This window comes from Pan troglodytes, chromosome 8 (assembly GCF_028858775.2).
Source record: "Pan troglodytes isolate AG18354 chromosome 8, NHGRI_mPanTro3-v2.0_pri, whole genome shotgun sequence".
Lineage (NCBI taxonomy): Eukaryota > Metazoa > Chordata > Mammalia > Primates > Hominidae > Pan > Pan troglodytes.
Genome location: NC_072406.2, coordinates 41,872,408 through 42,016,586, shown reverse-complemented (window position 1 = coordinate 42,016,586; position 144,179 = coordinate 41,872,408). Strand labels below are relative to the sequence as shown.

At 41.4% G+C, this 144,179-nt stretch overlaps 1 protein-coding gene and 1 long non-coding RNA gene across 3 annotated transcripts; one reads left to right on the top strand and one right to left on the bottom strand.

Annotated features, from left to right (window-relative positions):
- Nucleotides 1-35,382: 35,382 nt before the first annotated feature.
- LOC129136264 (uncharacterized) lies at nucleotides 35,383-135,639 on the bottom strand. Of its 2 annotated transcripts, XR_010146841.1 has the most exons (7): nucleotides 135,276-135,639; nucleotides 109,913-110,050; nucleotides 103,573-103,697; nucleotides 101,658-101,774; nucleotides 84,079-84,149; nucleotides 82,155-82,249; nucleotides 35,383-36,904 (listed from the first exon to the last, which is right to left on the bottom strand). It is a non-coding gene; the product is annotated as an uncharacterized LOC129136264 (long non-coding RNA). The 2 variants fall into 2 exon arrangements; XR_010146842.1 differs by lacking the exons at nucleotides 103,573-103,697; nucleotides 109,913-110,050 and having other exon boundaries at nucleotides 135,276-135,631.
- On the top strand, nucleotides 111,768-112,290 carry LOC743506 (large ribosomal subunit protein eL21-like; the record flags this gene model as incomplete). The annotated part of the gene is made up of 1 exon (XM_054660914.2): nucleotides 111,768-112,290. A coding segment is annotated over one exon (492 nt), but the record flags the coding sequence as incomplete, so codon positions are not given.
- Nucleotides 135,640-144,179: the final 8,540 nt, after the last annotated feature.

Genomic DNA, 144,179 nt, shown 5'->3' with positions numbered 1-144,179 from the left:
GTGAACCCAGGAGGTGGAGCTTGCAGTGAGCCGATATCCTACCACTGCACTCCAGCCTGGGCGACAAAGCACGACTCCATCTCAAAAAAAAAGTAAACCATCCAATTACAACATGGCAAAACATATACACAGACATTTCACTACATAATATATAAAGCTGGAAAACAGGCCAATGAAAAGATGTTCAACAGTATTAGCCATTAGGGAAATACAAACTAAAACCACAGTGAGCTATCACTATACTCCAATCAGAATGGTTAAAAATTTTAAAAAGTGACACCACCAAATGCTGGCAAGGATGCAGGAAAACTGCATCACTCATACATTGCTGGTGGGAATGTAAACTCATATGGCCACTCTGGAAAACAATGTGGTAGTTTCTTAACCATCTAAACAAGTAACTACCACACGACCCAGTAACTGCATTCTGGGCATTTATCCCAGAGAAATGAAGACTTGAGTGCACACAAAAGCCTGTGCACAAATGTTTATAGCAGCTTTATTCATAATAACCAAAAACTAGCAAGAACCCAGATAACCTTCAGTGGATGAGTGACTAAACAAACCAGGATACATTCATACTATGAAATACTACTGAGCAATAAAAAGGAATGTGCTGGCCAGGTGCAGTGGCTCACGCCTGTAATCCCAGCAATTTGGGAGGCCGAGATGGGTGGGTCACCTGAGGTCAGGAGTTCGAAACCAGCCTGACCAACATGGTGAAACCCCGTCTCTACTAAAAATACAAAAAATTAGCTGGACGTGATTGTGCGCACCTGTAGTCTCAGCTACTCAGGAGGCTGAGGCAGGAGAATCACGTGAAGCTGGGAGGCAGAGGTTGCAGTGAGCCAAGATCGTGCCATTGCACTCCAGCCTGGGTGACAGAGCAAAACTCCATCTCAAAAAAAAAAAAAAAAAAAGAAAAGAAAAAGGAATGTGCTGTTGATACACACTGCAACCTGGATGAATCTGGAGAATCATGCTGACTGGCATAGATCAGTCCTAAAAAATTACATGCTGAATGATTCCATTTATATAACATTCTAGAAAGGACAAAATTATGGAACTGGAAAACACATTTGTGGTTGCTGGGGGTTAAGGCTAATGGGATCTCACTGAACTACTGCTTAAACTGCATGTGAATCTACAATTGTCTCAAAATGAAAAGTTTAATTTAAAAAACTGTCATGGAAGAAAAACCTCTCTGTGAAGCTTCCAGCACTATCTCCTTTCCCAATTATCTTCAAAACTATAAGTTGCATTTTGGGGACAGAGTGTTCATCAAGATAAATTTGTTAATAGCATTCTATTAACAAATTTAATAGCATTGAGCTTGTTTAAAGGAACAGTCTTTTCCAACTGCAAATACATTGTCCTTGCTCCTAAACAGTTCTTTTATTTATTTATTTATTTTTATTTTATTTTATTTTTGAGGCAGGGTCTCAGTCAGTCACCCAGGCTGGAGAGCAGTGGCACGATCATGGCTCACTGCAGCCTCAACTTCCCGGGCTCAAGCAATCCTCCTGCCTCAGTCTCACAGGTAGCTGGGACTACAGGCATGCCATCACGTCGGGCTAATTTTTGTATTTTTTGTAGAGACAGGGTTTCACCTTGCTGCCCAGGCTGTTCTTGAATTCTTGGGCTCAAACTCTCTGCCTGCCTCAGCATCCCAAAGTACTGGTATTACGTGAGTCACTGAACCTGGCCTCCTAAACATTTCTTTAGGTGAATTTTGAAATGATATACTTCAAAATGAGTTGTATCTGACAATGATTGAAATAACATTTTTTTAATCATAGGGAAAAAAGAAACAACAGTTATCCTCCAAGCAAGTTAGTTTTAATAGGAAATGCGCAAATATTAAGTAGGGTGCTCTTGGCACGACATTTTACATTAATTCTTCATTTTATGTATGTAGGAATTTGCATACCAGAGTTTTACCCTGGAAACCTTGCCAAAATTTCCTTCTTGTCTGAGGTCCAAAGTTTCTGGCTGGAATTTTATAACAAAATATGCATTGTTTCCACTGGGGTTTATACCAGAAATAATTAGGTAAAATGGTGGTATAATAAAAACAATGCAGCTTTTGTAAATCATTGTTGCTAAACTTCACAACTTGCAGTGTTTGAAGAACTGAACTAAGTTAGCTGCTGCCGATTACCAGGAGAAACCACGACTGACATATAAGCACCCTTATTTGGTTTGATTACCAGTTTTAGAAACCTGTGACCCAAAACACTGTCGATTCTCCACATTTAATTTTTTATTTACTATCCTCCCTGGAGTAGATCTGAGGGTTAACAAAATGCTTGCAAAGCACTTTCAGGTGATCAAAGGAAAGTACCTAAGTAAAACTCCACTTAGCCAGAATAAAAACAAATCAGTTAAAATTAAAAATTTAAATTCATATACACGTGTTGCTTAACGACAGACACATTCTGAGAACGTCATCATTAGGTGATTTTGTCATTGTGGGAACATCATAAAGTGCACGTCCGTAAACCTGGATGGCGCAGCCTACTCCACGCCTAGGCTACATGGTGTAGCCTATTGTTACCAGGCTACAAACCTTTACAGCGGGTGATTATACTGAATACTGTAGGCAATTAGAACACAATGGTAAGTATTTGCATTTCTAAACATAGAAAAGTTGCAGTAAAAATATGAAAAAAGATGAATAGACTGGACGTGGTGGCTCACGCCTATAATCCTAGCATTTTGGGAGGCCGAGGTGGGCAGATCACATGAGGTCAGGAGTTCAAGACCAGCCTGACCAACATGGAGAAACCGCGTCTCTACTAAAAAAAAAAAAAAAAAAAAAAAAAGGAAATTAGCGGGTGTGGTGGCGCATGCCTGTAATCCCAGCTACTCGGGAGGCAGAGGCAGGAGAATCGCTTGAACCTGGGAGGCGGAGGTTGCGGTGAGCCGAGATCACACCATTGCACTCCAGCCTGGGCAACAAGAGCGAAACTCCATCTCAAAAAATAAAAATAAAAAAAGATAAATAATGGTCCACCTATATAGGACACTTAAACATGAATGGAGGTTGCAGGACTGGAAGTCACTCTGGGTGAGCCAGTGAATGAGTGAATGTGAAGGCCTCGGACATTCCTGTATATGACTGTAGACTTCATAAACACAGCACACTTAGGCTACACTAAGGGTATTTTTAAAAATTTCTCTTTCTTCAGCAATACATTAACCTTAGCATCACACAAGCACGCGAGTAATGCGTTGCACTTTGACATTACGACAGCTATGATCACTAGGGGATAGGAATTTTCAGCTCTGTTATAATCTTATGGGACCACCCTAGCATATCTATCTATTACCAAAATGTCATTATGCAGCATGATTGCATATAATTTAAAAATAAATGATGCTTAAAAATTTTATAAATATGAAACATCTTCAGAACAGCTGAATTTTTTAAAAGATTAAGTTTAGATTATCTTATGATATTTTACTTTTTTGAAAATTGGTTACCCAAATTTATTGTCTAATTTGGTGCTACTCAAAGTATGGCCCGTGGACTGGCAGTATCAGCATCGAGAAGCTTCTTAGAAATGAAAACCCTTGGGTGAAACTATTGAATCAGATTCAGAGCAAGAATAAGAATCCACGAAGGCCCAAGACTCTGGGTTTCATCAATTCCTCCAGGTGATTTTTATGCACGCTGAAGTTTGAGAATTAGTAATATTAGATCAGTGCTGCTCAAAAGCAATGTACAAGCTAAGGACTGAATTGTTTCCCACTCCCAAATTAATATGTGTAAGCCCTATTCTCCAAGGGGACATCTGGAGACAAGGTCTTTAGGAACTAATTAAGGTCAAATGAAGTCAGAAGAGTGGGGACCTAATCCAATAAGACTATGGCCTTATAAGAAGAGGAAAAGAGAGAGAAATCTCTCTCTCTCTCTCTCTCTCTCTGCCATGCGAGGGCACAGTCAGAAGGTGACCTTCTCCAAGCCAGGGAGAGGGCCCTCCCCAGCCCCTGACCATGCTAGCACCCTTATCTTGAACTTCCAGCCTACAGAAGTGTGAGAAGATAAATGTCTGCTGTCTGAGCCACCCAGTCTATGGTATTTTGTTATGACACCCTGAGCAGATCATTACAGTACATGAAAACCATCTAGGGACCTGGTTAAAACAGATTATTGGCCAGGTGCGGTGGCTCACGCCAGTAATCTCAACATTTTGGGAGGCCAAGGCGGGCGGATCACAAGGTCAAGACATGGAGACCATCCTGGCCAACATGGGGAAACCCCATCTCTACTAAAAATACAAAAATTAGCTGGCGTGGTCGTGCGTGCCTGTAGTTCCAGCTATTCAGGAGGCTGAGGCAGGAGAATCGCTTGAACCCAGGAGGCAGAGGTTGCAGTGAGCCAAAAGCACGCCCTTGCACTCCAGCCTGGCAACAGTGCAAGACTCTGTCTCAAAAAAAATAAAAACAAGAAAAACAAACAAACAAACAAAAAACCAGATTCTTATATTCTTATTCAGTAAGTCAGGGGATGGGGTGGACCTCCCAGGCATTGCCATTTTCCCAGTCTGAGTCCATGAACCAGGAAAATGGCATTGCCTAGGGGACTTTCCATTTCACCTAGAACCAAATTCAAACTGTTCATTTGACCTTCAAGGCCCTACAGATCAGGAGCTCACCATCTCTCTGACTTCATCTTGTCCCGCCCTCTCTCTCACCACACTTTGGCTTTCCACCCTCCTGTCTTCTCCCCAAAAAGGCTGGGCTTCCTTTCCTGTTCTTCCTGCCTCAAAACCTTGGCACTTGCCTTGTCTTCTGCCTCTGCCCCTCGCTCTTTGAATGATGGGTCCCTTCTCATTGTTCTTGCTCAGCCCCAATATCTTCTCAGAAAGAACACAACCACCTTGTATAAAGGGACACATCTTCTGTCCCTGCTCTGCCACCCCTCCCTCAGCCTTTCCTAGCCTTTGTCTCGATCAGAAACAATTTGGTACTATTATAAATGGTCTGTTATCTGTCTCCTCCACAAGAATGCAGCCTCCACAAAAGCAAACTCTTGTCTCTCTTGTTCATCTAAAAATATTTGTTGGTTGAATAAATTAGGTGATAATCTAACTCCTCATAAGGGTGAAATATTGCAATAATAGGAATACTCCATTCCCTCATTTGTGGGTACATGAAGACATCAGATTCATGTGCTGGGTGTTTACTGAAGTCCTTATCTTGCCTGGCCCCTGGTTTCGGGCTCCCTGCTGTTCTCTCCCTTATATCCCTTGTTTGTATCTGAGCCAGGTCTGAGCAGGGGAGAACAGACATCCAGAGCTTCAAGGACATCAATTGCTAGATCATGACATCAGTTTTGAAACTGGCCAGGGAAGAGTGCTGGGCCCCACTGCAGCCCCTCAATCAGTCTTCCTCCCCCACTGTCATGACTGAAACTTGCCCCAGCTTTTCAACTTAGCATCATGTCTTCCTGCCTCTAAGCCAAGCCCCGATTCCAGCGTGTGGGGCTGGTGCTTGGACACACTGTCTGCTTTGTGCTCCTGGCCTCCCATGGGATGCTAAATTCTGCCCCCACTGGCTCCTGCCTCAAGAACTACTTGTGGTCCTGCCATGAATGAAAGAATAAATGAATAGATTGCACAGAAACAAGATGCGGTCAGCTCACACCAACTCACTAGAGCCCATGGCACGCATCTCTTTCCACTTGCACATTCAGTGACTTCCTTCACAGTGGAGGCTTGCAATACTCCACACTGGGAGTATTTATACCACAGAAATCAGCAAATGCTTCAAACCAGGACTATGCTTCCCCAGAGACCCAGTTGTTAAACATTTACCAGCACCCCACTGGCTGAAGTCCATCTAACCTGAAAAAGCTTCTGCTCTCTAGAGGCCTCCTGCTGCTCTGCAGAACGATCCAGAGGAATGTATCACGGGGAGGCCTCCATCCATCCCCCACCACCCAGGCCTGCATTACCTTGGGCAACTGCGTGCTCAAATTTCTGTTCCTGATTCCTGCAACCAGGTTATTTAACCGTACTCCTCGCTCCTTGAATCCTCGCACTGTACACGCTTGCCTTAGTTCACGCTGCCTTCACAAAATACCTTAGACTGGATAATTTATAACAATAGAAATTTATTTTGCACAGTTCTGGAGGCTGGGAAGTCCAAGAGCAAGGCACTGGCAGGTTCAGTGTCTGGTAAGGGCTTGCCTTCTGCTTCCATGCTGAGTTTTCACGTGGCAGAAGACATGAGTGCTGTGTCTGCCTATACTGAAACAGCAAAAAGGCCAAACAGGCTTCCTTGAGCTTTATGAGGGCACTAATTCCACTCAGGAGGACAGAGCCCTCATGATCAAATCCTAAAACCTCCATCTCCTAACACAATTGCATTTGGTGGGTTTTTCCTTTCTTTCTTTTTTTAAATTTTTTTTATTTGATACAGGGTCTTGCTCTGTTGCCCAGGCTGGAGTGCAGTAGCACAATCATAGCTCACTGCAGACTCAATCTCCCAGGCTCAAGTGATCCTCCCACCTCAGCCTCCCAAGTAACTGGGACTACAGGCACACACCACCATGCCCAGCTAATTTTTTAAATTTTTAGTACAGACAGGGGTCTCACTATGTTGCCCAGGCTGGCCTTGAACTTCAAGCTTTAAGCAATCTTTCCACCTTGTCCTCCCAAAGCACTGGAATTACAGGTGTGAGCCATCGTGCTTGGCCAGGATTATGTTATAACATAAATTTTGGAGGCACACAAACATTCATGCCACAGCAGCACCCCACAGATAACCAGGTCTCATTGGCTTTGAGTCTTTAAAAAGCATCACAAATTTTGACAAATGTGCTGGGTACTCTACAAGATACTAAGAGAGACACAAAGACCAGCAAAACCCTCAGTGCTTAAACACAACACAATATAATTTCAAGGATACAAAAAAGAAAATCATTAGAGTTAATGTTCACTCTCTTTCCTCCAAAATTCTTTTCAAGATACTTTTCTAACTTTTCACAAACCATAAATAAACAGTTTAGATCACTGATGTTATCAAAGATACTGGCACAGGTATGCAGTCTGTTGACCAGAAAAGAGAAAATGTCTCCAGGTGTCAGGAGGGGAGGCCCAAGTATCACATATTAATTACACACCACTTGGAGACACTCTTTATTCCTGTCCAGTTACATTGAGACCTCTGGTTACCAACTAAGGGAGGGGAAGAGTGATGATCAATAGCATCTAAGGGGCTTTTCATTTTTGTTTATTTATGTATTTATTTTTGAGACAGGGTCTTGCACTTTTGCCGTGGCTGGAGTGCAGTGGCGCGATCTCAGCTCACTGCAGCCTCAATCTCCCAGGCCCAAGCAATCCTCCCACCTCAGCCTCCCAAGTAGCTGGGACTACAGACGCACACCATGAGCCATGGTGCCCAGCCAAAGGGGCTTTTTAGTACTCTGGGCAAGCCTCTCTCCTGGTGGCTACTCCCTTTCTTTGTGAAAAGCTGCTGCTTTAAGATATTGCATTGTTTATTCTACATGCGTTTATCTCTTATTTCCACAATTGGATTGTAGGTTCCTTAAAGACAGAGATAGCGGTTTACACATTTTTTTACTTTTTTCAGGCTTCAGCAATGTTGATAACATTAAAATTGGATGGGTGCGGTGGCTCACACCTGTAATCCCAGCACTTTGGGAGGCCGAGTTGGGCGGATCACGAGGTCAGGAGATGGAGACCATCCTGGCCAACACGGTGAAACGCCGTCTCCACTAAAAATACAAAAAATTAGCCAGGCATAGTGGCGGGCACCTGTAGTCCCAGCTTCTCAGGAGGCTGAAGCAGGAGAATGGCGTGAACCCGGGAGGCAGAGCTTGCAGTGAGCCGAGATTGCGCCACTGCACTCCAGCCTGGGTGACAGAGCGAGAGTCCATCTCAAAAAAAAAAAAAAAAAAGCATTAAAATTAAAATTGTCTATATGTCAAAAAAGAAAAAATAACTTTAAATACATTTTGGTTTTTTAGAGACAGGATCTCACTCTGTCACCCAGGCTGGAGTGTAGTATAAATACAATTTAAGGGCAGATGACAACATGTTAAATTTATTTGTAACATATCACATCGATAATATAGTCTTAAGACCTCTTATAAGTAATTGGAAAAAAAATGCTTCAGGCACATGCTGCTATAAAGACACACGCACACGTATGTTTATTGCGGCATTATTCACAATAGCAAAGACGTGGAACCAACCCAAATGTCCAACAATGATAGACTGGATTAAGAAAATGTGGCACATACACACCATGGAATACTATGCAGCCATAAAAAATGATGAGTTCATGTCCTTTGTAGGGACATGGATGAAATTGGAAATCATCATTCTCAGTAAACTATCGCAAGAACAAAAAACCAAACACTGCATATTCTCACTCATAGGTGGGAATTGAACAATGAGAACACATGGACACAGGAAGGGGAACATCACACTCTGGGGCCTGTTGTGGGGTGGGGGGAGTGGGGAGGGATAGCAATGGGAGCTATACCTAATGCTAGATGACGAGTTAGTGAGTGCAGCGCACCAGCATGGCACATGTATACATATGTAACTAACCTGCACATTGTAAACACGTACCCTAAAACTTAAAGTATAATAATAATAAATTAATTTTAAAAAATGCTTCAGGAGAAGAGCAAAAGGTAAAATTTACAAAAAATATACAAATGGCCAATAAATATTTGAAAATCTGGTGAGCCCTACAAACGTTACCGAAAGGATGCAGCAATGAGATGCCTACTAAATTGATTTAAGTTTTAAAAAAATGATTATACCCTTTGTAGTTGATCTTTGGGGAAATAGATACTATCTTACATTTCTGGGAGAAGTATACATCGGTGTGGTATTGCTAAAAAAGATAACTTGGAAACAGCATAAATAGGGGACAACAGGAAATCAATTAATTAATTGGATTATGTAACATATATGGAATGAAATATAATAAAACCATTAAAAATATTGTTATAGAAAAATATTTAATGGCACAGAAAATGAAATGAGCTATTAGTAATAAAGTGTGCTATCAACAAAAAAAAACATGAGCTATTAATAATAAATAATTGAAGGCCAGGGGTGGTGGTGCATGCCTGTAATCCCAGCTACCCAGAAGGGTGAGGCAGAAGAATCGCTTGAACCCGGGAGGTGGAGGTTGCAGTGAGCCGAGATCGCGCCACTGCACTCCAGCCTGGGCAACAAGAGAGAAACTCTGTCTCAATAATAATAATAATAATAAATAATTGTAGGAAAAAGTACAGTTATGCATTACTTAATGACAGATATATTCTGAGAAATGCATTGTTAGATGATTCCTTCATTGTGCAAATGAAATATGTCATCTAGGTTTGTGTGTAATAATAATAAATTGTGCTATTAATAATAATAAATGAGCTATGAATAATACATAACTGCAGGAAAAATTACAATTGTACATTAGTTAATGTCAGAGATACATTTGAGAAATGCATTGTTAGATGATTCCCTCATTGTGCAAATAAAATATACCATCTAGGTTTGTGTGTACTTAACAAAAACCTAGATAGCAGAGCCTACCGCACACCCAGGCTATACGGTACAGCCTTTTGCTTCTAGGCTATATACCTGTGTAGCATGCTACAGTACTGGATACTCTAGGCAACTGGAGCACAATGATACGTATTTGTGTATCTAAACGTATCTAAACACAGAAAGGTAATGCATCACACATTAACACGACTACGTGATAGGAATTTTCCAGCTCCATTACAATCTTATGGAACCACCATCATATATACAGTCCGTTGTTGACCAGAAAGAACATTGTCATGCAGGGCATGACTGTATAGAAATATATGTAAATTTCATAAAAGATATATTGCCTTTGTGATCGGAACAAAAGCCAAGTGTTTCATATTTTTCATGTTTAAAATAAAAACAGGCCGCGCACAGTGGCGCACAGTGGCTCACGCATGTAATCCCAGCACTTTGGGAGGCCGAGGCAGGTGGATAATGAGGTCAGGAGTTTCGAGACCAGCCTGACCAACATGGTGAAACCCTGTCCCTACTAAAAATAAAAAAATTAGCCAGGCATGGTAGCGCACGCCTGTAATCCCAGCTACTCAGGAGGCTGAGGCAGGAGAATCACTTGAACCTGGGAGGCGGAGGTTGTGGTGAGCCGAGATCGCGCCACTGTACTCCAGCCTGGGCGACAGAGCAGACTCTGTCTCAATAAAATAAAATAAAATTAAATTAAATTAAATAAATAAAATAAAAACAGTGTATTATATTTGTGGATCTTTCATGAGGCCTTTTTTTGGAAACAGAAAATAACAAAGTCTCCTCTTTCAGTACTTTTAGTATTAATTAGGAATAATTCTTCAGGCAATGAGCGGCAATTTTCTTGGGTGACTTGTATCAATAGGCAGATAAACTATATTACCTGCCAGTAGATCAGAAAATGCCTTTGACCAAGGAGGCAAGTTCTCAGTCATGGTGGCATGGCAGTCATAAAAGTACCCATTAGAGTCTGCCAGTCTTTAGCCTTGGATTTAGTTATAGAAAACATTCTCTGGGGTGTTGAGTAAAGGGTCTTAGGTCAGGGAAGGGAAAATGTGCACAAGAAAAGGGAAAGGTGGAGGCCGTGTGGCTATCAGAGTGGCCCCTGCCGCCCGCATGAGAGCTGACATTCTCCGTCCTCTGCACCTCTACATGAAGAAGGCAAGCACTGAAGACCTCAAGCAGCACCAGTCACCGGGAATGGCTTTCTAGAAAGTTCTTATGCTCATTGTACATGAGCCTGCTTAGAAAGATGCTTCCTCGGGCAGCTAGGCTGTAACTGACATGATGTGTTTCTGCGCTGCCAATTTGAGAGCTCAGCCTGAGTGTTCAGCCGCAGGATCTGGAACGTGTTGAGTCCATGCGGTCCCAGCTTGGACCTCGGCGCAGCTGCCCAAGGATGCTGGAAGGGCTGAGAGGGTGCTTTCATGTTGGTTTAGATTTTACTTGCTCAGAGCCTGGAAGCATGAGTTTAGCTACATTCCTGAAAGCACTGACATCTTTTTCCCAGCCCCGCCTAAAAAGAGAGCCCGTCTGCCTTTCTCCCCACCCAAAGTCCCCTTCACCTGCCACACCAGAGACTGAACCTGGACTCCAACTCTATGATGTTTCTCCATAGAGCTGCAGAGTCCGCACCTGGTAATCTGCTCATTTTAACCTGCCTAACCACCTACTTAACCAAACTGAGGATGCCTCAGTTCATCTGAGAAGCTAAATTGAAGTGTGTGCGGAAACCAGGCATGCGCACGTCCATCCTCAAAGTCTAGCAACATCTTGTTGACCCACATCCCAGGACCTGAAACTAAGCTGAAAAAATCTCTAGGAGCAAATGCCAAATGTGGAAAACAGCCTCATTCCCTTGCGTTGTGTGCTTCTGGTGATGGGAGCAGTCAGAATCTACAGTGAAAACCGCTCTCCTCAGTGCTACTGATATGGGGAAATTAGGCTAAGGCAGGAGGACTGCTTGAGGAGAGGAGTTCAAGACCAGTCTGAGCAACATAGTGAGTCCCCATATGTACAAAAAAATAATAATAAATTAGTTGGGTATGGTGGTGCGGGCCTGTAGTCTCAGCTACTCAGGGCACTGAGGCTAGAGGATTGCTTGAGCCCAGGAGTTCAAGGCTGCAGTGAGCCACCATGGTACCACTGCACTCTGCCTGGGTGGAAATTTAATTAACAAGTAAATAAAATAAAATAAAATACTGAGGGTCTGGAGGGACCAGAGGCATGTTTTTTTCCTACTTCCCTCCTAATGTTGGCACCTTCCTTCTGCTATCCCTGAAAATATGATGCAGCCTGTCATTTGCAGAGCTCTACTAACTGTGTGCTCATCACCTTTCAAAGTGGCTCTGTCCACAGGCAGCTCTGATGGTTTGAAAGGGCGCCTCTCTGTTTAATTGAAATCTGGCTTTCCAAATCTCACCCACTGCTTCTAGCTCTACCTTCCTGGAAGACTGAAAGGTAGAAAATCAAATTTCCATTCATGGTATTAATTATAATATTGGTGTGGCTTTAGAGATGGCAAAGGTAAGAAAATACAGAAGTGATAGAGCAATTGCAAGATGACCCACTGAAAATCCTTATCAAGCTGTTTGGAAGCAAATGCTCACAGCTGATAAATAACTGGGAGGTGGCCATGAGAACTGGGCATTGACCGTAAGGTAAAGAATTGAAAACCTCACTAATCATCAGAAAGATGTAAATTAAAACCACAAGGAGGTATCACCTCACATCAGTCAGAATGGCTACTATTAAAAAGTCAAAAAATGACAGATGTTGGTGAGGTTTTGGAGGAAAGAGAATGTGTATACACTGTTGGTGGGAATGTAAATTAGTTACCCCTGTGGAAAGCAGTTTTGATATTTCTAAAAGAACTAAAAACAGAACTATCATTCAACCCAGCAATCTCAGGAAAATAAATTGTTCTATCAAAAAGACACATGCACACGTATGTTCATTGCAGCACTATTGACAATAGCAAAGACATGGAATCAACTTAGATGCCCATCAATGGTGGACTGAATAGAGAAAATGTGGTACATATACACCATGGAATACTATGCAGCCATAAAAATGAATAAAATCATGTCCTTTGCAGCAACATGGATGCAGCTAGAGGCCATAATCCTAAGTGAATTAACACAGGAACAGAAATTAAATACGGCGTGTTCTCACTTAAAAGTGGGAGATAAATCTTGGGTTCACACAGAGATAAATGTGGGAACTCCACAAGGAGGGGCTGGGGGGAAAGGGCTGAAAAACTTCCTATGGGGTACTGTGCTCGCTATCCGGGTGACGGGATCAATAAAAGCCCAAACCTCAGTGTCACACAATATGCCCACATAACAAACGTGCATGTGTACCCCTGAATTTAAATTAAAATGGCAATTAAAAAAAGAAACCTACAACACTCTAAGCAAGTTGCATTGCTTTGCTCAGCAGCCATTCCTTAGGATGGAAAGGCCCATAAAAAATTCATTAGTATAAATATTGTTTTCAGACTTTTTCCTCTCAAACAGTAGAAACATCATGGCTTGTAAATGTTAACATGATTAATGAACTATTACAAGGAGGTATGTATGTCACTGCCTCACATTTACTGCCTCAAAGTTATTTCTAAAAATAAATGTGAACAGACGGGTTACTTATCCACATTGACTTCATCTTACACTTCTTATAGGTACGGAGGAAAAACAATAGAGAAAAACCCACAAATGCTAGAGAAAGCTGCATTTCTGCCTGGAGAGAACGCAGCCATCAACTGGGTGAGAGCAAGACAGTTTGGTTCCTTCCTTCTTTGATAACTTTTGCTAAAGGTCAAGGTGATCATTTCTGTATTTCTGACTAGTCTTCAAAACAAAACTATACAGAGGTCAAGGAAGCTCTAGCCAAGACTGATCTCTTTATTTCCAGGGCTTATGACTCCAGTTCCTTAGAAAATTCAAGAGAAGAATGGAGGCAAATAAGTAGGTGTGATGGTTAATACTGAGTGTCAACTTGATTGGATTGAAGGATGCAAAGTGTTGTTCCTGGGTGTGTGTGAGGGTGTTGCCAAAGGAGATTAACATGTGAGTCAGTTGACTGGGAGAGGCAGACCCACCCTCAATCTGGGTGGGCACAATCTAATCAGCTGCCAGTGCAGCTAGGATAAAAGTGGGCAGAAGAACGTGGGAAGACTAGACTGGTTTAGTCTTCAGGCCTCCATCTTTCTCCCCTGCTGGATGCTTTCTGCCCTTGAACATCGGACTCCAAGTTCTTCAGCTTTGGGGCTCGGCCTGGCTTCCTTGCTCCTCAGCTTGCAGGCGGCCTGTTGTGGGACCTCACCTCGTGATTGTGTGGGTCAATACTCCCTAATAAACTCCCCTTTATATATACATCTATCATATTAGTTCTGTCCCTCTAGAGAACCCTAATACAGTAGGGTACACCCTGGCTTCGCTTTGGCTGCATTTTCAAGGTTCAAAAAGTAGCTAAAAGAAAATTAACCTCTTTAGGGAAAGGAAAAGGCTCAGAGGTTTCTGTGAGCGTAGACTAGTAGAAGACATTCTAGCAGCACTCACATTTTTGTTATAACCCATGTAAACCATAAATAAGGTTCTTCTAATCCAGTATTTTCTGGTGAAATCATGTATCCAGCCTTAGCAGCGGCATGAAGCCTTCAGGGCTGGAAAGTCGTTTATTATTATCTTAGCGCCTTCATTATTACATCTGCAAACCTTGGAGCTTAGTGTTTGTATGCAAATAGCCCCACCATTACACTGTTTTTTTTCTTTTTCTCCTTTAACAACTTTGCAAGCTCTTTAAGGATGCAGCCGACTATAGACGCCTGTGTGCCCAGGGCAAGAATAGTGTTTCCCAGAGAGTGGACAATCAATAAATATTTGTAGAGTGACCAAATTCTTTTCTTTTTTTTTTTTTTTGCCAAATGTCCCACATTTATTTACATATGAAATGTGTTTCATGCAGTTATGATGGATGGAGTGCATAACACCTGACAGCAGCAAGACCTTTCGAGGAACCGAACGTTGACTACAGTATATCATGCAAGTATCTATGTATACACAAAAGAATTCCTTTTCTTAAAAAAAAAAAGAAGTACAAAACATGTTCAGGATAAATACAAGATATAAAATGCAAAAGAAAACACAAAACAAAACAAAAAAAATAGAGCTCTCTCAGAGAACTGTAAACAGAAGGGACAAAAGAGTACCTCTGCGGCATTTTAATAAAGCAGAACTACCGACATTAAATATACTTCTTGAAATGGCTGAACTAAACCCTGGAGGCTCAGTGCTTAAGGTAACGGCCAATTGCAATACACAGGCAGCTCCACTGATAAGTCGGTGGTTGAAGTCGTGCATCCTGACTCTAAGTACCAGAATGTTTGGCAGTAGCACCCACAACAGGAAACGCCAACTCTTTTGACAGCAAAGGGTTAAGTCAACTGATTTTTTTTTGTCAAGAGCCAGAGAAATGCTTGATATTCTTAGTTGTGTTTCTGTAATAGTTAATAAATTACATGACAAAAACCTGACTATATAAATCTATTGGTCTAACTACGTATTTGTAACTTTTATAGTAGTCCAGCCCTCTCGTTACTTTCCCTCCTTGTGCTCTTAAAGCCAGTCTTGCAGATCTGCCAAGAAAACAAGTCCCATTTTTTTTCTTTAGAATAGCCTTCCCCATTCCTCAAAATGGAACTGAGGAAATCAGCATTCCTTATTAGATTCCTGGCTTCAGTTTTTATTCACGGCTGGGAAAGGAGCGACCTGCAAGACTGCTTTAAACACTCTACGGCGTGGCCTGAAGACAAAGGCACGCCCACACTGGAGTGCAGTTGTCTCAAATGTGAACTCTGAGTGAACAAATTCTTGAGGAAGGGAGCATTTACACAATGCAATTATGGGAAGGGAGATCTACAAATGCTTTCAAATGAAATGTGTACTTGCAAATTCTTCTTGAGTGAACAAACATGTACAAGGCCACAGTGCTCCCAAGATGTACAGCTCCCAGGGACCTCATTCTCATAGACTATAAATGATTAGCCGTCCTTATTTTTTTTTTAAGTCTTAATGGGTTGAAATGAGAAGAAAATGGAGAATTGTTTTCATTTCTCAGTAGAGAAGTCCTTTGGCCACTACAACTGTAACAACAACGCACTCAAGTTGCTCAATCTATGCCTTTGTTTCATGAAATATCAAAGCGAATATCTGTTTCTAGAAATCTCTAGGGCTTAGTAGAAAAGATGATCCCTGAAGATCCAGAAATTATTGACCTTGCCAGAGCACAGTATATTCACTGGGCAACCATTGTCAATACTTGAAAATGCACACAGGCAGAAAATATTAAAGGGTGACATGATTTCAGCAAGTTTCTTTTAGAGTCAACACAAAGAGGCAATGGAAACAATGCAGGAAAGAATCAATGCAGGACAGTGTCTCCAAGTAGATTACAGACAAAGGGCACCTGTTTGGGAACTGAGACTCGCAACCTGTAGGAACACAACCTCAACCAGGCTGCATGGACGGATTGAAACAAAGCACAATAGACCCATCTGAGGAAAGGTAAGTGGCCGCATGCAGAGAGTCTCCAGAAATGAACCTTGCTTAGCAAGGGACAGAAATAACATAGGCAAGCCTGAGTCACCTCTTACTCAGATAAAATAAGCATCCCATTAAGAGGTGACTATGTAGACATTCAGGCTTGCCTATGCTATTTGTATCCCTTGCTACTCTAGGTTCATTTTTGGAGAGTTTGTGCATGTGGCCACTTACCTTTCCAAAGATGGGTCTGTTGTGCTTTGTTTCAGTACATCCATGCAGCCTGATTGAGGTTGTGTTCCTCAGATAAAATAAGCAACCCAGGGCTGGGTGTGGTGGCTCATGCCTATAATCCCAGCACTTTAGGAGGCCGAGATAGGTGGATCACCTGAGGTCAGGAGTTCGAGACCAGCCTGGCCAACATGGTGAAACCTCGTCTCTACAAAAATACAAAAATTAGCTGGGCGTGGTGGCAGGCACCTGTAATCCCAGCTACTTGGGGGCTGAGGCAGGAGAATCGCTTGAACCTGAAGATGGAAGTTGCAGTGAGCCGAGATTTTGCCATTGCCCTCTTGCCTGGGTGACAAAGAGAGGCTCGGTCTCAAAAAAAAAAAAAAAAAAAAAAAAAAGCATCCCAGGCCTCACACATGCTTCTTAAAACCACCATGAATATAGACTATTCATCCAAAGAAAAGAAATTATAACACACGAAAAACCACATGAAAGTCACTCATAGAGAAAACAAGTATCTTTGAGATGAAACAAGAAGAGAATGCAAAGAATGTAGTAGGAGCATGAAATGGGATCGTTTTACCAAAAAGATAGAATAATGTCTTTGAAGAGTTTTACAACAAACTGCAAAACATTTTCCTCTTTCTAGTTAGGGGCTTGTCAAAGTATCTGATAAGAACTACCTGGAGTTTCAACTGAAGAATTCCCCCAAGTTGCTAAAGCCAGGACCTTCTTGTGAGACAGTCTTCACCAAATACTCCACATAAAACATGCAGAACACACAAGTGCAAAGGGAAGTGAAGTCAATGTACTTTTTAGAAATGGAAATATGCTAATTAGCCAATTTCTATTTCAACAAACCTCTTATGCTTAGACTCAGAGTAAGAAATGTCAATAGGAATGGTCCCACCTTTGTATCTGATTACACGACAAAGCCAGCAATATATTTAGAATCTTAGGCTTCTAAAGCTGAAAGGAAACTTAGAAAGCAACTTGGGCATTGTTGCAAAGAGTTTTGCTTTAATTTTCATATTCTGCAGAGTACAGAATGGCTTCAGTTGTTTGTCCAGGAATACAGTCTGCAGTTCTCCAGCCCAAGTCCTTCCCACCACAAGGCAGCAGGACTTTCTAGTATGCTTGTGTCACCCCAGCTGCAGGTTGCTCCATCTCATGAAGCAGCTTAAGAAAGTAATCTATCTATACTTGTAAGCTCACTAAATCAAGAAATAAATCAACCTGTGGAAAGGTAGAGAAGTGGGTCTCAATCTATGTGAAACCTTTGTTTTCGTAAGTCCAAGAAGACGATAAAATCTAGTATGGTGGTCATCACTCAAGAATGAAGGCTGATGACAGATGGTTTCCCAGAACTGCCTTTGTTGAGATTTTCTTTCTCCTCAGTTCCCTTCGTACTTTTCAGATCCTTTTGTGAAATAAAGATTTTCCACAATGGCTTAACATTGAGGTTTCTGTATCTGAAAATCATAGGAACTTTTTTTCAAAGTATTTGAATATTTATTTCAGATTGGATCTTTCCATGTCCTGTACACCAGAAGGGAGGGAGTGGTGGAAAAAATGTAAATATTGAAGAAGCATGGGAAATAATTGATAAATCGAGATTCCAGGAAGATAGAAGGACAAAGCATCGAAACACAAATTGTAGCAATTCCACTCCTAGGTCTGTACCCAAGAAACAAAAGACTGCTACTCACACAAATGCAGACAGATGAATGCAGCACCATTCACAATAAGCAAAAGGTGGAAACAGCCAAATGTCCATTGATGGATGAATGGATAAATCAACTGTGGTACAGTACATGGTTTCTTTTCTGGCATTTATTAAAAATCAGATATCTGTTTGCTTGTTTAGCTGAATCTCCCCATAGCCCACAGGATTCTTGAGGGCAATACCTTTACCATTTTAATTATCAACTACTTACTCAGCACTGAACACTTATGGGTACTCACTAACATTGTGTTAGTTCCTTTGGTGATTGTAGTCATTCCTATTTCACAATCAACAGGAGAGAGACAAAAAAGCATTCCATGGGCCGGGTGTGGTGACTCACACCTGTAATCTGAGCACTTTGGGAGGTTGGGGCAGGAGGATTGCTTGAGGTCAGGAGTTTGAGACCAGCCCGGCCAACATGGTGAAACCCTGTCTCTACTAAAAAAAATACAAAAACTAGCCAGGCATGGTGGTGGGCACCTGTAATCCCAGCTACTCAGGAGGCTGAGGCACGAGAATCGCTTGAACCCAGGAGGCAGAGGTTGCAGTGAGCCAAGATCGAGCCACTGCACTCCAGCCTGGACAACAGAGCAAGACTCTCTCTGAAAAAAAATTAAAAAAAAAAAAAAAGCCTTCCTTGGTGTGGAAGGGTAGTGAAGAGGGCAGTCAAAGGAATTAACCAAAAAGTATGAGGAAGGAGGAAGATTAAGGGGATATGTACAGAGAGATGAGAAAAGATAGAATTCATCAAAAGCTGAGTGATAAAGACAGAGGAAAAGTTAGCGGACCCCCAAATCAGCATCCGCCTACTCCCTGCCTGAACGCTCAGGGGTCCTCCCTTGGGAACCCTGTGGACAGCAGAAGAGCTCTCTATGACCTGGCCTGGGGGCCTTGATCACTTCCATGCCCTCAGTTGCAATATCCCACTTTCCTCTACAGAAGAGCTCTCATAGGCCTCTTGACTTTTCCTCTCTGCCTGGAAATTCCCTTGCTCACTTTGCCCTTGGCCAACTCATAAGGTTCCTCCATCTCTTGGCACCCACACTGACCCTCCATGAAGCCCCACTGGTCCTCCCCAGGACACACTTAGGGTCTCTTTCCTGGGCCTGATCCAAGATGTATAGAGTCTGAAGTATGAAAGAAAAGAATCCAAAATTACAAATGAAAAATTAGGCATGAAAGTGAATATTTATTTAGAATGAGTATAAAATCATAACATATCACAATAACATCTGACAAATTCCACAGATATTACAAAATCCACAGAAATAGTGACTGCCTCATATGCCTCTAGAATAGTTCTCTTTCCTCTACTTTTTAGCTGCAAACACTGATCTCTTCTTCATAAAACAATTTTCTACCTTTTTTTTCTATACAGAGGATTAAAAAAGATCCATTCTCTTTGCTCTAACACTTTATGGTGATTTGCTTTAGCCTATAGATTGTTTGAAAACATGTCTTCCAGCTTCAAAACTCAGTAGTGATGTCGTTGAAGACTGGGTCAGACGTGGTGGCTCACACCTGTAATCCCAGCACTTTGGGAGGCTGAGGTGGGCGGATCACCTGAGGTCAGGAGTTCGAGACCAGCCTGACCAACATGGTGAAACCCCATCTCTACTAAAAATACAAAAATTAGCTGAGCGTGGTGGCAGGCACCTGTAATCCCAGCTACTTGGGAGGCTGAGGCAGGGGAATTGCTTGAACTTAGGAGGCAGAGGCTGCAGTGAGCCAAAATCGTGCCATTGCACTCCACCCTGGGGGACAAGAGCGAGACTTTGTCTCAAAAAAAAAAAAAAAAAAGTGTTGAAAACTGCTCCCACATCTGCAGAAGCCTCTCTCAAGTTTTCCCACAACCAAATCCTCTGCTTACAAACTGACACGTCTGATAATTTGAAGAACATTCCGCAGACTAGCTTCTGGCTCCATCTATCTAAATCACGTTTCTCCTCCATTGTTCACCTAGCTCTGGTGCCCGGAGCTAGCAGACATGTTTAAATTGTGATGTAGCCTCTGATCATGAAGCTTTATGTCACAGCGTTGCTGAGTCAGAAAGGTGGGTGATAGAAGTATTTCTGGAAGCTGCTCCTACACAAGGAAGCCTGACAATAGCTTAACTATGAACCCATAAAAATATCTCACTAAACCCAGGGGCCGGGCATGGTGGCTCATGCCTGTATTCCCAGCACTTTGAGAGGCTGAGGTGGGCCGATCATCTGAGGTCGAGAGTTCGAGACCAGCCTGACCAACATGGAGAAACCCCGTCTCTACTAAAAATACAAAATTCGCCGGGTGTGGTGGCACATGCCTGTAATCCTAGCTACTCGGGAGGCTGAGGCAGGAGAATCACTTGAACTCGGGAGGGGCAGGTTGCAGAGAGCTGAGATCGCGCCATTGCACTCCAGCCTGGGCAACAAGAGCAAAACTCCATCTCAAAAAAAGAAAAAAAACAAACAACAACAACAACAAAAAACCTCACTAAACCCAAATGAATTCTATCCCCAGCTCAACCCTCCCTAAGCCAGTTCCAAAGACAACTTTTCCTGCTTCCATGTCCCCCAATAACAGGAGAAATATGACAGTAAGTGTTAGTGCAGAAGACAAGTGTAATCTTAACTGATTCCTTCAAAATGGGTTACTCCTGTAAATTTTATAAAAATCTATGACCATAGGCCAGGGATGGTGGCTAAGACCTATAATTCCAGCAATTTGGGAGGCTGAGGAGGAAGGATCACTTGAGGCCAGGTGTTTGAGACCAGTCTTGGCAACATAGCAAAACCCAGTCTGTACAAAAAATACAAAAATTAGCCAGGTGTGGTGGTGTGTACCTGTTATCCCAGCTACTCCGGAGGCTGAAACGAGAGGATCGCTTGACCCCAGGAGTTTGAGGCTGCAGTGAGCTGTGATCGCTACAGCACTCCAGCCTGGGTGACAGACCAAGACCCTGTCTGAAAAAAATATGTGTGTGTGTGTGTGTGTGTGTGTGTGTGTGTGTGTGTGTGTTATATGCACATGTGATATGGCCTCAGAAGGGGACCATGCAAATGAGAAGGCCCTGAAGTTGTGGCCTTCTTAGCTTCAATATCAACATGATTTAGGTTCCTTTCCTGCTCCTCCCCCATGCTCTTGTACATACTTTTGTTATGACACAGTCATTGTGTAATTATAATCACTTGTTTGTCTGTTTCCTCACAGAATTGTGACCCCATGAAGGCAGGAACCCTATTTGTTCTATTGGTATCTCCAGCATCTAGCGAGATGCCTTGTGCATAGTAGTTAACCAATAAAAAGTGGTTGAATAAATGAATGAAGCACATTCATACTGAAGGTAAAGGTGTGTGATCAGAGAATCTCTCTCCGCAATGGCCACCAGGAGGAGCTGTTGGATGGCTCTGGATGGTTGGTGGGTGGGGTGGGGAAGAAAGGGGTAGAGAGAGAGTATGCAATTGGTAATTCTTCAAAAGGATACTTGAAATCAGGTTTGTGTAGTTCTGGACACAAGAAAGGCAACATGGGCCTTGTACCATCAAGCAATGGAAGTTGGAAAAAAAAAGAAAAAACAATCATCTCTGCTTTGGGGAATCACTGAATTGGCAAACCACCCCCATTTCCAACTTTTCTATGACCTGAGCCTTTGATGACGGCTCACATCAAATTGGGAGTATTCTGGAAACACCACGCCCAGGTCTGCGCCTTATATTTATAGAGCTTTTAGCACAAAGGCATTTTCTTCAAAGCACTTTAAGAGCTGGGCACACCCTGTCACACACATGAGCTCCATGAAAGGAATTGCAGCTTCACAGCAGCCCTGAGGCCTGAGCTGGCGAACAGGAATGCTTTGGAATACACTCCTTGGCCACAGGCGAGCAGCCCAGTTTGAAACTAGTGGGAAGAATGACATCAGGTGGGACCAGCCAAATCCCTGCTGAGGGGCCCGACCTGTATTTCTGCAAGAAAACCTTCGTCTTGATGATCATTGACCATGCACTAGACACATACTTTATCTCCTTTAATCCTAACATTACCCCTATTGTGCAAATGAAGAAACTCCAAGGCAAAGAGAGGCAAAATAACTGACTTCAGGACCATCACCAGTAAGAGCCAAAGCTCTTTAACCTTGGTTAAAGCTCATCCCTCTCTACAATCATGTGCCTTTTGCTGCCGTTCTAATACATGATCTAAATGTATCAGAGAGAGGCTGACTTTAAGATCAGATGAGCCCAAAATTGTTCTGGGTTGACTGTATTGCTTGACTTTGAGACCACCGTGACGGCCTTGGCATCATTCAAAAGCAGGCCCAAGTCCAGGAGTGGTGGCTCACACCTGTAGTCCCAGCATTTTGGGAAGCCAAGGTGGGAGGGTGGCTTCAGTCCAGAAGTTCAAGACCAGCCTGGGCAACACAACCCTTTCTCTATAAAAAATACAAAAACTAGCTGGGCATTGTGGCACGTGCCTGTAGTCCCAGTTACTTGAGAGGCTAAGGTGGGAGGATCACCTGAACCTGGGGAGATCAAGGCTGCAGTGAGCCGTGATCATGCCACTGCACTCCAGCCTGCAAAAACGGTGAGACCCTATCTCAGAAAAAACAAACAAACAATCAAACAAACAACAACAACAAAAAACAAAAGCAGGACCAAAAGAAGAAGGCCATCAAAGCCCACATTTTAGTCCATCAGTCAAGCCTTCTGGGGTCCCCATGAATCCCTGTTCTGGTTGTGGAGGGGATCATGTGTGTCATGTGTTGTCACAGCCAACCACAGCAAGAAGGGCTACAATTCCTTGTTGTCATTTTCCCCAACTTCAGTCCCCTCACTGAGAAAAACCAAGGCAAATCGCTTCCAAGAGGCCAGCCCAACAGGATAGCACTAATTCCCCTAGTTACAAATGTCTCACACCCAGAAAGCCTCTTGTGCACATTGGGATTCTGGAAAAATGTCAAAACACCACATACAGTCTCTTTACCTGGAAAACAAGAGTGTCCAAGTCAGGGCATTCATGGTGCCACCAGAGCAGTCTCCAATATCATGTATAGTTCCCAAGACAATTCAATTTACCATGGAAACCTCGGTCATTTTCCTCCAGTAATTCCTCCTCTTAGAAAGAGCACAGATTCAAGTTCCAGCTCTGCCTCCTACTAGCCGTCTGACCTGGCAAGTTTCTTAACTTTGTCATCTGTAAAGTTCAGATAATATTGCTTACCTCACAGATGGTTATGCAAACGAGTGAAACAAATGACAGAAAGGTTAGGTCCATCAGATGATAATGATATTTAAATCTGTTTTCACTACTCTTAGTAACATTATCTTGGGCCAGATCTCTAGTCCTGCATCAGTGATTTGTCTTTTGTTTTTGTTGTTACTTTTTGGAGACAGAGTCTTGCTCGGTTGCCCAGTCTGGAGTGCCGTGACATGCTCACTGCCCACTGCAGCTTCAACCACCCAGGCTCAAGCGATCCTCCTACTTCAGCCTCTCAAGTAGCTGGGACTGCAGGCATGCACCACCATGCCCAGCTAATTTTTGTAGAGACAGGGCTTCACCATGTTGCCCTGGCTGGTCACGAACTCCTGAGCTCAAGTGATCCACCCACGTCAGCCCTCCAAAGTGCTGGGATTACAGGCATGAGCCACCGTGCCCAGCCCCTGATATGCCTTTATTTAGCACCTAATGTGTATGGACTCTGTCTATGAACTTACAGTAAAGTCAGAGACATTGAGGAACAGGTTAGTGTGAGACTGTGTATATGAAATAAAAAGAATTGGAAAACAGGAAGACCAGATAAATAAAATAGAAGGAAAGTTCCACTAGAGAGGTGAGACTTTAGCTGGGCTTCCAGGTGTAGTATTTCAGTAGGATAAACTTACCAGACTAGGGAAGAAGGTGTATGTTGGTAATTGCGGGGAGGCTTCAGGCCTGGTGAGTTCTTCAGAAGATGGGGACTTTTGTTCATTCAGAGTGAAACGGCCAGTGAGCATTTATAAAGTGTTGACCACTACTGATTTGTAGTGTTTGGTGATTTCTGTGGTGTTCATACTTCCACCATAGCTGATTTCCACCAATAAAGCTGAAAACAGGCAGGCCACGGTGGCTCACACTGGTAATCCCAGTGCTTTGGGACGCCGAGGTGGGAGGACTGCTTGAGCCCGGGAGTTCAAGACCAGCCTGGGCAACATAGTGAGATCCCATTTCTACAAAATACAAAATAAAAAGTAATCAGGCATGGTGGCATGCACCTGTGGTGCTAGCTACCTGAAAGGCTGAGGCGGGAGAATCACTTGAACCCGGGAGTTTGAGGCTGCAGTGAGCCCTGATTGTACCACTGCACTCTAACAGCCTGGAGACAGAGCAAGACCTTATCTCCAAATAAATAAATAGATCAATAAAAAGAATGAAAGCAGAGTTGGGGAGAGATGTGCAGCCGCCTGGCATCGTACAGTATTCCTACCATGTGAATACAATACAGATCAATGGCCTCCGTAAAATGGAGTAAAATCAGGAAGGGTTGATTTCTAAATATTTATTACCTTGGTTTTTAATATAATTTAATGATAAGTTTATATTGTTTAATTTTTAGTAATGGATGCATTTAACAACTAACTTGCAGAATTCCTGGAAACTTCATATTCGGCTCAGGTGATTTAACAAGCTGGCTCTGGCACACCAGTGAGGCAGCTACAAAAATCCAGGAAAGAGATGCTCATGGCATGCACCAGGATGTGAGTTGGGAGGTGATCAAAAAAGGAAGGATTTGGGATATATATATATATATATATATATATATATATATATTTGTGTGTGTGTGTGTGTGTGTGCGTGTGTTTTGTTCTTTGAGACAGAGTCTTGCTCTGTTGCCCAGGCTGGAGTGCAGTGGTGCAATCTCGGCTCACTGCAACCTCTGCCTCCCAGATTCAAGCAATTCTCAGCCTCAGCCTCCTGAGTAGGTAGGATTACAGGCACACACCACCATGCCTGGCTAATTTTTGTATTTTTAGTAGAGGCCAAATTTCACCATGTTGTCCAGGCTGGTCTCAAACTCCTGACCTCAGGTGATCCGCCCACCTCGGCCTCCCAAATCGCTGGGATTACAGGCATGAACCACCGTGCCCGGCCGGATTTTGGATATATTATGAAGATAGAGCAGGGAGGATTTGCTGGTAGCCTGCATTTGGGATGGGGAGGAGGAGAGAGCTCAAAGGTGACTCCCGGGGTTTTATTTGTCTCACTCCCTGTCTCGGCTCCTCACGTCTCGTGGCGAACGAGCTTCTCTTTTCCTTCATGTGTGTCAAATCCTCCTTCTTCCTAAAATTAGCTCCAGCTCTACACTACAGGAGGCTTTGTGTCTTTTTCCTTTATATAGGAAAGGTTTTGAAAAAATTCTTGCTTTCCACCAAGGCATGTTTCTAAAACTATTTTTTTATTTGTGTAAAACAACATCCTTATTTTATTTAAATACATATGGGAGAAGAAAGAGAGATGTGAGGGGAAAGAAAGTGAAGGGGAAAAGGAGAAGTAGGAAGAAGAAGGGGAAGAGAAGAAGGAAGGAGAAAGCAGGAGAAGGAGGAAGGGGAAGAGGATGAGGAGGAAAAAAGGAAGAGGCGGAGGAAAGACATGCTGGAAGGGAGGGAAAGCAGACACTCCCCGGTGGCCCAGGACAGCAGCCAGGATGTATAAGCTCCAAGCCAGGAATGGGCCCTTTCACACTGGGCTCTATATTCTCATACATAATTTAAATCCGTTACAACAACGACGTCATAATTTAAATCCGTTACAACAACGACGTATTGGTATTTGAATAATAAAAATCTATGGCCGGGCATGGTGGCTCTCACGCCTGTAATCCCAGCACTTTGGGAGGCCGAGGCAGGCAGATCACTTGAGATCAGGAGTTTGAGACCAGCCTGGGCAACATGGGGAAACCCCATCTCTTACTAAAAATATAAAAAATTAGCCAGGTGTGGGGGCGGGTGCCTGTAGTCCCAGCTACTTGGGAGACTGAGGCACGAGAATTGCTTGAACCCGGGAGGCGGAAGTTGTGGTGAGCCGAGATCATGCCACTGCACTCCAGTCTGAGCGACAGAGCAAGACTCTGTCTGAAATTAAAAAAAAAAAAAAAAAAAAAACAACTAAAGAAAGAGTGGGAGTCAAAAATAAAATATATTGTCACTAAATTTAGCTTTAAAGGAGGGAGAGATAAAGTCTTCTGAGGAGGAGGAGGGCCTGGCAGTGAAAGATGGTTCAGCAATGGTCCCTGAGCAGGCAGCATGGTGTCAGGTGTCAGGCATGGGACAGGAAGTTGGAAGACCCAAGTTTTACTCCAAAAGTCTCCCAGGCCGGAGAAACCTGGATCAACCCTTTAACAGTCTCTGCTTTGGGTGAGGGAATGCTCCTACGTAAAGTGGGAATAAAAATGCAACTTCCAGCAGGGCATGGTGTTGTGTACCTATAGTCCCAGCACTTTGGGAGGCTGATGCGGGAGGATCACTTGAGCTCAGGAGTTTGAAACCAGCCTGGGCAACAGAGCAAGACCATGTCTTAAAAAAAAAAAATACCACTTTCATGCCTCAGATCATTGTATTGTGATGAGGATCACACGAGAGGACAAAAATAAAAATTGTGGAAGTCTTTTGAGAAGGATTTTGCGCTTTACGCACATGAGCTTTTATGGTAAATTGCTCGGGAGGTTGCCAAGAATTCATACAAAGAAACATGAACATCTTTCTAAGAAACTGGAAAATCCCAATGATAGTTCTTCATGTAATAGGGGTAGGACTGTTCCTCAGACTGGATGGAACCACCTAGACACGTCAGTGGCCTTCGGATAAGTCTTGAATCAATGTGATCCTTAGTCATTCTGACTCAGCGGACTTGACTTGGTACTTGACACACATGATGGAAAATAATTAGAGGGGACTTACCCATGGTCTAATGGGGAAAAGGAAGCTAAAATGATAATTTGAAGCTGGAAAACATTGATTGGCTTCCTCTCCCTTTCCAAAGCCTCCTCCCCAGAGCTCACTTCTTGGAGGACTGGATGGCAGGTGGAGATGGTGAACGGGGTCCTGGCCTACCTGGCAGAGCACTTAAATGGTCAGGGAGCATCAGCCCCCTTTGCTGGAGTCAGTCGAGTGTCCTTCAGCTCGCAGCGCTGCTGTGGGTTTTAAGCAGCCACGTGGCTCTCAGACGAGACATCTATTGACAACCTCAAAGGGCTCCTGCACTGATCAATAACAGCATGCCTCCCCTGCCTTCGGCTAAAAGCTAAAGAGACGGGCTGGTGCATATATGATCACTAGAATTTAATTATATATCACATTGATTTTTAATTAGAACTGTAGTGAGGACCTCCCCTATTAAAAAAAAATTCCAACTGGCAAATGGGTTTTACTCAATTTATCAAATAACTTGAAATGCACTGCTCCTTCTCACTTTTAAGCCTCTTGATGAGAAGGAAACCTGCTACGCAACCCCTGTCACGAGGGTGAAGACCCTGAAACCTGCTAGCATGTCTCGAACATTTTTATTCAAGTTCTGTATTTTGGCATGTAAGCCAGACACCCGGAGAAGCAATGACAAGAGGCTTCCGTGTTATTTATAACTAAGTCCAATTAACACTGGAAAAGGTCCCATTGGCTCTGATCCTGTCTAATCTCTTTGAGAAGTAGGTCCAGTGACACAGCCTGGCTCTACAATCAGATCTAGCACCACAGCTTGCCTCATCTGACCCCTGTTTTCCTGCAGAGCTAGGATGCCTCAAAGCTCCCCATGCACTTTCGCTTGGTTTTTCAAGGCTGCAAGGCAAGAGCTTTGCAAGCTGGAGGTAGACTACAGATCCAGAGCCACAGCTTCATCCTTAGTAAAGGCCCTATTGGTGCTCACATTTGCAGAGAGTGCCTGAGAAACATGGGCGTTGTCCTCCAGAATCACCAGGTTTCTCTTCAAAGTTGCTCTGGGACCTAATGGAGTCACACAAGCTGGCTAGTTGCTCACTGTGCAAGGAAGAAGAGGCTCAGATGTCAGCACCAGTCAATACTGCTGACCAAGGCACATCCAGTCACACAGTGTAGCCAGGATTCCCTCCAGTGAGGAGCCTAACGGATGTGATCTATAGTCACAATAATATTAGTGTTACCTACATCCCAGGCACTGCGCAAAACTCTTTGCACAGTTTGTCTTCTTTATCCATAGTTCAGAACTGTGAGATGGATCTTCATTTTGCAAATAAGAAAACTATGACTTAGGCTGGGCGCAGTGGCTCACGCCTGTAATCCCAGCACTTTGGGAGGCCAAGGCAGGTGGATCACCTGAGGTTGAGAGTTTCAGACCAGCCTGACCAACACGGTGAAACTCTGTCTCTACTAAAAATACAAAATTAGCAGGGCGTGGTGGCGCATGCCTGTAATCCCAGCTACTCAGAAGGCTGAGGCAGGAGAATTGCTTGAACCCGGGAGGCAGAGGTTGCAGTGAGCCGAGATGGCGCCATTGCACTCCAGCCTGGGTGGCAAGAGCGAAACTCCATCTCAAAGAAAAGAAAAGAAAAGAAAAGAAAAGAAAACCATGACTTAGAGGGTGTGAGCAGTCTGCCCAAGCTCACACAGGTGGCAGCGCTAGGACTCAAGCTGCAAGGCTCTTGCTCTTATCCCCTCTTCTGTACCACCTCCTGCATCAATGGGTGTGTTCTGCCAGGCACGGCCCGCCACCTCCTCACACCTGCCAAGAACAGCCACGGGAACATGGCCAGCAGTGGTGAGAACAGAGCAGCCATTTCCTCACTTCCTCTCTGCTCACCCATCCCCTGAGCCCAGTCCGGTTCACTGCCCCACTTTCCTCATGGTGACTCATGCTATATTGACATAAGAAAAATTGTCCTGCCTCCAAGCATTTTCTTGGGCTAGCTCTCTGCCCAAAATTTCCTTCTCTCTCCTCTCCACTAATTCATTCAACTCAGGCCATATTTATTGAGCTTCTACTACATGCCAGGCGCCATGCTACATGCTGGGAATCTCAGACTAAAACATGATAAGCCATTGTCCTCACCCTAGCCAGGTAAACAGACTACTAGAAACAATGAGAGAAGCCTTATGACGATATAAGCAAAGGTAGATACTAAATAATATGGGAGAGATGGTCATGGATGGTTTCCTAAAAGACACCCATCCTTCTGAGCCCAGCCCAAATCCCATCTCTTGCTGTTATCATCTCTTTTTCTCCACTTCTCATTCACCTCTCCTGGCCTTCCCCATGCTATGTTGCATCTCCTTTCACATCCATCTGTCTTAGTTAGCACCACAGGCAGACTAGTTCCAGACAAAAGAAACATTTTATAATTCTAAATCCTTCCAAGTACACAGAGTATTGCTTCATATGCAGGAGACTGAAAGAAGACTTTAAGTATAATTAACACACCCTCTCCAGACCAAATCTTAGTCTCAGAAATCCCAGTACAGATCATCACATACTGTAATCCCTCCATTCTGGCCTGGACAACTACTAACCTGTGTCCATCATTCTTTGGAATGAGCTCCTCTGCAGAGAAACCATGAACACGTCCACCTCCCTGGAATCTGAGTACCAGAGAAACAACAGGTGTTACGGAGGCCAAATCCTGGCTTCCCAAGAGGGCCACATGCTAATCCCTGGAATCTGTGAATGCCATCTTAAAAGGCAAAGTCTGTAGATGTGATAAAGTCGACCATCATAAAATGGAGAGATTATTCCAGATTATCTGGGTGGGCCCTACATGCAATAAAAAGTGTTCTAAGGGCTGGGTGCAGTGGCTCACGCCTGTAATCCCAGCACTTTGGAAGGCCAAGGCAGGCAGATCACCTGAGGTCAGGAGTTCGAGACCAGCCTGACCAACATGGGGAAACCCCATCTCTACTAAAAATACAAAATTAGCTAGGCTTGGTAGTGCATGCCTATGGTCCCAGCTACTTCAGAGGCTGAGTCAGGAGAATTGCTTGAACCTGGGAGGCAGAGGTTACAGTGAGTCAGGATCCCACCATTGCACTCCAGCATGGGCAACAAGAGCAAAACTCCTTCCAAAAAAAAAAAAAAAAGTGTTCTAAGAAGGAGGCAGAGGGAGATTTCCGACAGAAGAGGACAAGGAGGGGCGACCATGGAGACAGAGATTGGAGTAATGCGTCCACATGCCAAGGAATTCCAGCAGCCTTGCCAACTTTGATTTTGGCCAACAAGGATAGATTTTGGACTTCTGACCTCCTAAGCTACAAGAGAATAAACTTGGGTTGTTCTAAGCCACCAGGTGTGTGGTGGTGTGTTACAACGGTCGTAGAAAACAATGCAATTGCTTGCAAGTGTCGTGAAAGACAGCAGCAGGTACATGAGCTCATGCTGGAAGATCCCAGGTGGCTTCCCCTCCTGTACTCGGGGAAGAAGGGAGCCTCTTCTTAGACTGGAGATCTGTCCTTCATGTGCTCCAAGGGACAGATTGTGGCTTTTTTATGGGAAATGGCAAGGCTGTGGGTTGTGGGTCACTCTTTTCTTTCCTCCTCCTCCTCCTCCTTCTTCTTCTTTGTGAAATGGGGTCTTGTTAAGTTGCCCAGCCTGGTCTTGAACTCCTGGGTTCCCACGATCCTCTCATCTCAGCCTTCCAAGTAGGTGGGACTACAGGTGTGCACTACCATGCCCAATTTCTTCCTTACCTTCTTCCCCATATTTCCAGAAGTCTTTGATATAACAGAGTTTCTGAATTTTTTCACTGTATTTAGAGATAGTTCACCTAGTCAGAAAAAAATAAGCATAAATCCTCTACCCAGAACTAAAGGAAATCAAAGCTCACTGAATGGAACCAAGCAAGAAAATGTGTTGAAAACATGACCCACAACTTTTTCAATGTATACTTTGTGCTTCATCTCTTCATGCCCCTTTCTCCTGCCATGGATGTTGTCTGAGAAGGAGCTCTACAGTTTAGCGCTAAGACTTATTTGTATACTGTCCAGTTGCTATAGGCTAATGCAGTAGAAGGAGTTGGAAAGAAGACAATATTGATGAAAATTCAGCAGGGCCTACGCAATTCTGTGCAAGTAGGATTTAAGGATTTTTACACCCTTAAAACAAAGGTAGTCTTAGTGCAATTTCTCCTGAAGTGGGTTCCTTCATTCCTTAGCCAGAGGTGATCTGATGCTCACTCTCGTGTTGTTGAAGAAACACTTAAAACATATGAGCCAAAAATTGCAATAGAACATATTCCTCCTATCGGGAGCATAGGAACTCTGTAATGGAGTGCTCTGCCAAGATCTTAATGAGACAAAAAACCCTTAAGTGTTATAAAAATAAGAAATAAGAGGGCAGTGAATTTAGTTAATCCCATTGATTTCCTAATTCTTTGCCCTTATTCCCAAAGTATACATTTAGAAATGAGATGTAATTCTGGGAGTGATTTTCAACAGCCTCATAAAGGTGGGTAACTTGCACATTCTCTCTCCAGGTCTACCACCTACCACTGTAAAATATGGACAGAAGTGCATGTGGCTCTAGGGGAAACTTTCCAGGCACATATTTAATAAATGCAATATTATGCTGTTGCAGGGGTGAGGGGTGGATAGAGCAACTGGAGTGGGAGGTGTGGGGTAAAACTCTAAAGCTTCCATGCTTGGTTCCTTATCTCTGTCCTAGGCAATGAGTTAGCCGAGGGGAACTAGATGTGGTATCCTCAGTTATTCGATGGCATGGCAGCATAAAGCCACCATCAGTTTGCACCAACCCAATGTTTTTGAAAATATTAAAAATGCACACGTAGAATGTTCAAATCTGGTGTTATAGTAAAGTGGAGAGCGATTCCATTCAGATGAAAGTTACCCTAAAATTCATTGCAGGAGCTTCTGATGTGCACTATGTTATCAAGGCAGCAGGAGACGATGCCAGTGTTCTTTTGTAACCCTCTTGCCTACAAGAAATATTAACTTTGTGTGTGTCTGCTTTTCATGTTAAGCACCTTTCAATTTAGTCCATTTTCAGATACTGCAAATAGCATTGTCATTGTCATCTTTGTGCATAGGAGCTGCTCTCCTGACTTTTCCTCTGCTTGTAGAGTATTTGAAACCAGATTTCAATGTCTAGCCCTTTCTCTGACTTCTGGTATCCCTCTTAGAAGTCATTTCTTTTCGGAGTACTTCTACTTTCTTATATGAGTGCAAAGGAACTGAAACTTCTTGCTCCCCTGGTCAAAGAAATTGCACAGATATCTAGAGTTATATACAGAAAACACCTAAATCGTCTCAAAAGATTAAGTACATCTCAAGGCATTTTTCCTTTTTCACTCAAGGTTCATAAATGTGAAGCTGGTTTTCATTTTACCAACTTTTGTCTACAATTAAGATGAAAAAAGGAAAATATCAAAATCCCATAGGAAATGCTGAATTCCTGGATGTTGATCCTAAATATTCCCAGACAAGAATCTAGAAGAAAAGCAGTATATGAGTAGATCTTCACAGTCGAAACTCAGGCGATCTGGAGAAGTCTAGATAAAAACAGGCAGTATCAAGTCAATATCAAAAAAGCTGCAAAATCTTGAAGATTTCACAGTGACTAATGATTTAGGCAATTGTCAATATCAGCGGAATCTATTTGTCTCTAGAATAGACCTAATTTTCATTTTTTTAAAAGAACTACTCTACTCCTCATTTATTCTCCACATTGATATACAGTAAACAAAATTTAGATATTACCCACATTGATGTTAGCCCTCTGTTTGTGGGTTTTCTCCTTGTTTTCAAATGTCTAAGCAGGTCTCTACCCTCTGATCCCAACAAACATCTTTTTGTTGGGAGATATCAAGAGAGTTTTACCTGCAACCAGGTAATGACTACTGGGAGGCTGTGGGTGGGAGATGAGTTATGAGCCCTCCTATGACATCTCCTGGGACACATATGATTGGTGGTGGGAGAAGCCAATCAATTACAACTCCAATCCATCATTTGAAGCCAGTTTAATACACAGGTACCTCATTTGTAACAATGCTGAACAATATATAATTTCAATTTTGAAAGAGCTTGTTCTCCCAGGAACACTGAACGCATTGCATGTGCTTTTTCTTGCTTGTTTGTTTGCCGTTTTTTGCAATTTGTCTTTTAAAAAGGTGCATGTAGATCTTATTGTGATTTCCTTCCATACCAGACATGCATCACAAATTACTAATTTCATTAGTTTTCCAAAAATGAGGACAAATCCTTCATTGTATAGTAAGTACTAAAATCTTTAGGTCTATGAAGGGAATCTGGCCAAATTTTTTCCCCCAAGAACAGCTACTTTAAACCACAAGTTTCAGCTAAGAAACTTCCTGGCATCATTAGCACATTAATTAATAACCAAGAAGACATAAGAAGATTTATATATGATGTTTGCTCTTAAGTGTAATGTAATTCCCTGACTTCATAACCAAGATTTTTTCAAACCTGAGTATTGAAAGCAACAAAGAAAATACTATTCCTTTCTCCATTTACAAAGGAAAGCCTAGTTTTTCCTTTGTTTAACTATTAATGTTACTGACTGTAACCATGGCAACAATATAAAAAATAATTGAGATAATAATAAAAGGATGTTTTGTAAACTTTATTTTAATGAAGGACCATGAATTTCACAATAATACAGCTTATATGTTTATAAATGTGATCAGCCCTCAAATACAAACAAAACCCACCATTACAATCACTATCAGTGGGGGAATTTTAAATGACTGGAATGTTTTGCTAGATCTTACTTTGATTTCAAAGAAGCAAATCAGAAGGAAACAGTTTACTTTTGAGATTTTAAAGAAACCATATAAAATATGTCCACTTAATACACATTCATTTCATCTCTACTTCCCATATCTAGAGATCTATGGAGTGAGAAAGGACCTTCCAGGCCTTGTCAGTGCTTGAGTCATAAAAATAGATTCAGAAATGTTTATTTCTACTGACTTTTCCACTCTGGACTTTGGTGGGATTATTATGGTTCATGTAATTGTATTATTTTCAAAAAATTGTTAAACGTGATTGGCCTTTTGTAAGACTTTTTAATTAAATAAATTGACAATTTATGAAACATTCCCTTGTCAGAATACGAAAATTGGTTAATATGGTTATCACGGCAACAACAGGTGAGATAATTCAGGACAGGATAGCATTTACTCTAAGTCAAAAAGTAATCAAGGTTGTGGCCGGGCACAGTGGCTCATGCCTGTAATCCCAGCACTTTGGGAGGCCCAGGCGGGCAGATCACTTGAGTTCAGGAGTTTGAGACTAGCCTGGCCAACATGGTGAAACCCTGTCTCTACTAAAAATACTAAAATTAGCCGGCCATGGTGGTACACACCTGTGATCCCAGCTACTCGAGAGGCTGAGGCAGGAGAATCGCTTGCATCTGGGAGGCAGAGGTTGCAGTGAGCTAAGATAGCGCCACTACACTCCAGCCTGGGCAACAGAATGAGATTCCATCTCAAAAAAAAAGCAATCAAGATTGTGAGTTCAGCACACACTAAAATTTCTCTGTCTGCTTCTACTGTATATAAACGCTTTCTATGCCAAATACGTAGACATTTTAGAAAATTATTAAATTGTCCCAAAGAAGAAAAACGTTGTACATTGTATTCAAAAGCAAGAAATAACCACCGCTATGGAGGAAGAATACAAATGCATTAACTCATGAACTAAACACAGCTAAAGTAGAAATGAGTGAATTAAAATGTGGAACAGAGGAAATACCCAGAACATAGCATAGAGAGATAAAAACATGAAAATTGTTTTTAAAATTACTTAAAACACATGGAAAACAGGAGAATTTGATGAACAGACTTTCAGTAGGAGAGTATAGAAAGAATAAGGAGAGAAAACATTCAAATTTTTTGGGAAATTTCTAGGAAAAATGAAAGCTATAAATCAGAATGAAAATATCCACCAGGATTAATGAAGTTAAAATCTCCGTACATACCATGTTAAACTGCAAAATTTGCAGAATTTAAAACTGAAAATACTGTAAGTGATCAGAGAAAAAATTAGATTGCCCACAAAAGAAATATCACTAATAGACTTTTCATGAACAATAAAACAAAACCAAAAAAATGCCAGAAGAAAGCTAAGTACTATCTTAAAAACAGCTGAGGCAAAATAGCTATTCACTTGGAATTCTGTTCCCAGACCATCTTTTAAGAATGAGAGCAAAATGGAAACATTTTCAGAGACATCAGGACCTAGGAAATATACTCTCTCAGATGTTTGCTGGAAGGACAGCTAAAGAATATACCTCCACAAGAAGAAGACTGAATCCACAATAAAGAAATGTTTCTTTTTAAACATTTTTTTATTTAACTTTTATTTTAAGTTCAGGCGTACATGTGCAGGTCTGTTATATAGGTAAGCTTGTGTCACAGGGGTTTGTCGTACAGATTATTTCATCACCCAGGTATTAAGCCTTGTACTCATTGGTTATTATTTTTCCCCATCCTCTCCCTCCTACACTTCACCCTCTGAAAAAACCCCAGTGTGTGTTGTTTCCCTCTTTGTGTCCATGTGTTCTCATCATTTTGCTTGCATTTGTAAGTGAGAACATGCAGTATTTAGTTTTCTATTCCTCTGTTAGTTTGCTAAGGATAATGCCTCCAGCTCCACCCATGTTCCTGCAAAGGGCATAACCTTGTCATTTTTCATGGCTGCGTAGTATTCCATGTTGTATATGTACAACATTTTCTTTATCCAGTCTACCACTGATGGGCATTTAGGTCGATTCCATGTCTTTGCTGTTGTAAATAGTGCTGCAATGAACATATGCGTGCATGTGTCTTTATGATAGAACAATTTCTACTCCTTTTGGTATATACCCAGTAATGGGATTGCTGGGTCGAGTGGTGTTTCTGTTTTAGGTCCTTGAGGAACAGAGGGCATAAGTTTCAAGGATCAAGACACAAATGGGGCAGAAACAGGATTCTAGTATTTCTTCCAACAGAGTTGTGAGTCGGGAAGTATTCCAAGATAAGCCCAAATGTCCTTGCAATCCTATCATAATTAATAAATCCTAAAGCAGTAACAGAAAGAGGAAGACAAAAAAGAAAAGAAGAAAGAGAAAAAATGTTGTGATTAAAATAAGCTTGAACTGAGACGTAGGTGTTAACATGGTGTTCAGATAAGGAGAGTGTTTGAAAATAGCACAGAATGTAACTATACTGCCATGTTACAGAGAATATAGACATTGGTGAATTTTAAGTTTTGAAAAAATATATAAGTATACACATTAAAACTTTATTAACACTAATAGACTAGAAATGCAATAAATAAATTTCATATCAGTAGAAAGAAATAAAAGAAATGAACGGACCGCATAGCTATACACCATCCTATGATGATAGTGGCCGTTGGGGTGTGGACTGGGAACACTAGGGTTGGAGGCTAAAGAGGATTTTAGTTTTAACTCTAATGCTTTATTGCCTTAAAAAAATACTTCAAGCACATATGACAAAATTTGAAAAGTTAATATTTCTAGGTGTTAACATTTCTAGGAATATAGGTTTTTGTTACATCATCCTTTATACTTTCTCAAATTAAAATACCACAAGCAAATAGGACAAAATTTGAAAAGTTAATATTTCTAGGTGTTACCATTTCTAGGAATATGGGTTTTTGTTACATTATCCTTTATACTTTCCCATATTTTTATTTTATTTCCCATTACCCTTTATACTTTCCCATATTTATTCAAAACAAAAAAATGGAAAGCTTCTGTGCTTATTCTGAGCTGTTATCCAAGTGTGGGTAGAACATGAATGAACTCCAAAGCAGTCCAGGTTCAAGTCCATGAAGTCTAGCAGATCAGCTCAGCTCCCGTCCGGAGCAGACACAGGGCTGTAATGCATCCCCCATCTGTTGTGTACAGGTGAGAAAAATTCTTAATGGAAGAGAACTCCAGTGAACTTAAAGGGTCATTGCCTTTTAAACACTAGTAGTTTATAAAAGCCCCATTATCTTATGCTCTCTGTTGGTTTGAATTACTCGTTCCTGGCTTCAGTGTGCAAGCAGTGGAACAAAGATATCAATATAGAAACTGCCATAGCCGGGGGTCAGCAGGGGGTTACCCAATTAGAGAACCCTTAAGAAACCACAGAAAAGAAAATAACTTCTCTGTCATAATAAGGACCCTCTCCACGGGAGATGGAACAATCACTCTGTGTGTTAGTTTTCTCTTGCAGTGGGTGAATCATGGAGCACAATGAGAAACAGTAGATTGTCTTCTGTGAATGATGGACCCTGGCGGCGGGTTGCCCATGGGATTAGTTGTTCCCTGGTACAGCTGTTAGCACTCCACCCACGCATAAGGGAAAAGGAGTTAGAAAAGACAACACAAAGGGCAAATCAGTGAATGGGCTGTGTTTGCATTTCTCTCAACGGACATTTACATGAGAAGCATTCTCAAATGAGCTGCATGCTCTTGGAATATAGCAAGATCACGGTTATTGGCTTAAGGAAGTCCTGTAAATATCCTCCTCATTCTTCAATGGTGGATCTTAGTCTCACTGGTCAGAAGGCTTCCTCTTTATTGCAGAGTCAGGAATGGCTCAGGGCAGGCACTAGATATGGATATTGATGCTACAGTCTCTACCAAAGATGGCAAAAGCCCAACTCAGGCAGTGGCAGTGGGGATAGAGAATAGGTTATAGATCTCAGAGAAGTTTTAGGGGTAGAATCATAGGAATTCGTGGCTGGTTACCTGCGCAGGAGTTGTGAGTCGGGAAGTATTCCAAGATAACCCCAAACTTTCTTGCAATCCTATCAACTGACTTAGGAAATAAGAAATAGAAGTGCTAAAGGAGAGATGGGGGTGGCAGGCAGGACAATTAGATGAAGTCTTGGAGACGTTGAGGAACATATGGACCTTTGTGGGGTAGATCCGGTAAGGAACTGGAAATGTGCAACCGGAGGTTACGTAGAGATCAGGAGATGGCAATTTAGAAATCACAGGTGCAGTGCTTGCAGCTGATTCGCAGGTGTGGGCGGGACTGGCAAAGGTAGCATATGATGTGAGAGTCCTCCAGTCAAAGACTTCTCACAGCCATGGGGGTTTCACAGAGTAGCTTCCTGAAAGGGACTGTGAGAATGGTAAGCAGGTGAGACCCCAGCCCCCATTTAAGTATAGATCAGCACTTTCTCATTTCCAAAGTAAGATCTCTACATTAGGTTTCAAATGAAGAGAGGATCCTATGGCTCAAAAATTTTTCTGAAAACCCTTGCTCTTGTTCACAGATTGGCTGAGGCTCATTAAACTTCTCCAGTGAGGAAAGGAAACACTTATACACTACTGCTGGGAATGTGAATTAGTTCAGCGACTGTGGAAAGCAGTCAGGAGATTTTTCAAAGAACGTAAAATAGAGCTACCATTTGACCCAACAATCCCATTGCCAGGTATATACTCAAAGGAATATAAATCACTCTACCATAAAGACACAGGCACACATATGATCACTGCGGCTCTATTCACAACAGCAAAGACACAGAATCAACCTAGGTGCCCATTAATGGTGGATTGGATAAAGAAAATGTGGTACAGGCCGGGCTTGGTGGCTCACACCTGTAATCTCAGTACTTTGGGAGGCCGAGGTGGGCAGATCACAAGGTCAGGAGATCCAGACCATCCTGGCTAACTTAGTGAAACCCCGTCTCTACTAAAAATACAAAAAGAAATTAGCCAGGCATGGTGGCGGGTGCCTGTAGTCCCAGCTACTCGGGAGGCTGAGGCAGGAGAATGGTGTGAACCCGGGAGGCGGAGCTTGCAGTGAGCCGAGATCACGCCACTGTGCTCCAGCCTGGGCAACAGAGTGAGACTGCATCTAAAAAAAACAGAAAACGTGGTACATATACACCATGGAATACTATGCAGCCATAAAGCATGAGATCATGGCCTTTGCAGCAACATGGTTGGTACTGGAAACCCTAATCCTGAGTGAATTAACACAGAAACAGAAAACCAAATACTGCGTGTTTTCACTTATAAGTGGGAGCTAAACAGTGAGTACCCATGGACATAAAGAAGGGAACAATAGACACTGGGGCTTATTTGAGGGTGCAGAATGGGAGAAGAGTGAAGATCAAAAAACTACCTGTCAGTTATTATGCTGATTACCTGGGTGACCAAATTATATATACGCCAAACCCCTACAACATGCAATCTACCCATGTAACAAACCTGCACATGTACCCCTTGAACCTGAAGGTTGGGAAGAAAAAAAAACTCCAGTGGAACAGGCTTTGGGGTTGGCAGCTCTAGCCCTGGTGGAGCGTAGCTGGTAGGACCCCAGGGGCCAAGGTAGGCAGGGAGGTGAGGTCGTCACAGGTGGTCTATCAGTAAGCCCACACTGGGATGGGGAGGATGAGGAGGCTTAGAGGAAGTCGGGTCCTGGCCAGGAAGATCTCGGGGTGAGATCGGATAAGCAGGCTAAAGGCGTAGTGAAGCACAAGCAGCCACGTCCATTTCGGGGAAAGTCCAATTGAGAACATCCCAAAGTATGAGGCTTGATAAATGGGTGGAACTTTGTCCTCAAACAGGAAGCATGTGCCATGTTTGGCACTGTTTGAGGAGACAGGGACAGCAGCTTTAAGACCGAGCTATGTAACGGAGTCCTTTCTTACTCCACGGCTGAGGGGGTCATTGCCCAGGGTTGCATCATTTAAAGGACTCTGAGAATGTCACTTGGACAGGAGATTAAGCTTTTACCCACTGCCTCTAATCATGAAACAAAAGTGCAAATACCCCTCCCTTACACTTAACTTACATTTGAAATAAAAATACCTGAGGCCAGCATGGTGGCTCATACCTGTAATCCCAACGCTTTGGGAGGCTGAGGAGGGAGGACTGCTTGAGGCCAAAAGTTCAAGACCAGCCTGGGCAACAGAGTGAGATCTCATCTTTACCAAAAAAATGTTAAAATTAGCCAGGCGTGGTGGCAGGCACCTGTAGTCCCAGCAACATGGGAGGATGAGGTGGGAGGATGGCTTGAGCCCAGAAGTTGGAGGCTGCAGTGAGCTGTGATTGTGCCACTGCACTCCAGCCTCGGTAACAGGGCAAGACCCTATCTCTAAAACAAATAAATAAAAAAATAAAAATGGCCAATTATGAAAGGGACAGGAAAACTACAGCGAGTTAGAATCAAACCTTGTCATAAAATTGCAGAACTCATGGGATCGTCTTTGATCTGGGAACATTCAAGGGTGCTAGAAGTTAAAAGGCGGGAGAGCTGAGACTGCTGAAAGGCCAGTGGATTGGGGCTGGAGTTGGGAAGACAAACTGTTTCTGCTGCGTTTGTGTCCTGACCCAGCCCAATAGCACCAACTTCATAATTGGGACTACAAACCTCTTCTAAGTCAGAGTCCCAGAGTTCAGTGTGAAACCTCCCTTCCCACTCACATTTCCTGACCCTCTTCCTTTCCTGTTTGGAAAGCTCTGAGGTTAGCAAACATGCCTTTCAGTCTGTTGCATGCAGTTGCCCCCTGCATTCCTCCATCTGCTCCCACCTCTCTACCTGGCCACTCACCTGAGCTCTCTGCAATTTCCACCACAAAGATGGCTCCAGTGCTCCAGGCAATGAGAACCCCATTCTTTCTGGACTGAACTTCAAACATCTCTTTTTTAATCTTCCTCTGCCCAGGATGATTTATTTTCCCTATCCTTTGTCTTTATGAACCCCTCTTAAGAATATCCCTGTAAGCTAGGTCTTGGCATTTTTAAATCCTTTTTCTAAAAGAATAGGTGGGGGGAAGGACTTTACAAGCCACGAATATGATACCTCCAATGTCATCAAAACACCAGATTCATCAACCTTTCAAGTCTCCTAGAAAGAGATACCCGGGCAACCTTAATATTCCATTCCAAAGCTTAACAACTTTTATCCTAATCTGTCTCTCTTTTCATTATTTCTACATTTCAACTTTTCTGATATTGTTGGGATCCAATTCGTGTACCCCCAAAACCATTATCATTTTGGTCTTTAAAGTCTTTGTCTCAATACTTTATACTAAAAAATGCAATATAAAAATTAATTGCCTTGTGTCATGGGAAGCCAGCCATTTAAAGTGTTGTCAACCTGCATTATTACCATAAGCATGACAATAAAGTTTAAGATGAATCATGTAAAGCAAAATTGGAAATGTACTCAGATGAAAGAGCCAGCAGGAGTTACAACCAAGCCTTGTAATGAAGGCATTGAACAGATGACGACATTCTAAAATTCCCATTTGTTTTTGACCAGATGCAATTGGAAATAATGATAGGTCTATGTAAGTTCAACCAAGTTCTTTTTTCATTTCAGCTTACATGATGATAGATCCTAAGATGCACATATCTTCTGCCTCTGCAAATATTCAAGAAGCAAGAAAGAACATTCGAAAGTGGCCTTTGCACCCTCATGATACATCTCTCCCCAGCATCTGTCATCAAGAATGATACTTGCCAACTCCTTTTCGTAGACATCAGAAAGGAGCATTTTGCTAATGAGAATATGTTATATGACTGCAAAGGAAATATACTCTTCATGACTGTTGGAAGAAATACTAGAATCAAAGTCAGGAAATCCAAGTCTTAATCCTGGCTCTGTCGTAAGAAGACTTTGGTCAAATCATGTAAGCCAGTCTGTGTTCACTTTCTTCATCTGACAAAAGGTAATATTTTAAAAAGCAAACAAAACAAAACAAAAAATACTTGCCCATCTATCTTATGGATTTACTGCGAACATGTCTTGAGAAGTATAAGGTATCCTAGCTGATTCTTACTCTCATTATTGTTTATAGCTTTCCGGCCTTATTCACCTAAACAGATTACATGAAGTTTCCTCACCTCCTCCCCTAAAAAGGGCAGTGCCATAAATTTAATGTATGTAGAAACAATCTGCCCTGACATGACTGAACAGGAATTAGATGTTGAACTGATTTAGAATTCACTGTTCTCTCTGACTGTAAACCCTGTAATTAGAGTGAGCTATAAACCATGGTGCAGTGTAATTCCTAGGAGCATTCTAGCAAATAGTATAGAATTTTAGGGGGAAGAGTCGTCGGAGATCATCGTGTCCAACCTTTCATTTTACAGATAGCAAAACTAAGGCCTGGGAAGGTTAAGAAGCAGCAGTTAACGATGATGTTGGACTTGGATCCAGATTCCTGATTCCTTGCCTTGTGGACTTTCTTGTTGAAAAGCTACCCATTGACCTCCCATAATTCAGTTGAACTGATGTGTTGCGTCAAATACCCATTTAGAGATTTCTATCACAGCTAGTGTTTCTTTCTGCCAACACAGGCCTGTCACATAATAGTGGCAGGAATTCCTCTTTTGTTATTGGCTTCAATTATAAAACTAGAGAAATGTTTTCCTGGAAAGGTCTTCCTGGTACGTTGAGTTGCTGATGTCTCCCCAGTGATACTATCTGTTCCTTGGAGGCAGACACGGTGGTGCATGGAAAAGACCACAGGTTTGGACTTAGAAGAAAAGCCTTGGAACTGGGTCTTGGTTCTAAGTCTTTGTAGTCGAGATCTTCGGGGAAAACTTGGTCTTATTCGGAGCAAATTTTCTCCTCTGGGGAATGAAATAACAATTCTGAAAACACTTTGTAAATTATAAAGTATGGTATAAATACTGGTGATTATTGCCTTCGAAGCCCAACAAAACACAGTGTGTGGCAAGCTGCAAAATTGACACTTGTTTAAAAAAAATTTGGTCCCAAATTACACAACTCGATGGTTTGGTAGGCATTGTGGGAAACCAGCAGACTATTGGTATCCATGTAAGAGTTTTTTTCTCCTTTCTTATATTTTGAATCTCTCCTCGGATTCTAACTTACCCCATTTCCATCTCTGACTCACTAGAATTTTTTCTGTGCCCTGCCATGACCTGGCTTCCTATTTTCAGTAACCAAGATTTGCTCGTTACTCAAAGCTCACTTGAGGAGGTCCTGCACATACAGAACAATATACTAAGGGAATGGTGCCATATTGGACTGTTCGTTTTTCTTTGGCTTGGCAGTAACAGAAACTTAATTCAAACCCTCTTAAGCAAAATGGATGACTCACTAAAATGATACTAAGACAGCTCACAAAATTTAAAGTAAAACCGAATAACCAGGAATGGGGACTAATATGTCTCCTGTCCCAGGGTTCACCTAGCTTCTCTCACTGAGTTGGCCTAATTCTCTCTCACTGCGGGCAAGTCCCCTCCACATCATAGGAGATGGCCATGGCATGTCACTTTGTGACTGCAGAAACATCAGCTATGGTTTGAGAAATTTTAGAGCAGGACTCAAATTAGCCTAGCTGAGGTCTGATGTTGAGGGAATAAGCTCAGGTTCTATGAAACAAGCCTGGGCATGCAACTCAAGTGGACCTTTTTAACCTCCAACCAAAATAATTGGTTCAAAGAAGGGTCAGACATGGTGGCTCACACCTGTAATCCCAGCACTTTGGGAGGCAGAGGTGGGCGGATCACGAGGTCAAGAGATTCAGACCATCCTGGCTGACGTGGTGAAACCCCGTCTCTACTAAAAATACAAAAACTAGCTGGGTGTGGTGGCACACGCCTATAGTCCCAGCTACTCGGGAGGCTATGGCAGAAGAATTGCTTGAACATAGGAGGCAGATGTTGCAGTGAGCTGAGATTGTGCCACTGAACTCCAGCCTGGCGACAGAGTGAGACTCCATCTCAAAAAATAAAAAGGCTGTATCCTTTCAAAAGAAGTGCACAATTTCTGCTGACCTGTCAGAAAAAAAGATTGATGTATACCACAATTTCTATGGCCTCATTTTTCGCCTCTAAAAACAGAGCTCTTTACTAAACAAATAACATATAATCACTAAAGATCAATACCTCCAATCTGATGATTGAAAAAAATAAAAGTACCTACTTATAATAAATTATTTTTGAATGCATCTTCTATCATATCAATAACTCTTAGCAATCTAACAGCTATGCTGTATAAGCATATTGGGGTACATTGCTTTGGAAGAGTCATGGCACGTGTAATACTTTTCCTTCCACCTCGTTTGCCTCTTGCATACCTGAGTCCTCCTGCATCCAGTGAATCAAACAGACATCTGAAGGTTTAGTTATAGTTCTAAGACTGCTCATAGAGCTATAACTGAAGTCCTTGCAGGCAGTTTCTCCTTGTACTAACAGAGTTGACTTTGACTTTTCTCCAGAGCAGAGACTCTCGAGCTTTCACATGCATAAAAATTACCCGGACAATGTGCTGAAATATGGGTCCCCTCACCAGTGGTTCCCAAGCCTTTCTGTTCATCAGAATTAACTAGGAAACTGTGAAGTATTTTGGAGGCCAAGCTGCATCCCAGATTCATGAAATCCCAGTCTCTGGGGTTGGCGCACAGGCGCCAGGAGTTTCTGATGTTCACCAGGTACTTCCAATGTTCAGACAAGTTTGGGAACCTGGTATGGTTTGGCTCTGTGTCCCCACCCAAATCTCACCTCGAATTGTAATCCCTAAGTGTCAGGGACCTGGTAGGAGGTGATGGGACCATAGGTATAATTTCCCCCATGCTGTTCTTGTGATAGTGAGTGAGTTCTCATGAGAGTTGATGGTTTTAAAATGTTTGGCAGTTCCCCCTTTGCTCTCTCTCTCCTGCCACCATGTGAAGAAGATGCTTGCTTCCCTCCAACTTCCACCACGATCGTTAAGTTTCTTGAGGCCTCCCCAGCCATGCAGAACTGTGAGTCAATTAAATTCCTTTCTTTATAAATTACCCGGTCTCAGGTAGTATCTTTATATAATAGCAGTGTGAAAACGGACTAATACAGACCTCCTGCCCTAGCTCTGACTGATTGTACATTGGAGCCACCTGAACAGTTTAATGAAACGAAAGTGCCTGGGACACAGCCTAAACCTAAAGCCTAATTCCAATCTGGGTGGAGGGAGAATGGGGTTATTTATTGGACATGAACATTGTTTTAAGCTCCACAGCTGATTAGTCTTCACTCTCCACTACAGACTAAGATTGGGTCTGGGGTAGAGCCCAGATAGCTGCATTTTATTAAGCACTCCCCTCTGTCCCCCCCGTGATTCTGACTCAGGGGTCTATACCTCACTTTGAGTATCATTTCACTTAGACTATGGCTGCACAAGCAAACAAACAGCACTAGCGTCTCCCTGGAGTTCATCACAAATGCAGAATCTCAGGCCCCACCCCAGCCCCCACCACCTGAATCAGAATCTGTATCCAATTTGAGCTTAAATATCCGGTCTAGAGGTGTTCCTGAATACCGGTTGCACATTGGAATTATCTGGAGCTTTAAAAAATGTGGAAGCAGGATCCCACTGTGACAGGCTTTGATCTAATTGGTTGGCGGCATTGCACCTGGATTTTTTTTTTTTGAGACAGAGTCTCACTCCGTCTCCCAGGATGGAGTGCAGTGGTACGATCTCAGCTCACTACATGCAACCTCCTCCTCCTGGGTTCAAGTGATTCGCCTGCCTCAGCCTCCCAAGTAATTGGGATTATAGACGTACACATCCATGCCCAGCTAATTTTTGTATTTTTAGGAGAGATGGAGTTTCACCATGTTGGCCAGGCTGGTCTCGAACTTATGACCTCAAGTGATCCACCCACCTCGGCCTCCCAAAGTGCTGAGATTACAGGCGTGAGCCACTGCGCCCAGTCGGCACCTGGATTTTTTAAAGCAGCCAAAGTTGAGAACACTTCTAGAAACTCTGCTGTCGTTCATTTAATGATTATTCAGTTCTTTTCGTTGGGCTTAAAGATTTCAGTTACATCATTGACCCCTTTAGATCACATTGGAAAATTTCAGATCAGTCACGATAAGTCAGTGTCATGGCTTGAACTTGTCTGAGTTCATAACAGCAAAGCGTGCAGCTAATGCTAATGAAAAAAAAATGTTTCAACTAAGGGTTTTTCTGTTCACGTACAGTTATTCCCTCATTTCTGACCTGTTTTAAAGATTATTTCCTTTTTTCATTACATACACATGTAAAAGTCTTAAGTAATAAAGCATAAAAGGCCCTAAGTACAAAAGTTTATGGGGATTTTTTTGTAATATATTCCGAAGTTCAAATTCAGTCTCCTGAAAAATGACATAAGGGCCTACTCATGAGACAGAACTAATGAGAAGGGCTTATCTTGTCTCCTTCTGTTTACTTTGTAATAGTAATGTAATTTGTAATGATGATAAGATTCCTGAAGGATGCCATTAGAGCTGAACAAGGGTTGAGATCTGAAACTGGACACATCAGTCCAATGCCCATCATGTAGTAGGTGCTCAGTGAATGAACATTTATTTCTTCTCAAAACCCTCTCAGCCCTATGCCTGTGTCTCTTATGATATATATCCTTTTCAGCCTGAATCTTTGTCTTGGCATCGTCTTATTCTGCCCTTCTAGACTTAGATTGTAGGTTTCTTTTTTGTTGTTTGGATGAGTTTTCTTGGGAGGGAGGAGGGGACAGGGTCTCACTTTGTCTCTCAGGCTGGAGTGAAGTGCTGTGATTATAGCTCACTGCAGCCTTAACCTCCTGGGCTCAAGCAATCCTTCTGCCTCAGCCTCCCAAGTAGCTGGGACTACATATTTGCCCCACCATGCCAGCTTATTTATTTATTTATTTAGAGAAAGAATCTTGCTCTATCACCCAGGCTGGGGTGCAGTGGCACAAGCTTAGCTCACTGCAACCTCTGCCTCCTGGTTCAAGCGATTCTCCTGCCTCAGCCTCCCAAGTAGCTGGAATTACAGGTGCCTGCCACCACGCTTAGCTAATTTTTTTGTATTTTTAGTAGAGACCAGGTTTCACCAGGTTGACCAGGCTGGTTTTGAATTCCTGACCTCAAGTGATCTGCTTGCCTCAGCCTCCCAAAGGGCCAGGGTTACAGGCGTGAGCCACCACACCTGGCAAATTTTTTAAAATGTTTTTGTAGAGATGGGATCTTGCCCTGTTGCCCAGGCTAGTCCGAAACTCCTGGGCTCAAGACAGCCTTCCACCTCGGCCTTCCAAAGTGCTGGGATCAGAGATGTGAGCCACCATGCCCAGCTGAGATTGTAGATTTCTTTTGAATGGAGAACATGTCTTATTTATCAATCCCACCTTTTATGCCAGAATACTACATAGCATAGAAATCAACCAATTGCATGTGTGGATAGGTCATAAGTGGATGAGATATTCCTTTGCATGATTTTCCTTGACAGGTAAGCTGTCATCTTCCTCATAGAGGTATTCAGACTGAGTTTTCTCAATTTGTCTTCATCAGTCCCTGCTGAGTCAATCTTACTGAGCATCTCTTTAACTTGTCAATTCTGATCTAAGCCAGGGAATTCTTCTATGTGTGCAGCTACAGCCAGACTTCAGACATCTGAATGGCCTTGGTCTTTTTATAGTTTTCACATGGCAAATAGACTCAGGCTTCCGCAGACTTGCTGATACGGAGCGAGGTAAATCAATTTCCACCATGCCAGGTACTGAGGCTGAGGCTTCAGGACCACACTGCTGGACACAGAAACTTCCTCATCTTTTCTCTCATTCCAAACTTAGAATAACACTGGCTGTCTTACAGGACACCAGGAAGACTGCAAAGATCTTAACCCTGGTCTCAGGACAGACTATAGAATAAGCATCTGAGAGAAGAAATGGAGAGAGTGGGATTATTTTCCCTCTAAGAAAAGAAAGGATGATGTAGAAAGCAGGTAGTATAGGAGGAAGCAATCCCAGATAACTGAAATACAGTCACGTTTGTGTTGAAATAACTTTTCTAAGCTTATTGGGATCCTCTAGAATAATCAACTTTTTGTGACCTCCCCATCTATCATGTAGGTGGTGATTATACCACATCCCCTAACAGGAAGATGTTGACTCTGCTTCCAAGGCAAACCAGTTATGAAATACCGCCATAGCCACATTCTTGGTCCATTCTACAGTGCAATTCAACAACTGGGTTCAAACCCTTGGTGTGACCAAAAAAAAAAAAAAAAAAAATTAAAGATAAGTGGAAAAGGAAGATCATTGATTTTTTAGACCAAAAGGAAACTAAGTTAGCTATTTCTAATTTCTCTGAGAAACACTGGTTGCATCTTACTCCCTCAAAAACAATTGATGTTTATCTTAGATAATGCAATTATTTATAGGCTTCTACTGAATCTTTTATATTATCCTTTTCTTAGACTTCCAGGGCAGGCACAACTGGGCAAATAGTAAAAAAGTTTATTTTATTTTTTTTACCTTGACTAAGTAGATTGTATGCTTACATGTATTTAAAACAAAAATAAGTAAGAGAATGATAAAATGCATGACTCGAATCCTGGCTACTCTTGATGGGGGGAGGCAAGAGGAGGGGAGAGAGGAGGGGCATACAGCAAAACAAAAGTTACAGATATTACTCCGGGCTTGAGTATGAGCAGGCAGTTCACGGGGCTTCACTATATTACTATAAATAAATAACCTGTAATCCCAACACTGTGGGAGGCTAAGGCAGGAGGATCTCTTGAGCCCAGGAGTTCCAGATCAGCCTGGGCAACATGGCAAAACCCCATCTCTACTAAAAATACAAACAAAGAAAAAAATTAGCCTGGTGTGGCGGTGCCCGCCTGTAGTCCAACTACTTGGGAGGCTGAGGAGGGAGAATCGCTTGAGCCCAGGAGGTTGAGGCTGCAATGAGCTGTGATTGCACCACTGCACCTCAGCGTGGACGACAGAGCAAGACCGTGTCTCAAAAGTAAATAAATAAATAAAAACAAGTATTACAAAAACTATATTTCTCATTGTTCTACTTCTGCCTTGTAGGCAGTTGTATTGGTAAGTTTATTCTGTAAGCTATTTAACTTCTGACATTTTCCCCATTGATCTTCTTCCACAAGTCCAAGTGAGTAAATGGAGTCAAAGCCCACTTGGAGGCCCTGCAGCCCTCTGCTTTCTCACCCATGCCTGAATGTGTGATGACCCCTGAACTGGGCTCCTGTGCTATGAAGCTTGCCCGACAGTGGGAAAATCTCCAAGTGTGGTTCTTATGCCAGCTCTCCTTTACCAGTGAGCCAAGCTGCTAGGAGGAAGTTATGCTACTCTTTCTTATGTATATTGCACATCAGGCTCACTATGCGCTGGTTACTTGCCCAAGTCTGCTGAGACAGAACACTCACACACGCAAGTTACATGAAGCGAATTTATTACTTAGGCAGCAAGGGACAACATAACCCTGGAATTCACGTATAGCCTGTGCCTCCCTAAGTCTCAGGAAAATTGCCCATGGCAGATGGAGTTTAATCTGTGTATGCCCCAATTGCATCGCAGCTGAGGAACCCGAAAAAGCATCCTGCCCTGAGTTTTATACCCTGTGGTTACAGGACTCATTAAGCTAAACCATTGAAGGACATCCTTTTTCTAGGAGAGGCTGGAACAGAGCCCAGGCTGTTCCAGTCAGCTCCCCCTTATCTCAAGATATTGCATTCCCAGCACACTCATCAGTTATTCTTGAGAACAAGTAAGAAATGGGAAGAAATGGGTTAGTCCAAGGCCCAAGATATATGTAAGAACTGTCTTACATATATCTTTTTAAGAAATCTTTCACGAAGGAGTGGTTCTATAGGTGGATATGGGCATTCCTGGGGCTAGCTGTAATACCATGAAACACTGTAGAAGCTTTCTCAACCAACCTGTTTGATCAACTCCAGAAACATATCTGGTGCCCTGTAAGACAAACAGAACAATGGCCTGGGCTCCCAGAATGCTAAAGGTGATGCCTGGCCTCTTCTCCTCCTAACTGTTGACTTATTTGCTTACTCGGAGTTACTTAATACCTTGTGATAACAGTCATAGTCATATAATTATGAGATTTAATTTTGAGTTAAGTAAATTGATGAAAACAAATATCAGAAGAGGGTTGTTTCTATTAACCTAGGTTGAGTGTTTTGGAAAGCTAGATAAATGTGAGTTGCAAAAATGAATCAAATTAGGTAAGGGTTAGATAACTAAAAATTACTGGGTAGGAAATTCTTGAAATCTATGAGGAGTCTGCACTCTGGTTGCTTTGTGCTTGTCCTCAGTTTTATTCTAGTTTAAAGAGAGCAAAACTAGAGATAAAGCATGCTGCTTTACAGGAATGGGTTTTGTGAGGAAGAGAAAAACGAACCCTAAGTAGAGGCCCTATAATTGGAGTAAAAGCCCTCAATCTGGCATCAAAAGCTTGGCAAATGAATATGTATTTATACATGTCAAGTTCAAATTGTCTTAATATATATATATGTGTTCATCCATTTTCATGCTGCTGATAAAGACATACCCGAGACTGGGAAATTTACAAAAGAAAGAGATTTCTTGGACTCACAGTTCCACGTGGCTACAGAGGCCTCACAATCATGGTGGAAGGCAAAGAGGAGAAAGACATGTCTTACATGGATGGCAGCAGGCAAAGAGAGAGCTTGTGCAGGAAGACTCCCATTTTTAAAACCATCAGATCTCGGGAGACTCATTCACTGTCACGAGAACAGCTAGGGAAAAACTTGCCCCCATAATTCAATCACCTCCCATTGGGTTCCACCCACGATGTGTGGGAATTGTGGGAATTACAATTCAAGATGAGATTTGGGTGAGGACACAGCCAAACCATATGAATATGTAACATTTTCAGTGTTTCTTTGTTCCATATTATTATCCTTATTTTTAGTAACTGACCCACTTATAGTTTCAATTATATTGGCTAAGAAGCTTTCTCCTGTGCTACCAAAACTCACCCCCAGGACCTAAAATTGTTAAATATCTGGGAAGGTAAGCAACAACAATGAAACACAAGTTTTCATCATTCTCTCCTTTGTCCTTTATTAATTTGTTTGAGTGAAGACTTAAGAGGCAAGACAGTACTTATTTAAGTACTGACCTTACCAAGAGCAGCCCTTGATCAAATTACGCATGATACTCATCAAAACTTTTAATAAAGTTTTTTTTATTAACTCTACAAAATAGGAATGCTTCATTATATGACTATATTTAAAAAAAAAAAGGCAAAGAATACAGATAAAGCTAAGTTCCTGTGATCACACCAAACCCCATCCTAGTTCACTTATGAAAAGTAACCACTATAATCAATTTGGTAAGTACCCTTTCTGACCTTTTCCTATACTTTTACATATTTACATATATGTCTGTCTTAGTTGATTCAGGCTGCTACAGTAAAATACCTTAGACTGGATAATTTATAAAAGAAACAAAGATGTATTGCTCATAGTCTGGAGTCTGAGAAGTCCAAGGTCAAGGTGCCAGCAGATGGAGTCTGGTGAGGGTCCATTTGTCGTAGACAACTTTCTGCTTTATTCTCACATGGCGGAAGAGGTGAACAAGCTCCCTGAGGCCTCTTTTATAAGGGCACTAATCTCTTTCATGAAGGTGAGACTTTCAGGACCTAATAACTTCCCAAAGGCCGCACTTTCTAATACCATCACATTGGTGATTAAGTTTTAACATATACATTTCAGGGGACCCAAACATTCCAACTGTAGCACTGTCTATGTAAATGTATACTCATGTTTTATGCTTTCTGTTTTACTTTACATAAATAGTTTCTTATTACTTATTGTTCTTCAACTTAACGTTTTACACTCATCAACATATGTTGGGGATATTTTTGTAGCATTAGTTTATTTCCACAGTGGCCATTTTTGTTGCTGTCAATCTTTTATTAATATAAACAATGCTGCAGTGAGCTTCTTTGTGATTCCTTGTGCACATCTGTAGAAATTTCTTAGGGTAGGATACTAATGAGTGGAATTGTTAAGCCGTGAGTATGCACATATTACATTTTAATTGATAATGCCAAATCATTCTCCTAAGAGGCTGTACTAGTTTGCACTCCCATTGCTTTGCACATCTGTTCCAGTTTAATATAGAAACGACTTTGCAACTTTAACCAAACTTAGTATATGCAAAATTGTATCTCATTAGTTTAATCATTTACATAATTGGCTTTTGGATTCCCATATCTTCCTAAAATTGCCTCATCCTCCTCTTTTCATTTTTATACTGATTTTATTCTCATTTTGTTCTTTTCTTATTGACATGTCAAAATTCTTGGAAGTAATACTTTGTCTATTGTATATGTTGCAAATATTTTTTGCTATGCTCTTGCTTGTCTCTTTAACTTTGTTAATAGTGTCTTTTATCATTTAAAAATATTGTTATTGTTTTCTCTTCTTGTATTTGATGCAGATGAGTTTCTCATTCTTTGTCCTTTCTGGCCTTATAAATCCTATTTAAGAATGCCTTCCCCATTTTAAATATTAGAGATATATTTATCTATATTTTCTTTTAATGCTTTTATATTTTCATTTTCTTTACATTTAGCTGGTTAATCTATATGGGGTTTATTTTTCTAGTTAGGTTGATTACAAATAAAATTTTATTTTATTTTATTTTTACTAAATGGATAGCTGTTTTCACATGAAAGTTCTTGGAATTTTTATTGGAATTACATTGAATTTATAGATTCATATGATGATAAATGATATCTTTATAATAATGAATCTTCTCACTGATAAACAAGATACATTTATCATTTATGCAGTCTTTTTAATTGTTCAGAAAAATCAGACATTATTATTTTTAAAGATCTAAGATTTTGAGCATCTCTTCTTAGATTCATTTTTAAGGTTATAGTAATTTTTTTTTTTTTTTGAGACAGAGTTTCACTCTGTTGCCCAGGCTGGAGTGCAGTGGCATGAATACAATTCACTGCAGCCTCGACCTCCTGGGCTCAAGCAATTCTCATGCCTCACCCTCCCGAGTAGCTGGGACCACAGGTGTGTGCCACCATGCCCAGCTAATTTTTTTATTTTTATTTTTTGTAGAAACAGAGCCTCATTTTGTTGTCCAGGCTGGTCTCAAACTCCTGGGCTCAAGTGATCCTACTGCCTCAGGCTCCCAAAATGCTGGGATTACAGGTATAAGCCACCATGCCTGGCCCTAGTTTCAATCACTTTTAATCACTATTATGAATGGGAGTCTCTTTCTCTCTCTCTTCCTACTCTGCCCTCACTTACCCTCTTCTCCACACCCCATTTATAGTTTTAAACTGTTAGTGGCAGTGCATAGCAGAATTAGTAGGTTATTTTTAGCGATGACATCATATCCTTCCACACCACCACACTCCCATATTAGCTCTAATACCTTGTCTTTTAATTTTTTTTTTAATCTAAGTTAGGGATTCCCTACCTGCTGGTCACGGACCGGTACCAATCCCTGGTCTGTTAGGAACCAGGCCGTACAGCAGGATGTGAGCAGCTAGCAAGTGAGCATTACTGCCTGAGCTCTGCCTCCTGTGAGATCAGCCATGCCATTAGATTCTCCTAGGATTGAACCCTATTGTGAAGTGCGCGTGCCAGGAATCTAGGTTGCACGCTCCTTATGAGAATCTAATGATAAATGTAATGTGCTTAAGTCATCCCAAAACCATCCACCTCCCTCGGTCCCTGGAAAAAATTGTCTTCCATGAAATCAGTCCTTGGCATCCAAAAGGTTGGGAATTGCTGATCTAAGTAGATAATTTTTGTCTACATATAATAGCTTAGCATTTACTCTCTAGTTTTTTTACTCTTAATTTGTGTGTGTATGTGTGTGTGTGTGTGGTGTGATTTCATTGGTTGGCATTGCTTCTAAAAAGTAGGATAAAAGTGACTGGTGGCAAATATTCCAGAACTTTTTCTGATTATAGTGGGAGTTATTATAATGCTTTGTTACTAAATATAGTGTTTGCTGTCGAATTCTAATTGATATATTTTATTAGGTTAAGCCAGCATCCTTTTATAACTGATCTGGTAAGGGATTTTTTTTTTAATTTTAGGAATTCTTTAAAATCATGATTAGATGTTGAACTTTATAAAAATTGGTTTCAATAGGCCGAGTGCGGTGGCTCACGCCTATAATCCCAGCACTTTGGGAGGCTGAGGCGGGCGGATCACCTGAGGTCAGGAGTTCAAGACCAGCCTGACCAACATGGTGAAACCCCGTCTCTACTAAAAAATACAAAAAATTAGCCAGGCGTGATGGCGGGAGCCTGTAATCCCAGCTACTTGGGAGGCTGGGGCAGGAGAATCGCTTGAACCCAGGAGGCAGAGGCTGCAGTGAGCCGAGATCGTGCCACTGCACTCCAGCCTGAGCATGACAGAGCAAGACTCCATCTCCAAAAAAAAAAAAAAAAAAAAAAAAAAATGGTTTCAATATATAATAATAGGATTGCATTTTCAGTATTAGTTTGGTTTTTTAATTGACATAATAACTATACATTTTTATGGCGGTACAGTGTGATGTTTCAATACATGTGTACATTGTGCAATGATCAAATACCCTAATTTAGCATATCCATCACTTCATATATTTATCATTTCTTTGTGGTGACAACATTCAAAATTCTCTCTTCTAGTTATCTTGAAATACACAATAGATTATCCTTAGCAATAGTCTCCCTACTGTGCAAGAGAACACCAGGACTTATTCCTCATAACTGTAACTTTGTACCCATTAACCAAGGTCCCCTTAACCTCCTTCTCCCTACCTTCTGCAGCCTCTGATAACTACTGTTCTACTTTCTACTTCTATGAGGTCAACTTTTTAAAATTCTATATATGAGTAAGACCATGCAGAATTTATCTTTCTGTGCTTGTCTTATTTCATGAAACATAATATTCACTAGGTTCATTCATGTTGTCACAAAAGACAGGATCTCATTCTTTTTTATGGCTGAATAGTATTCCATTATGTATATATACCACATTTTCTTTATCCATTCATCCACTGATGGACACTCAGGTTGATTTCCTGTCTTGGCTATAGTGAATAGTGTGGCAATAAACCTGAAAGTGCAGATATCTTTTTGACATACTGATTTCATTGCCTCTGGATATATACACAGAAGTGGTATTGTTGAATCATATGATAGTTCTATTTTTAATTTTATGAGGAACCTCCACATTGTTTTCCATGATGGTTATACTAATTTATCTTTCCACCAACAGTGTAGAAGAATTCCCCTTTCTCCACATCCTCACTAACATTTGTTATTTTTTGACTTTCTGATAATAGCCATTCTAACTCGGATGAAGTGATGTCTCATTGTAGTTTTGATTTGCACTTCCTTAATGATTAGTGATGTTGAGAATTTTTTCATATAACTGTTGGCTGGCCATTTGTATGTCTGCTTTTGAGAAATGTCTACTCAAGTCTTTTGCCCATTTTAAAATCAGATATCTGGTTTTTTGCTACTGAGTTGAGTTCCTTATACGTTCTGGATATTAATCCCTGTCAGATGTGTAGTTTGCAAATATTTTCTCCCATTCTATAGGTTGTCTTCTCACTATGTTGATTGTTTCTTTTGCTGTGCAGAAGCATTTTAGTTTGATATAATCCTGCTTCTTTATTTTTGCTTTTGTTGCAATGTCATGAAGCATTTCTTCTATGTTTTCTTCTGGTAGTTGCATAGCTTCAGGTCTTACATTTAAGTCTTTAATCCATTTTGGGTTGATTTTTGCATATGGTGAGAGATAATGGTCTAGTTTTATTCTTTTGCATGTGGATATCCAGTTTTGCCAGCACCACCTATTGAAGAGTCTGTCCTTTCCCCAATGTGTGTGGCATTTTTGTCAAAAATCAGGAAGCTGCAAATGCATGGATTTATTTTTGGGTTCTCTGTTCTGTGCCATTGGCCTGTCTGTTTTTAATGCCAAAACCATGCTGTTTTCGTTACTACAGCTTTGTAATATATTTTGAAGTCAGGGAGTGGATTGTATGTCTTTATCTTAATCTGTTAATGTAAAGAATTATATGGCTATATTTTCTAATGTTTATTTATTATCTTAAGCATGTTTACATTAATGAGATAAATCCTATTTAGTCATGATGATGTTAATATGCTGCCAGGTTTGATTCTAATATATCTTTTTTTTTTCCTTTAACTTTTAAGTTCAGGGGTACATGTGCAGGATGTGCAGGTTTGTTACATAGGTAAATGTGGGCCATAGTGGTTTGCTGCCCAGATCATATCATCACCTAGGTATTAAGCCCAGCATCCATTAACTATTCTTCCTGAAGCTCTCCCTCCCCCCACTCCCACCCCTGACAGGCCCCAGTGTGTGTTGTTCCCCCATGTGTCCATGTGTTCTGGTTGTTCAGCTCCCACTTATGAGTGAGAACATGCAGCATTTGGTTTTCTGTTTCTGCATTAGTTTGATGAAGATAATGGCTTCCAACTCCATCCACATCCCTGCAAAAAACATGATCTCATTCCTTTTTATGATGGCATAGTATTCCATGGTGTATATATGTCGCATTTGCTTTATCCAATCTATCATTGGTGAGCATTTAGGTAAATTCCATGTCTTTGCTATTGTGAATAGTGCTGCAGTGAACATACAAATGCATGTATCTTTATAATGAAATGATTTCTATTCCTTTGGGTATATACCCAGTAACAAGATTGCTGGGTCGACTGGCATTTCTGCCTCTACATCTTTGTGGAATCACCGCACTGTCTTCCACAATGGTTGAACTAATTTACGCTACCACCAACAGTGTAAAAGCATTTTATACTGTCCTATAATTTTTATCTAATTTCACATGGTCTTATAAAATAAGTTAACTATCTTTCCATTTAAAAAAAAATTTAAAAATGGAAAGTTTGTTAAAGATGGAAATTATCTTCTTTGAATATTTGTGGAATTTCCCCTTAAAGCCAATTGGATGCAGGGAGATTCTTACTTTCCTATTTTAACGTATTTTTATTACTCTCTTCTAGCTTCTAAAACTTGTCTCTATACTTATATTCCCCCCTTTTATTTATTTATTTTTGTTTTGAGATGGGAGTCTCGCTCTGTCACCCAGGTTGGAGTGCAGTGGCATGATCTCAGCTCACTGCAAGCTCTGCCTCCCGCATTCACGCCATACTCCTGCCTCAGCCTCCCGAGTAGCTAGGACTACAGGTGCCCACCACCACACCCGGCTAATTTCTTTTTGTATTTTTAGTAGAGACGGGGTTTCACCATAGCCAGGATGGTCTCGATCTCCTGACCTCGTGATCTGCCTGCCTCAGCCTCCCAAAGGGCTGGGATTACAAGCGTGAACCACCACACCCAGCCATATTCCCCCTTTCTTGCTTAATATTATTTACTGAAACATCTCTATTATTTCTTTGCTAACAATTACCATATGTTTTTGATGTTATTGGTATTTTCAAAGAAGTGTCTCGTTATTTTGTAATCATTATTAAAATCAAGTGTTATCTAAAATATATTTTTTAAGTTTCATTTTTGCTTTATTTTCTTTCTTAATCACTACCTTCTTTGGATTTATTTTGGTTTTATTTTTCTGACACTTTCATTGGAAGCTTAGTTTATTCATTTTACATCCTTCTCATTTTCAAGTAGAGGTATTAAAAGTTATAATTTTTTTCAATTGGAACACTTTCAATTGCATCACAGAAATTTTGATATGTAATCTCAGCATTAATGTCAAAATATTTTATAATTTTCACTAATTTTCTATTCAGTCTAAGAGTAATTATGTGGTTTTTTTTTCATTTTTAAGCATACAGTTTCTTGTGGTAGTATTCTATTATTAATTTGCAATTGTATTGCACTGTGCTTATTATAAGTGGACAATATGATAACTTTTGGGGACTTGATGAAATTTCCTTTGTTGCCTAACACATTGTTAATATTATACATGTTCCATGTATGTTTAGAACAATTACCTATTTGCCTTCATTGGAAACAAAAGTTTTGATTTTGTTGGTCAAATCCTGTCTTCTCTATTCTTACATATTTTTTGTCTATTGTAACTGCAGATTTCAGAAAAAGGTTGTTGGGGTCTTCCACTATAACTGGATTTCTTAATTACTCCTTGTTTTTCTATCAGTATTTTATCTATATGCTTTGAGTTTATATTCTTCAATGCATAAATATTTAAAACTAAAACTTCTTAGAACAAGTTTCTTTTATGAGCATGAAATAGGGCTGCCATTTTTCACACTTTTTATTCAAACTGTTTTGTCTGTAATAAGTTGATAGCCAGGACTATTTTTTTTTTCCTCTTTAAGCCTCCTATAAAAAGAATATAAAGAGATAAAGATATTATTTTTAAGTTCATTATTGTTATTTTTAAAGTCCACAATTCAGTGGTTTCTTTAAGTACAATTGTTTCAGAACCATTTATTGAAAAGCACTATTCATTTCCCATTGTTGTCTTGGCACCCTTGCCTAACTCAGTTGATCATAAATGTGAGAGTTTATTTCTGGGCTTTCAGTTCTAGTCCCCTAATCCATAATCTATCTTTATGCATATAGCTTTGTAGTAAGCTTTGAAATCAAGAAGTACGTTTTTCAATTTTTTTTCTCCTTTTTAAGATTGTTTTGCTATTTTGGGGCCCCTTGCATTTTCATATAAATTTTAGGACCAGCCTGACAATATCTGCAAAAACAAAACCCCAAAAAACAAAACTTTAAAAAACAGACAGCTGGTATTTTGGTATTTTGTTAAGGATTGTGTTGAATCTGTAGATCAATTTGGGTATTGCCATCTTAATAATATTATCTTCCAATTCATGAACATGGGATATCTTTCCATTTCTTCAGGTTTTCTTTAAATTATTTCAATGATACTTACAGTTTTTAATGTACAAGTCTTGTACTTCTTTTCTCAAATTTACTCCTAATTATTTTATTCTTTTTTTATGTTGTTGTAATGGAATTTTCTTAATTTTGTTTTTAGATTACTCATTATTAGTGTGGAGGATCCAATTGATTTTTGTATATTGATCTGATACCCTGCAATCTTATTGACCTTATTTGCTAGTTCTAATAGTTTAACTTCTTCCTTTTCTATCTGGATGCCTTTTATTTCTTTTTCTCATCTAATTTCCCTGGCTAGAACATTTAACACAATGTTGAATAGAAGTAGTGAAGGCAGACATTCTTGTCGTGTTTCTTACCTCGGGGAAAAGTATTCAGTCTTTCACCATTAAGTACAATCTAACTGTTTGGTTTTTGTAGATACCCTTAATCAGCTTAGGGAAATTCCCTTTCATTCCTTCTTTGTTAAGTGTTTTATCATAAAAGGGTGTTAGATATTATTAAATGCTGTTTCTGTCTATTAAGATAATCGTATAATTTTTGTCTTTTATTCTATTGTTATGATGCATTACATTGATTGGTTTTGTATGTTAAACCATTCCTGGGATGAATCCCACTTGGCCCTGGTGTATATGTTCCTGGATTGGGCCCTGGTGTATATGTTCCTGGATTTGGTTTGCTAGTATTTTGCCAAGCATTTTTGCCTCTATATTTACAAGAGGTATTGGTCTGTAGTTCTTTTCTTGTGCTGTCTTAGATTTTTTTTTTTTTTAACATAGTAATACTGACCTCATAGAATGAGTTTGAAAGGGTTCTCTTTTCTTGTGTGTGGGATTTGGGTTTTTTTGTGGTTTTTTTTTTTTTTTTTTGGAAGAGTTTGTGAAGGACTATACTTTTTTTCTTTTTGCGAGAGTTTGTGTGTGTGTATTCTATCACCATATTTTCTGTTACTCTCTCCCCTGCCACCTGTTAGAGGGTTTTTACATTTTCTTTTGTTTGTTTTCTTTCTCTTCTTCATCTCCTCTCTTTCTCTTCTCTTCTCTCCCTCACCTCTCACCTCCAAAGGTATAAAATTTTTATACTCTCCTTCCCTCCTTTTATAGATTACTCTTACATTTTAACACACATACTTAAATGTGTACTACTACAAACAACTAGACTTAGTGTCTAGAGCCTCCCCCTAAACAAGAACTGAGAACATTTCTGATCTCTTACTCTCCACATCTCCGGTAACCTCACTCCTTCACTGGCTTTTCCACCACCACCAATTCCAATTACATTATCTGGCCTTTTAGGTCTATAATTCCAATAATTTTTTAAAATACTGATATTTTGTTATTTTTAAGAATAAGTTTTATTGGTTTTCTTTACTCCCCATTGCTTCTTACTTCCCTCTTCTTCTTTCTCAGAGATGATAATAAATTTTCTGTGTCTTTGTACATCTGAAAATGTCTTTATTTTAAAATTAGGCATATTTAGAAAAATATACTGTAACCACCCTCTGTACTCAGCACCTGTATTTAACAACATTTAGAACTTTCAGCCATAGTTGAGATATTTTATTTTTGCAAGTGAATTAAAACATTGCATTACATACACAGTTAAAGAATCCCTCATCTTCTCTTACCCTTCCAGAGGTAACCATTTTTCTAAAGTTCCCATGCATATTTGGGAACTTTCTTAAGTTCCCATGCATATGAAAATAATTCCCATGCATAATTTTGAACTAGATACAGAAGGAAAGAGAGATATAAAAATAATAAATATAACAAATAAAGCTGATTCCTCTGTTTTTTAAATACACATAAATGGTATCACATGGTGTTAGTATCACCCTGAACTCACATTATCAACCGACACTAGATTTATCCCGGCTCTCATATGCTACTTTGCTTCTTTCTTATTGACATTAATATATTCCACTGTTCATTTTTTTTCCATTTTCCTATGATGAGTTATTTCTACATTTTTTTTGCACCTTTAGGTGACCTCATTGTGTAAAAATTCAAAAACATTGCCCCAGCATCTTCCTGCACTGGTTTTAGCTATGCCCATGCAGATGCCAGTCTTATTCTTCCTGCTTGGGAGTTATCTGGTGTTTTTCTCTAGATACTTACAGAACTTTTTTCTTCATTTGAGCATTCTGGAATTTCCCTATGATGCGTCTTTTCATTTATTCTACATGGAATTTAAGCACATTCAACCTCAGTACCATTATCTTTTTGCCAGATATGAGAAATGTTCTTATGTGATTGTTTGGAAAATTATCTCTTCATTCTTTCTCTTTTTTCTTCCTCTAATTTGCTATATTTGGAGCTTCTGAAACTATCTTCCTCATCTCTTCACTTTTCTTCCATTTTTTTCATCTCTTTGTTATTTCCCTGCTATACTCTTGGAGAACTCCTCAGCTTGATTTTCTAGCCCTGTAAGTGTTTTATTCTGCTATTTACACAACATCTAGCAAATATTTATTGAGCACCTAGTGTGTGCTAGGTACTCTTTTGGATATGGGAATATAGCAGTAAACAAATAAAGTTACTGTCTTCAAGACTTCCTATTGATGGGAGCCAAAAAATAAACAATATATCAAGTAGTGGAATGTGTGTGAAGAAAAATAATGCAAGAACAGGAGATAGAGTATAACAAGGAATGGAATAGAAAAGATGGTCAGGAAGATCTCTTGAATGACATGGCCTCTGAGAAGAGGACTACAATTCCCTGAAATTCTGCAAAATTATCTCAAAGAAGGTTTTCCCAGGATAGGAGGGTCTCTGCTAGCCCATACTCTTCTAGCCTGACAGATCTCATTTCTGATTTAACTTTTTGACATCGTGTAAAATGAGTTGGCTGTTCTATTCTGCATCTGCTTCTCACCCTCTACTGTTCCTGCTTCGGGTGGGGAAGGCTGAGGACAGGGCCAGCCTGGTGTCACCAGGGCACTACAAAGACTCCAGGACCACAATGGGGTGTGATTTATCACACTGAGAGTTGAGGCGGAGTCCTCTCCTGAGACAACAGAAGATGCTGCTGTCAGAGGAAAGAATGAAAACAGTGCTGGAGCGCCAGAGTCCAAAATGGTAAGGGGAAGTGAAAATGAGGAGAGGTGTAGAGCAGACACTTTAATGTTTGCAAAATATGCGAGCACCGGTGAAAAGGGCAAGCCCCAACACAGTGATATTAATTTAGGGATCCTGTTCAGGCACTTATAATCTGCCTTAACACTTGTGGCTTTTCTCTGTGGGCTGGCTGAAATGTGGTTCATTGAGGGCAAGGGAAATGTTGGTTAGAAGCGTGGCTTAATGGCTCAAGTGTACAGAAGACACCATCTAATATGTAGTTCACTATAACTAAAAGTAAATCCACCATTTGATCTACCAATCCCCCTCCTGGATATCCACCCAGAGGAAAAGAAACCATTGTATTATACGAAAAAGATACTTGCACATGCATGTTTACAACAGCGCAATTTGCAATTGCAAAAATATGGAACTACCCCAAATGCCCATCAATCAATGAGTGGATAAACAATGCCCATCAATCAATAAGTGGATATATACACCATGGAATACTACTCAACCATAAAAAGAAACAAAATAATGGCATTCACAGCAACCTGGATGGAATTGGAGACCATTATTCTAAGTGAAGTAATTCAGGGATGGAAAACCAAACATTGTATGTTCTCATTTGTAAGTGGGGGCTGGGCTATGAGGACGCAAAGGCATAAGAATTATACAGTGGATTCTGGGGACTTGGGGGAAACAGTGGGAGGGTGGTAAGGGATAAAAGAGTACACATTGGGTACAGTGTACACTGCTCAGGTGATAGGTGCACCAAAATCTCAGAAACCACCACTAAAGAACTTATTCATGTAACAAAACACCACCTGTTCCCCAAAAACCTATTGAAATAAAATAATAATAATAATGTAGTTCACTGTAAAGGGAACCTATAAAAGCCAGTGCTACTCTAAATGGCTGTTATAGAGGATGTAATCTCCTTGACTAAGATCTAGTAGAGGACAGTCAAGCATCAGATGGATGGATGGACTACAGAGTTTTAAAGTTTCAATAAAAAGTCAAGATTCTATGAGGCTCAAGTTGAAATACAGAGCATAAGCTCATATGAAAAGGAGAATGCATTATTCAGAATAGACTTGGCTATTATACGATGATCAAAAAAACAGAAGTCTCTGTGGCTTGCCAAAGAAAGGTTTTATTCTCACTCACATAAAGTCTAATGGGAAAGATGACTCTGCAGAGCATCTCTCCTCCATCTGGTAACCCAGGGATTCAGGCTGCCTTCATCTTTTGATGAGGTGAACTGAACACATGGCTTCCATGGTTACTGAGTCAAGGAAACCAAGGCCGTGTGTTCAGATGCAATATTTCTAAGGATCAGATCTGGAAATGGGTTACAATGCTCACACCCCATTGATGAGAACCAGTCCCATGGTCCTAATCTAACTGAAAGGGAGGCTAGGAAATGTAGTCATTCTACTTGCTTTGGAAGAGGAAGATTCAATGGGATTTCGTGAACATGTAGCATTGTCTTTGCCACAGACAGATGTGAATTACATTGTATATAATAAGGAAAACCTATAAGAACCGATTTTTTAATTACTCCATGCATAAGAAGCTAATAATAATTTCTCTGTGTCCCGAGTGAAAGCTTTGTTACTCCAACTTCTCAAAAAGTGAAGGCATGTCCACCTGGAAAGTTTCACTCCATGAGCACCTGGACTCCAGATACCTTGGGAGCAATTCAAGCAGAGAAAGCTCTCTCTCAAATGGATTTTTGTCAGTTCATTTGGAAAACACTTTGGGTCCCTTGGGAGACAACAAAGATAAAAATGTCTTTATGACATTCCTCCTCCTAGGCACATTCTACGACTTTTTCAGGGTCAGGAAAATGAGTGGCCTGTCTAAAGTCATCAGCCGGGTCACTGTGTCAGAAACAGGATGACAGTCAGCACACGGCTGCTTGTGCTCTTCCTACGCACACATGAGGTCAAGAGATATTTCCATTAGACAATGAGTCCCTTGCAGGTATGCTCTGGAATGGGGTTAGGGGTGGCTAAATCAGGTCAAGCAATTTGACTAAATCTCCTAACCCAGAATTCTTCCCTAAGTAAAATCAACAAAACAGATGTGGTTCTCCCATTAGTCTTTACTTGTTGTAATTACCCACTAATGTGCCTTTTAAGGATTTAGAGGAACATTAGCCTTGAGTCTTGCAACAAAACCAACAAGTTTGCCAGGTTGCTGTGCTCGCTGGATCTTGAAGACTCACATTTCCAGCCTGCATTTTAGAAGACAAACTAATTGGAATGCATGCATTTTAGAAGACAAACTAATTGGAAATTAATTGAGGAGAAACCCTGTAGTGGATTTACACCCTATCGATTTAGAGAAATATTCTTAATTTCTAAAATCCAATCTTCTTTAATCCTGACTTTCAGGAAGCAGTTTTACATTGTGGGGGAAAAAAAATGATGCAAGCTCTAGAAATACACAGATCTTCACTTTGCTCCTCTTCCTGTGACTTATTAACTAAGGAACTTTCAGAAATCGCCACACCTCTCAAAACTTGTGCTTCCCCACCTGTACAACAGGCTGATGAAATAACTGGCCTCATGGGTTGTTTTGGGGATTAAGTGAGATGACAATATAAGATATCTGGCACCTAAGAAGTGCTCAGAAAATATTACTGTCACTGCTCCTCCTTCTGACAAGTGATCTTTTAATTATTTACAGTGCTCAAAAGAATTGCTGCTGCTAAATTTCTTCCAACCTGCAGCAGATGAGATCTGTGGAACATCAGACATCTCAATGAGAAGTGAAAATATCATCAATCATAGCTTCAGCTCTCAAAGGTGAATTTTATCCTAAAACTATTTGATTCTTATTAACATATGCTCATGTGTAGAAAATTTTTATGTCCCTTAATTTCAGGACATCTACCTTACACACAAATTTAAAATGTGGGAATATTAGTAATCATGTTCCATTTGTTAAGCTTTTATGCCTAAGGCAATGTACCAGAGATTCCCAAAAAGTAGATACTTTGATTGGGGTAAATAATTTGAGAAAACTATCATCATAATCTCCCCAATAGCCCTGAGATATATGTGACCGGAAGAGTCAATGATGAAGGAAATGGATAATCCTACGGCTGCCTAAGAACTCAAGCAGCTGTGATTAATAGAGCTTGTATACAGCAGGTGCCAATCAATCTCTTTATTTATAGAACATCTTCAACTTACCAAAATATTTAGAAATAAAATTTTCTAGTTAAGTTCTAATAAATTTCATTGTTTAATTGAAAGTCAACCAGAAAAACCTTATTTTTTGTTTTACCTTTATTGTTCAAAGTCTCCCTAAAATGTGAATAAGAGGGATTTCTAAACAGCATTGTAGCCTTGGTCTCCTAAGAACACTTTTTTCTGAGAAGAGAAAGGCAGCACAGCATAGTAGCAAGACACCTAGACTAGATGTTGCCAGGCCTGAAGTTTACCCTTAGAATTTTCCACAGCTGAGTCACACGCCTTTGGGTGTATCACTTGGCTCTATGAACCTCAGTTGCCTCTGAGATATATTCAGTTATTTGTAATATGATATTCAGGCATAAGAATTCTGCAAAAGTATGGCAAAATGAATGTATTTCCTCAACTGACAGCTGTTGAGGTTCTATATGTCCTATGAGCAATTGTGATTTGTACTGTCATTATTATTACCTGTGAAAGTCACTCATGTCCATGTGGATGTGAAAGACTAGTGCAAAGATGAGCCACAGGGCTGTTTTTCACATTAGTAAAAACTTGAAATCAACCCAAATGTTCTGCTTTTTGTTTGTTTGTTTTGAGAAAAAAAAAGGGGCTAAAGTGTAGTAGTGCAATCATGGCTCACTGCAGCCTCAAACTCCCAGCCTCAAGCAGTCCTCCCATCTCAGCCTCCCAATTACCTGGGACTGTAGACACACGCCACAACATCCAGCTATTTTTTTTTTTATTTTTAGTAGAGACAGGGTCTTGCTATGTTGCCCAGGCTGATTTTGAACTCTTAGGCTCAAGTAATCCTCCCACCTCAACCTCCCGAAGTGCTGGGATTACAGGCATGGGCCACTGCACCTGGCACCAAATGTTCTAAATATTTGAAATATACAGGCCTGGGTTTCCCAGTGTATCTCCCCTCCCACAACTCTTTCATGAGACATTGACCACAGGTAGTTTTTTTCCATGTAAAATGTAGTATATAGCGTTATATGAACGTTGCTACTGTGGTCACAATGTATGAGACTTGGGCCTGAGCCATAAGAGACCAACGTGAACTTGCATAACGTGGTCATACGGGAAACTAGCTTCCTATCATGTGGCTTGGCTCAAGACTCTGCCCAGTACACAAGCTCCGTATTAAGTGATGTGAAAACTGATCCAAACAAAGTCTCTCTGTTAGGAACAGTAAAAGAGTAGCAGGGACCAATGGATCTCTGTGTCAAGGGGATGAAATGGCCCAATCACTAGTGGTGGAGGTCCCCTGAGCTTGCCTTGCCTCTTGAAAATGAGACATTCTTTCAGTCTTTCTTAAAGTCTGGTACCTGGAATGTGTCTGAACAACGATAAAGACAGCTTTCTTGATTTCTTCATATTCTAATCTTAGCTTTCCTCACTTAAGAACTTAGCAATGTGTCTTCTTTGCAAACTAAAAATGTCTACGTTTAAGATACATTAGCATATACGTATACAAAACTTGATAACTTTTTCCAAAACTACACATACAGAGATCAGAAGGGAAATCCATCAATGTGTTAACAATCTGAGAATACTGGTATCTACTTTTACTTTCTCCATGTTGCTTATCTTTATTTTCTGATTTTTTTAAACACACAAGATTGTTCTTATTGGAGGGAATGAATTTTTTGTTGTAAAAATAATAAGTTCTATCCAGCTCAGGGACAAGATGACATAGTTACTTCTCTCTGCTCTTCCTCTCTAAAAATAGCTAAATATCCCGGAACTAATTCAGCAGACAATCATAAAAGAATTTGAAAAAGTGAGAAGAAGGCTAGAAATGTTAAGCCTTAAGGGATGATGTCAGAGTGAGTTCCTTGCGTTTTTTTGCTATGGTTCATGTATCACAGACTGGACATCAAAAAGGCAGGCTTTTGGCAGCCTTGAACCACCTACAGGAATAGACAAATAAAAATACTTGCTCCTCTGCCAAAGAACTGAGAAACGGGTGGTCCAGCGGAGACCTAATGAAGTGATCCACCCCAAACACAAGGCAGTGGCAGGCCAATCAGCTGCAGCAGCAACTAAAACCCAGTGCTTCCAAAACTACCCCTCCATTCACACTGAAAGCTCTTCAGGGATTGATTGAGTGAGAGCCCAGCAGAAGCAGAAGAACAAAGTCAGCTAGAACAATATGCAAGGGCTCTGAAATTAAATGGTCATTGAACCAATAGCTCACAAAAATAGGCAAGACCTAAACTTAAACAGAAGTTGAAATAGAATCAAAAGCTGCCAAACATAATATTCAAAATATCCAAGACACAACAGAAAGCCATTAATGATAGGAAGAACCATAAAAAACACAAAAGTGGGAAAAGACCATCAGCTGACACCAGCACTGAGACGAATCATGACTTGGGATTATCAGACAAAGAACATTAAGTAGCCATCATTAAAATGCTTCTACACTTACATATTTTCTAGGAAGAAATAAAATAGAAAATCTTGGCAAAGAAACAGAAGCGTTTTTTTTTAAAAAAAAAACTATAATTTATAGTGAAATTATAGAAATGAATAATACAAGTGAAAATTATAGAACTGAAAAATACAATTACTAAAACTAAAAAAACTCACTGTATGAATTCAGTGGTAAAGTGGAGACAACAAAGAATAGAATTGGTGAACTTTAGTTTATTCAAAAAGAAAATAAACTAAAAAAAATTTAATGAATGAATTCTTAGCATTTATGGAACAAAAATGTAAGTTTAAAAAAATTACATTATTGAACTGCCAGAATGAGAGGGAAAAGAATGTGAAGCTGAAAAGGGAGTCAAATAAATAATGGCTGAAAATGTCTCCAGTTAGCAAAAGACTTAATCCAACAAATCCAAGAGGTTGGGCAAACCCAAACAGAATAAACTAAAAGAAATTCCCACCAAAACACATCATAATGAAACTTCTGAAAACGAAAGACAAAGAAAAATGTCTTAATAATAGCAAGAGAGAAATAACATATTACCTGTAGCGGAACACCAATTTAAATGAAAGCAGATTTCTCTTTGAAACCAAGGAGGCCAGAAGGAAGTGACACAACACTTACAAGTGCTAAAAGAAAAGAAAAAAAATTTAAAACACATAAAACTGAATGAAAATAAAAATACAATGCATCAAAATTTTGGAGAGACATCTAAAGTAAGGCAGAGAGGCAAATTTATAGCACTAAATGCTTACATTAGAGAAGAAGAAAGGTCTCAGGTCAAAGATAATAGCTTCTACTTCAATAAACCAGAAAGAGAAGAGCAAAATAAGCCCAAATCAAGCAGAAAGAAGGAAATAATAAAGAGAAGAGCAGAAAGAAATGAAATTAAAAACAAGAAAACAATATAAAAAGTTAATGCAACAAAAATCTGGTCCTATGAGGAAAACCCAATCTCTAGCAAGACTGAGAAAGATAAAAAAGAGAAGATACAAACCACCAGTATCAGATAAAATGGGGAACCACAACAGATCCTGCAACCATTAAAAAGATAATAAAGAAATACTGTGAACAATGTTATGCTCATAAATTCAACAACAGAAAAGAAATGAACCAATTCCTCAAAACCACAAACTAACAAAACTCAGCCCAGATGAAGTAGATAACTTGAATAGTCCTATAACAATGAAAGGAATTGAATTTATAATTTAACAGCTCTTGGAAAACGGTTTCACGGAAGACTCTTACCAAACATTAAAAGAAGAATTCACACCAATTTTAAACAATCTTGTCCAAAAAATTGAAGAGGATGGAATAGGTCCTAACTCATTTTATGAGGCACATATTATCCTGATACCAAAAGCAGACAAACACAGAAGAAAAAATTAAAACTACAGCTCAATATCTCTTACAAATTTAAACATAAAATTTCTCCACAAAAGATTAGCAAATCAAATTCAGCAATGTTATAAAAAGAATAGTACACTATTCTTTAGTACAAGGGGGATTTCTTTCAGGTATGCGACCCTAGTTCAACACTTGAAAATCTATCAGTGTTTAATCCACAGTAGTAACAAGCTAAAGGAGAAAACTCACATGATCATATCAATTGTTGCAGAAAGAAAATCTGATGAAATTCAAAACCCAGTTATGACAAATACTATCAACAAACTGGGAATAAAGATCTTCCTCAACCACATAAAGAGCATCTATACAAATTCTATATTTCTATTCCCAGTCGTATATGACCATTAAGCTAGCACCATGCTTAATGTTCAAAGATTGAACACTTTCCCTCTAAGATCAGGAACAAGGTAAGGATGTCTGCTCTCACCACTGTTATTGGAAGTTCTAGCCAGTGGTAATAGGGCGAGAAAAAGAATTAAAGAGCATACAGGCTGGAATGGAAGAAATAAAACTGCCTCCATTTGTAGATGAAATTATTATCCACATGCAATACCTCAAGGAATCTATAAAAAGTTTTCTTGGACAAATAAGTCAGTTATTGAGGCCACAGGATACAAGATCAATACATAAAAATCAATTTTATTTCTGTATACTAACAACAAACAAGTTCAAACTGAAATAATTGCAATACTACTTGCAATTACTTCAAAGAAAATGAAATACTTAGGTATGAGTCTAACGAAACAGGTAAAAGATCTATATGCTGAAAATTACAAAGTATTGATCTTTTAAAATCATAAAAGACTTAAATAATTGAAGGGCCATATTGCGTTAGTGGATTGGAAGACTCAACATAGTAAACTTTTCAATTCTCCCCAGATCTACAAGTATAATGCAATTCTTGTCAAAATCTCAGAAAAAAAATTTAGATAGAAAATCATATTCTAAAATTATATGGAAAAAAAAAAGTCCCTATAATAGCCAAAACAATTTTTTAAAAGAATAAAGGGGTAGGAGTCACTCTTCCTGATATTAAGTCTTACTACTCAGCTATAGTAATCAAGACAGTGTGATAGTGGTGGAGATATAGTCACACATATCAATGGAACAATAAAGAGCTCAGAAATAGACCCACAAAAACATGTTCATTTAATTTTTGGCAAAGAAGCAAAAGTGATTCAATGAAAGAAAGACAGCCTTTCTAAAAAATGGTGCTGGAAAATTGGACATTCATAGAGAAAAAAATAAACCTCTGTCTAAATCTCGTTTCTTATTTTAAAAATTAAAATGTATGATAAAATGTATAATAAAATGTATCAATGGAAAACAAAAAAATAGAAAAATTTTAGAAAAAAAAATAGAGGAAATCTTTAGGATGAAGACCAGGCAAAGAGTTATTAGGCTTGATGCCAAAAGGAAAATGTATAAATTGGGCCTCATCAAAATCTTAGAACGTTTGCTCTGTGAAAGACCCTGTTAAGAAGATAGAAAGGCCGGGCGCAGTGGCTCACGCCTGTAACTCCAGCACTTTGGAAGGCCGAGGTGGGCAGATCACGCCATCCTGGCTAACATGGTGAACCACTGTCTCTACTAAAAAATACAAAAAAAAATTAGCCAGGCATGGTGGCGGCAGCCTGTAGTCCCAGCTAATCGGAAGGCTGAGGCAAGAGAATGGCGTGAACCCAGGAGGCAGAGCTTGCAGTGGCCCGAGATCGCGCCACTGCACTGCAGCCTGGGCGACAGAGCGACACTCCGTCTCAAAAACAGAGCGAGAATCTGTCTAAAAAAAAAAAAGAAGAAGAAGATAGAAAGAAAGACAAATTACAGACTTGGAGAAAATACTGCAAATCGCATATTTAACAGAGGGTTTATATCTAAAATAGAAAACAAGTTTTCAAAACTCAATATTTTAAAATATTCAGTTGGAAAATGGACAAAAGACATGCACAGATTTTTCACTGAGGAGGATATATAGATAGCAAATAGGCCTATGAAAACATGCTCCACATCATTATCCATTAGGGAAGTGCAAATTAAAGTCACAATAATTGTCTCTATATACCTATTAAGATGGATAAAATAATAAATACAACACTCAGTGCTGGCAAGGATGTGGAGAAACTGGATTACTCGTACATTACTGATGAGACTGCAAATGGCACAACCACTTTGAAAAATAGTTTGCACTTTCTTTTGAAACTAAAAATGGACTTACCATGCAACCCAGCAATTGCATTACTGGGCATTTATCCCAGAAAAATAAAAACTTATTTTCATGAAAAACTTCTACAAGAAGATTTACAGCAGTTTTATTCATGCAAGTAAAAAACTGAAAACTACCTAAATGGCCTTCAATAGGTGAATGGTAGAACAAACCGTGATACTTCTATACTATGGAATACTACTCAGCAATAAGAAGGAATACACTATTGACTGATGCAACAAGTTGGATCAATTTCAAGGAAATTATGCTGAGTGAAAAAGCCAATCTCAAAAGAATACATACTGTCTCGTCCCATTTATACAATAGTGAAATCATATAATTATAGAGATGAAGAATCAATTCATGTTTGCTGGGGGGTCAGGAATGGGGTTATTTGGAAAGGGAGTAAACATGACCATGAAAAGGAAGCATGAGAAAGCCTTGTGGTGATTATAGATCCTGTTTGTGACAGTAATTACACAAAGCTATACACATGATCAAATTACATAGAGCTACACACACACACACATATACACACACACACACATAAATGCATGCAAAACTTTTGAAATTTGAATAAACTCTTCGGAATGTACCAATGCCAATTTCCTGATTTTGATATTGTGCTATGGTCTTGCAGGTTGTTAACATTAGAAGATACTGGATGAAGAGGCACCAGAACTCCTTGTACATTTCTTTGCAACTTCCTTTGAATCTATAATTATCACAAAATAAAAAGTTAAAAATAATAGTAAGTGCTGTTTACTTTTGGAGACCAAAGCAGGGGGTTCATTTGAGGCCAGGAGTTTGAGACCAGCCTGGACAACACAGTGAGACCTCATCTCTACAAAAAAACTTGTAATTAGCCAGGTGTAGTGTGGCATGGCTGTAGTCCCAGCTACTTGGGAGGCTGAGGTGGGAGGATCACTGGAGCCCAGGAGCCCGAGGCTGCGATGAGCTGTGATCACACCACTGCACTCCAGCCCAGGTACAGAGCAAGACCCTGTCTCTAAAACATATAAAAATAAATACATAGTAAGTGCTGTTTAAAATATTTACTTCAAAAAATACATATCCTTTTGCACTTATGTTCATTATTTTTATCCATAATTTTCCAGAAAAAAACAGTTTGTGTGTAAGATAAAAACAGGAAATAAAAGCACACTAAAAAGGAAGATATTTTGAAATTATCTGAATGATTTTGAAATTATCTGGTTATAAGTGTACCCTTGCTACACTTATCAATTAATCACTCAATCTAGAATAATTGATCTGGGCCATGAGCAATTTTTAAAAACATAAAAATAAAAAACTCTTCAAGATATTTCATGGCTCCTTCTCCCCCCTGGCTGGATTTTAAGGACAGGACAAACTGCTGTTGAGAGAAGTACGATTTGAATTTAAAGAAACATGGACCAGTGTCTTCGGAGCAAACAGGAGAAAAGTAAGAAAGACCTCAACTCAGGCATCTGAAATGAACTGTTTATGAGGACAACAACCAGCTCTTCGGGCCTACTTTATATAAAACCCAGATCAGATTCTACTGGGAGGAAAAGAAAAGGTGGGAGGAGGAAGAAGCTGAGAACATCTCCAGGAGTCAGAGCTCAGAAAATAGGAGAAATCTACAAATCAGGAAAACACAAAGAATAATTATGAGGAAAGCTGTGTCAAGCACCCAGGTACAAGTCATAACAACTGTTACTATCTTACCCGGTGCAATATTTTTCTTCCAGTCCGAGACAGAAATAAACATAAACTATTCTAGAAACCTGGATTATATTACCATGTAATTGTTTGCATAGAATTAAATGGCTTGGGAAACAGGAGAGCCCAGAACCTTGCTCCCTTTGTACTCACTGTCTTAAATAAATTGTCCTGTTTGCCAATTTGCTTTTCCACAAAGAGAGGCTCCATCCTGTCTCTGAATTTTTTTTCAAAAGCTTATTTCTGCGTTTTAAAATTCATTTTCAAGAATCTATTTAGCTGAGAGTAAAACCATTTAATGACTAAAGTTTTGAATCTAAGTAGATGAAATTATTTATGTAGATCATTAGAAATACATGAGTGGTCTCTCTCGTTTCCTGTCTAGGGAAAACTTATCGTTAAATACGCTTTTGCACGGTTACTGAAACTGAAGCAACACCCAGTTCAAATCGTCTGCAGACCTTAAATTATATTTCCAAAAGCAACAGCTCTTTTCTATGAACAATGGCAATACTTGTTATGGGTTTAAATAAGAATTCTTCATTTGGAATTTTTGAATATGGGGACATTCTGGGAAATGTCCAGAAAAAAAAAAAAAAATCCCGCCAAGGGTTCAGCAAACAGTTGCATAACCCTCTTTTTATCTCGGGTGTTGACCCAGTCATTCATTCCATGTTTGCTGTGGTGAGTTCAGCAAAGCTGGTTGCCAAGACAACCATAATCCGTGAACAGAGCCGGCTCCATTGGTGGTCAGTTACAACACGCTTTGTCCCGTCGGGTGTCCTGTAACCGAATGAATGGAGAGACAGAAAACAAGCACCTTCAGTAAACATGACCTAATGAGAGCGGCGTCCTCCAACTGCCTGGGAGGCACCGGAAGAAACCTACCAGGAGCCAGGACTCTCACACGGACAGAGGCATCACCTCCCAAAAGAAGTCCGTGTCATAAAGGGTCCCTTGGTTGTGGGGTTTAATGACATGAAACTATTCTATTCACCTCCAGGGCTAAGGAAGTATCTTTTGATTTATTGCACTGTTCTAAACACTATGTAATTAGATGAGCTTGGAACTCTGCAAGGGGGGCAGTTTGTAGTGCAGATCCGTTTCCCACTGAAGTGCATGGAGGCTGCAGGAGCGGAGGTGGAGGGGATGGAGGTGAGTAAGAGAGGGGAGTTCCCCTGCGGGGCCTTCAGACTCCAGCTGGGATAAGGCGTGGTTGTGCTGGGCAGGGACCCTGCGCCTGTGCCCCGTCCTGCAGGCCAGCAAGTCGCCCTTCCTAGGAGGCAGTCTTCAGTCTACACTCTGCAAACAGCGCCCCCTGGAACCGTGCAACATGAGGGTCCTGGCACTTTCGTGTACGAGTGTTTCTGAAAGGTCAGAGCTCCGTGGCAATTGCAATCTTACTTAAATTATTTCTGCTGCTCCTTTTCGATTAATATCGATCGAGTGTGTTGTAATGTTCTGGGACACTTGTGAATTCTACTATCATTAACGTGTGAATCCAGGTTGATAGCAACAAAGAGTCATGTATGAAATGCCTAACCAAGAGGCTTAGATTTCCATAATCACTTAATACTTGATTCCTTTAGGATTTAGTTTGCCAAATATATCTTTCCAGAGATAGCAGCAAGTCATTAATTTCATAATGAAAGATACTAACAGGAAGAACCCTGTTCAATATAAATGTACTTTTAGTGGTACTTTATTCAGCTCTGCTTAACTAAAGTAGTATTATGGGCTGTGTACTCATTTGGAGTTTTGTGCTCCGAATCACCTGAGAAACTTTTATTAGACATACAGATGCCCAGACCACATCACAGATCTGGAGTGGTGCCCAGATACTGGTATTTATATTAAGTTCTTTTGCTGTTTCAGACACAGAGCTAAATTTAAGAGTCACTAATTTGTTTGATAAATCAGAATAACTCTTGCCTTTCCAAATTCACTAGATGAATATGGAGATCTAAATTTTTTCCCACATTAGCTGTATTAACCTGGCCTGAGATAGGATTTCACTGTCCTGAAGGAAGAAGAGGCACATAGGGCTTTTTCAACCAACATTCGTTTAATTGCTTGTTTCTTATGAAGGGCATAAGGCTGTGAACTGATCATTTTATTGGTAAATCCAGCAAGTGCAACTCCCTCAGGCAAAATATTAGGACCTAATACAGATTCAATAGGTGTGAGAGAGACGGAAATAGGTGTATCTATTTGAGGTTCTGGACTAAGAAGGAATAATTGTAGCATTTATCAAGTATTTACTATGTGCCAGGCACTGTTTCGGTGTTTTCTGCATAATATACGCACGTAACCCTTACAGTAACTTAGCCCTCACCATGTTACCGGTGGAGGATGTCCAGCTTCTTGGCATTTTGAACAAAGAATTGGACAAAACTCACAAAGCAAGGAAAGAATGAAGCAACAAAAGCAGAGATTTATTGAAGACAAAAGCACACTCCACAGAGAGGGAGCAACTGGAGCATAGGGGCTCAAGAGCCCAGTTACAGAATCTTCTGGGCTCCAAATACCCACTAGAGCTTTCCCGTTTGCCACTTGGTGTTCATCTCATGCAAATGAAGCAGTATCCCGCAATCAGTCTGATTGCAGTCTGGTTGCAGAAAGCAACCAATCAGAGGCTAAAGTGAAGTTACAAAGTTGCACTCCTATGCAAACAAAGACTTATCCCGCAATCAGAGGTACTTTCAATTTTCCATCTGCTGCTCAGAAAAGAGGGGGTTTGCTAAGGGAGAAGCCTCTGGTCCTTCTGTTACTTAAGCTTGGAAAGTTGGGGTTTTCCTTTCAATTTAGTTCTAAGAGGTCAGCTTGAGCTGGCCTTAGGTTCCCTGCCTCCAGAGCCTATTCTCCTGCCTCAGCAACAACCTATGGTAACTTTATCATCATGCCCATTTCCCAGATACAGAAATGGAGGCACTCAAAGGTTCAGCACTTTGCCTAAAGTCACACAGCTAGTAAACAGCAGAGCTGGGAATGGGAGGTGGGAGAATCGTTCTAGAATCCTCTGTCAGTCACTGCACTCTACTGAGGCAGGTAGCATTGTGTTTGTCCTGAAAAATCAGCCTTTATGACTCTAGTAAGAACTTTTTCATTCAACCATCCTCAGTCTCCCATTTGTCATCAGTAGCTTGTAAACTCATCATACAATCTTGCTACAGAAAAACCCACCAGAATTAGAATTAATTCTTTCCCAGAAATATAGAGAAGGAAAACCACTCTTCTTCTTCCACATAACTAGAGTCTTGGAGGACAATCTCAATGTGTATTTATCAGCGAAAATGGGTGAGTGGATAGAGGTTGGAGAATAATTAGGTTTCCCTGACCCTAATTCCTTATTCTACATCTAATATTGTGTCTGGCTAAGCCAGAGAAAGTCCCAGCCTCTAGGTTATATGGCAGCCTAGGTAAAAGCATGACCTCAAGGCTGACTCTAAAGAGCTATTGCAGGAGATCTTTGGCAGCTCCAATTCTATCCTTAACATATGCTGGCCACATCTACTTTCATACTCACCTGTCAAAACTCATTTCCACCATCACCAAGGGGCCATACTAATTATTCTGTAGTCACTTTGGCATATTATAAGTTTTGTATTATTACTTCCAATAAGCATCTCACTGGCTAAAGCTTAGAATATCTTTTTCGTTGTTGAGATTTATAAAAGATAAACAGGATATAGAAATATATAGTATGGCTGGGTGCAGTGGCTCACACTTGTAATCCCAGCACTTTTGGAGACCCAGGTGGGCAGATCACTCGAGGTCAGGAGTTCGAGACCAGCCTGGCCAACATGGCAAAATCCCATCTTTACTAAAAATACAAAGATTAGCCGGGCATGGTGGCGTGCACCTGTAATCCCAGCTACTCGAGTGGCTGAGGAGGAAAACCGATTGAATGAACCTAGGAGGCAGAGGTTGCAGTGAGCCAAGATCACGCCACTGCACTCAAGCTTGGGCAACAGAGCGAGACTCCGTCTCAAAAATAAAACAAAGTACAGGATGCAGGTCCACAGCCTCAAGAATAGCCACTCTCAACTGAGTGGCTGTCAGTTACCGCCACAGTGTGCCCATGAGCACCCCTTCCTTTAAGTAGTTGAGAGTTGGCCACCACCAGTTCTCCCCTTGTCAAAAGTCACACCTCTGCTCTCAAAGGAGTCCCAAACAGGGATGTCTGGGTACCACTTTCTCTCCAATCTTGACATACCAAAAGGATAAAGAATAAATAAACCGGCTTGCCACATTTGAGATGCTGCCAACCTCTGGCTTTACAGAAGTGGTCACTGAATGGTCTTTGGGACAAGTGGTGTGGGTCCCAATGGCCTCACACAGAGCCCCATCACTGATGGAGAGGAATGACAGATGTCCTTCTCCTCAGCCCCGGGCCATGCCACAGGGACACTCTGTGGCACTCCCCTGTCCACAGTGCTTTTGCTAGAGCACCATCATTGTTAATTTCAGAACAGGAGAAACCAGAAAACAGTCAAGCTCCTTGCTTCTGAGCATGCATACCCAGGCCCAGCCCCACCCAGGCTCATACAGCACCTTGGCTAGAACCTAAGTCCCACCCTTACTGTGGCTGTATAAATTTACATGTGATTTTAATAAAAAATAGATGCACAAGCCCCACTCCTTGCCCAGGCTTGCTTTGTATGGCGCCCAGAACAATGCGTTCCCAGTGTGGATGTTGAATAAAGCACCATTTGATGATGATCTTCCTTGTCAAGGCTCAGAGCCCCCACTTTCCTCTTTAACAATAAAAGCCTTTGGCTGTTCAGCTTCCTTCTTACCCCAAAGCAGAGATCCCGGCTGAAGATCACATTCCAGAGCTTTCTGTGCCCACTGCCCCTTGGCCTCCCCTGCAAGGGTCCTCAGTGTAATTGCAGGCTCAGGTTTGACTTCCTTGGGAAATGTCTTTAAAATCAGAGAAATCTAAGCGTAGTTCGGAATCATTCTGAAAATTGTCCCCGACCCCAACCCCCAGCCTATCTTCATGCCCTGCATGGGGGAACCCATGGTACATTTGAAGGCCCCTGGCTGGGCTGGCCTGTGTTCACTGCAACGGCCTTGATCCAATCACTTGCTGAGGAAGAACTCCCGGGGAGATGAATGCCATTACAAATCTTACCCTCAACATGAAACGCCAGTGATTGTTTATTAAATTGCTCTTCAAAGAGAAAACACTGGCAGGCATGTATCATTAAAATGGAAGCAAAGGGAAACGCTGTAACCTTCAACACCGAGTTTTTCTCCATTAACCCCAGACCAATACAACTGAAATAGCCGGGAGGAACTTCTGGCCCTGAGCCCCATCAATTACCTTAATCTCAGCCCAGGGAGGGGTAATACAAACCATCCAATTTAAGTATTTCCAAACACTGCCATAAGAAAGAAAGAAAAGAAAAGACAAAGAAAAGCCCTCAACCCTAACTCCACTGTCTCAAGTCCAGTTCAGGACAAATTGCAATACACATGAGTAACATGAAAACATAAAAGACATACCCTCCAGTGAAAACCTTGCACAACTTTCCCAAGTAAGCAGAATTAATCACAGGGAACAATTACCATTTCCAGTCTGAATATTTATGACTTAACAGAAAACCCCTTTAAAATACTCAGTGGCTCATAATTTTTAAAAGAGCTACAGAAAAAGAAAAGTCACTCTAAATTTATGATGGAAAGTTGGGGGGAAGTCTTGATGCCCCACCCGCTCTATTTGGTATCTCCCACACATCATTTTTATTCCTCTCCCTTCCAGAATCCCAGTAATTTTTTTTTTTTTTTTTTGAGATGGAGTCTTGCTGTCGCCCAGGCAGGAGTGCAGTGGCGTGATCTCAGCTCACTGCAACCTCCGCCTCCTGGATTCAAGCAATTCTCCTGCCTTAGCCTCCTAAGTAGCCGGATTTACAGGCGGGTGCCACCATGCCCGGCTAATTTTTGCAAAAAAAATTAGCCAGGCATGGTGGTGGGCACCTGTAGTCCCAGCTACTAGGGAGGCTGAGGTAGGAGAATGGCGTGAACCCGGGAGGCAGAGCTTGCAGTGAGCCGAGATCAGATCGTGACACTGCACTCCAGCCTGGGCGACAGAGCGAGACTCCATCTCAAAAAAAAAAAAAAAAAAAAAAGAAAAGAAACATCTTGTGTCTCTGCTAGATGCCAGGAATACAAAATGAATAGAACACCACCTCTGTCCTTAAGGTGCTTATAGTATATAGTGGCTCAAAGCATATACTAAATTATATAGATGAAGTTTGTACTTGAAATATAGGTTATCTCTTACATTGTGTCAGTAAGAATTATGCTGTAGTAACAAACAATTCCTTTTTTTATTTTTTTATTGAGACAGAGTCTCGCTCTTTTGCCCAGGCTGGAGTGCAGTGGCACAATCTTGGCTCACTGCAACCTCCACTTCCCAGGTTCAAGCAATTCTCCTGCCTCAGCCTCCTGAGTAGCTGAGATTACAGGTGTGTGCCAGCATGCCTGGCTAATTTTTGTATTTTTGGTAGAGACAGGGTTTCCCCATGTTGGCCAGGCTGGTCTCGAACTTGTGACCTCAGGTGATCCACTTGCCTCAGCCTCCCGAAGTGTTGAGATTACAGGCGTGAGCCATCGTGCCCAGCCCCAAATTTTTGGTGGCTTAAAGCTACCAAAGTTGATTTTTCACTTGTACTACATGTCTATTGAGAGTTAGCAGGAGCCCAGAGGAGTTGGGGATGGGAATGGAGTCTGTTCTTCCTAAATATTTAGGTATTCATGTTGATAAAGCAGCCACCATCGTGCATATTACTGGTTGTCATGCCAAACAGAAAGGAAAGCTCTGGAGGATCTCAAGTCGGAAACTCAATCTTCTAGCACAGAAATGACACATGCTTTACATCATAACTCATTGGCCAGAATGATCTCAAGAACCCACCTACCCACAAAGCGGTCAGGAAGTGGGATCCTACCGTGTGCCCAGAAAAGGAAAGAACTGAAAATATTTCACGAACAGCAATCACGATTATGATAGATATAAAAGAGCCAAAAGACCTGGTCTCTGGCCTCCAAAAGCTTGCCTGCTAACAAAATTTGTTTCATCCAGAAAGAAACTAAAAGTCCTTAAAAGACAAGTTTAACAATGCCTCAGGGAAGTATAATTATTTCGTTGTTTACATCATCATGTTGAAACCTCCTGTTTAATTGGGAAACATGCCCTCTACTTGCCCTCCACTTCTCTGTAGAGTGTTTCCAGATTAAGAAGAAGGAGGGGTAAAAGAAGTGTAGATGTTCCTACCCCCTAGAAGCACGCAATCCAAAAAGTCATGAAAATCAGACCCTCAGATTCCATCAAGACTCTGCAAATAAGTATGTGTATTAGCTCAGTCTCCAGTCTCTCTCATTAATCCCATCCTAAGGAAGAGGAAAAGTGGCCATTGCTACCCTTTTCCCATTACCAACTGGGCAGCCTCCCAGGGCTCAAGAGCAGAGTTGAGAGTATCAAGAGAATGCTAACCTTTCAGAAGCCCCAGAAGAGAGCTGGCATTTACACTGAAGCAATTAGCCAGCAATTTTGGCATTTGTGATTGGCTCACAGAGCCAGCAACCCAGCCAGAATGCTTTTCTAATAAACATTAAGTCTGGTTCAACTTGAAAGTGTTCCCCAGAAAAGTCCACTGTACAACAGCAATCTCACATATGTAAATAATCGTTGGGCAAGTTTGTGACAGACTTTCAATTTTGATTAGATATTGTCCATTTAATTAGGATGCTCATCCCAAATCTATTGGACGGGATGGAAGAGAGGTTGTCATTCCAAGTTCTACTGTGGCCAGCAGCTGACATGACTTGCCAGTCTAACCAGACTTAGAATTGCTAAATCTTTCTGCTTAGAATTTGATATGAAATACTAGAGGTCTTCAAACATTCATGGAAATGCATATTATGAAAAAAATTCATGAATTTCAAATTTTTTTGCACCAACATAAATCTGTACTAACTTATTATAACATGTCTGAGCAGGATCTAGTCTCAGGCATTCTGAAGGATAAGACATCTGTTGGAAAAGAATCCCTGTCACAGCAACATGAATTCTGCTAAAGTAAAACAAGAACAAACACCAAATTTGTGGTGACACTTGGGTGAAAGAATGGTGAAATCATTAATGCTTTACAAAAAGTTAATGGGGACAATGCCCCAAAGAAAGCACTAGTTTACAAATGGCTCATTTATTTTAAGAAGGGGTGAGATGATGTAGAAGATGAAGCCCATAGCGGCAATCTACATCAATTTGCAAGGAATAAATTAATTTTGTTCATGCCCTAATTGAAAAGAAACAACAATTAAGAGCAGAAACAATAACTAACATCATCTCAATTAACTAAATAACTAACTAACAATCAACTAACTAACAATGACATCATTTCAATTGGTTCAGCTCACAAAATTCTGATGGAAAAATTGAAGTGGAGCAAACTTTCCACTTGATGGGTGCCAAAACCATTGCGCCCAGATCAAGAGCACAGGAAATAGAAAGCACTGAGCTTTGGGAATTCTAAACAAGTGGCATCAAGATCCTGAAGCATTTCTTCAGGAGAAGAAACATGTAACTGGGGATGAAATATGGCTTTACTTGTATGATCCTGAAGACAAAGCACAATCAAAGCAATGGCTACCAAGAGGTAGGAAATGGTCCAGTCAAAACAAACATGGACCAGTCAAAAGCAAAGGTCATGGCACCAGTTTTTTGGGATGCTCAAGGTATTTTGTTTATTGACTTTCTGGAGGGCCAAAGAACAATAACATCTGCTTATTATAACAGGGTTTTGAGAAAGTTAATCAAGGCATTAGCAGAAAAACACCCAGGAAAGCTTCACCAGAGAGTCCTTCTGCACCACGACAATGCTCCTGCTCATTCTTCTCATCAAACAAGGGCAATTTTGTGAAAGTTTTATGGGAAATCATTAGGCATCCACCTTACAGTGTTGATTTCAGTCCTTCTGATTTATTTTTGTTTCCCAATCTTAAAAAATCTCTAAAGAACACTCATTTTTCTTGGTTTATAATGTAAAAATGATTGTATTGACATGGTTAAATTCCCAGGACCCTCATTTCTTTAGGAATGGACTAAATGGCTGATATCATCACTTATACAAGTATCTGAAACTTGAAGAGCTTATGTAGAGAAATAAAGTTTATATTTTTAACATTTATCTTTTCATTCTATTTTCCATGAGCTTTTTAAGTCCCCTTGTAAGAGAAAAATTTGTTTTGAGGATTGAAAATATTTTGATTTCTAAGTGACACCAGGGTAAACTTTTCTACCTGTAATCCTCAAACCACTATAATTATGACTAATAAATATAATAGTATTCCTATGATACCCAATGGAAAAAAAATATCTTTTATGACCTTGTCTACCTCTAGGCTAAAAGACTCTATCTCCATGTTCTAGGTTTCTTCAAAGGCTGGTCCCCTAGCCACCTCCCCTCTCTCCTTCTACTTCCATACACCAGCAAGTCATTTACCTGAAACATCTCTCACCAATGACTTCTTAATTGCCCAATGCAACAGCTTCTTTTCCTACTTGACATTCTGCATCGTGGTATATCAGGAGAGTATCCTGTGGATAAATAAACAGGCTTCAGGAGCAGTAAGACCTTGAATCCAGGATCTACTCTTATGAGCACTGTGATATGAAGTCTTGGAAATCTAGGTTTCCTCATCAGGAAATGAAGATAATATGAGCTCCTATGTCATGGGTTTCTCATGATGATTAAATAGAATAATATGTGTAAACAGTCTGACAGTGCTTGGCACAAGGCCAGCTCTCAATGTTTGGTTATTGATTTTAGTACTGAGCTGGGTGTGGTTCATGCCTGTGATCCCAGCACTTTGGGAGGCCAAGGCAGGAAGATCACTTGAGGCCAGCCGGGACAACATAGAGAGACCTCATCTCTACAAAAAATTAAAAAATTAGCCAACCATGGTGGCACATGCCTATAGTCTCAGCTACTCAGGAGGCTAAGACAAGAGACTCACTTAAGCCCAGGAGTTCAAGGATACAGTGAGCCATGATTGCACCATGCACTCCAGCCCGAGTAACAGAGCAAGACCCTGTCTCTTAAAATATAAAAATCATAATTTTTTTAAAAAAGATATTAGTATTCGTGGTGGTGATCACTGTTTTCTTCTTCACACTGTCTTCTCCCCTTATTTGGTTTCTATGATACATAATTTCCTGGTATTCATTTTAAAAATTTGACGATATTCTCACTTAATGCACCAAACCTCCAAATCTCCCTCTCCTGTGTTCCCACATTAGTTCAGAGGCACACCATTTCTCACCTGGACTGTTACAACAGTCTTTGAGAAACATTCCCCACAATGGAATCTTTGCTCACTCCAGTCCATGCTCCACATGCATACATAATTCAGAAGCAAAAAACTCTTTAAAAACCTTCAAACATGGCCCTCTCCTGATCCAAACATTTTACAGCCTTCCTGGAAGTAAAGTGACCACAGTTCCCTTGGTAACCCTCTCCTTGGAAGAGCATCCCTGGAGACTCCCTTCAATTTGTTACCCTAAATGTTACCTAAGCCTCCTCCCTGTATTTCATCCTAATTTTCCTCTGTTTAGCAAAAATGTCTTCCCAACCCCCAGGCCATAAGCCAGTAGTGGTCTATGGCCTTTTAGGAGCCAGGTCACACAGCAGGAGGTGAGCAGTCGGTGAGCTAGCATTACCGCCTCCTGTCAGATCAGTGGTGGCATTAGATTCTCATAGGAGCACAAACCCTGCTGTGACCTATGCATGCGAGGGATCTAGGGTGCACGCTTCTTATAAGAATCTAACACCCGATGATGTAAGGTGGAACAGCTTCATCCCGAAACCATCCCCCCAACCCTACCCCTGTCCTGGGTCTGTGGAAAAATTGTATTCCACAAAACAGTTCTCTGGTGCCAAAAAGGTTGGGGACAGCTGGTCTACACCACTTGTGGCTTTGGTTGGTAAAACGCTTTTAATTTCGTTTAAGATAAAGTTATTTTATGAGTTAGGAAATGTTCAGCTACAAGTAACAGAAAAAAACCACCAATTCAACTGGCTTGAACCAATAAGAGGTCATATTATGTTCTGTATCGAGAAGTCTGAAAATTGAGTGGCTTTTCAAGGTTTGTTAATCCAGTGGTTCAACCATGTCATCAGGGACCTGAGTTCTTTGCATGCTTCTATTCTGTCATCTTCAGAATGCCTGTTTGATCCTGATGGTTTCAAGAAATCACAACCTGACATGGCACTACCCAGTGGGCAGTATGCGGTCCCAACCAGCCATGAGTCAAGCATCTTTATCTCCATTTCATAAATAAAAAAATACAGGCTCAGATAGGTTAAGTGACTTGCCCCAGGTCACACAGCTATTAGTGGTAGAAACAGGATTTGGACTTCTGTTTACCTGACTCCAAAGTCCATGCTCATAAACACTTGGTTCTACTCCTTCCAAGCATGACAGCAAATGACTTTGCCCTGGAAAAAGTAGGATTAAACGTAGTTTAAAAGTAGGATTCACCAGGCTAATATTTCATGCACACTTCATAAGACCTGGATTTCTATCATCAATCATCAGCTATAGTCACCATTCTCAAAAAATATTAATAGTGTGCTTACACTACACAAATGTGTATAATGTCTTAATCTTTAATTTCTAATCAGAACACACATTCAGACAATGTTTTCATATAATGGTTGCAACTGGCTTCTATGTGTGTGATATGTGAGTATACATAGATGTATGTATATTCATATATACGTCTGCATATGCATATATGTGTACGATTCCATTTCATTGATAAACTAACCAAGGGCCTAAAAAGTTAGGAACTCCGTCCAATTTATACGGCTAGTAAGACATTGAGGGGTTTTAGGAGACGTCCCGATGACCTCCTGATATGATATTCTTTCCTGGAAGACGCTTAAGCTAACAAATTCCTTCCATTCAAAGTAGAGGGAATTGTAGCAGAATTTCAGTGAGCTTTTCTAAGTGATATGATGGCAATGTCCTATCAGATAAAGGGACTCAGTGCAGGGAGCACGTGTCATACCCAGCGGTGGTGCGGCAGGAGAACTAGCACATCAATCTCTCATGTCACATTTTCTCACAGACCTCTGTGAACCACAACAACCCTCTCCATTGCTTGCCTTTATTTTATTTTTTTCTTTTCTTTTTTTGAGATGGAGTCTTGCTCTGTCGCACAGGCTGGAGTGCAGTGGCGCAATCTCGGCTCACTGCAACCTCTGCCTCCCAGGTTCAAGCGATTCTCCTGCCTCAGCCTCCTGAGTAGCTGGGATTACAGATGCCCACCACCCCCCCCCCCCGCCCCGCCCCGCCCCGCCCCTTTATTTATTTATTTATTTATTTATTTATTTATTTATTTATTTTTTGTATTTTTAGTAGAGATAGGGTTTCGCCATGCTGGCCAGGCTGGTCTCGAACTCTGACCTCAAATGATCCATCTGCCTCGGCCTCCCAAATTGCTGAGATTACAGGCGTGAGCCACCGCACCCGGCCTCTTTTTTTCTAACACGAGAAAAGGCATACAGATCTATTTAATATGTACACACAGGGAGAAACACCTTTCCTCCGGTCCATATTTCTATCTAGGTGAGTACCAGACACACTTGATAAGTAAGCAAGAAAATCCCTCCTTGATTAGTGGAAAACAGAGGAAATGTGGGTTATTTATTTGCCCTATTTACCTTCCAAGAGAATCACAAAACAAGTGAAGTTAGTGAATGCTCCTCCCAAAACACACACGCCAATTTGCATCCTGCCAGCCTGAACCACTTGCCCAAGGGCTTGTAAAGCAAAAGGAGGACTATAAGTAACTCAGGTCTAATCCTCAGGGCAGGTGACAGGGTCCTCAGACTGCTTCAAATGTGTGTCCTGATACCTGACTCCCCGGGAACACAGCAACACCGGTCCCAGGTCATCGAGCCCTGCCGCTGAGCCTCTGCACCAAATTGGCTTTGAGAAACCACACAGCTCCCACGGCAGGCTTTTCCTCTCCTTCTGCGCCTCAGAAGCTCAGGATGATCTGTCCCAGACCACATTAAGCCAATCAGATCTGGAGCCTGAGCACTGGCCGGGCGTCTTCCTCGCTTGAGCCCAGTGGCCGCAGGCCGACCCCCTCGGCGGCCCTGATTAGCGCATCTAAGTATCAGGACAGCCTTGCTATGCTGATTTTGGAGTCTGGCAGCATTTCCTGAAACGAAATGGTGGTTGGGCTAAGGCCTGGCAGCGACCTCCCGGTGACACGAGCTCATGAATACGCGGGTCTGTTGCTGCTTCTGCGGCGTAATTCTCCGTGCGGAAACCTTCGGTTAGGGGCCGCCGCCTCCCTCTGGTGCGCAGCCAGCCCCGCCGCCTTATTTCTCTTGGCCGAGCTGACATTACCGTATGTTAGCTTTGCTCTACAAGCTCCCGTGGTACAGAGGGGTGCTTCCACACATGGGGAGGATGCGGGGAGACGGAAGGAGGTGGGTGCATGTGGCTCTCCAGTGGCACCCCAGTGCTGCGCTCAGACCCGTGCCTTGAAGGATCCCTATTCCAGAGACAATCAGGGCGTTCCCCCGGAACCTCAGTAATACCTTTCTCTGAAGCACTGTGGGCAGGCATGTTTTAGCAGCAGGGGCCAGTAGCCTGTTCTTGCCAAAATCTCCTTTACCTCTTCCCCGTCTAGCTCTGGGTGGCCAAGGGAAATGGCTTGGCGGGCTGGAACTGCCTCAGGTTCAACTGAAGGGAGCCTGTGCTGCCTGGAATCCAGAAGGCAGCACAGTTTTCTTCGGGAGCCCTCAGGAGCCTCCTGAGAGCTGAAGCCAGGGAGCGTTCCCCTCTGTGACTACCCTGACACCCTTCCCACCTCCCCTGCACGTGCTTCTGCTTTGATTCAGATCCACCCCAAAAGAACACATGCCTTAAAAGCAGAGGAGAAAAAGGTTGTGGAGCCACAGTTGCTTCTGCTTCCCGACTCATCAAATTCTACAGCGCCTTTCAAATTACATAGAAAATAGGGCCGGGCGCAGTGGCTTACGCCAAAAATCTCAGCACTTTGGGAGGCCGAGGCAAGCGGATCACTTGAGGTCAAGAGTTCGAGATCAGCCTGGGCAACATGATGAAACCCCGTCTCTACTGAAAATACAAAAATTTGCCGGGCGTGATGGCGCCCGCCTGTAATCCCAGCTACTCGAGAAGCTGCAGCACGAGAATTGCTTGAACCCAGAAGGCGGAGGTTGCAGTAAGCCGAGATCTACCCATCACCCCCGACTCAAAAAAAAAAAAGAAAAGAAAAAGAAAAAGAAAAAAGAAAGAAAAGAGGCTGGCTCATGGCAAACATGTTAAGTAAGTTTCATCTCGTGTGCCAGCTCCATTTAATTGGTAGTGGTGTTCTAGAGCACTGTGCTAAGAAACCTTCTGAGGCAGAATTCAACCAGCAGGAAGGAATGCTAGTATCCTTTACTAATTTCCTTTTTTTTCCCTTTTTTCTTTTCTTTTTTTTTTTTTTTTTTTTTGGTAGAGGTGGAGTCTTTCTATGTTGCCCAGGCCGGTCTCAAACTTCTGACTTCAAGTGATCCTCCTGCGTTGGCCTCCCGAAATGCTGGGATTACAGTCGTAAACCGCCACTCCTGGATTATCCTTTACTAATTTCATTCATGGATGAGAGATTGGGAGAAGAAAGAGGAAACTGCCACTTATTTTCCACATAAGTGTCATCTTCAAGGTAGGAGACAGGGCCAAACCATCAAGTATTGAAACCCAGGCTTTACCACTTTCTAGCTGTATGATTTGGGGCAAGCTACTTAACCTCTCTGAATCTCACAAAGCCTTATCATTATATGGAAATCATATTTAAAATTATTGGGAAGGAGACAAGATTTGACATTTTAAAAGCGTCACTTCCCCCTGTCCTGAGAGGTAAAGGTTGTGTCCATAGGCCTGGAATCAGATGGGCATGGGCCTGAGTCTTGGCTGTGACTGCAATGTGGGGTGAATGGAGGAGATCTAGCAGAGTAATGCCTTTATAGAGGGAAGATTTACAGAGGATAAGCCATCTAAATAGAGCTGGATACAGACAGGAAATCATAGAAGAGTCAGGGACAAGGACAACCAATCCAGTTCCAAGTAGATGGTGCAGGAGCTAAGCCTCAAGTGCTTCCCAGCCAGGTTGGAAACTGCTGTGGCAAATTTTTTCCTAAGGTCCCTGAAAGATGCCAATAGCACTTAGATGTGAGTTCCCAGACCTAAGGATCTGGCACTGGAGGGCAAAGGAGGCACATCTTAAATATTTGATCTCTCCTCTCCTTTTCCCACCTGCTAGTTCCTCCAGTCATGTGCCAGCCAGGTGTCCATGACAGAGAAAGGCCACTGAGATGAAAGGGCAACGCTGTTCAATTGGAAGCTCTTTGATTTTGCTAAACATGCTAGTGGCTTTGGGTGTGTACACCACTTATGAAGCTATTGTCTGTCAGCTCCATCTCTTCCTTCTGTATTATGCTCAGTGATGCTGATGTCAGACCTGCAAACCACACTTCTATATGGCCACCTGCTCTATTAGGCTCCACCAAGAAGGGATTCAAGAGGGAGACTGCAGGGCTGGAAGAGGAGAAGGGAACATATTTCTTCTTATCTGTTTCCTACTCTTTTGAGCATCATGGTAGCAATACTACTTCACTGCAGCAGAGGCAGTTCCTTTCCACATCAGCCACAGAATCCAGGTGCCAGCTTTTCTAGCACTTGCACAGCCAGCTTCTTCACACCTCAGCCTTAGAAACACCAGCACCAGATAGACAATATTCCCTCTGTGGAAATCTGGGTCCCAGACCCTCACGCTTATTCTCCCAGCTCAGAGACACTAGCTCTGACTAAGAAGTACACTTTCATCCTAGGTGAGAATCCCATCTTCACAGGGCCCATCCTCAAGCATTTATGTTTTCATAGCTCCAAACTCTTCCCATAGTTCTTTCAGCCCTTGGGGTGGTAGCTGCCTTCTGCAATTGCTACCTCTGGGATACCTTACTATACATTCTGCCATTTCAGTTAACTGGTCAGTAACCTAATTCTAGTTAGCAATTCTGTATATTAAATTCTTTCTGTGAAAGTCACTGATGTGGTTTCTGTTTCCTGCCTGGACCCTGGACTCTGAGTCAAACCTGAGAATTCTAGTAGAAGAGCATGGAATTGCTCTGCATCACAGAAGGAAAAGAATGTGAGCCTGCCAGAACAATCCAGGAGGGAGGGTGAGAGGCAGTCATGGAAGCAGCGAAGGGGGCACCCAGCAGACAGGCAGCCTAGAGAGGACACAGGGAGTGGGGAAAGGGGGGTCAAAGGGCTGTAAGAGCATTTTAAGAACTGCTTGGCTGGGTGCAGTGGCTCACGCCTGTAATCCCAGCACTTTGGGAGGCCAAGGCAGGCGGATCACCTGAGGTCAGGAGTTCGAGACCAGCCTGACCAACACGAGAAACCTCGTCGCTACTAAAAATACAAAATTAGCCAGGCATGGTGGCAGGCTCCTGTAATCCCAGCTACTCAGGAGGCTGAGGCAGGAGAATCGCTTGAACCTGGGAGGCGGAGGTTGTGGTGAGCCAAGATCGCCCCATTGCACTCCAGCCTGGGCAACAAGAGAGCAACTCTGTCTCAAAACAAACAAACAAGCAAAAAAACCGCCCTGCCTGCTAGTCCCTCCTCTCCCTCTTTTTCCAAACCTTCAACGAAGTCTAGTCCATCCATAGGTAGTGTGAAGAGAGTTAATCCTTTGTTTTAAAGACCTTTGAAGAAGCTTAGAGATGGACTTGATGCAAGTATTATCTTGTTAACTTGTACACTTTTAAGAACTGATCATAATCCTTCTCGTTACAACTGTTGAGAAAAAGCTAAGAGTCTTTGATGAGCAATATGAGTTTTTGGTCATACAAGTCTTCAAAGCAATGACTGCCCAAGGATTCTTAGAAATCATATAACTTTTCTACTAGTGAAAAAATGATTTTCTTATCACTCTGTTCACTTCAAGGTGGAGCGAAAGATGACATTGCTGGTGAGATGTTCAGCACTCTTTGGTCACGTTGGAAAAAAATTGTATTTCTGTTGTCAGAGATGAAGAATTGTTAAAAACAAAATCTTTTTTATTCCTCCTAAAGACATTACAGCTCACAAAATCTCTGATAGCTTCCTGTAGCATGTATTTTACTATTCAAGGAGACAATTGAATGGGTTTATTTCTTCTTATGTTACATCTCAGCTTTAATAAGTAATGTCTGGCTGGGTGCGGTGGCTCATGCCTGTAATCCCGGCACTTTGGGAGGCAGAGGCGGGAGGATCACCGGAGGTCTGGAGTTCGAGACTAGCCTGGCCAACATGGTGAAACCCCGTTTCTACTAAAAATACAAAAATAAAATTAAAATAAAAATAAGTGATGTCTTTGAGCTAATTTATGCTCTCCATACCTTATGATCATCTAGCTGTGTGTTGGCAAGTCCAGGATGGTGGCTTTTGACCAACTGTGCTTTAAGGCAAACCATGGAGTAGAGAAAGATGGACAGCAGAGGATTTGGGGCTTTAATGGGCACACAGCCTGCTTAGGAGGAAGCTCATTAGTCTGGAGCTCCTGCCCCTTGTCTTTGTGAAGCCATTACTGGTCCCCTGGTATGCTGCTCATAGGCAAGGCAAAAGAAATTTATGGGAATCAAAGCTTATAGAAACAGCAACAACTTTAAGAGTCAGTTTGTTTAACCAAATTAAAATTGTTCTTTTTTTCTTCCTCCACTCCCAGAAGTGCATTTCTATTTCCACTGAGTTAATAAAGAAATGCGACGCAAACAGACCTTCTAAGTTCTCTGAAGCCCATGTCCCGGTCAGGCTAATAACTACAGCCCAACACACTGCAGCCACTGTGATTATGTGGCAGGTGTTGTGTTAAGCACTTTATACATTATTGCTCATTTAATCCTCTCAAGAACACCGTGAACTAGATGTTATTTTCCACATTACACAAATGAGAAGATTGTGGTTGAGGGTGAAGGAGGTTAGAGAACTTCCCAAGGGTTCTTAGCTTCCAATTAGGATAGCCAGCATTTCACTCAGGTCTGCTCTATCAGGGGTCCCCAAGCCCCCGGGTCCGTGGTTTGTGGCCCATTAGGAACCAGCCCGCACAGCAGGAGGTGAGTGATGGGTGGGCCAGTAAAGCTTCCTCTGTACTTGCAGCCACTCCCCATTGCTCACATTACCACTTGAGCTCTGCCTCCTGTCAGATCAGCAGTGGCACTGGATTCTCATAGGAGCACAAACCCTACTGTGAACTGCCCATGCGAGGGGTCTAGGTTGTGAGCTCCTTGTGAGAATGTAACACCTGATGATCTGTCACTCTCTCCCGTCACCCCAGATGGGACTGTCTAGTTGCTGGAAACCAAGCTCCACACTCCCACTGATTCTACAATATGGTGAGTTGTATAATTATTTCATTATATGTTACAAAGTAATAATAATAGAAATAAAGTGCACAATAACTGCAATGCGCATGAATCGTCCCAAAACCATCCCCTGCCCCGGTCCGTGGAAAAACTGTCTTCCACAAAACTGGTCCGTGGTTCCAAAAAGGTTGGGGACCATTGTGCTACATTCTGTAGCCCGTGTTTTTACCCACAGTGGCATAAAGACAATCTGTTTCTGGTTATATGATCACATAACTAGTTGTATGTTGGGCACAATTTGGTCTCAAACTTCGTTTTGGAAGGAGAAACCTGTGAAGACAAAGTCTGTTTGGCTTGATGTGTTGGATATCACTTCAGAGATTCAATTCATGGATCTGTGTGCTGGACAGTGGGGAGGGCACTACTGAAAAGAAGTAGAAGAAATGCCTCAGAACTACACAGACCCTGCGCTCTGCTCTACCCCACAATGGAATGGTACCTGGATCTGACATGGTGCCATTATAAATTGACAAAGTGGATTTTTTTTTAATGATAAAAAGTAGATGGTTAAAACATAAGAAGTACAGGCATTCATTCAACAAATCTTTATTGTGCATCTGCTATGTGCCAGGGACTGTGCTAAAGACATAACAGTGAACCATGCAGACCCTTGGTCTTCGGGGAGCTTCCTGCAGGTCACTGTGCCCTGTCATGCACCGGGGTGAAAGTGTGCATTGCTAATGCCTTTGTGAGAGTGATAGCTCAATGCATAATTTTTAAAAGGCTTTAAAATGTGCTGATGCTCTTCCTATTTTTCTTCTTTTTCTTTCTCTTTCTGAACAATTTTGTCTTCATGCCATAGGTGGTATAGAACAAGGTACGTGGGGGTAGGGGAGGGGCTTGTGAGGCGCCATGGTGGCCAAGAATGGGCTGTCAGGACCATCAAGAGGTGAGGGGCTGTGTGTGCAGGGGGAGGGCTGGCCTGGTGAGGAGTCAGGGCCTGGGTGAGGCAAGAGCTTTCACATGGAGGGCAGCAGGGTGAGGAAGATGTAGAGACATGGAGGGAAAATAGCAAAAACAAAATGTGTTTACTCTTCGATGTAGCAAAATTGCATCCAGAAATTACTTTGTGGCAATTAAATAGCAAACTAGATGGGCCAAATATGGACACATAGAGATGTGGGTCACATCATCATTAATAATAGCAAAAATTTAAAGACAACTGAAATGACCAACCAGAAGACACATGACTCCAGAGCCCAAACAGAGGTACACAAATGGATATTCATTAAAACCGTGGGTGACAGTGCAGATCCGGGGTGGTAAGAAGGACAGATGAAGCTGGGAGAGTTGGTTATCCCTACGGGCAAAGAGAAAATTGGACCCCAACTTCACACCATGAAAAAAAAAGAATCACCTCCTGGTTATGGCTTCAACATGGTGAATTTCTTAAAACACAAAAGTTTTCCAACTTTAAAGACGAGTACTGATAAACTTCACTACATTAACATTAAGAACTTCTTTTTATCGAAAAGGCCCCATAAAGAGAGTGAAAAAATAAGCCACACACTGGAAGATAAATTTGCAATTTTGGAACTGACAAAGAATTTCTCCAAAAAGCTAAAAAAAAAAAAAAAAAAAAAAAAAAAAGACAAACAAGTCAACAAGCAAATAGGTAAAAGATATAAACATACATTTTAAGAAGAAAAAACAAATGAGTAGTAACCAGGGAAATGCAAATTATGCCATACAGATGTACCACTTTACACACAGCAGATTAGCAATTTAAAAAGAAAATTTGACAGTACCAATTACTAGTTAAGCCATGGAGCAACAGGAACTCGTACACACTGTTCGTGGGAGTATAATTTGTCCCAATTTACTGGAAGAGCCATTGGATATAATCCTACAAAGATGCACACACCCTATGACCCAGTGGCATGGAGTGGTGACATGGGAGGGTGGCCCACAGGCACTTTGCTCAGATTCAAGAATGTTCACAGCCATATGTGCTGGGCTGAATAATGTTCCCCCCAAAATTAATATCCTCACCAGAGCCTTGGAATGTGGCTTCACTTGGATACAGATCACTGCAGATATAATTATTTCAGTTAAGAGGAGTTAATAGGGTGGGCTCTTGATCCCATAAGACTGGTGTCCTTGTAAGAAAAGGAGGAAAGATACAAATACAAGTAGGGAGACCCCCATGACTATGGAGGCAGAGACAACGGAGGATGTGTCTAGAAGCCAAGGACCATCAAAGACTGCCAGCGATGTCAGAGGCTAAGAGAAGGATATGGAATTTCTTCTTCACTGCAGCCTTCAAAGAGAGCATACCCCTCCAGAAACCTTGAATTCAGACTAGCCCCTGTATAAGAATGCACTTCTGTTGTTTCAATCCATCCTATTTGCAGTCATTTCTTATGGTAGCCTTCAAAAATGAGTACATCATGTTGTTCATAATGGCTGGAAGATGCAAACAACCAAATATCCATCCTCCAGAGAACACGTAAATAAATGGGAGGATATTCATACAATGAAAAACTATGCAACTATGAAAATGAATGAACTGTAGTTTGACACATCAACATGGAAGATGCCTTTACTCTTTCTCACCACTTATTGAAATTCTGATCACTCACTGAGGAGACCCACTTCCAGTCCTTCCTCCTGCATAAAGGCCATGAGAGCTACCATTTACTTATTTATTTGTTTATTTATTTATTTATTTATTTATTTATTTTTGAGATGGAGTCTCACTCTGTTGCCCAGGCTAGAGTGCAGTGGCACCATCTCAGATCACCACAGCCTCCACCTCCCGGATTCAAATGATTCTCCTGCATCAGCCTCTCGAGTAGCTGGGATTACAGGCACACACCACCATGCCCAGCTAATTTTTGTATTTTCAGTAGAGACGGGGTTTCACCATGTTGGCCAGACTGGTCTCGACCTCAAGTGATCTGCCCTCCTCTCCTCAGCCTCCCAAAGTGTAGGGATTTCAGGCGTGAGCCACCACGCCTGGCCAGAGCTACCATCTATTGACTCCTTCTCGGCAGTCGATGTCATGCACGCCCTTACTGACCTTATCCCTAATCCCTACAACAATCCTTTAAGTTAGAGATTGTTAGCCGTCTTGAAAAGAGTTAGACAGAAGTATTCAGTGCCATTAAATGACTAACCTAGGTTGCCCAGCCCAGGTGTCAGGCCCTATTCTCTTCTGCAGCTCAGCTCCAGGAAACATGTTTCCCTCCCTAGCCCCACCAAAAAATGCAGCCAACCAGACACATAATATTATTTTGGGGTCTGTAACATTACCATGACTCATGATTCTCTTCAATCCACTTGCCTTTCATCTTGCATGTCTTCTTTCTAAATGCCTTATGTCTAATTATTTCTTTTACCTCCACCATCTTCTAGAAAAAGGCATAAGCCTTATATTCCTCTAGATAACACAGGAATAGGAACCAAAAAAATGCATCGCATTCAAATATTTACTGAGCTTCCATTATGGCAAGCCTTGTCCTTGGTGGCTGAGTTGAATTGAATCTCCTGCAGCCTGTGACAGCTAGTCATACAGGCAGTAAAGGACGAAAAATGTACAGTGAATGCTTCCTTATCTGTTTGTTTTCCCTTCCTAGGAAATTCTGTCTACACAGCTGACCAAAGCTCAAGCAGAATGACGGGACACACCATCGTCAGTAGTAACAGATCCACGTACCTACTAGCCATAAACAAGCTAGGTTTCCATGCTTTCTTTTTGGTATTTCTCTATGTCGCGCGTCTAGCAACAGAGTAGAATTAGCAGCTTCCAGGTTGCTGGGGTTTAGAGGCAGTGACAGATGCAGAATGAGGAAGCAAACAGATTAATATGTATTAAATGACTGCATTAGTGCTCATTACTCTTAAGTTCAGTACTTGTGTGTACATGTGAAAGTGGTATTTTTCCATGACTCTCACCATGGGAGCTGATTTAAACAGAAGCACTCAGAATTAGCCCAGCAGTCCAAGCCAGCATCCAAACTATTTATTCCCTCTCTCCCACCCCCACCGTTTCAAGTGCCAGGCATAATTGTTATTTGATATAATGGCTCATCAACCTACAGCTCTCACCCAACCCAAAAAGAGTTTGGTGGCTTAAGGTTTCGACCAAAGCTCCATTTCATCCTGTATAAAAGTGATTTGGAAATCCTTTTTATCCTGGATTCCTGACAAGAAAATCCAGCTAACAAGGTCATCCGAGATGCCACCAAAACAATATGCAAGGCTGGGTATGGTGGCTGATGCCTGTAATTCCAGCATTTGGGAAAGCTGAGGTAGGAGGATTGGTTGAGCTCAGTTCAAGACTAGCCTGAGCAACATAGCAAGACTCCATCTCTACAAAAAGTAGAAAAATTAGCTGAACGTGCTGGCAGCTGGTTTTTAGCATTTACAGGCCCAGCTACTCAGGAGGCTGAGGCAGGAGGATCACCTGAGCCCAGGAAGTCAGGGCTGCAGTGAGCTATAATTGCACCACTGCACTCCAGCCTGGGTGACAGACAAAGACCTTATCTCTTATAATAAAATTAAAAAATATATATATACACTATGTATCTCTTATAATAAAATTCAAAAAATATATATATATTTGCTTTATTGACTACTGTGTTCCAAGCTCTGCTGGGAGTAACTGGAGGCAAATTTTAATGCAACCCAAAGTCCCAATGCTTTATACTTGAGGATGCCTTCTCCAGTGCTTGCTGAGGAGACCTGTGAATCAGGAAAATGGCACCAGCATGCACAATCCCAAACTAAGACACTTCTGAAGATGCCAGGCCCAAAGCCATAAACATGGACCACCTTTGGTACCAAGTCATCCAGTCTTTCTTGGCATAAGCAAATGATGAGGCTTTGAATACAACTGAGCTGGCCATAAATGCTGGCTCTGCCAATGTCTAGTGATATGGACTTTGACAGTTGATTTAATACTGCTCGGAGCATCTGTGAAATGGTGACAATAATCCCTGTCCCCGTGGAGTTGTATGCAGATGAAAGGAAAGAGGATGTGAAGAGCTGCCACACAGTAGGCAAGCAGCGCTAGTTCTCCTTGCTTTCCTGTTTCACTTACTCATCATTAGACATCTGGGACAAGCAGTGACTTCTGCTGTCTTGAAGTTCACTTACTATTAATTCAAACAAGACTTCCTGACTGCAGTCTGCCCTCATTACTGGCAATGTCCTGCCTGATCTCTAAGGCAACAATCACTCATTTTGTAAATACAACCTTCTCATCTCTTAGAAATTAATGAAAATTCCATGAAAACGATTTTCAGGCACTGTAGTGACATGAAACTTCAGGAACTCATTACCTTAAATGTCTCACCCAAGGAGTTGAAATATTTCAAAATCCACATGCATATAATATTAATGCAAGAGTGTATAATACGCATAGTCTTCTCCAGGGCAAGTAAGCTTTTAAAATATACTACCCCTAACTTTCTTAGAGTTTTCTTACTTGACAAGTTATTCTCTTTGCTTATTACTTTCTACCCGTGTCTTTTATCACTACTCTAGAAAAATCAAGAACAAACTATATTGGGTTGAACCCTATGAAATTCCTTATATTTGGTCATTTTTGACCTATGGGAATGACAATCTCATAAAGGTTTAACCTGCTAGAGCCAGGCCAAGGATAAAGGAAATCAGAGCAGTTCCTGAGAAAATGTGGTTGGGCTGCTCCCCTGCCCAAGGAGACCTTCGCTTTCCAAACACAAGGTCATCACATCATTGGTGATGTCTGCATTGGTTAGGTTGGGTAAACTTGACATTATTATTTGGGTTCTCTCTCCCCACTGGTAGGGCAGGTGCTAACTGAACAGATGAGTAATTATGACTGCAATAAAAGTCACTGTTGGAGGGGGTAAAACCATTATCTCCACACCCAGACTGAGGACAGCTCGCTTGGTTTGCACAGTTCTTACAACCCACACCACTGTGGGCGCCATACCCTCTTGGGGAGTTGCCATCACATTCCGAAGCTAATGACATTAATCATTAGCCAACTCAGAAAGGTTAATGGGCGGCTCGAGGGAGAGGAATGTTTTTATGGAGTTGATGTTCCTGGGAATTGGATCAGAAGAGCATAAGGGGGCCCTGGATGGGACATGAGCATTAACAAGTCCCTCCACCCACCTCATCCCACACAGCAGGACTCTTTAGGCTCAGCAAAGTGCTTCATCCAACACTTCATGAATGAGCCAGAGGACGGGAACCAGGCACGATTCCAGATCCAGCTTCATAATCCCTTCCCAGAATATAGTTTTCTCAAAGAGTGTCTTGTAAATTAAAAATGTGTTTGCATTATTTTTATGTATGTATGTATGTATTTATTTATCGAAGACAGGGTCTTGCAATGTCACTCAGGCTGGAGTGTTGTGGTGTAATCATAGCTCACTACAGCCCTGACATCCTGGGCTCAAGTGATCCCATCTCAGCTTCCCAAGTAGCTGGAACCACAGGCATGCATTACCACGCCTGGCTAATTTTTCTACTTTTTGTAGAGACAGGGTCTCACTCTGTTGCCTGGGTCAGTCTCGCACTCCTGGGCTCAAGCAATCCTCCCACCTCGGCCTCCCAAAGTGCTGGGATTACAGGTGTAAGCCACCATACTGGCAGATTTGAGAAATCTTTAACTCACCAATGGATTAGCTGTTGGGGAGTGAGGAATATCAAGGTCAGAGTAAGAGGGATTATAGCAGAGAAAATCAAACCACTGGCTGAAAACTAAACATTTCAGTTACATTGTGACTATTTCACCTACGTACATAATGAGAACCTCTAAAGACATGTAAAATATGGAATTGTTTCAACTTTTAAGTTTGCTTTTTAAAAAATGGAAGGTATCTTATAGACATAGTAATGCTTTGCACTTATCCCAGTTAGAACTAGTAAGTCCCCAGACCTCACTCACCTGTAATTACCAAAAAGATCGTGGGGCTTCGAGGTGGGGAGGGGAGTTGTTTTGTTTTTTTGAGACAGGGTCTTGCTCTATTGTCCAGGCTGGCATGCAGTGGTATAATCATAGCTCACTGCACTGCAGCCTTGAACTCCTGGGTTCAAGCAATCCTCCTTCTTCAGCCTCACGTGTAGCTGTGACTACATGCGAGCCACCACTCCTGGTTAATTTTAAAGACAATTTTTTATGTAAAAATTGAGTCTTACCATGTGGCCCAGGCTGGTCTCAAACTCCTGGGCTCAAGCAATCCTCCTGCCTCAGCCTCCCAAAGTGCTGGGATTACAGCTGTGAGCTACTGTACCCAGCCTGTGTTTTCTTATTATCCAAATAATCATGACTTTGAGGCCCATTTCCATAACTCAAGAAAGTTATTCTTCTCCCTGCTTCTCCTTCATGAACATGTTGGAGAATTCTGGAGAGATGCTGGATGTGCCACCCACCCATCCCAGTAGTCACTCATCCCTCCAGCCACCCTGACTCCAAGGCCGGTGCTGCAAAGCCCTGCAAGGAAATTCCCTTGAACAGGCTCAACACTGGCTTCCTCAGGCTGCTCTGCCATCCCCATGCAAGACACTCCAAGTGCAGACACAAGCTCTGCCTGTACTTCCACAATGCACAGAGAGGAGCAGCCCAACTGTTTAATAAAATCGTACTGAAGGCATGGGGCTGACACAATTACAACTCCGAGAAACATTCCCATGCTTATCAAAAGGGGTTCCTCTAGAGGGTCCCGGCTCTGAAAGCCAGCCTTGGGCCTTTGGCCTAGCTCCTGGCTACCTTTTGCCTGGCTCAGCCTCCTCTCCACCAGGCTCCAGGTCTCTTTCCCACCTCCGAATCCAGCTGGAGCCTCTCAGTCCCAGAACTAAGTGGCAGCCTTGCTTATTCCCATCCCAAGATGACTGGGAGCTTCTCCTTCCTAAAAGGGGGACCCTTCAACCACCCACCAGCTGCAATGCAGCCTCCTTGGCCCCAAACATCAGCCCCAATCACCAATGATTCATTTCCATCTGCTGGTCTTCATAACACCACGCCTGGTGCTGTCGCCCAGATAGCCAGGGTCAAACCTGATTCCATTTCTTTTTATTTTATTTTATTTTATTTTATTTTATTTTATTTTATTTTATTTTATTTTATTTTATTTTTTGAGACAGAGTTTCGTTCTTGTTGCCCAGGCTGGAGTGCAATGGCATGATCTCAGCTCACTGCAACCTCCGCCTCCTGGGTTCAAGCGATTCTCCTGCCTCAGTCTCCCAAGTAGCTGGGACTACAGGCCCCCACCACAATGCCCAGCTGATTGTTTTTGTATTTTTAGTAGAGACGGGGTTTTGCCATATTGGCCTGTCTGGACTTGAACTTCTGACCTCAAGTGATCCGCCTTTCTCGGCTTCCTAAAGTGCTGGGATTACAGGCGTGAGCCACTGTGCCCCGGCAAACCTGATTCAATTTCCTTTCCCAGTCTTTCATCCAGTGTGGAGTAAAGAGAGGGTCAAGATACTTTCTGGGTTAGCTCAGGGTTTGCACTGTCCTAAAACAAATATAATCAGACAAATAGACAAAATATACATGCATTTGTACATACAAAAAGATATGTACACACATGTGCATGCACACACACACACACACCTTCCCAAGACAGTTTCAGAGACAGTCACTAAAATCTAAATCCATATTCAAAGATGCAGCAAGGACAATGTCCCACTAAAAATGGACTCTATTTATGTTAAACAGAACACATTACTTCTCAGCCTACATTTAAAGTAACATTGAGGATGACACTCGTTACACAAATTATTGTTCTTGGACAAACTGAAGTGTTTATTCTGCTAACTTTTCCCAAAACAAAGGAAGTCACAATCGTGAATTGGTTGCTCAGCCTCTCGTAACTATGAGTAACTTTTAAGGAACAGTTCTACTGCTTTAAAAAATATTTTTCCACTGGGCATCACTACACAATGATGCAGTCATAGCTCAAAATATTTTGGAAATTCCTCCTTTGGAATTGCCTCCAGAGCCAAGAGCACATTCCTTTAGAATAGTCTCAATGGTTATAAATCTTTATACCAAGAAGAAGGTGTATTTGATTCTTAAAATAAACCAAAAATTATTTTAAAACAGAGCTGGTGAATGTAGGTGATCAAATTGGGTGACACTGCTTTGGTATACAAAATGTGGCCCTAAAACATTAGGCAAGTTTTCCTGTGCGAGTCATAAATTATCTGTGAAGGCCATTCACTCAACACACTTTAAACATTTTTTAATGCAATACATTTTTACTCTGTACCAATCCTTGATGGGGCACAAACCCCGAAAACAACTAATTTCAATGTTAAATGGAAATATTTACAATCGTAATATGTATGAAACCTCAAGCGTCTCAGAAGAGCGGTGCACAGGAGGAGAAGAAGGGTTGGGAAGGGTCTCAGAAAAGGCTTAAGAAACATGTGTCATAATAATTAGAGTTTTCGTCATGGCCATCTTGAAGGCCACAGCATTTATTTAGATACATTCATTCAGATATATTTGTTGAAGCCATTACTCCATTGCTTTATAATCATGCTTCAGAATAAAGGAGCATGAACTTCATTTCACCCCCAGAGTTATTGTAGCAGGCCCCAACAAGACATTAATTTTGCCCGTGGTTTTTGACCTTTTTTTGCTTCCTAACACACTTTCAGTTATGATCTTGGGCTTTCTTTGAGCAAAAACCTCTTGGATTCCATGCACCATCGTTATTTAGGAAATCCCTTATGACTTCCAAAACATTCACATGTTTTTCCTGGAATAACATTGCACACATTTATATGCGATCACGTTTTCCTGCCCCATGTATGTTTATGAACCCCAGCGCATGTTAAGGCCAGCCCTTACCGTGTAGTGATATTGCAGAAGCTGCTGAACAGCACCCTGCTATTACAGCCCTGTATCCTGGTGAGGAAGGGAAGAACCCCAAGGATGGGCTGGGGAAGTGGAGGCACACAGGCAAAGTGGGGTTCCTCCAGATGGCGCTCCATCCCAGCTCTATGACTACCTGAGTAAAGAGTGTCTTGGGGCTTTGGGTGGCAGGTTTTACTAGTCAGGCCTCCATTTATATCTCCCCTAAAAGCCTGAAACACCAATGGCTACTCTTGAGTTTCTCAGTCACAGTGGAGAGTGGCTCCAAGGCCCTTTCCCAGGAAAATTCAGAAGGGGTAATGACCTCAGAGTTTTCACCTGTGGCACCGGCCTGAGTTTCTCATGAGGCACCGGACTGTCATTTCTCATCAAAATCGTCTCTTGAACTTCTAAAGTAAACACCAGGAGGAAAAGGAATGAAATGGCTTTGCAACTGTGGAAATTGTACTATGTCCGGTCTACAGGGTGAAATGAGTTGCTATTTCACCAGGCCAGGTACCTATACCCTTATGAATAAAACAGCAAAAGAGGTGAAAAGGAATTTTAGCCACGTCAAAATTTCACCTAGACCCACTGTTTTATACTTTTCTTTGACTTGCTCTATAAATATTTTACTACAAGTTTCAAAGTTTATAGGATCCTTAAGACTTGTAAAAAGGTTGAGTAACTAGAAACCAATGACTGATACCTACCACAGGGATCTTGGTTTTTTTTCTTCTTCTTCTTAAGATTCCATGGAACAGATTTCATTCTACCCAGGATTCCTTGAAAGGTGGCTTGAAACTCATCTCCCAATTGAAGTCATGAATCTGCAGGGGACAAAGAAAAATGGCATCCACATATCAACTCTAGTTGATTTGGGGGCACTCTCCAGAGAGTCAGGAATCTGGTTTAGGCCCCAGACCTATAGCTTCCAGGGCTCAGACTCCTCAGAAGCTAAGGGTATGTGCCCCAATGACCTGGATCCCTGGTGCTGGCATCACATCCAGATTCCCCAAAGCAGAGAGGGCCCAGTCACCTGGTCCTACTGCATTCTGGGAATGACAGACATGCCACTGGTTTTAAAAGGATGTATTTCCAATGGACCCTTCACCAAGTTGCAAATTTTAATTGTATAATAGAGCAATATGCATGAGTGTCTTCTGGTTTCCAGTGACTTGAGTTTTGTTGGTTATTGAACTAATTATCCTGATTCCTAAATCCCATAAAAGTACATAGGACTATAGTTATCAGTCTAGGCAAAATTAATTCACTTGTACATTTGGATACATTTGTTCTAATGACTGAATCTTGTATCTCTTTTCTTCAAAAATACAGAGTTTGGCCAGTGCACGGCAGCTCACACCTGTAATCCTGGCACTTTAGGAGGCTGAACTGAGAGGATCACTTGTGTCAAGGTGTTCCAGACCAGCCTGGGCAACATATCGAGACCTCGTCTCTGCAAAAAGTTTTAAACTTAGCTGGGCATGGTGGCGCACACTTGTAGTCTTATCTACTCTAGAGGCTAAGGCTGGAGGAACAGTTGAGCCCAGGAGGTTGAGGCTGCAATGAGCTATGATACCCCACTATGATTGCCCCACTGGGTGACAGAATGAAAGCCTGTCTAAAAAATTTTTTAGAAATAAGAATAATACAGGTTTATAGATCAAAATGTGGCTCCTGAAACATTAGTTTTGAGCTTCAATTCAATAAGAAAGCCATCGTATTAGTCCATTCTCTCACTGCTATAAAGAAGTACCTGAGACTGTGTAATTTATAAAGGAAAGAGGTCTGATTGACTCACAGTTCCAAAAGGCTGGGGAGGCCTCAGGAAACTTACAATCATGGTGGAAGGTGAAGGGAAAGCAAGGACCTTCTTCACATGGCAGCAGGAGAGAGAAGTCCAAGCTGAGGAGATGCCATATGCTTATAAAACCATCAGATCTCGTGAAGAGTCACTCCTGTCATAAGAACAGCATGGGGAAAACCACCCCCATGATCCAATCACCTCCTACCAGACCCCGCCCTCCACACATGGGGATTATGGGAATTACAATTCTAGATGAGATTTGGGTGGGGACACGGGGCCAAACTATATCAGCCATACAGGAAGGGAGCGTGAGAAGCTGAAGGTTATGGTTCTTATGCTTTCTAAGTGTCTTCCAGGCCCTGAGCCCACTGTCTCATCTCCACAGTGCAGGGATGCCTTAAACACAATTAAAACTGAAACCAACATTAAACAGAACTAAATGTAAGAAATTAACAGAAATTAATTACCACATATCAGAGAGACAATCGCCTGTTTAAAGCTTTAATATGAAAGATACTTCTTTGAACATAAAAACCCCAACTCTCACATATTTTCAAGGTAGTTTTGTACATTAGAAAATAATTCTCTGTATTCCGTGATGAACGATTCATCGTGGAATGCCTTTTAAAAAACAAAGACATTGAAAATGTGGTTGCAGGCTGGGCACAGTGGCTCACGCCCATAATCCCAGCACTTTGGGAGACTGAGGCAGGCAGATCACTTGAGCCCAGGAGTTCGAGATCAGCCCGGGCAACATGGCAAAACCCTGTCTCTAAAAAAAAATTTTTTAAAAATTAGCTGGTCATGTTGGTACATACCTGTAGTCCTAGCTACTTGGTGAGGCTGAGGCCAGAGGATTGCTTGAGTCTGGGAGGGAGGCAGAGGTTGCAGTGAACTATGATCATGCCACTACACTCCTCACCCTGGTCAACAGAGTGAGACCCTGTCTCCAAAAACAAAAAAGAAAAACTGTGATTGCAGACACAAACACTTAAACATAACTCTGCAAACTTTTCTGTTACCTTTGAAAACCTATTTCCATACAGGGAGGAAAAAAACCCTCAGCCTTGTTTTGATAGGGAAATTTGATTACTCATTTGAATAGACTGAGTATGATAGTTATTTGACTTTTGAAAATGTTTCAGGTCTCCTTCCTCTCTGCTATCTTAGGATCTGAGCTTCCTGAAATTTTGAACCAAGGGCCATGAAATACATTTTCTTAGCCTTTGCTATAACATTCAGCATTAAACAGAAGACATGAAGTGTGGCCGGACATGGTGACTCATGCCTGTAATCCCAGCACTTTGGGAAGCCAAGGAAGGCAGATCACTATAGGCCAGGAGTTCCAGACCAGTCTGGGCAACATGAGGAAATACTGTCTCTACCAAAAGTGCAAAACATTAGCCAGGTGTGGTGGTGCGCGCCTGTGGTCCCAGCTACTCAGGAGGCTGAGGTGGGATGATTGCTTGAGCCTGGGAGGTGGAGGCTACAGTGAGCCAAGATTGATCGCCACTGCACTCCAGCCTGGGTGACAAAGTGAGACTCCATCTCAAGAAAAAGAAAAAAAAGAAGAAGAAGAAGAAGGCATGAGGTGAGAGGCAGGGAATATTCTTACAAATCCAGGATGGTTTCTTGGAGGAAATGGTCTTTCTGTTTTCAGTCCCTTATTTTATTCTTATTATGACTCAGGGACACGCTTTCCTTTGTATATTTGATCATCAAAAGATCCTTTCCATATTTGGAAAATTCTGTGCTTATGTTTGACTTTCTTGTTTTACATGGAGTGGGGGCGGGCGGGGAGGCAATTCCTGAAGTACAACGGGCCTCATCACAGAGGTTATACTTGCTCAGTGGAGTGTGATATTCATGTCTTTCTGTGATGGATGCGTTTTTTCTTTTTAATATAGACATAAGCACTTTGAATTTCCATATGCATTTTGACTAGGTAAGTAAGACATAAGATTGGCCACTTTCACATTTTTTCTGCTTCAAGCAACTTAATTGTACACGCTATACTGACGACAGGCACAGCTTGGCACCAAACTGGATGTGAGGGGAAGATTTGGGGTGTGTCAGAGAAGCATCCGCAGACTTCAGAGCCTGCTGGTTCTTTTGAAAATAATCGCCGAGTTTCATCTGCTATCACCTGCTTTGCCTGCGTTCCTTTTGATAACTGCCTTCCTTTCAGGGCTGACTGAATAAGAGTTATTGATTTAGTGCTTCAAGATCTCACAAGATTCAGTCATGAAAATGAGATCTGGCCTCGGGGGAGAAAGCCGCTTCCTGCCCAGCACAGAGCCCAAGCAGGGACAGTGGCCGGATCTGTTCAGTGCTCATTAACGAGGTAACTTTGCCATTTATCAAAGCGCAGGACCAGTCTGGTGAGCCAAAACCAGAATATGAAAATAGATCTTTCTTCTGAAGTTCAGATGTAAAATATTTTCCGTGTTTCCAAGAATTTTTTTTAAAGCCTCAACTTTTGTCCATACCATAATTTTCTGGGAGTTTTCCTAATTAAAAATGCTGATGGGTATGGACTGTGTCCTTTCATAGAGAAGGCATTTAAGGGCATCTACAACTCACAAGTTCAATAAGATCACCCAGCATTAACATGCCTTTGATGAGGCATTCGTTTATTATCTCTAGTTATTTCTCAATAATCACACAACTGGCCTAATGACACAATGGGCTTTATAATAATGAATTTTCAAAAGAAAGCAAACATTTCCTTTGAGGCTATATTCTCCAATGAATTTGGCATGCCCTGGTTTGAAGACTTTCATCTCCAAATAGGCTGGGGTTTCTCTTTTATCTAGCGGCCTGCCTTGCTGAAACCTTCTCCGACACACAAAGGAAAGTCTAAAAAATGTCCAGTTCTATCCAAGACTTCAAAAGTGCTCAGGGAGCCAGATAAAATCTGTCCCAGGATTTTTTCTCTCCCTGACAAACGTTTAGGAAAACCTTACTTCTGAGTCCAGGGCTAGTTGGCTAGGACTGAAGATGCTAATGAAAAAGTGTTTCACTTAGGAACCTTGAGTGAGTCAAAATTAGAGAAGGCTTGTTACCCAAAGGCCTGTGGTTTTATTATACAAGGCCCATATACTTCACCAAGGCTGGTAAAGTCATTCAAACAACGACATGTCAAAAGACAGAATATAGGCAAAAGTTCTGACCCATCTGGTTGGTTGTGGCATCTCCTAACTCAAACACCTTTGAAAAAACCCTCGTAAAAGGTGAATATAAGGCCTGTTAGGCCTCAGAACACAGTGGTTGTAGGACAGAAACCTTCGATCACAGGACACTAGAAACACTCTCCAGATCAAAGTCATTCTAGTAATTGTCATTGTGCATTATGGAAAACCGAGTCCTGGGTTTGTGCCTTCCTTCCCCAGAACATGATTATTACTGAAACAGATGCATGTTGGATTTCCAGATTGTGAAGCTAAGCTGTAAGGGTCTGCCTTGTCATGACCTTACTGGCTGTGCATGGTCTAAACTCAACTACCTCCCAGTCTCCAGACTGAACATCTTAATGTATTAACTTAGAATATACTTCTTGTAAGCTTTCTTCCAACCCGGGTTTTACTCATTTTGTTGGTCAAACAAACAAACAAAAAATTCAATCTAAAATCCACAGTTACACAAGGATATGAATGTAAGAAAGGCTGAACGTGAATGATTCCAGGATAGAAAAAGTTAATAAACCAATTAACAAAATCTGTGAGCATTGTTAACCTTCAAAAGAGGAGGATAAGGTTACATTTTGTTTAAAGACAAAAAAAAAAAAATCCTAATTAGTATCATGCTCTAAAATATACCTTTTATTGAAAGCTAAGTTTTTATTTTTAATTAGTTCAATAAATGGCAATGGGCAGCCTTCTCCTACTTAGCGAACTCACCAGGCTGTAGAATTGTTGTAGGAAATTAGCTCCATTTCAGTCTTTGATCCTTGAAGACCAAAGTGTGCAATTTTGCTGGAGTAGTGTCGGTCGTTTGCAAGACCTTAGTGAAAGAAAAGTCTTAGTGTCCCTTAAAACTCCTTTAAATATGTAAAAATTCACAATGTCAGGGACCAGGACCCCATCTACATTAAACAAAGAACAAAGTCGATCAATTCCCATAAAGGGAAGGATTTACATTAAACTTTCCCCAGCAGAAAAAGAAAACAGAAATTAAAAAGATCAGACTGTGTTTTCTAGGGAAATCTCTGCATCTCCTTTTGTGCCTAATAATCTTCATTTACTGGGACACCAAAGCTTCTTTGTGACTTTTCATCTAAATATATATCCAAAGTTGTCTTCGCTGCCTCATTAAAGTAAAATAATATCACAATGTAACAAGTGTTTACATTAAAAAAAGTTTGTTTGTTTTTTAATCCCAGGCAATGACTTTTTTTCAAGCTATGCAATAATAAGACACTCCCTGAAAGTTTGTTTTATTTGCCTCTGGGCTTGTCCTTTTCATTTTCCTGCCCTTTGCTTACTTTTCTGTTGCTACTAAAAGGTAACTTATTCAGGCATCTCTGTGTGTGTGTGTGTGCACGCGCGCGTGTGTTTATATTATTTATTGATATACATCTTAAATAACGAACTTTGCAAAATAAAATGACATTATGATGAGTTTTTTTAATCCTATTCTTAATTCTCTAATGGCATTTCCTTGCTTTGCTTAAAGTAAGTGGACCACTGTTTGCCTTTGAATTTCTTTTCCATGAAAATATTCTTTTAAATATATGCTTGCTTTAATAGCATTTAACCTGGTAATTTTGTTGTGACTGGTGCTAGCTAAAATTTGAGAACAGCCTCATGTCCACAAATGTTATATACCTTTATGCAGCTAGAATGGTTTGCCAAACATTTGCTCTATATTCCAGATTTATGATCTACCTTCATTCCTCTGTGGCCCCTAGTTTTCAGCCATATTTTCACATCATCCTTCTCTCCTCCCCACACAGTTTCAAAGTTCCATTTTCCCAGGATTCTTCTCAAAGCTCAGCAAGTATATCAAATTTCCACTTCAGCATAGTGGGACTATCTCATACAATCTGCAACTTTCAATCTCATATACAATGATATTTTAATTGTGTGTCTTATTTGCAAGATATCTGATCATGCGGTATTAAGCAAGTCCCTATATTTACTTTGGAGCAATATTTCTTTCCTGGGGCTCATTTGGCCGGCTTCACGTGCTAGTGTAATAATATATCATACACAAACTTAGGGAAGAAATTAGAAAAACAGTCTATTCAGAAGAAGTATTTAAGAAGTCTACTGGGTTGGAAGACTTTCTCCCCTAGTTGAGATCATTTTATTTTTCTTAAAAAAAATTAATCTATAAATTATGTCCTAGGAAAAAACCTCACAGTGGATATTGTAAGCACCAAATCCCTTTGTACCCTTTATTTGTGTAGCAAACCATCTCCATGCCTTGTGAGAACCATATTGTTCTTCAAGATGGCAGGCTCTGGAGCAGAATTCCCTGCCTCTCAATGGCTGGGCCCTCCTCTGAGTTGGGACTAAGCCACCCTGCCTCCTGTAGTTCCATGGGCCTCACCTGGCCTGCACGTGGTATTCCTGGTTTGAATTCATCTGTGCCATTCTCCTCCCCTGCCAGATACTCAAGAGGATACCCATTCCCATAGTCCATATAGAAAACAGTTCTTAGCTGTTAGCTAAGAAACTGATCTCTATCTCTGCGTTTACAAAAACAGAATCCCCATCCCTGAACCTTCAGCTTTTATAAAGGTACTTTTGTTGAGGTGGCCACTGATTTGCTGGCATCGTATTTATGTTCAGACTCCCATAAATGGCTGCTTGGAGCAGTCGACCACAAGAATTCCTCCCTATCTCCTCCTCCTTCCATTGTAGCTGCATAAAGGAATATAACATTGGTGGATGTGAGGTGATTCTCCAGTTGCTTTTTTTCTTGGAGACGGGGTCTTGCTATGTTGCCCAGGCTGGTCTTGAACTCTTGGCTTCAAGCGATCCTCCTGCCTCAGCCTCCCAAGTGGCTGTGATCACAGATGTGAGCCACCATGACTGGCTGCAATTAGTTAACACCAATCACAAGAAAACTACCAGGTTAAATACATATCTTTATATTTAATATATATATTTATATACATATAAATATATAGATATTTCTATATATAAATATATCTATATATAGAAATATATATAGAAATTTATATATAGAAATATCGATATTTCTATATATAAATATAGCTATATTTATATATAAAAATATAGATATTTCTATATATAAATATAGCTATATTTCTATATAAAAATATAGATATTTCTATATATAAATATAGCTATATTTCTATATAAAAATATAGATATATTTCTATATATAAATATAGCTATATTTCTATATAAAAATATAGATATATTTCTATATATAAATATATAGATATATTTCTATATATTAATATATAGATATATTTATATATAAAAATATATAGATATTTCTATATAGAAATATAGCTATATTTATATATAAAAATATATAGATATTTCTATATATAAATATAGCTATATTTATATATAAAAATATATGCATATATAAAATATAAAGATATATACATATAAATATATATGTATATTTAACCTGGTAGTTTTGTTGTGACTGGTGTTAACTAAATATATATATATATATATATATGTATTGGTATATATATACGTATTGGTATATATATATGAAATTGATGCTGAGGCTAATTCTAAACCCTTATTCCCAATCTGTTTACCTTGCACCAGGGTTTGTAAAGGGCAAAAACAGCAACAACAGAACACTTGGTACCAAAGGAAAAGGGAGAGTAACTAACACCTCATGCTGGCTCTTGCTCTCTGCCTCCCCGTATCCCTCTCTCCACATCTCATTGTTCCACTTAACTATTGCTGTGGAACAAATCACCCCCAAAAGTTAGCCACTTCATACAGACAGCTCTTTATGCTTGCAAATTTGGTGGGTCAGGGTTTTCGTCAGAGTACAGGGAAAATGGCTTGCTCAGCTACACCTGGAACCTCAAATGGAAAAACTCTACAGCTAGGGGTGACGAAATGGCTACAGACTGGAATCTTCTGGAAGCACTTTCACTTGTATGCCTCGTGGTTGATGCTGGCTGTCAGTTGGGACCTTAGTCAGAGCACTTACATGCGCCATCTCCACGTGGTCTGGACTTCGTCACAAGATGGCCGGCTCGGGGTCCTGTTGCAGGTATCCCAGTGAACAAGGTGAAAACTGTGTCACTTTTTCCAACTGAGTCGTGAAAGTCATGCAGTATTCTATTGGCTAGAAGAAAGTAATGAGCCCACCTAGATTTAAGGGGAGAGGATATAGACCCAGCCTCTTAATGGGAGTAGTGTCAAAAAATTTGCACTCATTTTTTTAAACTACCACGCTTATCAACATTTTCCCTTAACGGCAATATTTTTAGTGCTTTCAAAACTGTCTCTTCATAAGTTTTCCCCCAACACACACACACACACACACACACACACACACACACACACACATTCTACAATGCACTTTAACATAGGATATTTATGTTTCATTTTTCTCTGAAGATACCTGACATTTCGTCCTTTGTCTGTACAAGATAACCAAAAAAAAATGTGGCTGAAAAAAATTAAACTTATGGGGAAAGACCAAAGAAAAGAATCTAGATTCAAAGGCAGGAGAACCGGGAGATCCCAGTGGTCTGAGTTGCAGTCTGGGACCGAAAGCAGAAGGATACAGATATCCCCACTCAAGGCCATCAAGCAGAGAGAGCAACTTCTCCATTCCCCACCTTCTGTTCTACTCAGGCCTCCAAAGGATTGAACGGGCCTCACCCACATTGAAGAGAGCAACCTGCTTCACTCAATCCACTCGTTCAAATGTGAATTTCACCCAGAGACACCCTCCCAGACACACCCAGAAGAATGTCTAACCAAATATCTGGGACTTCATGTCTCAGTCAAGTTGACACATAACATTAACCATAACATTCACAAAGATATAGGAACCTATTCTCAAATTCATACATTTGTTCATTCACTAAACAAATATTTATTAATGTTTAATGTGCCAGGTATGGTGATATATAAGCTGAGAATACAATGAGAAAAAAAAAGCAAAGAAGTAATACAAGGACATATTTCCTATCTATATCAACCTATTTCATCTCTGATAAGTCTAGATTATAAAATAGTATAATAATAGTACAGTAATTAAAAGTGAAATTTTGTTCCTTTTAACCTGAAAATTGGGCCATCCTCTAAGTTGAAGAAAATATTTTTCTACCCCATGTTATCTGAGAAGTTACACAGCAGCTTCTATTTTGTACTATTAATCTGAAATTGGGAAAAATGTACACAAAATTCCCAAGTACATATTCATATTTAATTCACTCTCCACATGCCTATGTGCCATTAATGTCAAAGGTTTCATTTCATTTCAACTGGTAATAATTTAAAGCCCACCAAGAGATGGAATGGTTTGAGAAATACCATAAACAATGTACAATTATGACTGCCTATTTTTCCCCAATTTTATCATGCCATAATTGGCTAAAGACTTTTTTTTTTTTTGAGATGGAGTCTCGCTCTGTTGCCCAGGCTGGAGTGCAGTGGTGTGATCTCGGCTCACTGCAAGCTCTGCCTCCATGGTTCACGCCATTCTCCTGCCTCAGCCTCCCGAGTAGCTGGGACTACAGGCAACCACCACTACACCTGGCTAATCTTTTTTGTATTTTTAGTAGAAACGGGGTTTCACCATGTTGGCCAGGATGGTCTTCATCTCCTGACCTCATGATCCGCCCACTTTGGCCCCTCAAAGTGCTGGGATTACAGGCGTGAGCCACCGAGCCCAGCCGCTAAAGACTTTTTAAGAATCAAATCTACAGTGAAAATTAAAATAAATGGGAATTTTTCTATTTTAAAAGATCTCCTGTCACAGTTATTTTAACACATATAAAATGCAAGATAGAAATTTCTGCCTTTTGGCCGGAACCGCCATCTTCCAGTAATTCGCCAAAGTAACGAACACAAAGGGAAAGAGGAGAGGCACCCGATATATGTTCTCTAGGCCTTTTAGAAAACATGGAGTTGTTCCTTTGGCCACATATATGCGAATCTATAAGAAAGGTGATATTGTAGACATCAAGGGAATGGGTACTGTTCAAAAAGGAATGCCCCACAAGTGTTACCATGGCAAAACTGGAAGAGTCTACAATGTTACCCAGCATGCTGTTGGCATTGTTGTAAACAAACAAGTTAAGGACAAGATTCTTGCCGAGAGAATTAATGTGTGTATTGAGCACATTAAGCACTCTAAGAGCCGAGACAGCTTCCTGAAACGCGTGAAGGAAAATGATCAGAAAAAGAAAGAAGCCAAAGAGAAAGGTACCTGGGTTCAACTAAAGCGTCAGCCTGCTCCACCCAGAGAAGCACACTTTGTGAGAACCAATGGGAAGGAGCCTGAGCTGCTGGAACCTATTCCCTATGGATTCATGGCATAATAGGTGTTAAAAAAATAATAATAAAGGACCTCTGGGCTACAAAAAAAAAAAAAAGAAATTTCTGCCTTTTAGATACCTCTTTAATGGTGTTACAGTCATCGTCACAGTTATAAGTATGTTGATATCAATAACAATCATTATTTGGATATTAATATGTATGGTGCTAAGTAACTATTTCCATTCTCATTCAATTCAGAAACATGAGTCAGGTTTTAAACGCATCTATATTTCTAACTGGTATGAGTATATAGGAAAAATATCTAATGCATCAATGTGTCCATAGAGCTTTATCATCTATCATATATTTATAAACATATAAATATCAATATATATGTACAGAGAGAAGGAAAGGGATTTTTAAGAACATAACTATATATATTACAATGCTTTGTAAAGGACATGATCCATCTGTTCATACATATTTGGGGTTGAATAACATTCTAAAGATTATATGAAGAATGTTCCCAATTTACAGTCAAGGCAGCTGAGGCCTTTAAAAGTTAAATTTCTACCCATGTTTTTTCTCATCTGCTGCTTTCCCCAACACTCCTCAATGTTTCTTTACAACTGTATGTTTTCATAAAAGCAAATAAAAAATATAAAATTTACATTTGCTTTAATCACAGTGTATAGTATACACAGTGAACGGTATTCTTCTAGCACTGAGTAACTTGGAGATCACCTTGCATCATTTCTAATTTCCCCAAATAGGCAAAGTCAACGTCAAGGTTAAAACTATCACGTATTGAACTTCCTTTCTGTGTTGAGTGAGTGCAAAACATGCTCCTTTTTGAGAATTCCCAGAGGTTATTCAGGGTTATTGAGGCATAAAGAAAACAGGGCTCACAACCCAAAGCCATTGTTTCCTTCCCTGAGCTTCATTAAGACTTTGCTGCCCATCAGCCCGGTACCAGAGAGCCAAACTCGAGAGCTCAGGCTCATAGATTTGGTATCAGTCCGGAAAGCACGAGTGTGAAATGGAAGCCACATTCACTTAGTTCCCTTTACAGAGGTGTCAGCTCCACTCAGAAACCGACTGTCTTCCCTGCCAGCGAAGGAGAGGAGAGTGCTTTGTCTCGTTCATTCCATCACACAAAACCATTTGATGAGCTTGACAGCATTGCTTGCTAATTACGGGGCAAGCTTCTCAGCACGAGGTTTGTTGCATCAACAGGTCCCCGAACAATCCAGCAATTGTCTGGGGGAAGCTTGGCCACTCGGGGTTGAGCACTTTTACGTCAATTATCCCCACCGGTTGTCATGACTTGGAGCCGCTCTAGTGGAATGAAGGGAACAAAACGATACGGAACGCTGAGGCCTGCACACAGCAAATTGGCTCCAGAAAACATTCCGGTTGTATCTATGTTTCTGGCTGTTGACGATATGATGAGAGGTCGCTGTCCCACACCACCCCTGCTCCAGGAAAACATGAAAGAGCGCCCATTTGGGAGAGTCTAGCATTTAGATAGAAAGGGCTCATTCCATAGAAATGTAATTATTTTCAACCCAGTCTATGTCTGCTAGGAGTTTGTGATTTTTGAAATATGAACAAAAAGGTTGAAAAAATAAATTCTCTTTCATTCTTGGCTTTTCTGTTTTTTGTTTGTTTGTTTCTTTCTTTTTGGAAAGAGAGGGAGGTAGAAGTAGGGGAAGATGGGAAACAATATACTATTGAGAGGTGACAGCGTGCTGGCAGTCCTCACAGCCCTCGCTCGCTCTCGGCGCCTCCTCTGCCTGGGCTCCCACTTTGGCGGCACTTGAGGAGCCCTTCAGCCCGTCGCTGCACTGTGGGAGCCCCTTTCTGTGCTGGCCAAGGCCGGAGCCGGCTCCCTCAGCTTGCGAGGAGGTGTGGAGGGAGAGGCGCGGGCGGGAACCGGAGCTGCGCGCCGTGCTTGCGGGCCAGCGCGAGTTCCGGGTGGGCGTGGGCTCGGCGGACCCCGCACTCGGAGCGGCCGGCAGGCCCCACCGGCCCGGGCAGTGAGGGGCTTAGCACCTGGGCCAGCAGCTGCTGTGCTCAATTTCTTGCTGGGCCTTAGCTGCCTTCCCGTCGGGCAGGGCTCGGGACCTGCAGCGTGCCATGCCTGAACCTCCCCGCCCCTCCGTGGGCTCCTGTGCAGCCCGAGCCTCCCCGACGAGCACCGCCCCCTGCTCCACAGCGCCCAGTCCCATCGACCACCCAAGGGCTGAGGAGTGCGGGCGGATGGCGCGGGACTGGCAGGCAGCCCCATCTGCAGCCCTGGTGTGGGATCCACTGGGTGAAGCCAGCTGGGCTCCTGAGTCTGGTGGGGACGTGGAGAACCTTTGTGTCTAGCTCAGGGATTGTAATTACACCAATGGGCACTCTGTATCTAGCTCAAGGTTTGTAAACACACCAATCAGCACCCTGTGTCTAGCTCAGGGTTTGTGAATGCACCAATGGACACTCTATCTAGCTACTCTGGTGGGGCCTTGGAGAACCTTTGTGTGGACACTCTGTGTCTAGCTAATCTGGTGGGCAGGTGGAGAACCTTTGTGTCTACCTCAGGGATTGTAAACGCACCAGTCAGTGCCCGGTCAAAGCTGACCACCACTCGGCTCTACCAATCAGCAGGATGTGGGTGGGGCCAGATAAGAGAATAAAAGCAGGCTGCCTGAGCCAGCACTGGCAACTCGCTTGGGTCCCTTTCCACACTTTGGAAGCTTTGTTCTTTCGCTCTTTGCAATAAATCTTGCTGCTGCTCACTCTTTGGGTCCTCACTGCGAAGGTCTGCAGCTTCACTCCTGAAGCCAACGAGACCACAAACCCACGGGGAGGAATGAACAACTCCAGACGCGCCACCTTAAGAGCTGTAACACTCACCGCGAAGGTCCGCAGCTTCACTCCTGAGCCAGAGAGACCACGAACCCCCTCAGAAGGAAGAAACTCCGGACACGTCCAAACACCAGAAGGAACAAACTCCGGACACGCCACCTTTAAGAACTGTAACATTCACCGCGAGGGTCCGCGGCTTCATTCTTGAAGTCAGTGAGACCAAGAACCCACCAATTCCGGACACACTATCTTGATGGATATGGAGTCATAGCGTTTGAAAAGAAAAAAATATTAAGAACTGAGAAAAGGCACTTTGGGAGGTCGAGGTGGGCGGATCACCTGAGGTCAGGAGTTCAAGACCAGCCTGGACAACATGGTAAAACCCCGTCTCTATTAAAAATACAAAAATTAGATGGGCGTGGTGGCAGGTGACTGTAATCCCAGCTACTTGGGAGGCTGAGACAGGAGGATGGCTGAACCCAGGAGGCAGAGGTTGCAGTGAGCCGAGACCATGCCATTGCCCTGCAGCCTGGCAACAAGGCATACCATTGCCCTGCAACAAGAGAGAAATCCCCCCGCCCGCTACCAAAAAAAAAAACTCAGAAAAGGAAAGGAAGGTATAGTGGAGAGTGCCGTTAGTTCACTGAAATTCATTTTCCATTTCTTCCTGAGCACAGTCTAGACTACATTTTCCAGCGACTTTTGCAATTAGGTATGGCGTCCAGTCCAGTGGATCATGAGCAAGCAATGAGGAACCCAGGCCTTCAGCGAGTGGGCATGTCTCGTCCATGCTCTTTCCCCTTCTCACAATGGAAACTCAGACATGCCTCTATAATCAGCTTCAGCCATGCAGAAGACAATTCTCCCAGAGAACAGGGGGCAGGGGAGGACAGAGCAATGACTCAAAAGAAACCTGTGTCCTTAAATAATGGTGGAACAGAACAGGCTGCACCTGGAACATTTATTTTGGATGGTTATACAAAAGAAACTTCTTCATCTTTTAAACTTCTATACTGTTGAGTCTGTGTTACGGCAGCTCAGCCTTTTACCCTACCTAATATAAAAATGATTCTCAAATCAGATCAGAAAGAGATTCTCCAGGTCCCATCTTTCCTTTACCAGCTCTCCATATGTCACATGTTGGCTGGGCAGGGTGGCTCACGTCTATATCCCAACACTTTGGGAGGCAGGTATGGGAGGATCACTTGAGTTCAGGAGGTTGAGACCAGCCTGGGCAACATGGCGAAGCCCTGTCTCTACAAAAAATAAAAAAAAAATTAGCCAGGTATGATGAGGTGCACCTGTAGTCCCAGCTACTCAGGAGGCTGAGGTGAGCTGCACTCCAGCCTGGGCAACAGAATGAGACCCTGTCTCAAAAACAAAACAAAAAAAAGTCACACATCACTGTGCGGAAAGCCAAACCTTGGCCAAGAGGAGGGCCAATGATTCCCCCAGCCCCTCAACTCTTTCCTCAGGCAAGCAGCTCACTCGAGCAGCAGTGATGAACAGTGATGATCTTCAGCTCTCCCTTTGGAAGAGTTTGTTGCTGTCATCTTAAGGCGGCAGCCAAAGGTTCTCAGGCTCGCGAGGGCTGGGTGACCTTCCTTCTGAGCAGGGGCAACCCAGTCCATAGTTCACAGAATCTCTCTCCTACCCAGAGGCCAGCAAGGAATTGTGAATGCAGGAGTCAAGTGAAATATGTGGAAACAGCCCGAATGCCTGCGTCTTTTAAGACTCACATATGAGAAGGAAATAATCATTTTTCCAGAGAGAATTCTGTATGGAGGATTATTCAGAGTGAGGTGTTACCCTACTGCTCAGAAGCAGGCAATGAGTTTAACTCATTCCCTGAAGTGATTTTTACCTTTGATTTTAAAAAGTGATGGAGATCAAAGAACATGATATGTTTGGGTTGTGAGTAGATTTATACACAAGATTAATGTGTTACTGATTAATACATTAGATTTTCATTCATATGTAGGTTTAAAGTGAACTTTCTGTAATGGTGGATATGTTCTGTATCTGTGCTGACCTATATGGTAGCCACTATCCACATGCGGCTAATAAGCACCTGAAATGTAGCTAGTACAAATGAAGAAGTGTGTGTGTGTGTGTGTGTGTGTGTGTGTGTATAAAATATATATAAATTTTTTCTGTTGCCCGGGCTACAGTGCAGTGCCATGATCTTGGCTCACTACAACCTCCGTCTCCCAGGTTCAAGCAATTCTCCCACCTCAGCCTCCCAAGTAGCTGTGATTACAGGCGCCTGCCACTATGCCTGGCTAATTTTTTGTATTTTTAGTAGCGACAGGGTTTCAGCATGTTGGCCAGGCTGGTCTCAAACTCCTGACCTCAGGTGATCTGCCCACCTTGGCCTCCAAAGTGCTGGGATTACATGTGTGAGCCACCGTGCCCGGCTGAAGAAACGTATTTTTAATTATATTTAATTTTAAGACATTTACATTTGAATAGCCACATGACACTAGTGGCTGCTGTACTGGATAGCATAACTATAGACAAAGGATCAGCAACTTTTTTTCTCTAGAGGACCAGATAATAAACATCTTAGGCCTTCTGAGAAGTGTGGTCTTCATCACGATGAGTCAGTTCTGCCGTTGTAGTGCCAACAGCAGCCATAGAAAATATATAAATGAATGGACATGGCTGTGTTCCAAAAAAAACTTTATTCACTAGAGTCACTGACAAATTTGTAAATACTTTCCATATTTTCAGCTACTAAGGCTAAGTAGATTTCCACCAGAGTGTTAGTGACAATATAATTCAGTATCTGGATTTTTTTTTTCCTTCTTCGGTAAGAACCCAAGGAAAAGAGTGTTTTACGTGGAAGATTGAATCTCACATGTTAGCATTTCAGACCCTGTTGGACTTGATGGGAGAAAACTTTGGGGCAGAATGGTTTTCCTTCCTCGTGCTCCCACAAACCACATTCCAGAATGAACGGGCCCTTGTTCTGCCTCCTTGAGGAGCTCTGCTCTGTGCCCCAGGCCTTGTCATGAGTGTCAGCTCCTATCAGACCTGCATCTTTACACAGCTCAGAAATGTAGGAAAAATCGCCCTGGCCAGTTTCTCTTCCACAACCAAATCTGTCCTTTCAAAGCTCATTTTTCATGCCACCTTTATTTTGTGCCAAGATTTGAAGATTAAAAGGTAAATAAATCAAAAACCCTTTTTACCACATGGTAAAGACAAATCAATACACTCAATTTCTCAGGGTCTCAGAGAAGCCATGCATCATTTTTTTTACATTTCACCTCAAAAACCATTACCGGCAAATATAGGATACTTTACTTCCTGCACACTAGGGCTCAGCAAGGAAGAGAAATGGAAAAAAGAAAGTTTTGAGATGAAAGAGTCACAGCAATTAAGGAATCTGGATTAGCCTCAAAATGAAATGCTTTGCACAATCAGACATGTGGTTTAATATTAGTTAAAGAAACGTTTAATTTGAGTAAACATTTGCGCCCTAAAACATTGCTGTGTACCTTAGAGAAAGACCTTCTTCCCCCGGCCCAAGAGTGGTGGAGATGATCATAGCCCTGAGAATAAATGCTGCTCGGTCATTAGGAAAGCACGTAGTTAGATGTATAATATCATCAAAGTTATATCACTAATTGTTTCCAATTGTGGTCATTCTGCAGGAAAATGAGTTTTTCTATGCAGCCATAATATTGTCAACATTAAGTAGGAAATGCTTCCATACATATGACACCCAGCACAGAATACATAACAAAGTTGGGCAGGGCGCAGTGGCTCATACCTGTAATCCCAGCACTTTGGAAGGCTGCGGCAAGAGGATGGCTTGAGCCTAGGAGTTCAAGACCAGTCTGGGCAACATAGGGAGACCTCACCTTTACAACAAAATTTTTAAAAATTAGCCAGGCATCGTGATGCTTGCCTGTAGTTCCAGCTACTTGGAAGGCTAAGGTGGGAGGATTGCTTGAGCCCAGAACGTTGAGGTTGCAGTGAGCCATCATCGCGTTACTGCACTCCAGCCTGGGCCACAGAGCAAGACCCCATCTCAAAAAATAAATAAATAAATACAATTAAAAATCAAAAACAATAATCCCAGCACTTTGGGAAGCCAAGGCGGGCTGATCACCTGAGGTCAGGAGTTCAAGACCAGCCTGGCCAACATGGTGAAACCCCGTCTCTATTAAAAATACAAAAATTAGCTAGGTGTGGTGGCTAGCGCCTGTAATCCTAGCTACTCAGGAGGCTAAGACAGGAGAATTGTTTGAACATGGGAGGTGGAGTTTGCAGTGAGCCAAGATTGCGCCACTGCACTCCAGCCTGGGTGGCAGAGTGAGACCCTGTCTCAAAAAAAATTTTTAAAAAAACAAAATAACCAATGTTGATGGAGGAAACTGTGTATATGCTTTTGCCTTTTCTCTGGTTTGTTGCGTCACCTTCTAAACTTAGCACTAAGTGTCAGCAGAGCATGGCCTAGTTGTGGTGCTTCTCGGAACACACGCAGAAGGGCCTGAGGATGACAGAACAGAGTTTAAATGAGGAACTGCTCATGTCTGCTTCTTCAGATTGTTTCCTAGTTCTTTGCCTCTGTTTCTCGGTACCTCTGGCTTTCCAGTGCTCCACACTAGCAATAGCAAAGGCCCTGCTAGCATCTACACCCCAAGCTTCACCTAGCCTTAGTCAGCAGCTGCCAGGCTCTGTGCACCATGTGGCTAATGACTGGGCTTGTCTATTAGAAGGGCCAGCTTCGGTGTCAGCCAGCCAGGGTGCACTAGAAGCCAACTGTGTAACTCTCCAGGATGAGTCAATAGGTGCAGGTAGAAGGGAGGGGTGGGGAAAAGAGAGCCCTGAAGACACCACTCCCTTCTAACATTCTGGCAAAGAGAAAGAAGAGGAAGACCACAGAGGAAGGAAAGGAGAAACACCACGAAGAGGAGAATCCAGTGCCCAAAGGAGACCCAGATGGTTTTCTGCCCCCTGCAGACCCTCAGCTCTCAGGGCCCTGCCTCAGGAACTATCTGGGAATGTGGTCTCCAATGCAGGTCTCCTGTCAGGAGATTTGTCTGGAATATCCCACAAAGATTTTGAATGCACAGTTAAAACCATACCACCTCTGTTTGATGTAGGCAAGAGACTGCTCAAGCCCTCACTCCGAGGGTGAAGAAGGCTCTGGAAGTTTCTCATGCCCTGGTTATGACAGCTGCAAGGGCCTCTCCCAGAGCCACAATGTGCCCAACTGCATTCTGTAACCTGAGCAACAAAACATTTTCCCCAGCCCCCAGCCAGGGGAAACACATTCCCCACCTCAGGCTCCACAAGGGCTGCCTGGGGCTCTTGGCAAATCCTTAGGGTTGTCTTCAGGAGGAGAGTCCCAGTCCCCCGATTCTAGAGGATATGAGGAGTGAGAGAGTCCTATAAACTCAGACCTGGTCAGGTCTGCTCTCAACTGGAGTGACCAAAACCTCATTAGATATCTACCTACTCTTAAGGCCTATGACAGCCTTTTACTCATTTAGAGTTTACAGTGTGTGATAATCCCCATTCCCCTCATCCAAACCCCACCCACCAAAAAAACCCAGCTGAGATAATAACCACATTTACTCAACACTGACCAAAAGAACCTGCATCTCCTTTTATGGTAACTGTTCTCCAATTTCTGACTCAGAAACTTAGGTCACCATAAGTGAAGTGGGGCAGCACTGGCCTTGAATAAGGTGATCTGAGTTCTAATCCATCCTCAGGAGATTCATTTAATCACATAGTGACATGGTTTGGCTATGCATCCCCACCCAAATCTCATCTCCAACTGTAATCCCCACATGTCGAGGGAAGGATGTGGTGGGGAATGATTGGATGATGGGGGCACTTTCCCCCAGGCTGTTCTTGTGATACGACGTGAATTCTCATGAGATCTGATGGTTTTATAAGGGGCTCTTCCCGCTTCGCTCCTGTCTCTCCTGCCACCTTGTGAAGAAGGTGCTTCCTTCCTTCACCTTCCGCCATGATTGCAAGTTTCCTGAGGCCTCCCCAGCCACGTGGAATTGTGAATCAATTACACTTCTTTCCTTTATACATTACCCAGTCTTGGGTATCATCATTAGAGTAGTGTGAAAATGGACTAATACACACAGGTTTTTAAATGTATATTAAATGACAGCTGAAAGAATGACCATCTCTCAAATTCTATGGTTCTCTAAAATAAATGACCAAATCTAGGATGCTAGAAAGTATTTTACATAGATTGACAAAGCCCTGAGGAAGAGGGATAAAAGCAAATGAAACCATCCTAATTACAACTGAGGACAAATGGCCAAATTTGCTACTTTATTAGTATTCCTGATAATTAAAGGAGTTAAAGATACCTAAGAAAGTCAAGGGTCTTAACAAGGAGTTCTAGACACCTGGAAGGATAGGATGTTAACCTCTGCAGTTAACTCAGATCTACCATATAAAGAAGTCTAGCTTATTCTTTATAGTGATATAAGAAAAGTGTTTTAGAAAACTACTTTAATAAAGGGTCTAGCTAGGGGGAAAATCGTTCATTGGATGAGAGATAAAATTTTAGCAAAAGCTGAAAATATGGAGAATTTCTGGTGTGAAGCTGTGGAGCCAAAACCCATGATTTTCCACAGAAATGTGAATCCAAAGGAAGCCAAAGATCTTAATGCACATTTCAATGAAACCACAGGTAGAGAAACCACTGATGCTGCTACTGAACTATTCACAAACTGGATGGGGAAGATTAAAAACCAGTTTTCTTAGCATAATGTAAAATATCTACAAGAGAGCCGGGCATGGTGACTCACATCTGTAATACCAGCACTGAGGGAGGCCAAGGCAGCAGATCACTTGAGGTCAGGAGTTTGAGACCAGCCTGGGCAACACAGGGAGACCCCATATCTACAAGAATTACAAAAAAAAAAAATATATATATATATATATAGAGAGAGAGAGAGAGAGAGAGAGAGCAGGGTGGCAAGCATCTGAAGTCCTAGCTGCTTATGAGGCCAAGGTGGGAGGATTGCTTAAGTCTGAAAGTTCAAGGCTGCAGTGAGCCATGATCACACCACTGCATTCTCTCTCTCTATATATATATATATAATTAAATATATATATTTGATTATATATAAATATATAATTAATTATATATTTGATTATATATAAATATATAATTAATTATATATTTGATTATATATAAATATATAATTAATTATATATTTGATTATATATAAATATATAATTAAATATATATTTAATTATATATAAATATATAATTAATTATATATTTAATTATATATAAATGTATAATTAATTATATATTTAATTATATATAAATGTATAATTAATTATATATTTAATTATATATAAATGTATAATTAATTTATATATAAATATATAATTAAATATATAAATATTAAAAATATATATTTAATAATATATTTATATAATTTAATTATATATTTATATATAATTAAATATATAAATATATTATTAAATATATAATTAATTATATATTATATATAATTAAATATATAAATGTATTATTAAATATATAATTAATTATATATAGAGAGATACATATCTAGATATATAAGATCACAGAGTGAGACCCTGTCTCTCTCTTTATATATGGATCACACCACTATAGATAGATAGATAGATATAGATATGCCTATATCTGTCACACCACTATAGACAGATAGATAGACCACTAAATATATATATATATATGGTGGTATAATCTATATATAGAGAGAGCTATATATCTCTATATATAGATATAGATATAATGGTATGATCTCTCTCTCTCTCTATATATATATATATAGATAAAGAGGGAGAGACAGGGTCTCACTGTGTGTGTGTGTGTGTGTGTGTGTGTGTGTGTGTGTGTGTGTGTGTGTGTATACATCCACAGGAAGCAATCGGGTTTTTCTCTCTAGCCGCAATGGTTTACATAGGAGGAAGGTCGCTGGCCAGTGTTCAGGGGTGACTAAAACTGGAATATTAAAGGAAATGTCCTTCCCAGGTCATTTTTCTCCTCAAAGCAAAAGAAACCAGTGAGCATTTTATCAAGGAAGAGGGACTTGCCCTCACTGGGGTGATATGACCTCACATTGGGCCAGATGCGCTGTATCCTCCAATGAACCCCAGGACATTAAGGGGCAAGAATTTTTTTAAAAAATCAAACACCACCTGTATAGGCAATTTTCTTTTTTTTGTTTTGTTTTGTTTTGTTTTTGAGATGGAGTCTTGCTCTGTCACCCAGGCTGGAGTGCAGTGGTGCAATCTCAGCTCACCACAACCTCCACCCCACTGGGTTCAAGTGATTCTCCTGCCTCAGCCTCCTAAGTAGCTGAGATTACAGGCATGTGCCACCACGTCTGGCTAATTTTTTGTATTTTTAGTGGAGACAGGGTTTCACCGTGTTAGCCAGGATGGTCTTGATCTCCTGATCTTGTGATCCGCCTGCCTTGGCCTCCCAAAGTGCTGGGATTACAGGCGTGAGCCACCACGCCCAGCCTTGTATAGGCAATTTTCTAAAGTTCTAATTGTGTTTCTCTAATCCTGGAAGTTGAGAACAGGCGAAACAGACATCAATCAGTTTGTACTACAAAAAAATCTAATCACGATAGGACACTAGCGAGATGATTGAATATTATAGGGTACATCCATAATATAGGATACCATGCAACCGTTTTGAAAGAATAAAGCACAACCTTTGTATTGAACTGAAAAAAGTCTCTAAAATATATTGTTATATTTTTCTTAAAATGTTAGTTACAGATTAAAACATATGATGTGATATGGTTTATATTTTTCAAATCTCACAGAAGGAAATCATGTTATATATACACATACCACAAATGCATAAAAACAAAGATCTGGGAATCTCCTAAGAACTTTGGGAGATGACTGATATAAGACAGGGGAGTTAAGGGGGTTATCAGCTGCATTTCTATCGCATGAACATTTTTCCAACTAGGATACATTGTACATTACATATGATAAAATGATTAAGATCAGGATCTTTGATATAAGACTTGCTGTTTCAAATTTCAGTTTCACTGCTTAGTAACTGAGGTAAATGACTTACACTCTTTTAGCCTCACTTTCCTCATCAATAAAATGGAGAAAACAATAGTTCCTAACTCACAGAGTTGTTATAAGAGTTAAATGGCCAGTACACTTACTAGTTACCCACAAAGTTAAAAATTTAAAATTAGAAAAAAGACAACAGGCGTGGTGGCTCACACCTGTAATCCCAGCACTTTGGGAGGCTAAGGCAGGCAGATCATGAGGTCAGGAGTTTGAGACCAGCCTGGCCAACATGGTGAAACCCCATCTCTACTAAAAACACAAAAATTAGCCAGGCCTGGTGGAGAGCACCTGTAATCCCAGCTATTAGGGAGGCTGAGGCAGGAGAATTGCTTGAGCCCAGGAGGCAGAGGTTGCAGTGAGTTGAAATCGCACCACTGCACTCCAGCCTGGGCAACAGAGCAAGACTCCGTCTCAAAAAAAAAAAATTAAAAAAATTAGAAAAAAGAATTAAATGACCATATGATATGCACTTAATACTATGGCACTTAACACAAATTAAATGCTCAATTAATGTTAACTATTATTATTATTGCTATTACTACTTCTAAGATTATGCTTAACTCAGTACTGATCAGGAGAGCATGCCACCAGTGATCACGCCCCCATTTCAGAAACTTACTGAAAATGAGCAAATGGGATATAAGTTCCCACTAATCAATTAACAGTCACTAGAGGGGTGTCCCCTCTCCCCAAAAGGAACAAGCTTACTCTCAATCAAAACTAGAGGCTATGAGTGGAGAAACACACGGCCAAGAAATCACAAAGAAGGCAGAACCCCAGTCAAGGGGTAGGGCCACTTTGATGCATATCTTGAATGCTCAAATTAATTTCTAGAACCTAACTCATTCCTGAACAATTTTTTCTTTTTCTTTTTTCTTTTTTTAGCATTGGAGTTGGGGTCTTACTCTGTCACCCAGGCTAGAGTGCAGTGGTACAATCACCGCTCACTGCAGCCTCAAACTCCTGGGCTCAAGCTATCCTCCCACCTCAGCCTCCCAATAGCTGGAACTACAGGCATATTCCACCATGCTCAGCTAAGTTGCTGGGGGTTTTGTTGGTTTTGTTTTACTTTTAGAGAAGGGATCTAAACAAAGGATTTAAAATGTGTGCTCGGGACAGACAATTCACAGCCCAAAGGGCACAGACACCTCAAGTGTCAAGGCCCCTCCATCCTAGGGAAGAAATGCTCAGGCCATAAGAATAGGGAGGGCTGGGAGACAGGGGTGAATCAGGATTTTTCCTTCTTTTTCTCTTATACATAGGCCTCACTTCTGTTTTAAGGAACCTGGAGCTCAGCATGCTTCATTAGGTTACATAAATTAATCTTTAATATCTCAAACAAATCCAGAAGCTGTTATACAACAAAGTCATTTATTTTAACATGTTGAAACACATACCCACACTGCACCCAGAAGAACCACAATTTTTTCAAGCTATCAATTATAGCCATTAGAAACCAGATAATTCAGAGTTAGTCCTTGATGCAAGCCAAGTGGTTTAAAGTCTATTTAGAGATGTAATATACACTTTCATTACTTATAAAACAAACTTTTAGGGGTTTTTTTTGTTTTTTGTTTGTTTGTTTGTTTCTGAGATAGAGTCTTGCTCTGTCGCGGAGTGCAGTGGCGCAATCTCGGCTCACTGCAACCTCTGCCTCCTGGGTTCAAGTGATTCTCCTGCCTCAGCCTCCTGAGTAGCTGGGATTACAGGTGTGCGCCCCCACCCCTGGCTAATTTGTCTGTATTTTTAGTAGAGACGGGGTTTCACCATGTTGGCCAGGCTGGTCTCCAACTCTTGACCTCAAGTGCCTTGGCTTCTCAAAGTACTGGGATTACATGCATGAGCCACCGTGCCCAGCCAAACTTTTAGGTTTTTGGTTTTTTGTTTTCAAAGCTCATGTGTGGCAGGCAGCACTCTTCCTAACTGGCTCAAGACTGACTTTGGCCGGGTGCAGTGGCTCATGCCTATAATCCCAGCACTCTGGGAGACCAAGGTGGGAGGATTGCTTGGGCCCACAAGTTTGAGACCAGCCTGGACTACATAGTGAGACCCTAACTCTACAAAACAAAAACACAAAAATTAGCTGAATGTGGTGGCACATGCCCATAGTCCCTGCTCCTCGGGAGGCTGAGGCAAGAGGATGGCTTGAGCTCAGGAGATCGAGGCTACAGTGAGCCAAGATTGCGCCACTGCACTCCAGCCTGGGCTACAGAGCAAGACTGTCTCAAAAAAAAAAGAGAGAGAGAGAGACTGATTTTGTGCTATAGTAATAATGTTACTAAACTTAGATTTTTGAAAGTCTTCAGACAGATCCTTGAGACAACCAGGGACCAAGGGCCTACTTGAGTCAAGGTGTTAAGTGTTAGAAGAGGTTCAAACTAAACACTTATTAACTAAATTGTTAACTTGGGGGATAAGATCCCACTTAAAGAGGCAGTACTTTGTTTGAGCACCAACAAGGAAATGCTGTAATACCTTAGTCATATTTGCTATCTGGGAAAATAATAACTGAATATATGTTTACTGATAGAAGTAAGTTCTCTGAAGAATGACAGAGTGAGTGTCATTTTCTAAATATTAAACTCCTTCGGCCTGGGGGAGTGTTTCTCATGACAAAGGACTTGCTGTTTGTTTAGTATTAGTATGTATTAATAATGAGTTTTCAAAGAGTGGAAGGGTTGAGGACTGTTTGACTAAACTCTTTCAGAGAGTTCAGTGTACATAAACTGTTCATTAACAAGAGCAGAAAGATCCCTGGAGGTAAAATTTGGATTTCAGAAATGTGATTTTTATTATATTTGGAGCCAAAGCACAGTAGGAATGCATATCAGATTATAATAGAGAGATAAGATTTGAAATTCAATTACTTGCCATAAACAGTTCATGGGTACACGCTCCAAGGATCAATCAAACGAATAAAATGACGACAACTTGGAATCATGCTATTATCAGAACAGGATATCTGAGGAACATTGCACTCTAACTGAGTGCTTCAATGGAAGATTAATTATTCTGAATATAAGTAATTCTAGAAATAGTGTTTAAAGAAAGCTGGGCCTATGGTGGAAGACGGCTTGTCATTCCCGACCACTCTGAATGTTTCTCAAACTCCCCTTTGTACAACAATGTGGCAAACACTGAAGAAATATGGCCAGGAAGTTTTATAATTTATACTCTCAAGGAGTCTGCGTTAGTAATGGAAAACAGGACAAACAGACATAGAGATGACACATAGATAAGTGATATACACAGAGAGACCTCACTGTCTGGAGCACAGCGAGGATGCCAAAATTATAAGAACTCTCAAGAAACTTACAATCATGCTCAGAAAATAAAATATACATAGGCGATAACTAGTTTTCTAATAATCAAAGAACAATATATCAGAATCTAAGCATCTTAGAGGCAGTTGAGAAATTAGAGTTGATAGACTAACTCTTTGATAGATGAAGAAGAAATAAAGATATGAAAAAATAAGGCAGAAACTAATAATTAATGAGTGACTATGGGTAAGACAGACCCCAGGCTGGTCGCCTTATACATTATCTCATGGAATACTCATGACAGCTCTGTGAGGCATGGGGATTACCCTCCTTTGACAAAGGAAAGGACAGAGGATTTGAGAGTTGAAGGAAAATCACACGGCTAAGAAGATGGATCAGGGACCAGACCCAGGTTATTTTGTCTATGTCTGTGGTCTTTCCCCAGACAATGCAGGGAGGGGCTAAGTGCCAGATCTAATGCCTGGTAACAACATGGATATGTATATTTGAACCCAGAGGAGACAAATCTGGGAAATCTTCACAAGAAAGCTGGAACTGAACTAAGATGTAAAAAGAACATAAACCAGAAACGTCTAAAGAACAAAGTAGCTCAGATGGTTTCTACCTCCAGTGTGCGTCTTTCTCACCCATAAAAGAGAAATCTTCGCCAGGGCTAGGCATAGGTCTTACTCTCCATGAAATTTTCAGTGCCAGCCCTCATATCTGGACCTCGGTACCCTGAGTAAGTGTGTGTTGAACTATTAAACGCGGAGAGACTTGGGGATGATAGTGGTAATAGGCTGTGAATTGTAAATTCACAATTGTGAATAGGCTGAGAAACAGAGAGCAGATGTTGCCTAAATGAACAGCAAATAAATGGGGAATATGAAAATTTAACAGATTTATCCAATTATGGTGTCCATTCTGCTGCCCTCCTGTCCCCCATGGGTAGCTGACCTCTGACCTTGGCTAGAAGAGTATTTGCGGTTTTAGAGTCGCTGAGCAAGGGTCACATCATTAGCCCCAAGGTTGAGGGTATTTCTCCCTCCTAAGTCCTAAGAAAGTCAGTGTGAAGGTGGACCCAGGGTCTGAGTCCACACTAGCGGGCGGGAGCAGAAAAATACCCCAGACCCACCATTACCAACAAACCTGTCAATTGCAGAACTTTGGCTGGCAACATTCTTGGCTTGGGGGTGAGGAGAGAGTTGGAAGGGACAGACAGAAAGGTGCCAGTGAATCAATTTTAGTTTTGGCAAACACTGGATGGAGACACATCAATAACGGTAGGGCTGGAGATTAATTAAGAAAAAACTTTAAATGGAAGAGATAATCTATTATATCAGATAATCTATTATAGCAGTGGCACGATCTTAGCTCACTGCAATCTCTGCCTCCCAGGTTCAGGCAATTCTCCTGCCTCAGCCTCCCAAGTAGCTGGGATTACAGGCACGTGCCACCATGCCCAGCTAATTTTTGTATTTTTAGTAGAAACATTCATTTAGTGCATAAATTAATATAAATGAAATATATCAATAGAACAGTGCTGGATATAATCTAAGTTGCAGATTTTGCCCTTTTCTCTTTTTTTTCTCAAATATGTTTAGTTGTGTAATATCTCAGCAATTCAGAAGAAATGAAAACAATGACAATGACCAAGGGGTTCATCCACTAGATCTAAGAAGTGTTATCCTTAACACAATCTTTCCTTTAGTTACCTTTTTATTTTTTGAGAAAGTAAATATTTTAGTGTCAGCTAAAGCATCCCCATTTCATTGTTTACTCTCCATCACCAGAGATAGACAGTAATTGACTATATTTTTATATTTTACAGACATAAAACGGTAAGCAATATATAGTAACATTTGAACATCTTTAAACGTACAGATGTGGTGAATTACATTAAAAAGATTTCCTAATGTAAACCATCCTGCCACATTAGGATAAACACTAACTGGTCAAAAATGTATTATTTAAATATTTTGATAGATTTGGTTTACTAATATTTTATTTAAGATCATTACACTCATTTCGTAATTAACAATGACCTATAATTTTGCTACACTCTATTTTATTTGTTCAGTTTTATTATCAAGGTTATGCATACAAAATGATGTGGGAAGTTGTCCTTTTTCTATTCTTTGAAAAAGTTTATACAAAGTAGTGCTTATCTGTTCTTTGAAGATTTTGTAAACTTGGCTGTGTCTGGCCTGTTTTTTGGAGAGGGAGGCATCCGGGGAAGGAAGGCTGTAGATTATTAACTTGATTCACTTCTTTTGTTGATTATAGGTATATTCCAGCTTTTTCTTTCATCAGTTTTTGTAATTAATATTTTTCTAGGAGATCGTCTGATTTCTCTGTTTCCAAATGTATTGTCAGGAACTTGTCCATAGTATTCTCTTACAGGCTTTAAAATCTCCATCAGTAGTTATGCTCTGTTTCTTTTTCATGCTTTTTCTTCTCTCGTCCTTGGTCATTCTTGCCAGAGATGGCTTTATCACTCTTTTCAAGGAACCGGCTTTTAGTTGGGTTGATTTCTGCATTATCACTTTGTTTTCTAGCTCATTAATTGCTCTCCTTATCTTTATGGTTTCCTTCCTTCTTCTGCCTTCTTTCTGCTTGCTTTGCTGTTGTTTTTCTATTGTACTGTGTCAAGCAAGTAGCTGGCAAATTTTTCAGTCTTTTTCATTTTCTAATATATGTGACTGAGGCTGTAAATGTTTATTTGAACCAGAGGTGGCCAGTCTTTTGGCTTCCCTGGGCCACATCAGAAGAAGAAGAATTGTCTTGGGCCACACGTAAAATACACTAACACTAATGATAGCTGATGAGCTAAAAAAAAAAAAAAAAAAAAAAGTCTCACAATATTTTAAGAAAGTTTACGAATTTGTGTTGGGCCGCATTCAAATATGTCCTAGGCCACATTGTGGCCTACAAGACACGGGTTGGATAAGCTTGATTTAAAGTATCATTTATTTAGGCTGCATCCTACAGGTTTTTTCTCTGCTTCATTTTAATTACTTCATAATCCGTATTATTATTTATTTTGCTCTTACAGTTTTTCAATTTTGTTATGGAGCATTTCAAACATACAAAAGCAAACACTGCTTCACGTGGAATCCTTCTGGAATGTTCCCAGTTCAACATCACTGCAAGTGAGCTAATATATGCTCTTGGGTAATAACATTCTCTCGTTATTTTTACTCTAAAAATCCATGCGTGTGTCTTATTTCTTCTCTTTGAAGACAAAACTATACCTTAAATAACCTCATGTCATACCATGCAAGGGCTTTGCAAAATCCAGCTGAATTAAATCTTTTTTTAAATCCCACATGACCAGATTAAAAGCAGCCCATTTTGCCAAAATGTAGACTTGCTTCATAGACAGTTAAAAGTAATTTTTAAAACACAGCTCTCATTTCATCACTACAATTTCCAAGTTTGAACTTCTACAAAAGTTCAGGATAGTTGAACAAGCACCGTTTTTGGAACTGTAAATAAAGCAGTTGCCTATGGAACCCGGGTCCTGCTTTTTTTGCCTCTTTGCCTGCCACTGATCCTTGTCCTGCTGCTGCCTTTCCAAAGGGCTCAGTGTGTGCACTCCCAGGGAATGAGCCATCCAAGCCGCAATCCTGAGCCCAAGAAAAGCACCACCGAGCCTCCGCAGGAAAAATAAGTTGCTGCCACACGAAGGAAAAGATTCCAGAGCCTTCAGACTCTACCGCCACTGGCTCAACTGTTTCTAAGAATAGCGTAAACTGTGGGGAAAAAAAAAAAATACTGGCACCAGACATTGGTCTTTAATTGTCTCCAGGCATTAAAATAGAAACAAGCTGAAACGGAAGTGCCCCTGGAAACCCTCTCCCAGCCTCACTCAGTGTGGACCAGGAAGCGGGATGTGGATGCGGCTTCCAGAGACATGGACTCCAGAAGGCCAACCCTGCGCCGTGGTGTCACCACGGAGCATGTTTCCAGGACAGGATGGTCTCTCCCAAAGTGGAAGAAGGCCAGGGGCCAGGAGCAGTCTCCAGGGGCCCAGGCCTCACCCACTCTCAGGCTTCCTAGCGATTCTCTCGAGGCCTCTGATTGGAGGCCCCATGGGATGTGAGGGGTCCGCCTCCCAATAGCTGAAGTTGTTTATGAGAGGCTTCTCTTTCTGGTTCATTTTCATAATCTTAAATTTAGCTAATTGGTTCCTAAATCAAATTTTGCAAATAGTTTCTTGTCATAAAAAACAACATCAGCCTTATAACTGGGAGGCCCCTCAGCATAAAGGGGTGTGTGCAGTTAGATCCTATATTCATAGGCTGGAGAGCCCATCACATCCCCTACAACATAGAGGCAACTCTTCAGTTCAGAAGGCACAAAATTGTGTTTTGTTTTGTTTAATGAAGATGTGACAGTCATCTGAATACTGGGTTTCATAACCTAAACAGATTTCCAAACTTTGGGGATTGCTTCCAAATAAAAAAAAAGTGCTGCATGCAGAAAAAGATCAAGGAGCCCAATTCTAGTTTCCACTCATTCAAATTTCTCTTGCCTAGTGCCTCATTCAAATTTCCCTTGCCTAGTGCATTAATCATTTTATGAAAATAGGTTTTTTCCCTGCAAGGTTTCTAGTATTTATGAAATTACTCTTAGTTGGAAACATAAGATAAACCAACACTCAAGCTTTTCTCAATTCCTAGACAAACACACTAAATAAAAGAGGTGGTTAGGACTATGTTTTCCAGAAACCCAGTGCCAATTCCTGATGGGATTATTTCAGCTCTACTTTTTCTAACATGGTTAATTGTTGATGAAGTATGGAAAAAACCAGAAAATAAAATGAAGCTCTTTTCTCTTATGTGCATAATATTCCATAATATATGGAAGTCAAAAGCTGCTTCACAGGTGGGGAACAGGGCTGGTGCAAGGGGAGATACACACTTCAAAAGAATGCAACTTAATAGGGCTGGCAGGCCCCACGTGGCTCCAAACCCTACACAGCATGGCCCTCCCAACTCAAACTCCAGTTGAAGACCTCAGAGGGAATTGACCGGATTCTGTTTTAGAAACACATAAAACCAAAAAAATCTAGCACCAGAGGGAGACAGATACAAATGGGAACAGCCCAACCAGATGGAACATTTACAACGTAGGTCTCTCAGAAGCCCTGTCTTTGGTTGCAACCATCAGCACATGCAGAAATGTGTCACCCCCCACTCTACACCCTCCCCCAACACAGTGCTCACTGTGATCCTTATCTACCCAAACCAGATTACTCAAGCCAGAGCAGAGATTGATTGTCTTTGCCCAAGGTCGGCAATCAGCCATCAATTATACTTGCCACATGCTAGGCTGTTCCTAACTCAGAAATCTTAGAGCATTTAGTTGCACATAGAAAGGACTCCATAAATGTTTGTTGAATTGAATGGAATGATTGTGCTCAACTAATAGCCATTGCTCAACTGTTTCCCAATATCCACTGGTCCTTAACATCAACTCTCATCACTTGGACCTTCTCTTGCCTGTGTTTGTCAACAAGGTTTATATTTCAGGACACCAGACCAACTCACCTTCTAGACCCTGAACCTACCTATGTTCTCCACCAACACCTCACCCTCATCTCCGCCTTAACTCAAGATTCACCTGTCTCCACTGTCTGACATCTCTTGATCTATTCACAGCTACCAGTACTCAGCTGTGACATTTAGAAGTGGAATCAAGGAGGAGAAGGATTGTGAGGAAAGAGGAAAGAGTTTACATTTGCTCTCCCCACTGCTGTGTGCCAGGCACTGCATATATTATCTCTTGTAATTCTGTTTTTAAAGAATGCTGGAGACTAGGGAAATGATACTTCCACTGTCTGAGCCTTTGGGTCAGGAAACTAACTCAAACGCCAAGATCCCAAATGCCTTCCACAATGGAGACATTAAACCCTTTTAAATTAGTGATTTTTAATTTACGATTTTAAATTATGAGAATTGATGAATACCCATAATGAAATTTTCATCCACCCCCTATAAAATGAAGTACTAAAATGTGATTCCCTAAGGCTGAAATATACTATTCAAAGAACTATCCTTTGTTCTGAGACTATAGGGGAATCCTATCTTAGGAAGGAGTAAAATAATCTCTCATTGCAAAAATTCACATGCTCAAAATTGCTCTTCAAAATCTTTCAAGGAGGTACCAAAATCAAGTCCAATAAACCATTACTTCTTCTTTTTTTTTTTTTTTTTTTTGAGATGTAGTTTTGCTCTTGTTGCCCAGGCTGGCATGCAATGGCACGATCTTGGCTCACTGCAACCTCCACCTCCTGGGTTCCAGCAATTCTCCTGCCTCAGCCTCCCGAGTAGCTGGGATTACAGGTATGCGCCACCACGCCAGCTAATTTGGCATTTTTAGTAGAGATGGGGTTTCACCATGTTGGCCAGGCTGGTCTCAAACTCCTGACCTCAGGTAATCTACCTGCCTCGGCCTCCCAAAGTGCTGGGATTACAGGCGTGAGCCACTGTGCCCAGCCCCAGTAAACCATTATTACTTAACAAGTTTAATCACAGCCTATTTTTCTTACAGCATTGGACAAGATCACTAGTTCTACAGCTGACTATACCTGGTGAAATATTTGGCTCACTTTAAGTGCCAGGCTGTTTTAAAAAGAAAAAAAAAAAAACAAGCAGAACAAAAACCTTCTCTTAAAGACTAGAATCGCACTCAGCTGAGGAACACGGAACTGTGTGGTAGTCACGTGGTTGTAAGCATATGTATAAAAGTCATCACATTTTTTGCCTTAGATTTTTTCACTTTACTATATTTAAATTTACCTCCATAAAGTGTTGTAAGAAAGTCTTATAGTGATTATCAAATGATTTTGCAGGGAATTCTCAAACAAGAATTCTCCCTTCTCTCACAACTGAATTTTAATCAATGCACTTAAATCCTTAAGTTTTTGAGTTTTAAGCTCCCTCCTTGGGAGGAAGTTCAGTACCTAAGGAACCTTCGTAATTCTTTCATATATTGAGTAAAGATGCCAAAGTCACTGATTAAAGCTCCCTAACCTCTTAACTCATTACCACAAAACCACCCTGGGGGCCAGGGATCTTGGGTTTTCACTGCCTTCTTTATGAAACTTTCTTTCATCTTAGCTGAAATAATAACTCAAAATCAGTATGTTAGTCAGTCAAAGCATTGTTAATCCAATAGCAAATGTCTTGACTTTTTAGATTACAGGCAACTAGGGAAATACTTATAATAGTTAAGGTTTTTTTAAAAACAAACAAACAAATCTTCCATGAAGTCTATATGAATTTTTTTTTGTTGTTGCTTTACAGAGCAAAAATTGTCTTAAATCTTCTCAATTAAAAAAAAAATCAAAGTGATGCTTCCTTGTTAGCTTGCAAAACCCAGAAAATGATACTGTCGGAAAACACTAGTGATTTAATTAGCTATTAAATAGACAACTTCCTTTCACCCTCTCGATTCATAGCTCCCATGGGAGAATTTATTAACTTTAGTGGCTAAGTTCACATTAATTAAGCCTAACTGCCCTTGACCAGTTAAATAGCTAATCTGTAAAAATGCAGCTGATTTTGGATGTGTGTGTGTATAAAATTATTGATAATTTTTATGTATTTTAATATCGCCATTGCTTCAGGATACTGCTTTACAAGCATGCATCATTAGAAGATAAATCCATAATGATAAAGCATTTCCATTCACACATGCGATTTTTCGCATCAGCCTTGTAAATGTCAGCATTGCCCCCGAACATTTCTTCACGTGTTTTCAAAGCTAAGTCTCTGGAATCCCTGACTTTAAACTGTTGAGTAAGTTCAAGTTGAGTTTCATGCTGGCAAAGAGAGTGCCTAACTACAAAGAAATACCTACCGTGTAATCGCTGTTTCATGTCCGCTCGGACCGCCCATTCTGTTTCATTATTCCTCTTTCAGCCACCTCCAGGCCGAACACTCAGACAAAATCACTCTGGCAACTTGTGAATGCCTTCTGCTCATGTAGGACGGCTGTTTTGCCCCCTGTGCTTTCTTTACTGAGCTGTTTAATAAACAGCAGGGTAGCTGGGAATTTCTTGAAAGGAGCCTGGCAGGGAGAGGGCACCGTGGTGCCGACTTTCCAGGCTGACTCGCCGTTGCATTTGCAAACCTGGGGCTCCCCAGCCATCCCCACAGAGCTGCTGAATAGGTTGCTAAGGGCTTGGCAATGTTCTGCACAGCCACTGCTGATACTAAAGAGGCCGCAACAGGCTGGATCCCAGAAGAAAGGAAGTGCTAACAGGTTGAGTCACCATGAATGCGGGACTCCTTCGTTTAATAATCTCAGACAATTCTGTCTGGGCTTAAACGCCCCACAGTCCTGTGACAATGTCCCAGAGATTCAAAGGTAAGTTACCTGATGCCTTCAGAACACATTTCCTTTTATTCACAAGATAGTAAAGCTTCTCCCTCATGCATATTCACTGGGGTTTTTTTTGTTTTGTTTTGCTTTGTTTTGACGGAGTCTCACTCTGTCACCCAGGCTGGAGTACAATGGCACGATCTCTGCTCACTGCAACATCCATCTCCCAGGTTCAAGTGATTCTCCTGCCTCAGCCTCCCCAGTAGCTGGGACTACAGGTGCCTGCCACCACGCCTGGCTAATTTTTGTATTTTTAGTAGAGACAGGGTTTCGCCATGTGGTCAAGGCTGGTCTCGAACCCCTGACCTCAGGTGATCCTCCTGCCTCGGCCTCCCAAAGTGCTGGGATTACAGGCATAAGCCACTGTGCCACATATTCACTGTTAACCAGCCCTCTTCATTCATGGCATATGGCCTTAAACAAGGGAATGAAAGTTTTTTGTTTTTGTTTTTGTTTTTACATGAAAAAGGGAGGGGAATAGATGAGAAGGAACATTAATATCAGCTTAACTGACCTGAAACAGCAAGTGCAAAGTTGAGGGGGATGTTGGGGTCCAAAGGTGTGTGGAGTTTCAGCAGGCAATCTTTCCCCACACACACACATCCTCCAAGTAGGGGAAGTGGAGATCGGAAGGAGACATTGCTCTTATTTTGGTTGTTAACTGGACACAGGTATGTAGTCATGCCTCGATGACAGTCACAAAGTCCTGGACAAGGTAACATTGGAGTCCAGAATAGATGCCCATTTTATTTCCACCTGCTATAGAATGCTGAGTGCTTAGGAAACAGGAGAGCTTTTGTAGTAGTATTTATCTCCACCCATCTCATTTTTCTGTCACTCTAGGGTGGTTGAACCATGGCATTATGTTCTCTATCTCATTCCTACTATGGGATGAGGCAATGCTTGACAGAGAAAAATTGGGATTTGGACAAGATCTATTCAATGTCCCTGCACATTGTGTAGAAGCTAGAATTGATGGTGCAAATATTACATCTTGAAGATAATGCACCTGATCTCATCCAAACTCAGAAGCTAAGCAGGTTTGGGCCTGGTTAGTATTTGGATGGGAGACCACCTGGAAATACTGGGTGCTGTAAGCTTGGCCGGGCACAGTGGCTGATATGGTTTGGCTGTGTCCCTACCCAAATCCCATCTTAAATTGTAGTTCTCATCATCCCCACATGTCATGGGAGGGACCTGATGGGAGGTAATTGAATAATGGGGATGGGTTTTTCTCATACTGTTCTTGTGATAGTGAACAAGTCTCATGAGATCTGATGGTTTTATAAAGGGGAGTTCCCCTGCACCCCCTCTCCTGCCTGCTGCCATGTAAGACATGACTTTGCTCCTCTTTCACCTTCCCCCATGATTATGAGGCCTCCCCAGCCATGTGGAGCTGTGAGTCCATTAAACCTCTTTTTTTTCCTGTGAATTACCCAGTCTCAGGTATTTCTTCATAGCAGTATGAAAAAGGATTAGTACAGTGGCCCATGCCTGTCGTCCCAGCTACTGTCATCTCAGCCTGAGGATCACTTGAGACTAGGGGATCATTTGAGCCCAGGAGGTCGAGGCCAGCCTGCACAACACAGGGAAACTTCCTTTCAAGAAGTAATAATTAACTTAAAATTTAAAAGGTGAGACTGCTCCAGGACCTAGCCAGTCTCTGCAGTCACCCTGGGTACGTCACAAGCCACAGGCACACAAGTGCAAACTCCCCCGGGGGACAAGGCCACCTCCTTCCTTGGTGACTTCCTAGCATGTACAGGGTGTTAGCTTAAACTATAACCTGTCCTCCCCAGGCCACAGGACCTTTGTCCTGGCCCCTCCCTAAGACTCACCAATCACCTCCCTAGGGAAGCAGAAGAAACACATAGGGTGCAAAGTGCCAGAGTGGCACACACCACAGTCCCAAATAATTCACCCGGGTGGCCAGGGGCTCATCTGTTCCCAATTAAAAATACATCTACAAGCCAGAAATCTTGATTTCAAACAGATCCAAGGGTGCAAAAAGGCACTTTGAGCACATAAGGTATAGTGTATAATAAGGAACATAAAGTTTCGTTAGAATAAGTTAAGTGTTAAGTACACGTGTGTGTGTATGTGTGTGTATATATATATACTAGAAAACTTTTTCAGTTAATAAAAATATATCATATATCATGCAAATACACTGTGGTGTGTAATAAGTACTTACCGTCATTGAGTTCCAATAGTACAATTCTAGGCTTACCTGAAAATGAAAAAACAAAAATCACAACATTAATGAAACCTTAAATAATAGAGACTAAACATAATTCAAGCTGTGTACTTATCCAGCATAACCTGAAAGGAATAGAAATTTCCATTACACATTCATTGCCTTAAAAGATCTTCAAAACCATCATTCATAATCATAAATAAAAATGATTGTAAATCAAAATTTCTCTGATCTACAGGGAGCAGTATGACAAAATCATGTAGAAGGATTTGTTGTGATATCATCCAGTTAAACCCCAGGAAACAGTGATGCAACAGCTCTTGGGAAAGATCCTGCGGTGTTATCAGTTCTTTCTTTCAAATTCTCTTCAAGCTTGTACATCTAGAGTATCTCCTGCTAAATGGCAAATAAGCATTGTTTCATAATGCTTATAAGGCATTCACAAAATAAAATACGGACATTTTTTGACTCTTTTTCTTATCCATATAATGTGGATTAGTCTCCATGACAACACCAACTGTCGCATCACATTATCACGAACACCTCCCAACAACTGCTGTGCTGCTGTGACCCACAGTAACCCATTGTTCGATTTTTATTTTATTTTTCGAGACAGGGGCTCACTCCATCACTCAGGCTAGAGTGCAGTGGCACAATCCTAGCTCACTGCAGCCTCAAAGTCCCGGGCTCAGGCTATCCTCCCACAACAGCCTCCCATGTAGCAGCGACTACAGGCACACACCACCATGCCTAGCTATTTTTTTTTTTATCTTTAGTAGAGATGGGGTCTTGCTATATTACCCAGGCTAGTCTCGAACTCCTAGGCTCAAGCGATCTTCCCGCCGTGAGTGCTGAGATTACAGGTGTGAGCTAGCACACCCGGTCCATCATTCCATTTTTAAATAGATGACCATGTATTGAAAAATCTTGGGGAAATTATTTGGCTGCTTATGTGTGTCTAGTATTTAAACACCCTGAGAAATGGGTTTCTCGTATATGTTGTAATTTAGCGTGGATGAGTGTGATTAGGAGGCTGTGGGCCCTGGAAGTCATTCCTAGTGTCTTGGTGACATCAATTCCACTGGAACTGGCTCCCTGGGAACTTTTCCACACACAATGGGACTTTCCCAGCCTCCAGAGTCCTCATGTCCACACAAATTTAGACACATTCATCACAGAGAGAACATTCTTGAGGCTGTGTGGCAACGAAAACTTCATTTGTTAAAGGTTAATCTATGGGGGCAGCAGAAATACTCAATAAGGGGTTATTAAATTTTCTTATTAAATGTGATCAGGGAGCTTTGTTGTCTGGATGTCAAGTTAAAGCCACAACTGGGCAAAACTCTTCTGAAGACAGTCAAGCACAGTGTAATGCCCCTAACCGTAGGTCAACATACTCTGTCACTTGCACTTGAGAGTCCTTTCATCGTAATGAAATGTATCAAGTGTTGAGTGTGTGTTTTACAGCTTACATGGAGCCATAAGCCAAAGGAGTGGGTTTCAGTATTTCAGAAATTCCCTAGGCTTCAGGTTTGACAGGAGGGAAATAGGCCATTATCCCCCATGTCAGGCAAGGGTCCTGCTAGATAGAGTACGCTCCCCACCAGCCCTATACCCTTCAACTAAGGGACACATAACATGCAGACACGTTTCAGAATAAATTCACAATAACCACATACAGTCCACGACCTCACAACTCATCTGTCCAGATAATGTATTTTACAAATAAGGACGCTGACACTCTGAAAAGTGAGAAGAATTCAGAAAAGTGAGAGACTTCAAAAGAAGGCTGAGCTCTAATCAGAAACCAGGTTTCCAAATTTTGGCTTGTTGCAGGAAACAAGGAGGCATTTGGGCACCAAAGGACAAATGTATAATGGAGCTTTTGATCCCCAAACTAGGGCAGTGATGGCCTCTGGCACAGTCCACAGAGGCCTGGACCATGAGTGTAAGAGCAGAGCACTGGAAGTTCTGGAACAATCCCAAAGCTAAGGCTGAGTGCACCACGCAGGTAACAGAAAGGCTGGCCGAGGAATGAGTCAAACTGAGAACCCCCAGAAGGAGGGACCCTAGTGGGCCCCAACTGGCTATTGCTCTTTGGGAATGAGCCCAATGACGTCAAAAGAAGCCAGAAATCCAGATGATTTAATATAAAATCTCCCAATTTCTTAATGCCGGCAACCTGTTCAAAACATTTTTTAGGCTGGGCACAGTGGCTCATGCCTGTAATCCTAACACTCTGGGAGGCCAACGCAGGCGGATCACTTGAGGTCAGGAGTTCGAGACCAGCCTGGCCAACATGGTGAAGTCTCATCTCTACTAAAAATACAAAAATTAGCCAGGCATGGTGGCGGGCACCTGTAATCCCAGCTACTCGGGAGGCTGAGGCAGGAGAATCACTTGAACCCAGGAGGCGGAGGTTGCAGTGAGCTGAGACTGCACCACTGCACTCCAGCCTGGGCAACAGAGTGAAAAAAACAAAAAACAAAAAAACATTTTTTTAGAAAACTTGCCTGCAGGCATAATTCACTTCCCAGGCCTCCAGCTTTCCATTTCTGTCCTGAAGCAGTTCATACCGAATTTTTTTTTCAGACAACCATGCATATACTGCTGGGTTGCCCTATTCATTCCTCCATCAAATTGTAGTGCATGTCTTCTGTATCCAGCTCAAAGGTCAAAGGGTGTGCAACCCAAAGATGCAGAGATATCAGGAATATCCAGGAAACCAGAAGAATGAGAGCACCATATTGCTTATGTTTGTAAGGAAGGAACTTGGAAGGATCTTGGAAGGGACTTAACCTACAAGGAGAGAGTGCTGAGGAATAAGACTGTCTTGTAGCAGAGGAGTGGGAAGTCTCAGGATAGCACAGTTAGAATGTCTTGGCAAGAATCCAGTGAAGGTATTATAAGGGGGTAAACAAAGGCAGACTCTCTGGGAATGGAGAGAAAAGATTCAAGAGATATTCAAAAACTAGTTTCAAAATGTGATCCATCAAGAGTGACACTGCCTTCAACATTAGTGGCTTCACACAACCTGCCTCTACCCTGAGGCCCGAGGCCACAGAGCAAACCTCTCCCCGGTACCCTCCCCACAGCATCAGTCACATGTAGCCAGCAAATACTTACTGGGCCCCTGATACACACAACACCTCAAAAGTTGATCAGACTAATTTTAACAAAAAGTCTTACTGACAAACACACTCATTATACCAAATGGCATTTAGATTTATTGAAACATAAGTATTTATTATTTAAGGATGTATTGCAACATATTGTGACATCTTTTCAAGGTGTGCATGTACACAGCTTTCTGAAGAGCAATATTTCAGGACTTATCAGTATCAGTAGGATGTTTTCAGGTGCGAGTAACAGGAAATCACAACTAAAAGTGGCTGTAAAGTAAGGAAATTTGTTAGCTCACATCACAAAAAGCCTAAAGAGAAGGTTTGCCTTAGGCGTGATATGTCAGGCTCCGGGTCCACTTCTTTGCATTTCTTTCCACTTTGATCTCCATGTGTATTAGCCTCGGTCACAGACTGGAGATAAGATGGCTGAATCAGCACCAGGCCTCACAATTAAAAGCATCTAGAGAAAGAAGAGGAGGAATCATCTCTTCTTCAATGGTTTGTAAAGGAATTTAGAACTTTTCCCTGAAGTCTCCCTCAAGCCAGCTCTCCACCTTTGTGTTAGAATTCTTTTCATATCCATCAACTAAAGTGAGGTCACTCGTGTATTCCAAAACCCATCGTTGGCATGAGTTGCACAGTCACCATGATTGGCTTAGGTTAATCCATTGTAGTGGAGTGAATATTGAGGAGTTGATGACATTAGCCACAATAATATCAAAAACCTTGGCCGTGCAGTAGCTCACACCTGTAATCCCAGCACTTTGAGAGTCGTGGCAGATGGATCGCTTGAGCCCAGGAGTTCAAGCTCAGCCTGGGCAATGTAGTGAGATCCTGTCTCAAAAAATATATATATAGAAAAGATTAGCTGGGCATGGTGGTGTGCACCTATAGTCCCAGCTATTCAGGGAGCTAAGGTGGGAGGATCGGTTAAGTGAAGGCATTCAAGGCTGCAGTGAGCTACGGTCCCACCACTGCACTCTAGCCTGGGTGAGAAAGCGAGCCCCTGTCTCTAAAAAAACAAAACAAAACCAGAAAAACAGGCTGCAACTTTTTACCGTCTTTAAAAAAAAAAAAAATCCCTTAACTCCAAGTCCCTCAATGCACCTCCTATATTCTGTTCCCTTTTGTAATAAAACTTCTCTAAAGAATTATCTGTATTGACCATCTTTCTTTTCCTTTCATGAAAATACTCCATTTAGCCAGGGCGCAATGGCTCATGCCTATAATCCCAGCACTTTGGTAGGCCCAGGAGACAGGATCACTTGAGCCCAGGAGGTGGAGGCTACAGTGGGCTGCATTCATGCCACTGCACTCCAGTCTGGGTGACAGAGTGAGACCTTGTCTCAAAATATAAAAATTAAAAAATATATACTACATTTAGACTTTCATCTTCACTAATCTGCAGAAACTGCCCTTGTCAAGATCAAAACGACCTCCCCATTGACAAAATGAATGCCCAATGTTGTGTTACTTGTTGCATCCACTGTGCTTGGCACTGCTGAACAATCTCCCTTTCCTGAACACTTCCTAAGTTTGGCTTCCAAGGCTATATGATTTCAAACTTCTGTGCAGCCAGAAAGGGAGCCCTGCTCTACACTCTGGCATCGCTAGACTACAGTTCTCAGACCTCAGCTTTTCTTTTCCATCCATTTTCACACCCCAGATGACTGATTCTATGCTGGGGACTCCCAAAGTAACATCCTCACCTTACCTTTCTCCCAAACTCCATACTTTGTCTATTAGACAAAACCTCTTTTGTCTAATAATGAAAGACAGTTCCCCAAAAGCCCTTTTACAAGAATTTCCATTATTCTAAAAGCTCTTTAAATATCTGCAGTTCATTCTCGGTTCTTTGCCAACTTGTTTTCAGCATATGCTCAATAAATGATGGTGAGTGATAAATTATTCATTGATCATAGTAGCAACTTAGGACTCCCCTCAGATGGAAATATAATACAGATGAAAAGAACCAGGCAATTCCACAGATAGGACATAAAAGGGCACCTAGATTTTATATATTAAAATGAAGAATTAGGGCCAGGCATGGTGGCTCATTCCTATAATCTCAGAGCTTTGGGAGGCCATGGCAGGAGAATTGCTTGAGATAAAAAACTCAACACCAGCCTGGGCAACATAGCAAGGTCCTGAATCTACAAAGAAAAACAAAAATTAGCCAGGCATGGTGGTGCACACCTATAGTCCCAGCTACTCGGGAGGCCAAGGTCAGTGATCACTTAAGCCCAGGAGGTGGAGGCTGCAGTGAGCTATGATTGCACCACTGTACTCCAGCCTGGGCAACAGAGCAAGACCCTGTCTGTCTCTAAAAAATGTTGTAATTAAAAAAAAAAAAAAGTTAAGTGAAGATTTATAGTGCATTCATTCACTACAGAATGGCAAGGAGTGAGGATGCATTATTTTTTTTAACCTGAAACTAGGCCAATAATTTTTTTCTTTTTTTTTTTTTGAGACAAGAGTCTTGCTCTTTCACCCAGGCTGGAGTGCAGTGGCGCAATCTCGGCTCACTGCAACCTCCGTCTGCCAGGTTCACACCATTCCCCTGCCTCAGTCTCCTGAGTAGCTGGGACTACAGGTGCCCGCCGCCACACCCGGCTAATTTTTTGTATTTTTAGTAGAGACAAGGTTTCACCGTGTTAGCCAGGATGGTCTCGATCTCCTGACCTTGTGATCTGCCCACCTTGGCCTCCCAAAGTGCTGGGATTACAGGCATGAGCCACCAAGCCCGGCCCTGGCCAAGAATATTTTTAAAGCTTTAGGTCTCATTCAAGAGCAACCCAGAAGCAAAAGTATCTTATTCTATCACCAAAACACAGTAGGCACCGATCCAGAGGAAGGAGGAGCTGGCTACTCACTCCAGCGGTTCTCAGCTTTAGGCAAGCCAAAAGCTTACATTTCTTAAATCTGCAAAAAAGGAAATATGTCTGCCCTGCAAGTCTTTATAGGGTCCTGTGTTGGTAAAACTAAATATCTGGGATAATAGTCTTTCGAAGATTATTTAAAGTGATACTACATTTATTCTTATTGTACAACCCAGGG